At 42.1% G+C, this 105,658-nt stretch overlaps 6 protein-coding genes and 2 long non-coding RNA genes across 11 annotated transcripts; 4 read left to right on the forward strand and 4 right to left on the reverse strand.

Annotated features, from left to right (window-relative positions):
• Positions 1-14,716: 14,716 nt before the first annotated feature.
• On the forward strand, positions 14,717-60,474 carry LOC6593530. Of its 2 annotated transcripts, XM_026987884.1 has the most exons (16): positions 14,717-14,864; positions 14,937-15,106; positions 15,171-15,345; positions 15,405-15,606; positions 35,517-35,681; positions 45,277-45,358; positions 48,140-49,570; positions 49,633-49,835; positions 49,907-51,397; positions 51,462-56,783; positions 56,853-57,228; positions 57,286-57,411; positions 57,556-57,651; positions 58,062-59,449; positions 59,510-59,620; positions 59,686-60,474. In XM_026987884.1, exons 5-16 carry the CDS (start codon positions 35,567-35,569, stop codon positions 59,715-59,717), a joined length of 10,773 nt encoding a protein of 3,590 aa, XP_026843685.1. In that variant the 5' UTR covers positions 14,717-14,864; positions 14,937-15,106; positions 15,171-15,345; positions 15,405-15,606; positions 35,517-35,566; the 3' UTR covers positions 59,718-60,474. The 2 variants fall into 2 exon arrangements, with proteins under 2 accessions (XP_026843685.1, XP_026843686.1); XM_026987885.1 differs by lacking the exons at positions 14,717-14,864; positions 14,937-15,106; positions 15,171-15,345; positions 15,405-15,606 and adding an exon at positions 18,469-18,690.
• Positions 60,475-61,278: 804 nt separating this feature from the next.
• On the forward strand, positions 61,279-61,823 carry LOC113565563. Its single transcript, XR_003408675.1, has 4 exons — positions 61,279-61,304; positions 61,367-61,422; positions 61,481-61,619; positions 61,678-61,823. It is a non-coding gene; the product is annotated as an uncharacterized LOC113565563 (long non-coding RNA).
• An 874-nt stretch (positions 61,824-62,697) lies between these two features.
• LOC6604030 (sushi, von Willebrand factor type A, EGF and pentraxin domain-containing protein 1) lies at positions 62,698-66,621 on the forward strand. The gene is made up of 8 exons (XM_026987356.1): positions 62,698-62,790; positions 63,098-63,419; positions 63,489-63,864; positions 63,922-64,047; positions 64,185-64,280; positions 64,690-66,077; positions 66,138-66,248; positions 66,312-66,621. Exons 1-8 carry the CDS (start codon positions 62,698-62,700, stop codon positions 66,341-66,343), a joined length of 2,544 nt encoding a protein of 847 aa, XP_026843157.1. The 3' UTR covers positions 66,344-66,621.
• A 1,030-nt stretch (positions 66,622-67,651) lies between these two features.
• Positions 67,652-68,435, forward strand: LOC113565540. Of its 2 annotated transcripts, XR_003408658.1 has the most exons (4): positions 67,891-67,916; positions 67,979-68,034; positions 68,093-68,231; positions 68,290-68,435. It is a non-coding gene; the product is annotated as an uncharacterized LOC113565540 (long non-coding RNA). The 2 variants fall into 2 exon arrangements; XR_003408659.1 differs by lacking the exons at positions 67,891-67,916; positions 67,979-68,034 and adding an exon at positions 67,652-67,663.
• A 1,433-nt stretch (positions 68,436-69,868) lies between these two features.
• On the reverse strand, positions 69,869-73,401 carry LOC6593529 (titin). 2 transcript variants are annotated; one of them, XM_026987921.1, is made up of 3 exons: positions 73,283-73,401; positions 70,918-73,225; positions 69,869-70,849 (listed from the first exon to the last, which is right to left on the reverse strand). In XM_026987921.1, the coding sequence occupies exons 2-3, from the start codon at positions 73,214-73,216 to the stop codon at positions 69,987-69,989; spliced, it is 3,162 nt and encodes a 1,053-aa protein (XP_026843722.1). In that variant the 5' UTR covers positions 73,217-73,225; positions 73,283-73,401; the 3' UTR covers positions 69,869-69,986. The 2 variants fall into 2 exon arrangements, with proteins under 2 accessions (XP_026843722.1, XP_026843721.1); XM_026987920.1 differs by having other exon boundaries at positions 69,869-70,852; positions 73,283-73,400.
• A 431-nt stretch (positions 73,402-73,832) lies between these two features.
• Positions 73,833-74,431, reverse strand: LOC113565533. The gene is made up of 2 exons (XM_026987829.1): positions 74,312-74,431; positions 73,833-74,259 (listed from the first exon to the last, which is right to left on the reverse strand). Exon 2 carries the CDS (start codon positions 74,248-74,250, stop codon positions 73,924-73,926), a length of 327 nt encoding a protein of 108 aa, XP_026843630.1. The 5' UTR covers positions 74,251-74,259; positions 74,312-74,431; the 3' UTR covers positions 73,833-73,923.
• A 452-nt stretch (positions 74,432-74,883) lies between these two features.
• LOC113565421 (cartilage oligomeric matrix protein-like) lies at positions 74,884-77,255 on the reverse strand (the record flags this gene model as incomplete). The annotated part of the gene is made up of 4 exons (XM_026987357.1): positions 74,884-75,067; positions 75,159-75,292; positions 75,359-76,842; positions 76,902-77,255. Coding segments are annotated over 4 exons (2,043 nt in total), but the record flags the coding sequence as incomplete, so codon positions are not given.
• A 342-nt stretch (positions 77,256-77,597) lies between these two features.
• On the reverse strand, positions 77,598-103,372 carry LOC6593528. The gene is made up of 11 exons (XM_026987163.1): positions 103,347-103,372; positions 102,370-102,616; positions 93,794-93,992; positions 91,104-91,170; positions 90,721-91,036; positions 90,521-90,650; positions 90,323-90,460; positions 87,898-88,092; positions 87,710-87,827; positions 79,134-79,255; positions 77,598-78,095 (listed from the first exon to the last, which is right to left on the reverse strand). The coding sequence occupies exons 3-11, from the start codon at positions 93,876-93,878 to the stop codon at positions 78,031-78,033; spliced, it is 1,236 nt and encodes a 411-aa protein (XP_026842964.1). The 5' UTR covers positions 93,879-93,992; positions 102,370-102,616; positions 103,347-103,372; the 3' UTR covers positions 77,598-78,030.
• Between the last annotated feature and the right edge of the window lie 2,286 nt (positions 103,373-105,658).

Here is a 105,658-nt window from a genome sequence, read left to right on the forward strand (position 1 = left end):
TTAGGTTAAAGCGGTAGCCGGGAGGGGGGGGGATAAGAGCCTCCCGCCCCCAAGCTCACTTGGACCTATAAACAGGTCCGTTGTGTTGCCGCATGGGCATGTGCCCCTTCGCGTTGCCCGAACCGTGAGAGCATACTACTGCAGGTTAAGGGCAGTCCCATCCGGTGGCTTGGATGTATTTGGACAAGGTCCCTGGTTTGATTACGGATAGGTCCGAAATGTCCGTGAGGAAAGCGGCCCCGAGAATACGAAGACGACGATTTCCAAGGGCTGGGCAGTGGCAGAAGAAGTGGGGGACCGATTCCTCCTCCTCCTCGTCGCGACAACTCCTGCAGAAGTCGTTGTGAGGGATTGACAGTCTAGAGGCGTGAGTGCCGATCTGCCAGTGTCCCGTAATGGCTCTAGTAACTGCAGAGCACTGTGCTCTGCTGAGTTTATACAGCTCTGCTGAGCGCTTCTTCGATCGATATGGCCATATCAATCTTGAGACTTTACAGGAAACGGTTTGCTGCCATCTCCTATTGGCATTTTGCTCGAACAATTCGTGCGTTAGGAGCCTGCACGTAGCCAAAGGCATCGCTACTTGCTCCCTCTCCGATAGGAGAGGAATCGTAGTACCCTGCCTGGCTAGCTCGTCGGCGGCGTCATTCCCCTCGATGTCCCTGTGGCCGGGGACCCATATAAGGAAGAGATCTAACTGCTCTGCGATCTCGTGCAGAGACCTGCGGCAGTCATTTACAGTCGCTGAGTTCGACGATATTGAGCCTAGAGCTTTGATAGCTGCTTGGCTGTCCGAGAAGACGCACACTAAGTGCGTATCTAGGAGTAGTTTGGAGACGATCGAAATGGCCTCCTTGATGGCTTCAACCTCCGCTTGGAACACACTACAGTGATCCGGGAGCCTGAAGCAATGACTGATGTTCAGCTCGCTGCAGTAGACTCCGCCTCCCACGCGGCCGTCTAGCTTTGAGCCATCAGTGTAGAAGTGGACCGCATTTGCAGGCCCTGGTTCGCCCATCTCCCAGTCCTCCCTAGATGGGATTGATACCTGGAAGGGCGTCGAGAGGTGATCACTGGGGATACAGTAATCTGTCCTCTCTGGTAATTGCGGGAGTCTCATCAGGATTCCCGAGTGCCCAACCGCGGATGCTTTCCACAGTCTGGCTTCTCTCATTCGGAGGGCGGAAAGTGTTGCCACCTTCTTTCCCATGAGATCAACCGGGAGGAGGTCCAGCACAGTATCCAGGGCTTCCCCTGGAGTAGTGCGTAGCCCGCCGGTTATGCATAGCTCTGCCATGCGTTGAACTCTGCTGAGTTTATTGAGGCCTGTCCTTTTGTCCAAGGCTGGCCACCATACCACCACTCCATAGAGCATGATTGGTCGTATGATGGCGGTGTAGAGCCACCGAACTATATATGGGGTCATTCCCCATTTTAGTCCGATGGCTTTCCTGCAAGTATAGAGGGCCACTGTGGCCTTCTTTACTCTATCCTCTATGCTCAATTTCCAATCGAGCTTTCTATCGAGGATAAGGCCAAGATACTTGGCGTTGTTGCTGAAGACTAGCGTTTCCCCACATAGTCTTGGGGGAATCAGTGCCGGAACTTTGTACTTCCTAGTGAAAAGCACCAGTTCCGTTTTAGACGGGTTGACGCCTAACCCGCATTTTTCTGCCCATTTCGACATTTTCGTGAGAGTACTTGTCATGCACTCACACAACGTCTGCGGAAATTTTCCGGAGAATGCTATGGCAACGTCGTCCGCGTACGCCACCACGCGGCAGCCACCCCCCTCTATCTCCCGCAGCAGTGTGTTCACTGCCACGTTCCATAGGAGGGGCGAGAGGACTCCGCCCTGCGGTGTGCCTCTGCTGACAAATCTGGTACACGTTGACGTCCCCAGTGATGCCTCAACCGTCCTGCATTGTAGCATCTGATCGATCAAGCTCACCGTCCTGGAGTCAACGCCCAGATCCGTCAGTGCGCCCGTGATGGCGGTCGGAAGGATGTTGTTAAAGGCGCCTTCTATGTCGAGGAAGGCTAATAGGGTGTACTCCTTAAAATTAAGGGACGCTTCGATGATCGATGTGATCGAGTGTAGGGCCGTTTCGGTGGATCTTCCCTTCCGATAGGCATGCTGGGAGTCTGAGATCAGACTGGACGGAATGCACGCCGTTAGATGCAGCCCCAGGAGCCGCTCCATCGCCTTTAGAAGAAAAGACGATAGACTTATGGGTCTGAAATCTTGGGGCAGTGTGCGAGGGCTTGCCTGCCTTGGGTATGAATACGACTTTGGTCTGAAGCCAGGTGTCAGGAATGCACCCGTGGGAGAAGATTCCCTCGTAGATTATTTTGAGCCAGTTAATGGCTTTGTGTCCCGCGTGAATCAGTTGGGCAGGGAAAATGCCGTCTGGCCCCGCGGACTTGTAGGGTTTAAAACTTCTGATCGCCCAGGAAATGTTCTCCTGGCTTAGCAGTCTCAGGATGGCATTTGAGGCGACGGAAGGAGGCGCGAGGTAGTTGGGTCTGTTTTCATCGCAGCCAGGGAAGTGGGTATTTAGGAGAAGATTTAGCGACTCCTCGCTGGACGTAGTCCACGACTGGTCGGTGTTCTTCAAGTAGCCCAGGGTGGGTGTTGTCTTCGAGAGAACTCTGCGCAAGCGTGAGGCTTCTGAGTTACTCTCGATTTCGCTGCAGAACTTACGCCAGGAGGCGCGTTTGGCTTTTCTAAGTTCTTTGTTGTAGGTTGACAGACTGGCTTTGTACTCGGCCCAGTTTTGCTCAACGTTTTCAGCCTTAGCTTTATTGAAGAGTCTCCGGGAGGCTTTCCGGAGTTCACCCAGTTTCGGATTCCACCATTCAGGTTTCTTCCGGCCTCTGTTCTTGCCAGAGGGGCATGCTTTGTCGAGCGCCTTATTGCAGGCGTCGGTAAAGATCTTAAGAAGACGAGTCGTGGCCTCCGTGGAGAACTCCTCCTCAGATGGGGGCTCAGGGAGAACACGACAGAGGTAGTCAGAATACCGAGTCCAGTTTGTCCGCCTGATGTTCCGGAATCGGACTGGCTTCGGCACTGAGAAGGAGAAGACAGTTTCCACGTACCTGTGGTCCGAGAAGGAGTGCTCTTCCAGGACCCTCCAGGATACAATGTTACGCTGTATCTCATGAGAGGCAAGCGTGAGGTCCAGGACCTCCTTGCGGTTTTTAATGATAAAGGTGGGATCACTACCCCGGTTTAATAAGACCATCTGTGTGGTCAGTAAGTAACTGAAAAGGTACTCACCCCTTTCGTTTGTGTCAGTGCTTCCCCACTGACAGTGATGTGCATTGGCATCACACCCCACAATTAGGCCGATGTCCTTGGCCGAGCAGTCTGCGATTAGAGCCCGGAGAGGCGCGTGTGGAGGGGGGTCTGGTTGTTCATGCCCCATGTATGCGGAGCAGATCCTCAGTGAGCGCTCCTGGCCTTCGAGGCTCACTGCGGTGTGGTCTTCATTGCTGAAATTTGGGAGCAAAAATAAGTGCAACTCTCTTTTTGCAAGAATGCAGGTACGAGTTTTACCTGTGGTTTCAGCTACATATAGCTTGTAATCAGAAGTACTCAGACCGGAGACCCTGTTTCCGAGGATCCAGGTGGAGCAGTAGAGCAGCGCATGCTGCCTTACAATGGTGGAGGTTTATCTGCAGGAGCGTCAACGACATTCCTGAGGCTCGCCTCCACCATTGTTACTTCTGGATCGCTGTCAGGGGACTCCGGCTCCTCCCCGACAATGATATGGCTGAGACCTCTGGCTAGGTCGCTCTCGTCGAACGCGTAGTCGTCCAGGATGTCGTCCGACATCAAGGACGCCGCATCCGACGCCGGGTTATCTTCCTCGCACGAGGCCCCCTCTTTCGGGATCTCCGGCAGCTCCGGGTCTGGCTCGACCTCCGCTTGCCTGCCCTTGCGATCGGACTTGTACGTGGATATGGTGACCTTCTTATAGCCATAATCCACTACACCGTCCGACTTTGCGAGGAGATCTATTGATTCCTCATTTAGGACGAGGATAATCTGGCGCCTCTGCCCTTGGATATCCTCCACCTTTGCCACCTTCCAATCGGCTGTAGGAAGGTGGGGGTTGCAGACCTGCAGTATCCTGAGGATCTTCTCAGGCTCTGCAGGCTTAGCCGAGACCCACGCTCTGGCTCTCGGGCGACTAGGGACATCTTCCCACTTCACGGCCTCCAGTTTCGCCCCTGGGTAGACCTCTTTTAGGGCCGCCACCGCCTTCATGTAGAGGGCCGCAAACTCGGAGAAGGTGGAACTAAATTTATTCCTTGGGGGTTTTATATGCTTAGTATAGGTACGTTAACTACGCATCCTGTAAGGTATCGTTTGTAAAAATCTATAGATAAACTATTAAAGGGCAGCCTTTTGTCCATACCTTCAAATGCCACATTTTGGCTGTATAATTCTGCGAAATGTTGACTTTGGAAACTCGGGGAAGGTGGAACTAAATTTATTCCTTTGGGGGTTTTATATGCTTAGTATAGGTACGTTAACAACGCTTCTTTTAAGGTATCGCTTGTAAAAATCTATAGATAAACTATTAAACGGCAGCCTTTTGTCCATACCTTCAAATGCCACATTTTGGCGGTATAATTCTGCGAAATGTTGACTTTGGAAACTCGGAGAAGTTGGAACTAAATTTATTCCTTGGGGGTTTTATATGCTTAGTATAGGTACGTTAACTACGCTTCTTTTAAGGTATCGCTTGTAAAAATCTATAGATAAACTATTAAAGGGCAGCCTTTTGTCCATACCTTCAAATGCCACATTTTGGCTGTATAATTCTGCGAAATGTTGACTTTGGAAACTCGGAGATGTTGGAACTAAATTTATTCCTTGGGGGTTTTACATGCTTAGTATAGGTACGTTAACTACGCGTCTTTTAAGGTATCGCTTGTAAAAATCTATAGATAAACTATTAAAGGGCAGCCTTTTGTCCATACCTTCAAATGCCACATTTTGGCGGTATAATTCTGCGAAATGTTGACTTTGGAAACTCGGAGAAGGTGGAACTAAATTTATTCCTTGGGGGTTTTATATGCTTAGTATAGGTACGTTAACTACGCGTCTTTTAAGGTATCGTTTGTAAAAATCTATAGATAAACTATTAAAGGGCAGCCTTTTCTCCATACCTTCAAATGCCACATTTTGGCGGTATAATTCTGCGAAATGTTGACTTTGGAAACTCGGTGAAGTTGGAACTTAATTTATTCCTTGGGGGTTTGTATATGTTTAGTATAGGTTTATTAACTACGTGACTTTTAAGGTATCGTTTGTAAAAATCTATAGATAAACTATTAAAGGGCAGCTTTTTGTCCATACCTTCAAATGCCACATTTTGGCTGTATAATTCTGCGAAATGTTGACTTTGGAAACTCGGAGAAGTTAGAACTAAATTTATTCCTTGGGGATTTTACATGCCCAGTATAGGTACGTTAACTACGCGTCTTTTAAGGTATCGTTTGTAAAAATCTATAGATAAATTATTAAAGGGCAACTTTTTGTCCATACCTTCAAATGCCACATTTTGGCTGTATAATTCTGCGAAATGTTGACTTTGGAAACTCGGAGAAGGTGGAACTAAATTTATTCCTTGGGGGTTTTATATGCTTAGTATAGGTACGTTAACTACGCGTCTTTTAAGGTATCGTTTGTAAAAATCTATAGATAAACTATTAAAGGGCAGCCTTTTCTCCATACCTTCAAATGCCACATTTTGGCGGTATAATTCTGCGAAATGTTGACTTTGGAAACTCGGAGAAGGTGGAACTAAATTTATTCCTTGGGGGTTTTATATGCTTAGTATAGGTTTATTAACTACGTGACTTTTAAGGTATCGCTTGTAAAAATCTATAGATAAACTATAAAACGGCAGCCTTTTGTCCATACCTTCAAATGCCACATTTTGGCGGTATATTTCTGCGAAATGTTGACTTTGGGAACTCGGAGAAGTTGGAACTAAATTTATTCCTTGGGGGTTTTATATGCTTAGTATAGGTACGTTAACTACGCGTCTTTTAAGGTATCGTTTGTAAAAATCTATAGATAAACTATTAAAGGGCAGCTTTTTGTCCATACCTTCAAATGCCACATTTTGGCTGTATAATTCTGCGAAATGTTGACTTTGGAAACTCGGTGAAGTTGGAACTTAATTTATTCCTTGGGGGTTTGTATATGTTTAGTATAGGTTTATTAACTACGTGACTTTTAAGGTATCGTTTGTAAAAATCTATAGATAAACTATTAAACGGCAGCCTTTTGTCCATACCTTCAAATGCCACATTTTGGCGGTATATTTCTGCGAAATGTTGACTTTGAAAACTCGGAGAAGTTGGAACTAAATTTATTCCTTGGGGGTTTTATATGCTTAGTATAGGTACGTTAACTACGCGTCTTTTAAGGTATCGTTTGTAAAAATCTATAGATAAACTATTAAAGGGCAGCTTTTTGTCCATACCTTCAAATGCCACATTTTGGCTGTATAATTCTGCGAAATGTTGACTTTGGAAACTCGGTGAAGTTGGAACTTAATTTATTCCTTGGGGGTTTGTATATGTTTAGTATAGGTTTATTAACTACGTGACTTTTAAGTATCGTTTGTAAAAATCTATAGATAAACTATTAAACGGCAGCCTTTTGTCCATACCTTCAAATGCCACATTTTGGCGGTATAATTCTGCGAAATGTTGACTTTGGAAACTCGGAGAAGTTGGAACTAAATTTATTCCTTGGGGGTTTTACATGCCCAGTATAGGTACGTTAACTACGCGTCTTTTAAGGTATCGTTTGTAAAAATCTATAGATAAATTATTAAAGGGCAGCTTTTTGTCCATACCTTCAAATGCCACATTTTGGCTGTATAATTCTGCGAAATGTTGACTTTGGAAACTCGGAGAAGGTGGAACTAAATTTATTCCTTGGGGGTTTTATATGCTTAGTATAGGTACGTTAACTACGCGTCTTTTAAGGTATCGTTTGTAAAAATCTATAGATAAACTATTAAAGGGCAGCTTTTTGTCCATACCTTCAAATGCCACATTTTGGCTGTATAATTCTGCGAAATGTTGACTTTGGAAACTCGGTGAAGTTGGAACTTAATTTATTCCTTGGGGGTTTGTATATGTTTAGTATAGGTTTATTAACTACGTGACTTTTAAGGTATCGTTTGTAAAAATCTATAGATAAACTATTAAACGGCAGCCTTTTGTCCATACCTTCAAATGCCACATTTTGGCGGTATATTTCTGCGAAATGTTGACTTTGAAAACTCGGAGAAGTTGGAACTAAATTTATTCCTTGGGGGTTTTATATGCTTAGTATAGGTACGTTAACTACGCGTCTTTTAAGGTATCGTTTGTAAAAATCTATAGATAAACTATTAAAGGGCAGCTTTTTGTCCATACCTTCAAATGCCACATTTTGGCTGTATAATTCTGCGAAATGTTGACTTTGGAAACTCGGTGAAGTTGGAACTTAATTTATTCCTTGGGGGTTTGTATATGTTTAGTATAGGTTTATTAACTACGTGACTTTTAAGGTATCGTTTGTAAAAATCTATAGATAAACTATTAAACGGCAGCCTTTTGTCCATACCTTCAAATGCCACATTTTGGCGGTATAATTCTGCGAAATGTTGACTTTGGAAACTCGGAGAAGTTGGAACTAAATTTATTCCTTGGGGGTTTTACATGGCCAGTATAGGTACGTTAACTACGCGTCTTTTAAGGTATCGTTTGTAAAAATCTATAGATAAATTATTAAAGGGCAGCTTTTTGTCCATACCTTCAAATGCCACATTTTGGCTGTATAATTCTGCGAAATGTTGACTTTGGAAACTCGGAGAAGGTGGAACTAAATTTATTCCTTGGGGGTTTTATATGCTTAGTATAGGTACGTTAACTACGCGTCTTTTAAGGTATCGTTTGTAAAAATCTATAGATAAACTATTAAAGGGCAGCTTTTTGTCCATACCTTCAAATGCCACATTTTGGCTGTATAATTCTGCGAAATGTTGACTTTGGAAACTCGGTGAAGTTGGAACTTAATTTATTCCTTGGGGGTTTGTATATGTTTAGTATAGGTTTATTAACTACGTGACTTTTAAGGTATCGTTTGTAAAAATCTATAGATAAACTATTAAACGGCAGCCTTTTGTCCATACCTTCAAATGCCACATTTTGGCGGTATATTTCTGCGAAATGTTGACTTTGAAAACTCGGAGAAGTTGGAACTAAATTTATTCCTTGGGGGTTTTATATGCTTAGTATAGGTACGTTAACTACGCGTCTTTTAAGGTATCGTTTGTAAAAATCTATAGATAAACTATTAAAGGGCAGCTTTTTGTCCATACCTTCAAATGCCACATTTTGGCTGTATAATTCTGCGAAATGTTGACTTTGGAAACTCGGTGAAGTTGGAACTAAATTTATTCCTTGGGGGTTTTACATGCTTAGTATAGGTACGTTAACTACGCGTCTTTTAAGGTATCGCTTGTAAAAATCTATAGATAAACTATTAAAGGGCAGCCTTTTGTCCATACCTTCAAATGCCACATTTTGGCGGTATAATTCTGCGAAATGTTGACTTTGGAAACTCGGAGAAGGTGGAACTAAATTTATTCCTTGGGGGTTTTATATGCTTAGTATAGGTACGTTAACTACGCGTCTTTTAAGGTATCGTTTGTAAAAATCTATAGATAAACTATTAAAGGGCAGCCTTTTCTCCATACCTTCAAATGCCACATTTTGGCGGTATAATTCTGCGAAATGTTGACTTTGGAAACTCGGTGAAGTTGGAACTTAATTTATTCCTTGGGGGTTTGTATATGTTTAGTATAGGTTTATTAACTACGTGACTTTTAAGGTATCGTTTGTAAAAATCTATAGATAAACTATTAAAGGGCAGCTTTTTGTCCATACCTTCAAATGCCACATTTTGGCTGTATAATTCTGCGAAATGTTGACTTTGGAAACTCGGAGAAGTTAGAACTAAATTTATTCCTTGGGGATTTTACATGCCCAGTATAGGTACGTTAACTACGCGTCTTTTAAGGTATCGTTTGTAAAAATCTATAGATAAATTATTAAAGGGCAACTTTTTGTCCATACCTTCAAATGCCACATTTTGGCTGTATAATTCTGCGAAATGTTGACTTTGGAAACTCGGAGAAGGTGGAACTAAATTTATTCCTTGGGGGTTTTATATGCTTAGTATAGGTACGTTAACTACGCGTCTTTTAAGGTATCGTTTGTAAAAATCTATAGATAAACTATTAAAGGGCAGCCTTTTCTCCATACCTTCAAATGCCACATTTTGGCGGTATAATTCTGCGAAATGTTGACTTTGGAAACTCGGAGAAGGTGGAACTAAATTTATTCCTTGGGGGTTTTATATGCTTAGTATAGGTTTATTAACTACGTGACTTTTAAGGTATCGCTTGTAAAAATCTATAGATAAACTATAAAACGGCAGCCTTTTGTCCATACCTTCAAATGCCACATTTTGGCGGTATATTTCTGCGAAATGTTGACTTTGGAAACTCGGAGAAGTTGGAACTAAATTTATTCCTTGGGGGTTTTATATGCTTAGTATAGGTACGTTAACTACGCGTCTTTTAAGGTATCGTTTGTAAAAATCTATAGATAAACTATTAAAGGGCAGCCTTTTCTCCATACCTTCAAATGCCACATTTTGGCGGTATAATTCTGCGAAATGTTGACTTTGGAAACTCGGTGAAGTTGGAACTTAATTTATTCCTTGGGGGTTTGTATATGTTTAGTATAGGTTTATTAACTACGTGACTTTTAAGGTATCGTTTGTAAAAATCTATAGATAAACTATTAAAGGGCAGCTTTTTGTCCATACCTTCAAATGCCACATTTTGGCTGTATAATTCTGCGAAATGTTGACTTTGGAAACTCGGAGAAGTTAGAACTAAATTTATTCCTTGGGGATTTTACATGCCCAGTATAGGTACGTTAACTACGCGTCTTTTAAGGTATCGCTTGTAAAAATCTATAGATAAACTATTAAAGGGCAGCCTTTTTCCATACCTTCAAATGCCACATTTTGGCGGTATAATTCTGCGAAATGTTGACTTTGGAAACTCGGAGAAGGTGGAACTAAATTTATTCTTTGGGGGTTTTATATGCTTAGTATAGGTACGTTAACTACGCGTCTTTTAAGGTATCGTTTGTAAAAATCTATAGATAAACTATTAAAGGGCAGCCTTTTCTCCATACCTTCAAATGCCACATTTTGGCGGTATAATTCTGCGAAATGTTGACTTTGGAAACTCGGTGAAGTTGGAACTTAATTTATTCCTTGGGGGTTTGTATATGTTTAGTATAGGTTTATTAACTACGTGACTTTTAAGGTATCGCTTGTAAAAATCTATAGATAAACTATAAAACGGCAGCCTTTTGTCCATACCTTCAAATGCCACATTTTGGCGGTATATTTCTGCGAAATGTTGACTTTGGAAACTCGGAGAAGGTGGAACTAAATTTATTCCTTGGGGGTTTTATATGCTTAGTATAGGTACGTTAACTACGCGTCTTTTAAGGTATCGTTTGTAAAAATCTATAGATAAACTATTAAAGGGCAGCCTTTTCTCCATACCTTCAAATGCCACATTTTGGCGGTATAATTCTGCGAAATGTTGACTTTGGAAACTCGGAGAAGGTGGAACTAAATTTATTCCTTGGGGGTTTTATATGCTTAGTATAGGTACGTTAACTACGCGTCTTTTAAGGTATCGTTTGTAAAAATCTATAGATAAACTATTAAAGGGCAGCCTTTTGTCCATACCTTCAAATGCCACATTTTGGCGGTATATTTCTGCGAAATGTTGACTTTGGAAACTCGGAGAAGTTGGAACTAAATTTATTTCTTGGGGGTTTTATATGCTTAGTATAGGTACGTTAACTACGCGTCCTTTAAGGTATCGTTTGTAAAAATCTATAGATAAACTATTAAACGGCAGCCTTTTGTCCATACCTTCAAATGCCACATTTTAGGCGGTATAATTCTGCGAAATTTTGACTATGAAAACTCGGAAAAATTCGAAATAAATGTATTCTTTAGGGGTTTGTATATGGGGTTTACGAAGGCCTATACTACGGCTTACACGAAAAACTGCGACGGTTTTTTTGTTGAACTTTTTCGCTTAAACCTTGTTTTAGTCAAAAAACATTAAAAGCAAGGACTAAAAACTATCCAATCTTGTAGAAAATTTATTCATCAATAGAATAAATCTATGTGCGCATGGCTGTGGGTTTCAGTAAGCCAGCATTATTCAACGGAATGTAAAATTTGAGCAATTTAACGACCATCCTCTCTTTGTTTTTTACCTATTTCGCTAAAACCTTTTTTTTTTGTCCTATAGTCCTATAGTAGCAAAATCCAATAAAAGCAAGTATTAAGAATGAGCCAGTCAAGTAGAAAATTGATTCATTAATCGGGTAAAATTGTGCGGGCAAGGTTGAGAGTTCTATTTAGCTAGTAATATTCGACGGAATAACAAAGACGAGGAATATTGATGGAACTTGGATAATTCTTCAGTATATTTACGGTATCTTTTGGTTGATTTTCAGGGGGTCAGTATATATACTGTATGGTTAGTGGTCAGACGGTATAAAACCGCGGTCACACTGATAATCATAAACAAAGCTGCGTTTGGCGCCATTTTACTTAAAACTGTGTGTTTCATAAATAAAAATACGGTTTTGACAAGTAAGTTGAGTGTTTATTTGTTAATAATACAAATGTTGACGCTATGGAATGAAATGAATGCAATTTGCATGTGTTTGTCTCTGCAAAACGAACAGCAACAGACGCCGAAGCTAATACACAGACAAGACACAGTTTACCGTACATATTTGTATATGTACAATTTTATGGACGGCAACTTATGTATTTAAATCGAAGAAAATATTAGCCTTCTGGCTGTAATATAGTACATAGTATTATGCACACTATTCGCAACTATATATGAATGCAGGATAACTATTTAATTTGTGTGTTTTTTCTGCAAAACGCCAAGTTCGTCAGCCATTACACAGACACAGTTTACCGTTGGAATGCATGCATGTACATATGTATTTATTGATTGGAAGCGCTGGAATGCTGCTCCTTCTTATTAATAACAATAATATGAATTCGACCAATCGTAATCATCTGTATTAATATTATGTATTTTTTCTGATATTATACTCACTAATTCGTACAAATTACCACTATTCCATGGACAAAAAAACAGGAAAGCCGCAAATTTTTCTCAGTTTATTGTTCGTATGTACATATGCGTATTTTGCACTGGAAGTACTTAATTCGCCAAAGGATGACCGCGTACAGAAGACTGGAAATGTTGGAAGCTACTGGAATCGAATCTGCACATTGCGGTGTTTCTAGGACGTTTCTTGGCGTGTACTGTGGTTTTGAGACTAATTTACGGACAAGCGATGTTCGGCGATAAAAAAAGGGAATCTTCCAGCCTACAAATGCAGTGGTATGTATAAAATGGCACATTTATTAGACAGTAGATAAATAGCTAAATATTAAGACGTTTTGAAGCGCGAAGGAGAACAATCATTCGTTCAAAGAAATAATTCAGATAAGGCTACCTGTCGAATCTGTTAATACCCTGGCTAATTGTTCTCTAATAGAAACGAGCTAAGGCATTATTAAAACCATTATACCCTCTGCAAGAGTGCAAAAATATATAAGCGTGTGTGCTTCAGTTTTGTAATGCGTGTCGGCCCCCAATCAATGCACAGCCCACATCCATAACGAAGCGGTCTCTCTGAAGAGATACGAATGCACAACAATCTACTCCTATGCATCCCCTGCTGCCACCCATTGGCGTTGGACCAAATCTGAAAATGAGCGAAACTCATCTACAATTCAAAGCACCCTTTCATGCTCTATATCGATTGGAAAATGAAATTAGTTCTCGGTCATAATTACAATGTATATATAACATATAAGAGTTTTATTCTAAACCAAATAAATCCAAAAGTATGCATTTTACAGTCGAGGAAGTGCCCAAAGAATTGGACTAAATATTAAACCAGAAAATGTAATGTTACGACTTTTTTAGAACTAATTGAATAGCATACTGCGCTAATTTGCTAAGAGCCAACGCCCGGTCTGGTCTGGTCTGCTCAGCCAGCGTCCTGTTTGGCCAGTTTCATGGATGTGGCACATTAGCATATATTCTTGTACGAACAGGATATGGGGCACTGAGGCTGAGGCGTAGGCCCTGCTCCAAATTCTCGTTGTTCAATCTGTGCCTCCGTCTCTGGTCCCTCTTCTAGTCATCCTCGTCCAGTAGATCGGGCATAAAGAGCTCACAGACCTCCAGATAATATGCCAACTTCTTGCCCGCATAAGTGCCCAGCAGTATTCCGGGTACGACGTTCACCAGTATAAGGACCAGGGACATTGGATCCTGTTCTGGCTTTGGCTTGAGTCCTCCGCATTTGTAGTAAGATTTCGATACGTCCTTGGGTCTACGTCTGAATGGCCTTTGAAACCTTTGCAGCAGCTGTAATATCTCAGTTTTCAGGAAATTCATCATTGAAAATTTCGAATTTTTCTATTACAAATTTCTGATGGAAATGTCGAAACTTTCACCAAACCAAAATGGATCGTAGCCTCTCAAGAACCACCACCTCATTGGGCATGCGTGGCGTGGTCGGTGTCGCTGCCGGTGGAATATTTGAGTGCGTGTGCCCTATATGGCACTTCCGTTCTGTTGGCCAACAACCAACAGCCACTGGATTTCGTCAACCTCTCGCCGTCTGATTGTCACAATTCTACAATTGGCTTACGTTTTCCTACTTCTGAGGGAAGTTGTGGTCGCTAATGTGGGTTCCAATTTGGCCTCAAGAAATGTCTTTCTCTGCTAGATGATTGTCAGAGCGTAAAAAGGATGGGTTCCTTCCCGATGGGGTTTGCTGAGTTTCCCCAGAGTTTGTAGTATTTTAAATGTAATTATTATAATTATTGGTGTACATTTTTTCTCACGATGTACTATTTCTAGCATTAGAGTCTTTCTGCTGAAGGTCTTTTTCTAAAAATCTTCAATTAAAATCCATAAATAATGTTTAAACAACATCTTCAATTATTTTCTTAGGCCCTTAATGCCGTGCCCTGACGGTGGCCATACCCAGAAGTCGGCAGGAGGTGCCGATGGATCTACTCAAGGCTTAGTCGTGGGCCACCTTTACTCCCGCACGCTGCCAATCTGTTCAATGGACGTGGTCATTGTGGACATATGTCGTCTTTGCATGAGCGTGCTCGACTCCGACATGGAATTCTTGGTAGAGGAGCAGTAGTTACCGTCTCGTTCTGGGTGCTATGGCGGAGTTTAGTCCACCGGAAATTCGCCCGGCGCCGTTAAAGCATTGGGCGTAGACACCGTCAGCCATTGGGATGTCGAACGTCGAGATGTTCATATATGTACTGAAACAGAGTCAGGTACTCAGCAATGTGCGGATGATCCTTGATGCAGCGTAAATGATGAGTAATAGTAAGTACATCAGAAGATCATCCCTCAATTCTCTTAATAGTCCATTAAAACTAACTAACAAAATAATAATTTCAAACTGAAGAACCTCTCCTACAACATAAAACATTTCTTTAAATCCTCTTTCAGGCACTCACCCATGACAAATGATGATGAGCATTTCTGGAAGTGAAAGCCTAACATCCCTAATGCAACAAGAGACTGATTGATGGAATCTTACGCCCTGTGGCCTTATAATTTCGAATGGCAAGATAAGGAAGGGATAACCAGCACATAACCCGTGAGGTCGTATAAAATCTGTTCTAATATTATACATGCACTTAATCATTGTCCTAAAACCTATTTTTATGCACTCAGCCGGCACAAATGATATAGAGCAATGGAAATGGAAACCTACATCAAAGGAAGTGGAACCATAACATCCCACATTCAACAAGAGATTGATTAATGGAATCTTGCGCCCAATGCCCTATAATTTCGAATGGCAGGAATAATGCGATACAAGAAACGGATAAGCAGCACACGAAGTATCTGTAAAAATCTCCTAATATTATACTCGTACTTAATCAGTGTTTTGAAACCTCTTTTAAGGCTTTCAGCCATCACAAATGATTAAACCTGAATCAAAGGAAATGAAACCGTAACACCTTACCTTCAACAAACGATTGATTGATAGAGGGAAATGATGAAATCTTACAACTTGGCACTATAATTTTGAATGGCTGGAATAATCCGGGATTATTCCCCGTAAAGGAGTATAAAAGATGTTCTGATAAAATACTCGCACCTAATAATCGCCTTTTTTAATAATAAACTTCCTTTTAGGTGTCTCCTTCACAAATGATGCGTAATGGAAACGGAAGTGAAACCGTAACACCGATTGATTGATGGAAGGAAATGATGAAATCTTACAACATTGGCCCTTTTATTTCCACTGGCGTCAGAGCACTCGATCTTCTGGAGGATAACGAAGGAATAACAAACGGCCTATAGAATTGGAAAGGAGTATAAAAGGTGCCCGATATGAGTGAGTGCAACATTCCTACTTTTATTACCCCTACTTTTATGGCTTGCTGCCGCAAAACCCTTTTAGCAGGGGTTCGTTGGCCAAGTCTTTCGTTTTCCCTCTGAGTAGTGGGAGTAGCAAACCCTTTTAACAAGTTCGTTGCTTAAGTCTTTCGCTTCTGGGCCCTAAGTAGATTCCGCTTCCGTTTGCCATTTCGCACATTTTGCACACTTTATGGCCGAACCGTTGTTTCTTCGATGTAGTAAATATTTGTAAGCAGCAACAGGCGGCAGCAGGAGGAGGGTAAAACCCTGCCTCAGAGGCACATGTGCCGTCGGTGCAATTAGCTGAAATTTCCAAAGAAAAAAGGACATCTAATCCCCGTTCAGCGTTTGAGCCCACGTTCAGACATACAGACATACGCTGTTGGGTTAGCATTTTTGCGGCGAATTCGCTGTTGTTGCCGGCATTTCCAGGCCGTGTTTTTAAGCCAACTGAAACGGCGACGATCGGTATGCCGGTTAGCCGCTATATTGCGAGAAATCGGAAGCTTTTTCAGTCTGCTTTCAACTGTGGCGCGTTGTGGACGACGTTGAGACGCTGCGGAACGGGCACAGAATATCGATTTAGACAAGTGTATGTATCGCTTCTGAGTGTGTGTATGGGTGTGACTGTATGTGTGTGCGTGAAAGCCGTTAAGAAGTCTGAGAAGGCCAAAAGAAAATCTGTAAAACGGTTGCAGGGGGAACGGGGAGAGCACTGTTTTATTTTCTTTTCTTGTCTTACATTTCTACCTATCGGCTGCTCTCTGCCTTCTCTACCTTCTTTCTCTGCTGCCTGCTGTGCCTCTTTTTCTGTCTTCTTGTTTCTTTTGCTGTCGTGTCTTGTGGTACGCGAGTATCTGTGTGGTCGCATCTGTGTGTGCGTGCGTGGTCTCTGAAACTTCAGGTGCAGGCGGTGGCCCGTCGTTGATTTTTCTTGAACAAGTTTCAGTCTGAGTCTGGCCTTCGTGTGGCATGGTACAGTAAACGGAATTTCTCCACGGATTTATAGATCTCTCACTCTGTCTCTTAAGAATCTCAGTGTTTGTGCATTTTGTGAATGTATTCACCCTCGAAACTGGATTTTATTCAATTGTTTTCTTGCCATTTCCTCGTGTGTGTGTGTGTGCGTGTGGGTTCGCAAAAAACACAAAAAAAATACAAGGATTTTTAATGGAAACGCGTGCTGGGATCGTGTGTGCTCTATGATCTTTAAATTGCAGTCGATGTACAAAAAACGAGGAATTTTTTAAACGAATTTAAATGGTTTTAGTGATTTATTGACGGATTAATGATGCTTGTTTTTAAGGACCAGCATTAAAAGTGAACCAAATTAAAGAAAATGAATGACAGATAAATCTACGCGGATTTTTAGGAATATTCAATTGATTTTAAATAAATTAAACGTAGATATTCATCGATTTTCAATGAAAAATTCAACTAATAAATGAAATAAAAGAAAATAGGGAGAATAGCTCAATCAGAAATGAACTGTTAAATGAATTTAATCATTTAAAAGATTATTATCCAATAAAATATAATAATCTTAAAGGATCACTGTTTGAACCTAATGAATGCCATGGAAGAAGAACCTATAAAAGATTCCAAAACTGCAATTAAATATATGAAAAATATCTCTATTAAATATCATTCCATTGAGGGCGACATATCTTATGGGAAGAAGATTTCCTAAAGAAGAACTTCATACAATTGTCTTGCAAAGAAATTATATTAATTTGTAGACCTTATATTTAGGAGAAATACAAGACCTATATATTCCATAGCTTGATCGGTTATATAAAGAAATATGTATAAACTAGGCCCTCTATTATATGAATAATTAATCCAATAAATGGCGCATTTTGCATAAGAAACCTCAGATGAGCACATAGGAAGACAATTTCCAAGTGGAACAAACCGTTGCGGCTACCGTGTGGTGTTTAGCCATCGCAAGTTAGTTGAACTTGTAGTAATTTTCCCTCTTCTGTTTTTGTTGCTCTCTCTCCATATGCTCTTGCTTCAGTGTACGATATTGTTGTGTGCTGTTGCTCGTTTTTTACCACTCCATTAACTTGTCTGTGCCTTTTGCACTTTATTTTTAACTGGCATTAGAATAGCAGCCAAGAAACAGACACAAACATAAAGAGAGACCCGTACTCTGGTGGTACTTCTTCTCATGCCAGCTGCGCATTTACGCTCCCATTAACCGGGGTAGAAATAACCGACATACGGTTGAACAAAAAACAACAAGAAGGCAACAATAAACGCCAGCGCAGACCAGCAAGTGTTTTGCGCAATGGCCAAAAGAAATGGAGTTCTGCCAGAAAAAAAAAACAGCCACAAAATAACCACAAAAGAGGTGCTCGAAAAAAATAAATTGCAGCTTTCGGTGATGGAAAAAAAGTGCAACCAATCGTTGCCTAAACTTAAACCCTATACTAAACCAAAGTTTGTGGCCTAAGTCATTTGTCTTGGAATTCCTTGAGCCGCCATTTCATTAGCATAAATATTCCCCTTTCGAAGATCTCCAAAGCCAAAAACTTAAATGTTCCCAACACATTTCGAAGACGTGCTTGGACTTCTCAAACAGAATTCTTTGGGTTTCTACTGCCATGGCATGCATAATTAAACAGAGACCCAACCCCATTAGAGAAACTATAGATAGATGGTCGAACCATAGCCGAAGAACCGATCATAAATTATAGTTACGTTTCTTTCTTTCTTCCTTTTATTTTTGGGAATCTTTTTTAATCAACTCTGAATATGTATCTCTCTTTAGTGCAACGTTGGCCTTGTCCATATATATATATAGTTTTTAAATAAACGGAAAAAATAAAAACCAAAAAAAGTTGCCATAAAAACAAAAATAACGCTAAAGAAACGACACCGCAGTTGTCGGTGGAATAACGAAAAAAAGGGAAAGAAACGTTGTTGCTTTTGTTGGAAGGCCCCAAGGATAACCAGCTGACATGCCACATAAATTGGATTATTAAAACACTCGCGAAACGATATATAACGATACCTACCTATACAGAGGGTATATCTACAGCTGCATCAACACGAGGTGAGTTGCATATTGAAATGGACACGGCGAATATGCCACAGAAAGAGTGGAGTGGAAAGAGCAAAAGAGCTGCCACGGAGAATGACTAATCAATGAAACTGCGGAACAAAAGGGGGAATAAAGGAGTGATAACTAGAGAAATATATACAGATGAAATTATAAGAAATATACATAGCCTTGCAGCGTCAGAAAATAATGTAAAATTGGTAGATTGAAACTAGGGAGAATATGTAATATTATTATAGGTATTTTTGGAAATTAAAATTGTAGATAATGTGGCGGAATATACTCTGAAAGAAATGTTCCCTTCCCTGCTCTTCGATCCATCAAATTTGTAGATTGAAAGCAGGAAGAATATCTAATATTATTAGAGGTATTTTTGGAAATTAAAATTGTAGATAATGGATTGGAATTTTCACTGAAAGAAGTGATCTCTTCCCTGCTCTCCGACCTATTAAATTGGTAGATCGAAACCAGGGAGAATATTTATTATTATAATTATTTTGCTGAATTAAAATTGTAAATAATGTGGCGAAATTTTCACTGAAAGTGATGTTTACTTTCCTGCTCTTCGACCCATCAAACTCATATTTATTTGCTCTTTGGCTGACATTATAATAACATCAATATCAATGTCAGTTTCCATTTTTCTAGTAGCTTATTAAAGAAAAAGAAATAGACCTCCTATGCGTGTGGCGTGTCGTGTCAGGCAATCATTAAATAATTACAACAAATCCGATTGGATCCATCATTTTCTAATCAACAACTTTTTCCAGAAACTTTCATTCCAGTTTCGTTGTTGTTGTTTGAATTTGTTTTTATTTTCTTTAAATTCTGAACTTCCGTCTCAGTGGAAGGGAAAGTGGTTTAAGAAGATTAAAGGGAATCCATCTATGGAAAATGACTAGGAATTTTGATATTGTGGAAGCTTATGGATACCCCTGCATGCCAGCCATCGATGACGATATCTATACGCTATCTGGCTGACATCATTATCCGCAATCACATCAATCAATAATCAGTAAATAATGAAATAAAGACTGAATATGATGCCACGCCCCAGTCATTGTGCAAATATGTAAAAAAAAAACAATGGCATGCTTTCGTTTTAGCCAACAATTTACAATTAAGAATGTTGTTTTAATTGTGCTTAAATAATTTATTGATTCAATTGATTGAGCAGACAATTGCCGGTTATGCTACGGGCCATATAAAGCCAGGCTCGATACCCGTTTGCTCTCCATAAAGTAGCACACCGAACAATTTCTTTTACTTTCTATTAAACAAAACAAACACACAAAAAAATACAACAACGAAAAATAAAAACCTAGAAAGACGACTGTGTCTGACGCGCCTTTGTTGTCGCATTCATTCAATAAAGGCCAAGTCAAGAGTGGGGGCCGCCCCTTGACGATCCCCCATAAAAAGCTGGGTCTGAGTCTCTCTCACACGAAAAGCGAGAGCTACCAAAACAGTTAACCTCAATTTCAAGACAAGACGCACTCTCCCGCATTCTCCCCGAGACAGAAACAGAAACAGACGGCCGTACCAATCCGTATAGAAGAAGTAGAAAGAAATTTCACTGAAACTTCAAGTGAAAAGCAGAACAAATGACGTGCCCAAGACAGACCAAAAATTCCACTCATCAAACAAAAAATTTTTACTTTCTGGTCTCTTTTTTTATATTTTTTGGCAAAGCTATTTGCCAAATACAAATAAACTCGTTTCTTTATGGAAATTTGTGCCATGATTAACGAAGAATTCATCTCGAAAGAGAGATGTGAGTTCTACTAAAATCATTTCCATACCAATTTTGAAACGAGTAAAACTTGTTTGAAGCGTGTGCTTTATGGTTCAGGATGGGTTATGGCTTAGTCATAATTTGTATATTGATGGTCGCTGGTGGCGGCAGCCAAACGGAAGTAGAGGGTCGTATGGTGGCAAAAGTTATTTTCTGCTCAAGTCTTTACATCAAGTTTGTTGTCGAAGTCTTTGGATTTGAATGGTTTTTGCAATTGCATTCAACACAGGAATGAGTCATGAGCTAGGAAATAGTTGGGTGATTGATTGGAAATGTTTATGGCTATTATTAGTGCTGTTTTTGTATAGGAATTTAACAGGGTATTGTAGGAGACTTGTAGAAATGGCTGTGGTTGTGGCAAAGTGATTCATAAGGGAGGATTCATATATTTCTCCACATTACTCTACCGTCTTTTATCCTCTTAAAAGATTAAATAGTTCCCACATTTGCTAGTAGTATTCCTTTTACAATTTCATCTTTTGTCTCTTCAAAAACTAAAAGAAATTTCTTTTACAATTGCTGAAAGTATTCGTCATCAAATGAGATGCTTTGTTCTCCAAAAGATTACACAAAATCCTACAAAAAGTAGAAAAGAGCCTACATTTATAGCTACTCTTCTCCTTCACAGAGTTTCGATGCCATTAGGGAACCCATTTGAATTCCAACTCGATTTCAATACGGAATTCCTAGTTTCGGGTTTCTGAAAAGTGCTGCTCTTAGATCATCTATAATCCACCATCTCCACCGTTTCACGGGAATCAAAGATTGGAACAGAAACGCCAGAAAGTCATTCTAGGAGTGACCTTTTTTTGTTGAAGGTGGATGGATAATTGGCAGCTGACGCCAAAGTGTCGCGGCAGGTAGAAAGAGCGACACAAACAAACCCTTAAGAGCCTCACAAAAGTATCTAGAATCAATTCACGAAAAATCACAGGTAAAAGACATCGCATCCGAGATGTTTTAATACCTGTACTGGAAAGTGCGAGAAGTCAGTGGGAAAGATCAGATACATTTTGGAGCCAGTTTTTAAAGGGCGGCGATGCTACCCTGAACACGATAAACAGGAATGACAAATCTCTGGCCACATATCCAATGTCAGTTGGCCATAAAACGTAAGAAAACTAATTTGAGGGCGTGTCAGAGATGATCGTAAGAGACATCCATCAAATGGTTGATGCCATTGGAATGTCCAAGGCTTGGGCTAAGATCTTTACTGACGAAAAGAAAGATTGTTCTTGTATACTTTCGTCTGTTGTTTATTCAATATAACATTTAATCGTACTGTTTAGCCGTCTGGCTAAGTGGAGGCCAAGTCTGGTTTAGCGGGTGGTTGAGGAAGCTGGTAGTTATGGTGGAGGATCCTTACACCAGACTACAGGAGAGGAGGCGCTCTCTGAGTACACATAACCTACGAAAACCACAGTGGCTCTCTGCTTGAAAGGGTACTTGCCACTTTCTAAGACCATTGGTATCGATGGTGGACACTTCCTATTGAGTTGTAGCTTCACCTCGGTGTCTTCCGTCTCCTCCTTCTCGCAATAGCTGGCCAAGCTCTGTAGATTCTCTAAGCACTGAGTGGTTGAACAGACATGATCTGCGACGACCAAGGACACCGATTCTGGTGGTATTTCGCTGAGTGTTGGCTTCTCCTTGGTCACCTTCATCTCGGGATCGCAATCTTTTGTCTCTTGATCGCACTTTTTTATTTCCGGATCGATCTTTATCTCCGAATTGCACTTCTCCTCATTGCGGTAGCTATTAATCACATCCTTATCCTGGCATTCCTGTAGATTGTCCGTCTTCTCGGTTCGAGTTTTGTGCTTGCAACTGGCCACCAGTTTGGCCGTGACTCTACCGTTGCTGCTCGCCAAGAACTGAGTGGTGTACAGCACATTGCCATTGGGGTCCAACACAGGCCGCTCGTAGAGGCATTCCCCTTCACGGACTATCGGCTGCGAAGATGTCCTTGTTCCACAGAATCGTATAGCCTTTACTCCAATCTGATTCGTTTCCAGGTTGTACTCATGCTCCAGGCGGTAGTGGTTAATCCCATGCTTTTTCAAGAGTTTCTTTCTCTTTATTTTCTTTTTCTCCACCACCTCCTCCACCTCCTTGTCCTTCTCAGGTCCATTCATACATAGTAGTTGATGTTTACTCATGTAAACAGTTTTTAAAAACCGACATGGCATTGTGTAAATGTTCAATTCTATTGTTTGCAAAGTATATTGTTTGAATATTAAAAGTATACTGGTACTAGTGTCAAGCATATGCCAAAGCCTGCTTGGTTTTTTCCCCAATCAATCCATCAATCAAAAAACTCTCACTGCAACGAAAGTGTCTTTGATTTTGATTTCAATCTGTTGTAAATTCTCAACTTCCGTCTCAGTGGCGCAGTGGCAGTGGCAGTGAAAGTGTTGACAATTTCCAAACTCATTCTAAAAGCGAATTAATGGTCATCTCTCCCTCTCTTTATGGGAAAAAAGCAGCCTAATCATGTTGAAAAGCAGTTGACAATTTCATAAGTTTTCCAAGGTGGGCGCTTTCACGGCGCCATCTGGCATCGTCCGTCCGTCGATTAGTTACAATTGCCACAAATTTTCTTTATTTTTTCTACAACTACTATATATCTATCTCTACTTTTCACCATCTCTGTGTGCGTTTTTCCGTTTTCTTCTTATAAATATAATTGTGAGAATTGTATGGAAAAGTGGAGCTAGCTCTCTGGCCAAAGAAAACAAAAAAAAAAATAAAAACATTTGACGCTGTCATTGTCGACGATTGTTGCAGCGAAAAAGAAAAATGATTAAGCTTTGTGTGAGTCGAGACGATACAAGGTAGTGTTGATATTTTATGTACTAGACTGGTGGAAGAGAAACCAAAACGGTATGAGCTGGTAGATGTAGTTTATAGGAAGGTAACGATTTATTTGGAGATTTTAGATGATTTTTTAGGATTTAATATTTATATTTAGAACAAGTTTTTCTAATAAGAAGATTCAGGCCAGTTTTAGAGCGAGTAGTGGAGGGAAAATCTCGTAACTGCTAAGCCACTCACTGTTTTCTGTGAGTTTTGGGTTTAATTCTATGTTGCAATTCTTCTAATTATTACTTTTAAAACCATTTAAGGACTAGACTTACAAAATTCTACTAAAAAATCTGTACGCTCCTGTTTTCCTAGTTCTTTCTTCAAACTTCTTCTCTTAACCTACAACTTTATCCACAAACTTTGGCATTTTCACATTTTCAGCTGGTTTTTCCGCGCACCCCCCTCCAGCATTCACTTTCAAGATTATCTTTGGTTTTTTTTTTTTGGTTTTCAAACAAATACTGGCTCAAAAAATATAATTCACATGACTGCTTCACACACGAATACGAACACAATGATCTCCCCCTAACTCTTGAGCAGACTGTCTGTCTGTCTGACTCTTGACTCTGTCTCTGTCTGTCTCTCTATCTCTGTGGTGTGCATATTTTTGTGTTAACCTGTTTTGGGTCTCCTCTTACTTGTTGCTTTTGCCTTTTTGGCTGCATTCTTGACGGCTGGCTTCACTTGTGGCTCTTCAGACACGCAGTCATCGTCTTCAATTTCAAAAGTCACTAACAAACACAAAAACCAACAAAAAAGAATACTGATACTCGTACTCTGTTGCTGCCTTGGTGGTGTGTCTGTGTGATATTGATACCCTCTGGGAGGAAGGCATTTTGGAGTAGGGTAGGAATATGTGTAAAGGGTTTTCTTTGGGTTTAAAAAAGGTGATTTGTGGTTAAAATTCATAATTAATGTTATTTCATTAGCTAATGTCTTGGGATTGAAGGTGGAGGTGGAACCCTTGTTAGGCTTGTAAAGAAGGTATGGAGAGAGATTCATTGGGTGATTTGGAAAGGTATTTTCTTCAAAGAAATACGTAACTATTTTTTTTTAAATCATAAAACCTTTCTTTGTTATGTTGACATAAAAATAGTTCCATTGATGTTTCTAAAAAATATTTTACGCTAAATAAATACAATTTTTTTAAGTAAATTCTTTCTATTGGCTAGACTTTTACGTAAAATTCATTGAAGAAACCAATAAAAAATAATAATAATAATTTGTTATTAATAAATATATTGAATGGAAAGGCGTTCATAGAGAGTTCTTTCCCAATCCAGAAAAAATAAACCAAAAGTGCATATAACAGCAAAGCCTTTGGTTTGACCAATCTTTCAGATTTTCTCTACTGCTTCTTGAGAGCATTTCCACTTCGTAGCTTTCTGATGATATAATTTCCCCACTGCTCATTGTTTTGAATGATGCCTTCAAATATTACGGGCGTGTCTTCAATTCCCTCAGTGTTGCAGCCGTCTTTTCTGTTTGACAAGAGCCGCTGACTTCATTTTGGACATCATCCACTAGCTGTGGATGTATCTGTCTGTGTGCGGTGTTGAGAGGTGCGGCCCGTTGCATATTTTAGCATTTCAGCGGCATCTACTCTTCTGCTTTGGCCGCAGCAAGTCATTTTTAATTCCAGTTACAAAATCTCCAACTTGAGACAAAAGAAAACACACACCACTTTTTCCAAAGTCTATTTGGGAATTAAATATTAATTGCAGTCGGTCGGCACCCACTGGGCGCTTTTGCTACTGCTTCTTTGCTTCTTTATTCGTTTTTCCAGCTCGTGAAAGTGTTTGGCCAGTAGAAATCACTTGACCATTTTGATGCCAAGCTTTCGACGGGTTTTGCTGTTCGAGTACATGAAAACAAATGAATGTTGTTCGATGTTAGCGGCTGCCGAGGCAGTGGCAAGTTACCCAAAAGAAACATAAATACTCGCACAAATATGAGTACATACTCGTGTAGTGAAAATGTTTTTGTTTGGCTATTGCTTGCTCGAGGAAAACAGTTTCCAGTGAATGAATTGCCTAAAAGGAAATTCAACAAATCGGCTTTTATGGCTTACACTTGGTGTATATGTTTTAGTGGGTTTTGTGACCATAAAATACGGGTGGGCAAGTATGTTTTTGGGATTGAAAAAAATGAATAAAAGTGCAACTTCAATTGGAAACTTTAATATTGAATCTAGGCCTTCGATAAAGGCATATACTTTTGATTTATTGCGATACAAATTTCACTTTATTCCACTACAATCTTGCCACAAAGTGGCACATCTTCCCGTGGGCTGACAACTTGTGATTTGACAAGGATTCCTTTCTAAATTTTAGTAATTCTCTTTGTTTAAACGCCTTGAATAGCTTCTATATTGTAGATCATTCTGTGCTACCCGTACGGGCTGACAAATTATCCAAAGATACCCCCATTCTACATGTATTTAATTAATAACCTATTGAAATGTTGCTTAAAGGCAGTATTTTCCCCCAGTGCTACCAACTTGACGGCTCTCTTGATAAAAATGCTGCCAATTTGTGTGACCAACAAAACTAAAGTGTTACCTTTACTTCAATCCAATGATATCCATTCCTAGGTCTCAACTAAGTGTTTCCATAACTCGTAAGTGCCTGCAAACCGCTTGGTAACCTTCATAGCTCATTAAACCCTTTTATTTTTCGTGCCCTATCGAACCCCCAATACCTTCTCAATAGCCCCAGCCGCAAAACTTTGCCCACAAACAATTCATGTAACCCAAATACCAAAAGCATTCACAAAAAAAAATAAATAAAAACTTACATGCCACAAGCCCGAAACTAGTTCAATGGGTCTCTCCGCGGAACGGACAGCTGCCCCAGCTGGTTTTCTCTCCACACTCCACAGTCCGCACTCTGCTCTCCAGTGCTGCCCGTGGCGGCTGCTGCAGCAGGCTACCTGACCATCGAAATTAAAGACAAAAATTTGCTGCTATAAACCCCAAAGATCAATAGCAACAGCCAAGGGGGGAAAGAAATCACGAAGCCCCCAAGAAAGAACATAAATTTACATAAAAATCTGGTTTTGGTCTCTCTGCCTCTCGCTACCCACTTCCCACTCCCCACGGGAGGGAGACCTCATAACGGAATGGAATCGAATCGATGGGATTATGGCGGAGAGGAGCGGTGTTCCAGCCGAATGAGTGAGAGTGAGTCTGATTGGAGAACAAAGAAAGCCGCCCCGTAAAAGGGTCTCTCTCAGTGGTGTTCTTATTCTTTGATTTGTGGGGTAAACCGATCTTCAGGGCACTGAAATATCCATTGAATTAATAAGTACATCAACAGATCATTAATCATAACTTTTGTTGTCGTTAAATTAGTACTTTGGTTCTATCTTTTGGTTAATTAAGTGAACTGTTTCTTAATAATCCATTTAAAGTTGAATAATATATCTTTGAGCCTATTTTTCAACGAACTTCAGAGTTGTTCTCTGATTTTGTTTCTTAAAGAACATAATTCTGTTCTTTGAGGACAACTTTTGGGCAATCTTAGATCATATCTCTTTACGAAATATTCCAATATTTAAACGAATATTTGAATAAATTTTTAAAATGATCTTCGTGGCTTCTATGGTAATACTATCAGTTTTAATAATTCATATTCTCATTCTTTGAATATTTCCTTAACCACACGTTTTGATCAAGTTTTTTTCAATCGATAGATACTTGGGAGTCTTGGGATACATTTTATGACTTTATTATAGATCTGTCTTTTTATGGAAGAATTTTGGTATGAGGTTTTTAATTAAATCTTTGATCAAATACTTTTATAATGTATTAATGGTTTTTATAGAATTTTAAAAGAATGTATTTTAAACAAACAATTCAAATTTTTTGAATTTCAAAATATTTTAATAATGATTATATTTCTATAATAATTTCTTGAGAAAAATTTTTTGGGATTTTTGATGAATAATTGAATAGAAAATGTTTTAATTATGTCCGTAACAGATTCTTTAATTATAATGATATTTTAAACCAACCTAAACTTAAATCTTTTGTAAAATATCAATTTCTTATTCTTGTTTCTCTCCATTTTTAAATAAATTCACTGATCATTTAGCATAATTCCAAGAGAAACTTCATCAAAAGTCAATCAACGATGATTCGATTGATCTAGACAAGAAAATGATTAAATTACCAATAGTTTCTCCTTGAGATTCAATTAAATTAAAAGCAAATCCCAGAGCTGTCTTTTATCTTGGGTAAAGTGGTTAATACTGTGGCGATCTGAATGTTAAGCTAAATGCTTCTTTAAGTGATCTTTCAACGATCCTTAAACCTCAATCAACCACAGACACAGAAATCGCACAGATCTCTTCACAGCATGAATTTCTCTTAACCATTTGATGATCCTCAATACTCGATCCTTAATGGATGTCCCAGTTTCTCTGGCAATAACAACTTCCTCTGCATTCTCCACTCTTCCTCTCTCCCGATTCGATCCACCAATCGACTGACACCAAAAAACTAACTCAATTTGTAAGAAATCCCATAAAAACCAATTGACCTTCAAGTCAAGAAAAACAACAACAGAAAAATCAAAGTAAAATAATATTTGGTCATTAGTTGGGCAGACACTAAACAAAAAAGTGGAAACGTGTTGGATTGCTGCTGCGGCTCTGTGTGTTGGTTGTGTGGCCAATATTGACAGAGAGGCAAAAAGAAAACACGCCAAAAGGAAAACACCAAAGGCTGGAGGGAAAAACAAGCACTGCAAATGCTCCCCAGACAAGTGCGCAAGTGAAAGTCTCTGCCTGGCCGGCCTGCCTGCCTGCCGTCTTGGGCTTTTGGTGGAAAACACTGCGGGATGGAATGAAAATGGAAAACTAAACGCAGTCCGTAAAAGGCAAGCCGGCAGCCAGCAGCCAGCAGCCAGCACCCAGCTGCATTTCCAATCACCAAAAACCAGCAGCAGAAGTCGAAGCAACAAAAAGTTCAACAGAAATTATATACCCCGTTTGACTTTTACCATTTTGTGCGGCCGGGTTAGTCATCTCTCTATAAGGTTTTGATTTTGATTTTGGTTTTGCTTTTCTTTGCTCTGCTGTGCTGTGCTGTGCTGCTTTGCTGCTGGCTAAATGTCGAAGGTGTCATCAATAACGGCGAGCTCTTTGGGATCCATAGAGGGGAAACCGGTTCAACACCGCCGAGACGACAGAGATCCACGTTCCGCTTTGCATACAGGAAAATATTTGAATTTTGATTGCAGTTTTTCAATTCCGATTGCGAAACTTTCAGCCTCCGATGCAAATGGAAAAGGTTTTTCTCGTTTTGCGGCTGCTGTGTTAGTTGCACAAGTCTTTTGTTCTGTTTGAAGGCTCTGATCATTATGCAGATGGTGCTGATGCCTCTGCTGCTGCTGATGATGATGATGATGAGTGGTTCGTTCTCTTGTCTGGCGGCTGTCAAGTTCGTTGCTCAAGTCTTTCATTTGTATTTCTGTTGGAGTGTAAAGTGTTGAATGTGCCACAAGTTGTTGGTTTGTGATTGAAAGATTTATTGGCATTAGAATGGGGATAATAAAATAAACTTGAGCCATAATTTAGCATGGGTTCTGGCCATTTAGGGGTACCTAAATGAAGGCATAATTAACCTTTAAATGTTAAGTGATCTTTTAATAGTAGAAGGTCTATTAGATTTATATTTGGGGTGTAAATTGGTTCAATCTGGAGTCGAATGATGATTGAATAGGTTTCAGATGTTGTAATGGACCTAATCCATCAATTTTCATATTATATATCAAGTTTAAGGTCCCTTAATGATGCCATTTGTATCAAACGATGATGGATATGAAAGAAATCCATTAGGAAGATGATTAAATGTGATTTAATCAATTGCTTAATCAATATCCATAGGCTATCATCTGTTTAGGAACCTTAGCCTTAGCATTCGTCATCTTTTGCAACCTTTAAAGTCTAAAAAGAGTTAAATGTTGATCAAAAACTGCTCTTTGGTTCCATTTTGGGAATGCATTTCCATGGATTTAGTATAGATAAAAAGTTTTAAAAACTAATTGGAGTCGAAAATTGATTAAATATTTGAGGAATATGATCTAAAATACTCTAGACAACTTAATCAATCAATTTCTATCGGTTAAAATAACTCAAGCACCTTTATGCGAAGCACCTAACACCCTAGACTATGTTACCCTATAATAAACACCTTGCTCAATCATTTTCCATGCATTTATCTCTAGCTTTAGATCCATAAGTGAAACCCTAATCAACGTTTAATCGGTGTCAGTCATGGGAATTACGAAAATCCACTGCGCCTTTCTGCCGTTGGCGACTTCCCATGCCGCCCATTTTCATGCAAATTAGTTTTGTGAATCTTTCGAAATGATTGTTTAACCATTCGATGGGTGTCTGCATAATCATGATGCATAATCAAAGCCGAATCAATGGCCAATAAACCGAAGCCACTAAATCAACACACACCCAGAGACGGTACGGGACGGGGACGGGGTTGGACCTTTCACTCTCGTCGATCGGTGGCTTACTTTTTATTTACATGCTAAATAGCTTTTAATTTTCCTTTTTTTTCCTCCTTCCATTTTTTATATTTATTTATTGGCCAACGCGCAAACATATTTGCATATTTGTGCGGTATGCAGTGTGCATCCATCGGCTGCAAGTTTTGCATTTCTCGGCTTTCAGGAGAGAATTCGAAAATGTTTTGTTGGCCAATTTGTCTATTTTTGAGTTGTAAGCCTCTTGGCTTAGTTCGTGCTGCTCGAATCGGTTCGTGCTGCTGTCGGCTGTCAGTCTGTCCAAATGCTCATTAGCCGTGATTATATAATGCCCTGTCAGCCGAATACTTATTCGCCAGGGTGTTGACTTCTAACTGTTTTTGGCTAAATTAATATTACTGCGCTGGCGGCTATCAATCAAGAAATTAGTCTCCTGAATGAATGAAAATTCTCAGATATTACCCGTTATTAGACAGTTAAAGCACTTGAAGGGGGGTTTTAATGAGAAAGGGAAGCGGTATTTATAAATTGGAGTACAATTTATAGTTTGGATATATGTGTCTACACTTAGTAGATAATAAGTCTTTCTTTCGGAATTAAAAAAATTTGTGTGAAAAAAGTGGTTACAAATAAATTATATATTTTATGTGGAGTGCTTTAATCAAACAATTTATTTTCTTCTATGAAACAAAATATTGTTTATTGAAAGTACTCATTTTGGTATAAATCTATTAATATTTGTATTAATAATAATTTTTTTAAAAGAAAAAAGTGGTCTTGAAGAAAAATTGTTTAGTTGAAATAAAATAATAAATAATAATTAACAAAAATATATAATAATAAATAAAATAATAATAATAAATTAAATACTAATAATTGTTATTGTTTTATTTATTATTATTATTTTTTTTTTTTTATTAATTTGTATTATTTGTTCTTTTATTAAATATTTATTTTAATACAAAGTTTTAAATATATATTTTTTTGATGGAAATCATTTTTTTGGATAATTTCTGCAAGAATTAAGTGCATTTTCTTAAGTTAAATAATTTGTGTGTGTTATTGTGATTTTGATGGTTGTTTAATGTTTTTTTGCAAGTAAATGTTTGTTTTTTAATTGTTATCAGTGAAAAAAATATTACTTATATATATTACAACATTTTACTCGTAGATACATACATCGTACATTTCTATAAATTACCGCCTCCCCCATTTAAAATCTCAAATTGTTGTGTTTTTCATTTAGTTCAAAAATCAATTTAAATTCATCATTACCAAAAAAATTTTAATGTGAATACAGATGCCATCTAACCTTCAATGAATTCACAAATTCACAGATTTCACAGTCACAGCTTATGGGCTAATGACAATGCTGTCTACGGGGCTGTGGATATGGGTATGGGCACGGGTATGGGTAGGTCATAGCCTCCACATCGCCCACATCCACGCCCCCCTTTTTCCGGTGTGCTGTGAGCGACGGCGGCGCTTCATTAAACAGCAAAGTAAATACGACATTTGCCTGCAAAATGTATATAACTTTTGGCGCCTTTCCGCCGACTACTGTCAAGATTTTAGACTTGACTTTAGGTTTGACTTGAGTTTATTTTAGTTTATCCGACTTTATACCAGACTTTGCTTTGCGTTTTGGCCAAACAATGCTTTGGCTAGTACACCCACACATGCCACACCAATATTTACGCGGTCGGGCAGGTAGATAAACAATACAAACACACACACACACAGGTAGGACAGGGGGAAAACAGTTAGGTATCGAACAAGTTTGTTGTTTGACAGCGGCTGTGGCGGCTGCTGCAAGTTGCTTTCTGGGCCAAACCGCATAGCCAGCTAATTGCACAGAAAATGCGGCTGGCTCAAAGCCTGCGGCTTGCAACTTGTGGCAGCAGCAGCTGCAACAAGAGTTTCAAACTTTAAACTGAGAAAATTCCACGCCAAAGAAAATAACAACATAGCAAACGCATTGCATAATTCAATGCCCTTTTTGCTTATATTAAGATTTTTTAATTACAAATATAAAATTGAACAACAAGAAGGGATAGTCGAAGACTAAGATGCTCTAACAGATAGAATTTTCGATGCTCCTAATATTATATTTAAGCAGTTGGAGGCGCGGTTTTTGTCGAGGCACACGAGGGAAAATTCAATAAAACTTGGATAAATTGTGTAAAATTTTATTATAATGCAATCTTTGAAAGCCTTGGAATATGAAAGCTATATGAAATACGCAACCATTTAAAAGAATACTCTTTTTAAAGATTTATTCCATAGACTCTTTATAGCAACATATTCGACTGGGACTCTCTGTTGAATGCCGATCAAAGCTGCCGCCTTTCCTGCCTTCCAAACTTCTCCTTCTAAACCTCGTACCCCCTTAAAGGGTATTCAAAAACTAGACAAGAGCTCTCTGGCATCGTCAGGCATCTCTCTATTTTTCTTAATTAGCGTTGAGTGGGGCTGGGCCTGGTGCTGGTGCTGCTGGTGCGTGCGTGCAGGCGCTGGCTGGGCTTACTTGCAAATTATTTTCACCCGTCTCTTTTTTTCCCTCAATAAAAAGCCGCCAAGACCAGATTCAGTCTCCGGGCCAAAGCCGCTTTTGAATGGCTTTTATTCATTTATTTTTATATACATATTGTATGTGTATGTTTTTTTTTCGGTCTTAAGCCTTTGGTGTTCGGTGTTCGCATGCAACAAAGTTATCTAATATTTCTTGAGAGTAGGTACGAGAGGTATCCCATTGCAAATGAAACAAGTGGCAGGCAGGGCGTTTGCCTTCGCGTTTGACTAAATTTTAAGCTGGGATTGAGATTTCTTTCAAACACAATTTGCGGAAGTTGGTAATGGACAGAGTTTTTGAAACTGGTCGGCGTCTGATTTGTTGTCTGTCCCTCTGTTGGGATTTCTTTGAAGGTTTTGCATTACAAATAAAGTGGAAAATAAAAATCTTATATGATGTCAGCTTTGGCTTTGGACCCGGGCATACAAAAGCAAATTTGTAAGAAAAGTAATAAAATTTAAATATGAAAAAAGTCCAATGGAAACGAGGAAAATATTCAAAATGTCTGATGTAAGCAAAATAATTTTATGTTTAAAAATGGAAAAACATTGGGACTTTCATTGATAATATTTCAATGCTTTTTGAACAGAGTTTTGCGTGGTAGTGAAACCATGCATGCACATATGTAACAGTCTGTTTTATATATAAATACATATATTATACATGAACATTCCTTTTGCACAACAACATAATCGGCCTCTTGAGTGCGGATCAGCTAGCTGCTGATCAGTCATTTCTCCAAAACTCACGCAGAATCCAAACGGACTCATGCTGATTCTGTAGGCCTCTTTCCACAAGCCACTTAATGCTGATCATGCATTTCCATAGACTCAGGCGGAGATTGCTAGCTCTAATACTAATCAAGTGGTACTCTCTTCAAAATGTGCATGGGAGAAATCTCGCTCTCCAATAAACATAAAAACAATTGTACCCTAGGATAAGATTCAAAACAATTTCAATAAACATTATCATTCAATAGGTTAAACGAAACGGACCTTGTCTTGCGGTCATTAAACTAAAACAAAGCACTGAAACCGTTTTAAATTTCTTAAATATCCAAAAAAAAAAAGGTGAATCTAACATTGGTGAAAAATATGCCTAAAAATAATTCAAAAAATTTTAAATTTAGAACGGCAAATAACCAAATCTCAATGAAGTTCTCTTGTATATTGAAATCTCCAGCCCAAAAGTGAACAAAACATTAATCATCAATCAATTGAACTTAGAATATTCCCAAAAAACTGCACAGAAAACAGCACAGAAATTTCTAAAAAAAAAAAACACAAACCCTTTCATTTAAAAAATGTTGGTTAAAAAAATGACTAATAAAAATAACTGATTAACTCTAACTCATTAAATCTCAAAAAATTTTTACTCATTCATGTCAAAAATCGCAACGCAATTTTGGTAATAGAAAGCCTATCAAAAAGTTTAATAAATCTCAAAAAATATAAATTGATTAATGTCAAAGTTTTAAGCCAAAATTAAGTTTGAAAGTTTCTCAACAATTTAGTAAATCCCACAAAAATTTTTATTAAAGGGTAGAAAACTTGACCTTATCTTTACCGTCTAAACCCCAAAAAATACTTGACTTCAAGTAGCCTCTACCCCAAAAAAACAAGTTAATTTAGCAAACAAATACAAAAAAATTCAAATGCACCAGTAACAGTGCATCTCGTGTTGGCCAGGCTATAATTACTTGACAATAACGGCAACCTTGCGCCTCGATCTCCGTTTACAAAACGGTAGAAGGTGCCAGGGGCAAGCCGCACGAACAGACCCCGCCCCAGACACAGACAGACTGTATTTAGTTTAGCTTTAGATATGAATGAAAAGTCCCACACAGTCACAGTGCCTGCAAACAAGTTCAGACGTATATACAAACGTAAAGACAGAGAAACGCAATCGTGAAATATGCATATATCGTAGAAGAAAACCTTAAACATTTCGACTCTTGACTTTTGTTGGTAACATACGAGTATTTTTGTGTGTCGAGTGTTAAAAATGTTAAACAAGTTCATGATGAAGTATTTTTCGGTTGAACATTCAAGCTGGCAATTGAATTAATTCATTATGAGTCATTATTGTTCAAAGAAATATTTATTAGGCGGTTTGTAAAGTGGAATAAATAAAACCTATAAATGAGGTAGAAAATTGAGGTAGAATAAATAATAAAAAATGAGTAAGAAAATTAATTCTATACAAAATTTAAACCTAAATATTTTTGAAAATTTTTTAGAATTCAAAGAAAAAAATATTAAATACATATAACAGATTTAAACCTCTGTGATAGGATCTCTTAAAATAGGACTAGATTGTTTTATTATTATTCTTAGAGCTACAATTCTAAGGAAAGATCTGTGGACAAAAGAAATATTAATCTCTTAGCCTGTTTACTGTACGTCTTAAGATCTGTTTTATTGTACCTCCATCGTTTAAGAGCTCTGTCTGGCTTAATACAAATACTTCTGTAACAATTTTCAGTATATTTCTGAATAAAATGAATCAGAATGAAGCAAACCAAAGTCTCAGCTAACAACTCGTATACCAACCGCACAAAAGCTCTCTGTATAAGCTATTCTCAGAAATTCCACTGTTCAAAGTTCTCCCCAATAACTGATTTTCTCTTGCCTGAAAGTCATCTCTCAGAAATTCCAAATTTTATATAGCAAATGCATTAAAGCGAACATTAGTTAAATTAATGGCTCACCTTCAACCGGAGAGCAAAGAGGCAAGGAGGGGACTGGGACGCCAAATATAGTATGCAAATTCTTTTGCCACACTGCGGTCTAAAACTTTCTAAAACCGCATTCAGCCGCAGAGAAACACGTGCTCCGAGCAGAGTCTGAGTCAGTGGGGGGGAATAAATTTGCTAATCATTTATTTTGTATCATAGTCCAAGAGCCTGTATGTGCGAGAGAGGTGTGAATGAGGCAACCAGTTTTGTATTTGGGCGAGGCCATAAACTAATTTCCACTCGATTATTGTATGTTCGATTTGAGAGCGTAGAGAATATTCGTAGACCAAAAAAAGGGGGAAAAATGTGAACCCTACTGACATTACTTTTCACTTTTTTTCATTGCAGATTGTTGACCAGACGACTTTGCGCTCAATTGGTCATTTAATCGGGCCAACATGAACCATTCGACGGCAGCCAATTCGCATTGGCTGGCCGCTTTGCTGTCGTCGTTGCTGCTGTGCCAATTGCTGCACACAATCACCGCCGACGAGGCGTTCTCCTGTCCAAATGGTAAGCAAACCTCCAGCCCGATCCCAAGCCCAAAAATTAAACTTGAATTCCGTACTGCATGGGGGATACACATTGGGAACACGTGTGCGTGGTTATATGCGGACGCAGGTGTGGCACAGAAACCAAGCCAAAATAAGAGCTTAGCGCATAAATCAAAAGCGCATATAATTATACGAGTGTACGAGTGTACCAAATGGCAAGTGGGTACCAATTGGTTTTGGGTGTTTCTGCGATTATAATTGGTTCTAGTGGATTATAGGGGTGTTAAGGTATTTTAAAAGAAATATGTAAGACGTAGACGAAAATGTTTTCGGTATATAAAATGGATTAAGAATCTGTTTTAGCCATAGTTTCCAGAATATAAGTATATAAATGAATATAAATATTCATTTATGAAAGGCTACTTATAGAAGGAGGTGGTTCCATGAAGTCTTTAATTTCTATAAGCTCCGAAAGGCCTCAGTTGCTAGAGCTGTATTACTTATAAATTTACTTAAAAAGAAAGGTATCTAAACGCTTAAAGACATGCATTTTGTAATGATTGCATCAAGCCGAAGCCTGTATCCCAAATCCATCCCATATACGAGGCATCTTTTAGTCGATATTCTCAGAGTATAATCCTATCGTTCTTACTGAAGCTGGAAATATTTACTGGCCTGCCAATTATGTCTTTAAGAATTCTCTGTCTTGGCGATTCTAAGAGTTTCTAACTATATAATTGATTGTCTTTGATCGGCGTTAAATGATTTCCGGTTGTTAAAGTGTCGGTAAAACAGACTCAAGACTCATAGACAAAAAAAAAAAAACACTTAAAAACATGCAACCGAATCTCGTTGTTTGACCCAAATTAAGAATCAAATTAATGAAAAGTCTTTCATCTTTGTGAACCATTTTTCATCCAATTAATGTGGATTTCATGCTGCTTAACAGGCGCTTAAATGAAAGATGATGACTGGGAGTTTTCTTTCACCGTTTGCTCTATAAATAAGACTATTTCCTGGATGATAAGCCAAGAAACAGACCATGAGATCAATCAAAATGGGATCATTAGGGAAATAGGAAAGCATTCCTATTGCCAAGCCAAGAATTTCGATTATCTATGCAGATATGAAAGACTTGCATCATTTATCAAGCTTTCAGCCTAAGTAAAATGCATATTTCATGTCCATATTCTCACTCCCTGTTCCGCCAGTCGTTAAGACTTGTGTCATAGACATGGCCATACATTTTTTGTGCTATAAAAATTCTTTAGCTAATTACAAAATCCACAAAAGCCAATAAGCAACCTGCTAAACGAGTTAACACACGACAAAAAAAGAGACACACAGCACTCGAAAAAGAGACGCAAACTGAAATGAAATACAATTCAGGGAAGGCTGAAGAAAAGTGTGCAGAAACTGGAGAATATGACGGAAGTTATGACAAAAGTTAATCAATCATCTCATAGAGGAGAGTAATATATATACAAGATATACAGGCCTTTCACTTGAGTTATTTTTTTGCCACCTACAACCAGATCTATATGGCTGGCGGAGAGCCAGAGAGCCGAGCCGGAGACCGATAACGGTTATTACATATGCCAAAACTTGTTTAAGCCTTCCTCCATTACCATTCTCCCGGCTGTCCCGCTCCATAGAATGCCATGCCATGACAGCATATAGAATACAATCTGGGTATGGGGGGTACTCCATAAAAAGAATTTCCAACTCCAGACTTGGGCTTTGGAAACGAGATTTCTTAACGGTTATTTTCGTTGCTGTATTTGTTGCGCTAACTGACTGACTGACTGAGCGACTGACTGACTGACTAACTGAATGACTGACGGGCTCCTGCCTACAGCTCTGGCAGTAGTAGCTCTACCTGTTGTGCCACTTGTGCCACTGGCTGGCGCGGATTCCATGCGTCCATCTCCTAACTAGCTGCAGCGTGTGTGCTGTGCTGATTAACACTTGTGCCTGCCTGGGCGCAGACACACACACACACACACACTCAGACCATGGCTGCCAAACAAGTTCGTTGCCTAAGTCTTTTATTTTGATACCCTAGAAGGGGGTTATGTGGGGATTTGTAGGTGTTTGGATTGTAGAAAAGGTGGGATTAAGTCTTGGATCAGCATACATATGCTATATAGCCATATCTGTGTGTTTTTTCCTTGGAAAAGTACTCTAATGGTTTTAAAAATAGTTGTTAAATAATATATAGTTTTTTAAAGTTGCTTTTTTAGATATTCAAGGTGTTATTATAGCACAGAGTCTTTTAGATGCTATTTCCTTCATCAAGATTCTGAACTTCTTAGAAACACACATTAGAAATTGTAGTTTTATATATTTTCATCGAAATCGGATTACAATATTATATATAAATACCATTTAAGAAGGGTATCTATACTTCGTTTACTTCAGTGCGCCTTCCTTTCGTTTATTTTTCCATAAAAAAATATGCTCTTTTTTTCTGTGCATTGCATTAAGGCTTTTTCCATATGCAGGTGTCTGTCGGTGTGTCGATGACTTGTTTTAGGTGCAGTCGTTCGCTTGGGTTCGGTTACACACACACACACACACACAGTCGGGCCTAAAAAATAGGCCAAACTATTGCCAGTTATTGCAGTTTTTCCCGCTTTTCCCGCTCCGTTTTCCCTCCTTTCGTGGCTATTGATGGTTGTTAATAAACCCAAAACCACGACACAGATATGGGCTAAAATTTGTAGATATCTTTTTTATTTTTTTTATTTTTTTTTTGTTTTTATGACTCAACTAATGGCTCAATGATGCTCAGCCATTAAATTAGCTGTCGGACGGAGATGTCAGAGATCTTAGAAGCAAGTATTTTTTGGTGTCAAACCAAATGACGATGAAGATGATGACGATATGGGGTTAAGCCAAGGCTAGATAGGGTTACAAGTTGTTTTAATTAAAGTGGAGTCGGAGGATGGGGATTTTTAACAGATTCTGTTGATGTTTTCGTTAAGAGAACTGTACAGAAGAATAAAGAATAAAATTGATTGTCTTTTTTTATGAAATGTTCCTTTACTCTACGAATAGTTTATTGATTAATTAGAATTAGAGGTTGGTCATAATATAAGTAATACATTTTTAATTAACATGGATTCCTGAATGGAACTTTGATGTATTCTGATGTACAAGTAATGTATGATAAATAGCCGGTTAATATAATGAGGACTAAAAAAAAAGATCTCTACAATATTCAAATAGCTTAAGACAGTGGTTTCAGTGTGGAATCCTGGAATACATGGACTATAGAGCGAAATCTGAAGAATTACATGGAGGATATTTTGTGAATTTTCCATATTCCTCAATCATCAGGTATATGAAGCCTCTAGTCAATTGAAAGCTTATACTTTTTCTTACATAAATGCAATTTTGGAGAACATGTTATGTAAATATAATAATTTTCATTAAGAACCACATTCTTCAAGACCGAAATAATCAATTTTCCTTGCGTGTCATGGAACATTTCCAAAATCTACAGCCACAACCCATACCCAAAGCTAGAACCCGAGTTACAGGGAAAAGGCAGACCAAAAGTCCGTCAAAAGTTGTACCGCCATTGGTGGCCACTTAAGAATCACGCGCCTGCGCCTGTGCCTGTGCCTAACTGTAAATGTCTCAAATTGATGAACCAAACGATGAACAAACAAACCCCGACATTGACAGACTGACAAACACAGAGAGCCGAGCGCCGAGCGCCGAGAACTGAGAAGTCGAGTAGAGAAGACCTAGAACAGCAACTTGCACATTTTTGGACACGCTTGAGTAAATGCCGTCTGTCGAAGAGGAGGCTACTGCTAATTAAATGAGCATCTCCCCGGGCTGTTCTCTTGGACAGTTCTTTGGCTGCCACTCAAGCAAACACTGCAAGAAAAGTTCAGGCATTAGATATAAAGATTAGATCAAACTTAATGGGTCGTCAAGCACCACACACACACATATCACACATGGAGTGGAGCAACTCAAGTGATTTATGGATCCACCACTTTATATTGTGTATTTTTGGTAGATATTATTTATGATATTTGAAGCCTTTAGTGAATCACAAAGCGTGAAATGCGCGTGTGTTTATAACGAATTAAACAAATTTTTCTACATTTTCCGGTGGACTCATGTGATGGTTGAGGGAAGTCAACACTTTTTCACTTAACTGATTTCTGTGGGAACTCGAAAAAAACCTAGACAAAAAAGAGCTGGATTTAGTTGCAGATTAAACTCCAATCAAAGGCTAATACAAGTATTAAACAAACAACCAGTAATTCCGAGAACCCCACAAGAACTTGCTGGTTTTTTCTTCAAGCTTTCTACGCACTCGCCGGAGATTGAGTTCTCCTCGAAGGTCTGTCTCGTCTTTCAGCTTCGTTTTTCGAAAAGATTTTATGCTCAAGATACGAGTAAAACATCGCTGGAAATGCACAGCGAATGGGGTTAATGAAATGAGCACAAAAGTAAAGAAGATTTATGGCAAACCGCAACCGAGTTTTCACTTTTGCTCTCTTCAAAAAGAACCAAGGGAAATAATAAAAGAAGTTTTTGAAACAGGGCCTGGGCAGGGAAGTGGGTACATTTTTTGAGGTTGAGCAAAGCAAAAGTATGAGATCAAGATAATTATGTGCCAAGAGTGTTACGAAATTGGGCTACAAAAATTGGGCTAGTGGCTTAACCACAATCTAATACGTGACTTGTTATCGTTGACGTTTCTGTGGGGACAGGGGAAACAGAGGGGAAGGTAACCGATTTAAGGAGGGAATAAATTTAAGGAAATATATCTTGATTTGTAGATAGATAACATTTATACTTTATTTTCATATAAAAGTTCTTCGAGGAGTGCTTTTAGTTGGGGGTTTCCCAATCCAAAATCCCCGTAAATATAATACCCATAATTTTTCAAGCATTTTCCCATTACAAAGTATATTCCCATGCCCCAAGAGACTCTCAAACAAGTACAGATTGTCGTTAAAACTAATAAACCAATTAAAAGTTCCCACATCTCAACTTGACATTTCAAAAATCTAGTTCAAGCCATTTGCTGGCACTCTTCACAGCCATTAACTTTGACAAAGTGTTAAAAATACACAGAAATACATATGTATATCCCATATGCAAAATAGGTATATATGTATCTTTTATGTAGCTAAAGACTGCCCTAATACATGGTTTTCTTTACGTAAGAAATTCTCACATTATTAATTAATTAATGTATTGTATGCACACACAAGATCTTTTCGTTTGTGAGTATGCTGCAATAGCCGTGAGTGCGCTTCGCCCTGCAAATTATATAGACAATGATCGGGCAGGCAAAAGCTCTGCAGATGCAGATGCAGATACAGAGATACGATACGGAGCAACACTTGGCCAAGTCACGCAGCAAAAGCATTTGCATAGGAGTCAAGAAAACAGAGAGCAAAAATAAAAAAAAATAAACTTCCTGGCAAGAATTTCAAAAATCTGGCACACAATTCAATAAAAGTCGAGGAACAAGACTCGCTGGAAGACAGAGAGAATAAAAAGTAAAGCTTAAGCTTAAGCCGGAGACCAGAGACCAGAAACCGGCTAACCTTGTCGGATTGTGACTGCACCCAAGTCGAAGAGCAAAAGAATTTCCAAAGACAATTGGCAGTTACGTGGCTTTAATTGCTGTCGCTCTCCCAGCGAATCGAATGCTCTGAGACAGGGGCTGAGGCTGAGGCTGAGTCTGAGGCGCTCTTTGACTGTCATGGTGACATGGCCATCGGTAGAAGGTGGTGTAGGAAAACGACGAAAAAAATACCGATGGAATAAATCACCAGCCATTAAAATCAATTACTTGAGACTTCTTCTAACCGAATGGCCATTCGGAGCAACTCCAATTTCAATTGTTGCATGTGTGTACGTTGGGTAACTCCAAGAATCTGTCTCTTTCCGTAGTATCCATCTCCCTGCTAAAGTGGAACATCTTACAGTTAACCGAGTCTGTCACGGGGGCAGGCGGGGTGTGTATTTCGGGGCATTGAAGCATAAATTGTGCGGTAAATGTGCAAACAATAAATAAATTCGAACAAATTGTGTGGCAAATAGCGGTTCACTTAGCCACAGTCTATCAGTCTTTCAGTCTACCAGTCCAGCAGCGAGGTAAGCAAATAAGCCGCGAAAAGAACGTTAGCTAACTGTACCTGTAGATTGGGTGGGGTTTTATTTTTATTTTTGCTGGTCGGTGGGTTCTTCGTTCTATGAAATGGAATGGGGCTACATTTGACCACAAGACTGGCCATGGCTTGCCATGGATTCAAAGATGCAATTATAGATTGGGTTCCGGTCTAAGAATTGGGTTAAAAGAAAATAACAAGACTGGGCAAGACTCGAATGGGGCTATGTTTGAGAGGAAAAACCCCAGGGAAACTCAGAGAAAATATTACCAACTGCGTGATCGACGCTTTGGGCTGCCAAAAAGTTCTTTAATGTAAAAGAAAAAAACCTTTCAGAAAATCCTCTAAATCGTCTATGGATACCAATGTTTCTCCATTCATTTTGGTTCTATTCGAAACACTTATTTTTTATCTGATTTCTATTTATCTTTTTCGATTAAGAATAATTCGTATCAATTTAATATTTTTCTTAATTATTTAAAAATAGAAGAATTATTTAATAAAGAAAATGGGGAGTAAAAAGAGATTTAATGTGTAGGAAAATATTTTAATGGAATTATTTCATTTTTTTTTCACAAAAATGTTATAGTATTTTTTTGTATATATTTATACATTTTATATATACATATATTTATACATTTTATATAAAATGTTAAAAAACCCATCTTAAATGTAATTTTGATGGTTTTTGATGCACTTGATCTTATTACATACATTTTATGAGAGTCTTGTGACATTATTATATAACTCTTTAAAATTTTGATGCAGCAACAGAGCGAAAGGTTACAAAAGTTTGTGGTTCAAGTCGCTGTATTTGAGGGCTCAAAAGATAACCGCAGGTCGCCAAAAAGAGTTGAACGTTCAAGGAGAATGCAGCAGACAGTACAAGGTTTGACTTCAACCTCCTATGGGGAGAGTCTTATGACAAGCCTTGCCCCCCGCCCCCCACCTGTGACACTTTAATTGAATAGTAATCTTGAACTTTTCATCTCTAATTTCCCCCCCGACTGAATAATGAATGCAATTGGCTGTCTCCCAAAAGCCTTATCGGCAGGATGCAGTGTGTCATCTATGAGAAAAAACCCCGACCATAATTGCAGTTGTCTTTCAATCGAATTTGCGACTCAATTGGACACGGAAATCGTGAAAGTCCATGACCATGCAACACCCATACTTATCGGGTGGCTTTTATTTTATTTTGTGCTGTTGTTGTTTTTTTTGGAAAATCTGTAGCAACTGTACCGACCCACAGAGACAGCGCTTTGTGTGTCTCTGAATTTTAAATGTTTGCGCGTGCTTCGAAAAGAAAAATGGTTGAAATGCTTTTGCTTTTTGTTTCGGCTTCGGTTTGCTTCCAACACACACACACACCTACGGAAAGAGTGCAGCATGTGGCAGCAGCATATTTCAGTCGATTTGATTTTAAATGAAAGCTGTCAATCAAGCTGCCACGAGGCGCAAGGCGCAATGCGCAAGGCGGTGCTTTTTTTCGCCCGGCAACTTTCCCATTTTACCAGGAAAACTTTTAGCATGCGGCGGAAAATGAAAGCGTCACAGGCCCCAGACCCAAACACGGATCATCTCTAAAGACCAGTCGCAGTCGCAGTCACAGTCACAGTCACATTTCTTTCCATGCAATGTATCTATGTATCTGTAAGACAACGCAATTAGCTTAGATACTCTTGATATTCTTGTTCTTCAGAAAGTTTGTCAAGATGTTGGGCCATAAATTATGCAAAACAAGTTAAACTCCGTCGATTGGGGTCACACATCCCAGAGTCCGCTGTCGCCCGCCGGGGGGATATTTACAGCTTAAGACCATTCAAAAATTAATTTCCATGAAATTTCCATGTCGAGGGGTTTTTTGGTTGGGTATCTCTTTTATTTGTAAGCGGCTTTAAGCTTTAGAGCAACGCATTTACATATTAAGAAGCTGGTATTAAGATTTTTGTGGTGAGCAATCTTCAAAATGTTTAATTAAATTATGGGAAAAAGCGGAAGAAATTCAATGGATTAATACACTAAGACTCTTGTCTAGAGAGAACTGTATCTTAATTGTTTAGAGAATAATAATATTTAAAAGAAATGTTTAAAGAATTACAAAACGAGTTTTGTGGTGACCAATCTTTGAAAGGTGTAATTAAATTATGGGGAAAAGCGGAAGAAAGTCTTAAACCGTTCCAGAATAATAATATTTAAAAGACATTTTTACAAGAATTAAAAGAAAATTGAAATAAGATTTTTCTGAAGAGCAATTTCCGAAATGTTAAATTATATTATGACAAAAAGCGGAAGAAATTCAATGGATTTAATTGTAGGTCACTTATCTAGAGGAAATTGTCTCTTAAATGTTTATAGAAAATTAATCTTTAAAAGAAATGTTTCAAGAGTTACAACAAGATTTAAATAAGATTTTTCTGATAAGCAATCTTTTATATGTTGAATTAAATTATGAGAAAAAGCGGAAGAAATTCAAGGAATTCATTTAGTAAGATTCTTGCCTAGAGAAAACTGTGTATTAAATGTTTATTAAATAATAATATTTAAATTTAATATTTAAAGATTTCTATTATTCGAGCTTTAGCCGCAAAGATTTTGTTCGCAGTGATTGATCAAAGTATGCACGTTTTTCTTTGTAAAAGATTCAGTTTCGTCTAAACATTCCGCGAGTAAATTTTAGTTTTTCCTCACCAAAAAAAGTCTGTACATTTGTAAAAAGCTAATTCTTTTATACAGATTTACATCCCTCAATTTGTTGTCGCTGTCACTGTCCCTTAATTTGTATTAAGAATTATTGAAAATATGGCAAAAACAACATTCACCGGTACCGAGCTCATCAAGACTCTAAAGTCTGTAAACCAACCAATCAAGTTGAACGTATTGGTGCGGCTTTTAGTGAACAATCAGATCACCGAGCTCACTAAGCAGGAGCTACGTGATGCCCACAAAAATATAAAGAACGTCCTGGCAATGGCTGTGAAATGGGGATTTGTTAAAAAATGCAATGGCCATTATTTTGCTGCCACTCATTACAAAGACATCTCGACAGAACTGGACTGGGACTCTGATGAGTACTTCTCAGAGGCAGATTCTGTTTCAGCAGTGAGTGATTCGTCGTCGTCGGAGGAGGATGACGAGGATTAGTAATCAACGATCTTCAACGATCATCTGAGGGCTGAGGGACATTTCTGGCAGCATACAATTTTAAATATCAATGAATAAAAATGTATTAAAGTAATTTTGTACTCTCCTTTTCTTTGATTATAGCTCCTTAACCATTCCGATAGATTGCAGGGTAATTTTTAGGTCCAATATCTACTCAAATAATGTTAAAATATTTCCTATTTGTACAATCGTACTTTTTTTGACACTCCAAATATGCAAATTTAATTCAAATTTAAATCTAAACCATTTATGACCTTGTCTAATCTGATGTTATTTGTTGTTCTTTTATTTTTCCAGGCTGGGAACTGCGCGGTTTAAATTGTTATAAATATTTCAATATCAAACATTCGTGGGAGAAAAGCGCCGAACTGTGTCGAAGGTGAGTGGAATCATATAACCATAACTGCATATATATATATATGATAATATCTAGATCCCCTCTCTTTCACTCTGAGATGATGTAGTTTTTGGGAGTGAGACTTCTCTCTCCTGTCAACGATTGAGCGGAGAAGCTAATCAAGTTTTTTGCCAGCTTTACGCTTGAGCGAATGTGCTACCTGTTGTTCTTGATAGAGAGAGATGCAGGGAGCGGTATTGATGGATTGATGGACGGATGGATGGTTGGTTGGTTTGCTGCTAGAAAGATGTATATGTACTGATTCCATCGATTGCCGTTACAGCACCGCATTGCATTTCCGCTCGCCGACAGTTAACTGTCAATGCCAAAGTGGTCTCGAACCCCAAGCCAAAAACTGAATACTGAATACCGAAGAAAAGAAAACAAGTTGCCGGCTATGGACTTATGGCTATGGGTGGTACTGTCCATGTTTGAAATTACTTTTGCAGTCGCCGACTGGATGGGGCAGGGCAGGGCAGGGCCCGTATCAAGCCGAATCGATACTTGAATGATTCATACATAATTTCTTGTGGCTCCACCTTCTTCTTCTGTTCGAAGCGAAAAGAAAGTCGCGCTGAAACGCTTCCGGCAGAGTTATTCCCGAATCGACTTGTTTTTTTTTCTGGGTGTTAACCTGTGCCGATGACCCAAATATTTTGTATACCAATCACCTGATCAAAGCAGGAATATCTTGTGGAAAATTGAGAGTGTTTTGATAAGAGACAGACCCCCTCTTCTTCTTTGGGTCTCTCTGTTTTAATGAACGTGAGAATCACGAGCTTGTGAAGAGCCCCGCTGACCCATAGGGCATGTCAGGTGAAAGTTTCTTCTCGGTTTTGTGTATTTTTTCGGTTTGGGTTGAGCTGAAAATATTAATAATGTTATTGGCGGAATGATTAACTCATGAATGAACTGTACGCTGAATGTCAATGCCCTACGCAGCAATTTCTCTTTGCCATCGGCGGCGGCGTTAAATGCCACTTAAATATGCCCGGCACATGGTCAACTATCAACTACTGCTCCACGAAGACTACGGACTGCCTGTCGGCCTGCCTGCTCCTAATGTGCGTCCAAGTAATTTACATGCCATAGACCTCTCGCCTCGCCCCAGAGCCAGTCGCAGGCCCATTTGAATGCCTGTAACGTGGCTTTCGATGGGCAGAGGAGAGAAGTTCAACAAACGTTAGCTTCTGGCGGCGGCCACAATTGTTTCACTATTTTTCTTTGCCAAAAATAACGTTACACACATGCGTTGACAGGTGTCGTTGCCCGTCAGGGACAGACAGAGGCCCACAGAGACTCCACTCCATTCAACAGTGAAATATCTCTCGATTTTATTTGTTTCCCCTCTTTCTTTTTTCTTTTTTATTTATTTTTTTGTTGGTGAAATTTCTTTTTGGCGTGTGCAGCATGCGAAATGCGGTAGAATGAAGGAGAGCCTCCCTGACAAGGCGTTAACATTTCGAGTTAACGGAGTTGTTACCAAAAACAAAAATTAAAAAGAAAAAAACATGTTAACATTTTTGGCTGGCACAAAAGTAAAGCAAATGAAGCACCGTTTGGAAATACATATTTTGAGGGGTTTCATTTGCCCGATTTTCTGCTTCAGTGAAGTATATGATCAGTTTTCCGATCATTTTATTTGGCATTTGGATTTTTTTATACCAATACCGAAAGTACTCGTTCGAAAATGTGACTCAAAATTCGCCCACTAATAAAATTAATACCTCATATACTAAAAAAAATAAATAAAAATAAACATTTAAAAAAGGCTTAATAAAAAAAACCTGAGAAATGTTTAATAAACAAAATTTTAAATAATAATAGGTAACATTTAAAACAAAAATTAAAAGAAAGTTAAATTAAATTTTACATTTAAAATTTAACCTTTTAAAATTAAACAATTTGTACAATTTACATTTTAAAATTATACAATTTTTACATGCAAAATTAATAAATAATAAATTCATAAATTTGTATGTGCAAAATAAAAAAAAAAAGTTGTACATATACAATTTAAAAATATTTATTTCAAATTAAAAAATAAACATGAAATCAAAATCTAATAAATAACTTTAAATTTACAAATCAGTAAAAATAAATTGTGAAGTGAAATCTCTAACGTATTGAAGCATTGCATCACATAAACCCGCCCCAGACTTTTACATAAACCCAAAAAAAAAACGAAAAAAAAAGATATTTCTTTTTGGCGTTGCGTCTGTAGTTTTCACTCTTGTGTGGTGGCATGCTGCACACGTGGGGGGCAATTGTTGTCACAACAGGGGGCAAGGCGGACACTCACAAGGGAGTGTCTCTCGTATATAATTTTATACATATATTGCATGCATTTTTTGGCATATGCCACAGCTGCGAGAAATTGCCAAAGACAGCCAGGGCCCACGCGTCGTATGCGTAATGTGGCAATGCCTGCAAGGGAAAAACTTTTTTTTTTTTGTCTTTTCCCCCAACTGAAATTATGGCAGAACTCCAAATTATGTGGGAAACATGAGATTGGAAATCAAAATGAGCTTAGCTTAGCGATTGGAAATGAAAGTTTCTTCTGGTGCCACTGGATTCTCCACTAATCCCCGGGTTACTTAGTCGTGTAATTGAGGTAGAAACATAGGAAAAAATAGAAAGTAAAGCGCAGCTGCATAATAATGGAAATTGCATTAACAAAACGGAAGCAATCGTTGGCCAAGAGCTGCATAAGCAATTGTGTTAATCGTCTATATCCTCTCTTTTCTCTGTGTTCCATTGCAGATATGGCGCCGAGCTGGTGGCCATCGATAGCTATGCGGAGAACAACGATACCCTGTCCATTGCGCGGGCCAGTGATCCCAACCAAAGGGCCTCCGACAAGTACTGGCTGGGCCTGGCCTCCCTCGATGATTTGAGAACAAACACTCTGGAGTCTGCTTCCGGGGCCTTGATCTCCCAGTACTCGGGTTTCTGGTCGTTGCATCAGCCCAGTGCCGATTCCGGAGAGTGTGTGGCCGCTGGTTTTGCTGGCAAATCCCAGAGCTGGGATCTGGGCACCTGCGAGTCGCTGCTTCCCTTCATGTGCCGCTCGCCCGCGTGTCCCCAGGGAGCCCTGCATTGCGCGAACGGCAAGTGCGTCAATCAGGCCTTCAAGTGCGATGGCAGCGATGACTGTGGCGATGGTACGGATGAGCTGGATTGCCCAGCGCAATGCCACTTCCACATGCAGTCCGGTGGAGATGTGATCGAGACGCCCAACTATCCGCACAAATACGGAGCCCTGAGCAAGTGCAAGTGGACGCTGGAGGGACCGCTGGGCAGCAACATCATCCTGCAGTTCCAGGACTTCGAGACGGAGAAGACCTTCGACACCGTTCAGATCTTGGTGGGAGGACGCACCGAGGATAAGTCCGTGTCCCTGGCCACGCTCAGTGGCAAGCAGGATCTGACCACGCAGCCATTTGTGTCGGCCTCGAACTTCATGATTGTCAAATTCACCACCGATGGCAGTGTGGAGCGCAAGGGTTTCCGGGCCACCTGGAAAACGGAGGCCAAGAACTGTGGCGGCACGCTGAAGGCCACGCTCCAGCGACAGATCCTCACGAGCCCCAACTATCCGAAGCAATACCCTGGCGGTCTGGAGTGTCTGTATGTGATCAAGGCCCAGCCGGGACGCATCATCTCCATTGAAGTGGACGATCTGGATGTGGCCGAGGGGCGGGACTACCTATTGATACGCGATGGCGACACACCGATGAGCCGCACCATTGCCAAGCTGACGGGCAAGACAGTCCAAAACGAGCGCGTTATCATCTCCACGGGAAATGCTTTGTATCTGTATTTCAAGTCCAGTTTGGGAGAGGCAGGCAAGGGCTTCAGTCTGCGCTATATTCAGGGCTGCAAGGCCACCATCTCGGCAAGGAATGGAACTGTCACCTCGCCCGCCTTCGGCCTGGCCGACTACCCAAAGAATCAGGAGTGCTACTTCACCATCCGCAACAGTGCTCGTGCACCACTGTCCCTGAAGTTTGACAAGTTTACGGTCCACAAGAGCGACAATGTGCAGGTGTTTGATGGTTCCTCCACGTCTGGTCTGCGACTGCATTCGGGCAACGGCTTTACGGGCACAGCGGCTCCCAAACTGACCTTGACAGCGTCATCGGGGGAGATGCTCATCAAATTTACATCGGATGCATTGCACAATGCTGCGGGGTAAGCTCGTGAGCCTTTAACCAATCGAATCCTTCATTAATCTTTGCTCTTTCCTTTGCCAGATGGTCGGCTACATTCTCGGCAGATTGCCCTGAACTGCAGCCAGGCATTGGGGCCTTGGCCTCCAGTCGCGACACCGCTTTCGGTACGCTGGTCAGCTTTACATGTCCCATTGGACAGGAGTTTGCCACCGGCAAGACGCGTCTGGTCACGGAATGTTTGCGCGGTGGCAACTGGAGTGTCTCCTACATACCAAAGTGTCAGGGTGAGTCCACCAAAGAACCCCAGAAGATGGTTTAAACGGTGTACTAATGTATGTTTTATCCCTTCTTGCAGAGGTCTACTGCGGTCCTGTGCCACAAATCGATAATGGCTTCTCCATTGGCTCCTCGAATGTGACGTATCGTGGGATTGCCATGTACCAGTGTTATGCGGGCTTTGCCTTTGCCTCCAGCGCACCCATTGAGAAGATCTCCTGCCTGCCCGATGGCCGCTGGGAGCGCCAGCCCCATTGCATGGCCTCGCAGTGTGCTCCACTCACCGAAGTGGCTCATGCCAATGTCACGCTACTGAACGGAGGCGGACGCAGCTACGGCACCATTGTCCAATACGAATGCGAACCGGGCTACGAGAGGAATGGCCATCCAGTGCTTACGTGCATGTCGAATGGCACCTGGAGCGGGGATGTGCCTAAGTGCACGCGCAAGCGTTGCCACGAGTTCCCAGAGATCGAAAATGGCTTTGTGGTGGATGCGTCGCGTGCATATCTGTACGGAGACGAGGCCAGGGTGCAGTGCTACAAGGGATACAAGCTGATCGGCAGCAATATCATGCGCTGCAGCGAGGCCCAGCGTTTTGAGCAGCCCCCCACCTGTGAGGACATCAACGAGTGCAGCTCCTCGCAATGTGATCTGACCACCACCGAGTGCTTGAACACCAATGGCTCCTTCCATTGCCAGTGTCGCAGCGGATTCACAGCCACCACGGAGTGCCGTCCTGTGGCCGATTTGGGTCTGGGAAATGGCGGCATACCCGATGACAGCATAATGACTTCGATCAGCGAGCCAGGCTACAGCAAAACCCAATTGAGATTGAACACGATGGGCTGGTGCGGTGGCTCCTCGGAGCCCGGTGCCAACTGGATATTGATTGACCTCAAGGCACCCACCATTCTGCGGGGATTCCGCACCATGTCCGTGCAACGTCCCGATGGCAATGTGGCCTTCAGCTCTGCTGTGCGTCTGCAGTACACCAACGACCTGACGGATGTGTTCAAGGACTATGCCAATCCCGACGGCACAGCCGTGGAGTTCAGGATCCTAGAGCCCACCCTGTCCATACTGAATCTCCCGCTCCCGATCGAGGCGCGTTATATACGCTTCCGTATACAGGACTATGTGGGTGCGCCTTGTCTGCGCATGGAACTGATGGGCTGCACGCGCCTCGACTGCGTGGACATCAACGAGTGCAGCAAGAACAACGGCGGCTGCGACCAGAAGTGCATCAATTCGCCTGGAGGCTATGCCTGTGGCTGCAACACGGGCTACCAGCTGTACACCTCGAACGGCACGGCCGGCTACCACATTGAACGCTCGGAAACGGGCGAACGGGATGGCGATTCCTATCAAAGGAACAAGACTTGTGTGCCTCTGATGTGCCCCGACCTAGAGGCCCCGGAAAATGGCCAACTGCTGAGCGAACGGAACGAGTATCACTTTGGAGATGTGGTGCGTTTCCAGTGCCATTTCGGATACATCATGAGCGGCAGCTCGGCGGCCCTGTGCCTGTCCAGCGGTCAATGGAATGCCAGTGTGCCCGAGTGTAATTGTAAGTCCCCCGAAAACAGAAGGTATTTTGACTCTTATTAAACGAATTTCCCTTTTTTTTACAGATGCCAAATGCGTGTCCCTGCCCGATGATAAGCTGGAGGGTCTGACTGTGGCCCGTCCTGATCCCGAGTCTGTGCTGGTGCCCTTCCGCGATAACGTGACCATTACGTGTGGGTCGGCAGGACGTCAGTTGCGTGCCACCGCCTCCTCGGGCTTCAGGCAGTGCGTGTACGATCCTAAACCGGGTCTGCCCGACTACTGGCTGTCGGGCATGCAGCCCTCTTGCCCGCGCGTCGACTGCTATCCGCCCATGCCCACGCCCGGAGCGGAATACGGACAGTTTGTGGACACCCGTTTCCAGAGCAGCTTCTTCTTTGGCTGCCAGAACACCTTCAAGCTGGCCGGACAGACGGGCCGTCACGACAATGTCGTGCGCTGCGGTGCCGAGGGCATCTGGGACTTTGGCGATCTCCGGTGCGAGGGCCCCGTGTGCGAGGACCCAGGCAGACCGGCCGATGGTCGACAGATTGCACGCAGTTACGAGCAGTCCTCGGAGGTCTACTTTGGCTGCAATCGTCCTGGTTATATCCTGATTAACCCACGGCCCATCACGTGCATACGCGAGCCAGAGTGCAAGGTCATCAAACCTCTGGGATTGAGCTCTGGCAGGATACCCGATTCGGCCATCAATGCCACATCGGAGCGCCCGAACTACGAGGCCAAGAATATACGCCTGAACTCTGCCACCGGATGGTGCGGCAAGCAGGAGGCCTTCACGTACGTGAGCGTCGATCTGGGACAGATCTATCGCGTCAAGGCCATCCTAGTGAAGGGCGTGGTGACCAACGACATTGTGGGTCGCCCCACGGAGATCCGTTTCTTCTACAAGCAGTCGGAGAGCGAGAATTACGTGGTGTATTTCCCCAACTTTAACCTAACGATGCGCGACCCAGGAAACTACGGAGAACTGGCCATGATCACGCTGCCCAAGTACGTCCAGGCGCGCTTTGTGATCCTCGGAATCGTCAGCTACATGGACAACGCGTGCCTGAAGTTCGAGCTGATGGGCTGCGAGGAGCCAAAGAACGAGCCTTTGTTGGGCTACGACTATGGATACTCGCCCTGTGTGGACAATGAGCCACCGATCTTCCAGAACTGCCCCCAGCAGCCGATTGTGGTGCGTCGCGACGAGAACGGCGGTGTGCTGCCCGTGAACTTTACCGAGCCCACGGCCGTGGATAACTCCGGGTCGATAGCCAGGCTGGAGATCAAGCCGCAGAACTTCCGCTCGCCCAGCTACATCTTCAAGGATACGGTGGTCAAGTATGTGGCCTTTGATTACGATGGCAACGTGGCCATCTGTGAGATCAACATCACAGTCCCGGACGTGACTCCTCCATTGCTGCAGTGTCCCCAGAGCTATGTCATCGAGCTGGTGGACCGTCAGGATAGCTACAATGTGAACTTCAACGACACGCGCAAGCGGATCAAGGTGTCGGACGAAACAGGAGAGGTGCGTCTGCAGTTTACGCCCGAGCGGGCCGTGATCAAAATAGGAAACTTCGAGAACGTCACAGTGACGGCCACGGATAAGTTCAACAATCGTGCCAGCTGTCATTTCCAGGTCTCTGTGCAGGCCTCACCCTGTGTGGATTGGGAGCTGCAGCCGCCAGCCAACGGAGCCATCAATTGTTTGCCCGGAGACCGAGGACTCGAGTGCATAGCCACCTGCAAGCCTGGCTTCCGCTTCACAGACGGCGAGCCTTTGAAGACGTTCTCCTGTGAGACCTCACGCCTCTGGCGGCCCACTTCGGTGGTGCCCGATTGTGTCTCCGAGAACACCGAACAGGCTGCCTATCATGTGACGGCCACTATTACCTATCGCGCCAACGGTGCCGTGGCCCAGTCCTGTCTTGGACAGTACCAGGATGTGCTCTCGCAGCATTACACCGGACTGAATGCCCTGCTCTCGCAGCGCTGTTCGGCGGTGAATGTGAACATGAACGTGACGTTCATCAAGTCGGTGCCCATGCTGCTGGAGGAGAACGTGGTCAAGATGGACTTCATCCTATCCATCCTGCCAGCGGTGCGTCAGCCCCAGCTGTACGACCTGTGCGGATCCACCCTGAATCTGATCTTTGACCTGAGTGTGCCGTATGCCAGTGCCGTAATCGATTCCCTGCTGAACATCTCCAACATTGGCAATCAGTGTCCACCGCTGCGTGCCCTGAAGTCGCAGATTTCGCGAGGATTCAACTGCAATGTGGGGGAGGTCCTGAATATGGACACCAGCGATGTGCCACGCTGTCTGCACTGTCCGGCCGGCACCTATGTGTCCGAGGGTCAGAACAGCTGCACCTACTGCCCCCGAGGCTACTACCAGAATCGCGATCGCCAGGGCACGTGTCTGCGCTGTCCGGCCGGTACCTACACCAAGGAGGAGGGCTCCAAGTCCTTGAATGATTGCATACCCGTCTGTGGATATGGTACCTACTCGCCCACTGGCCTCGTGCCGTGTCTGGAGTGCCCGCGCAACTCTTTCACCGCCGAACCCCCAACGGGTGGCTTCAAGGATTGTCAGGCCTGTGCGGCACAGACCTTCACGTACCAGCCAGCCGCCTCGAACAAGGATATGTGCCGCGCCAAGTGTGCAGCCGGCACCTACTCCGCAACGGGTCTGGCGCCATGCTCGCCCTGTCCCCTGCATCACTACCAGAGCGCTGCCGGATCCCAGAGCTGCAACGAGTGTCCCAGTAACATGAGAACGGACGCCGCCGGCTCCAAGGGAAGGGAGCAGTGCAAGCCCGTGGTCTGTGGAGAGGGAGCCTGCCAGCACGGAGGATTGTGTGTGCCCATGGGCCACGACATCCAGTGCTTCTGCCCGGCTGGATTCTCGGGACGTCGCTGCGAACAGGACATTGACGAGTGCGCCTCGCAGCCCTGCTTCAATGGCGGCCAGTGCAAGGACCTGCCACAGGGATATCGCTGCGAGTGCCCCGCCGGATATTCGGGCATCAATTGCCAGGAGGAGGCCAGCGACTGCGGCAACGACACCTGCCCCGCCCGTGCCATGTGCAAGAACGAGCCCGGCTTCAAGAATGTGACCTGCCTGTGCCGCAGCGGCTACACGGGCGACCAGTGCGACGTCACCATCGATCCTTGTACGGCCAACGGCAATCCCTGTGGGAACGGAGCCAGCTGCCAGGCACTGCAGCAGGGACGCTACAAGTGCGAGTGTCTGCCGGGCTGGGAGGGACTCCACTGCGAGCAGAACATCAACGATTGTGCGGAGAATCCCTGCCTGCTGGGCGCCAACTGCACGGACCTGGTCAACGACTTCCAATGCGCCTGTCCGCCCGGCTTTACGGGCAAACGCTGCGAGCAGAAGATCGACCTGTGCCTGTCCGAACCCTGCAAACACGGCACCTGCGTGGACCGACTGTTCGATCACGAGTGCGTCTGCCATCCCGGCTGGACGGGTGCCGCCTGCGAGGTTAATATCGACGACTGCGAGAACCGACCCTGCGCCAACGACGGCATCTGTGTGGACCTCGTGGATGGCTACAGCTGCAACTGCGAGCCTGGATACACGGGCAAGAATTGCCAGCACACGATCGACGATTGCGCTTCGAATCCGTGCCAGCATGGAGCCACCTGTGTGGATCAGATCGATGGCTTTACGTGCAAGTGCCGTCCCGGCTACGTGGGTCTCAGCTGCGAGGCGGAGATCGATGAGTGCCTCAGCGATCCGTGCAATCCCGTGGGCACCGAACGCTGCCTGGATCTGGACAACAAGTACGAGTGCGTCTGCCGCGATGGCTTCAAGGGCATTCTCTGCGAGACGGATATCGATGACTGCGAGGCCCAGCCCTGCCTCAACAACGGCATCTGCCGCGATCGTGTCGGTGGCTTCGAGTGCGGCTGTGAGCCCGGATGGAGCGGCATGCGCTGCGAGCAGCAGGTCACGACCTGCAGCCTCCAGGCGCCATGCCAGAACGATGCGAGCTGCATTGACCTGTTCCAGGACTACTTCTGTGTGTGCCCCAGCGGCACCGATGGCAAGAACTGCGAGACGGCACCCGAACGCTGCATCGGCGATCCGTGCATGCACGGCGGCAAGTGCCAGGACTTTGGCTCCGGCCTGAACTGCAGCTGTCCGGCGGATTACTCCGGCATTGGCTGCCAGTACGAGTACGATGCCTGCGAGGAGCATGTCTGCCAGAACGGTGCCACCTGTGTGGACAATGGCGCTGGCTATAGCTGCCAGTGTCCCGCGGGCTTTACGGGCCGCAATTGCGAACAGGACATTGCCGACTGCAAGGACAACTCGTGTCCGCCTGGGGCTAGCTGTGTGGACCTCACCAACGGCTTCTACTGCCAGTGCCCCTTCAACATGACCGGCGATGATTGCCGCAAGGCCATCCAAGTGGACTACGATCTGTACTTCAGCGATCCCTCGAGGTCTACGGCCGCCCAGGTGGTGCCCTTCGCCACGGGCGGAGCCAACAGCTTGACGGTGGCCATGTGGGTGCAATTCGCCCAGAAGGACGACCCCGGCATCTTCTTTTCGCTGTACGGAGTGGAATCCGCACGCATGACGCAACACCGTCGCCTCCTGCTGCAGGCCCACTCCAGTGGCGTGCAGGTCTCGCTGTTTGAGGACCAATCCGATGCCTTCCTGAGCTTCGGCGAGTACACCTCCGTCAACGATGGACAGTGGCATCATGTGGCTGTCGTCTGGGACGGCGTCAGCGGGCAGCTGCAGCTCATCACCGAAGGATTGATTGCCAGCAAAATGGAGTACGGCGCTGGAGGAGCCCTCCCTGGGTATCTCTGGTCGGTTCTGGGTCGTCCACAGCCCTATGGCGGCGTCAGCCATGAGTTGGCCTACTCAGATGCCGGCTTCCAGGGCACCGTGACCAAGACCCAGGTGTGGGCCCGCGCCCTCGACATCACCTCAGAGATCCAGAAGCAAGTGCGCGACTGTCGCTCGGAACCAGTACTCTATCCCGGTCTTATTCTCAATTGGGCCGGCTATGAGGTCACCTCCGGGGGCGTGGAGCGGAATGTACCCTCGCTGTGCGGACAACGCAAGTGTCCTGTCGGCTATACCGGCGGCAATTGCCAGCAGCTGGTTGTGGACAAGGAGCCACCAGTCGTCGAGCACTGCCCTGGCGATCTGTGGGTCATAGCCAAGAACGGTTCGGCCGTCGTCACCTGGGATGAGCCACACTTCAGCGACAATATTGGCGTCACGAAGATCTACGAACGCAATGGACATCGCTCGGGCACGACCCTCCTCTGGGGCACCTACGATATCACCTACATTGCCTCCGATGCGGCTGGCAATACGGCTTCCTGCAGCTTTAAGGTTTCGCTGTTGAGTAAGTATCCACCACAAAATATCCTGCTTTTGAATATCATTTATTTAAATCTGAAATTGATTTGTTTAGCTGACTTCTGCCCTGCCTTGGCTGATCCCGTGGGTGGCTCGCAGGTCTGCAAGGACTGGGGCGCAGGCGGACAGTTCAAGGTGTGTGAGATTGCCTGCAATGCTGGTCTACGCTTCTCCGAACAAGTGCCCGAATTCTACACCTGCGGAGCCGAGGGCTTCTGGCGTCCCACGCGCGAACCCTCGATGCCTCTGGTCTATCCATCCTGCTCGCCCTCGAAGCCCGCGCAGCGTGTGTTCCGCATCAAGATGCTCTTCCCCTCGGATGTGCTGTGCAACAAGGCGGGACAGGCAGTGCTGCGGCAGAAGGTGACGAACTCTGTGAATGGATTGAACAGGGACTGGAACTTCTGCTCGTATGCCATCGAGGGAACGAGGTTTGTTTTTGCATGAAAGAAAGCTTTGATATCGAATTAATCTTTGTTTTTCGATAGAGAGTGCAAGGACATTCAGATCGATGTCAAGTGCGATCATTACAGAGGGGCGCAGAACAATCGCGTGCGTCGCCAGGCCAAGGACGGCGGTGTCTATGTGATGGAGGCGGAACTGCCGGTGGTCAAGTAAGTAGAGCCCCAAAAGAGAGACCCTCAGTGGTCCAGCATGTCGTGTTTTATATATATATTTTGTGTGTACTTCCTGTGTATATGTTATATGTTATATGTTTTATGTATTGTATTTGTTCGTTAACCCACAAAAACTTACAGCGATGAGGATGACGATCTGGCATTGACGGGTCGCCAGGGACGCCAACAAACTGGCGGTGATACATACACCCTGGAGATAGCCTTCCCGGCTGTAAAGTATGTCCATGTCCTTAGCATTCCATTCGTTTTGCGGTTCATGCACCCCGATATATCTGCCCAGCACCAATCCACCAAAAAAACCAAACCAATCGCCATGCAAAAACACTTTCTAATGCTTTTTCTAATACCATACTACATGTCTATGCGTGCTAACACCACTCGATGTGGGTTTCTCTTGGTTTATTTAAGGAATAGACGAAAAATATTACTTGCACAAAGATATTTCAATAGAAAACCATGGATATCTGAAGGTTTATCTATCTGTTGCTCAAATCAAGTAATATTTATCTCATAAACTTTAACTAGAGTCCGAGAAATCCACCATTAAGATTAATTGTATTAATATACAAATGAAAATCCCTTAAAAACCCACGTAGTAACTTGTAATTTTCCTGCTGCCTCTTTAGCGATCCTGTGGTCCATACATCGACGGGCGAACGCTCGAGTGTCAAGCAGCTGTTGGAGAAACTCATCCTCGAGGACGATCAGTTTGCCGTGCAGGAGATCCTGCCCAACACAGTGCCCGATCCGGCCTCCCTGGAGCTCGGCTCGGAGTATGCCTGTCCCGTGGGTCAGGTGGTGATGATACCCGACTGTGTGCCCTGTGCCATTGGCACCTACTACGACAGTGCCAACAAGACGTGTATTGCCTGTGCGCGCGGCACCTATCAGTCGGAGGCGGGCCAGCAGCAGTGCAGCAAGTGTCCGGTGATTGCAGGACGTCCTGGAGTCACGGCTGGACCTGGAGCCCGGTCGGCGGCCGACTGCAAGGAACGCTGTCCGGCTGGCAAGTATTTCGATGCGGAGACAGGTCTGTGCCGCTCATGCGGCCATGGATTCTATCAGTCGAACGAGGGAGCCTTTGGCTGCGATCTGTGCGGCCTGGGTCAGACCACCCGCTCCACGGAGGCGACCTCGCGCAAGGAGTGCCGCGACGAGTGCAGCTCTGGCCAGCAGCTCGGCGCCGATGGTCGCTGCGAGCCCTGCCCGCGCGGAACCTATCGCCTGCAGGGCGTACAGCCCTCGTGCGCCGCCTGTCCCCTGGGACGCACCACACCCAAGGTGGGTGCCAGTTCCGTGGAGGAGTGCACCCTGCCTGTTTGCTCGCCCGGAACCTATCTGAATGCCACCCTCAATATGTGCATTGAGTGCAGGAAGGGCTTCTATCAGTCCGAGTCGCAGCAGACCGCCTGCATCCAGTGCCCGCCCAATCACAGCACCAAGATCACCGGCGCCACCTCCAAGAGCGAATGCACCAATCCCTGCGAGCACATAGCCGAGGGCAAGCCCCACTGCGATGCGAATGCCTACTGCATCATGGTACCAGAGACCTCGGACTTCAAGTGCGAGTGCAAGCCGGGCTTCAATGGCACGGGCATGGCCTGCACGGATGTGTGCGACGGCTTCTGCGAGAACTCGGGCGCCTGTGTCAAGGACCTGAAGGGTACACCCTCTTGCCGTTGCGTCGGCTCCTTCACCGGACCCCATTGCGCCGAGCGTTCGGAGTTTGCGTACATCGCCGGCGGCATTGCCGGTGCGGTGATCTTCATTATCATCATTGTCCTGCTCATTTGGATGATATGCGTGCGCTCGACGAAGCGCCGTGATCCAAAGAAGATGCTAACACCCGCCATCGATCAAACGGGCTCCCAGGTGAACTTCTACTATGGCGCCCACACACCTTACGCGGAGTCCATAGCCCCCTCGCACCACAGCACCTATGCGCACTACTACGACGACGAGGAGGATGGCTGGGAGATGCCCAATTTCTACAACGAAACGTATATGAAGGATGGTATGCGATAGAATTGTTTTCCATCACAGTTTTCCTCGAACTAAAATTGATTTTGTGCAGGTCTGCATGGGGGCAAGATGAGCACATTGGCCAGGTCGAATGCCTCGCTTTATGGAACTAAAGAAGACTTATACGATCGACTGAAACGTCATGCCTACACGGGCAAGAAGGGTATGTACTTATTTTCTTATTTCTTACCTTTAAATATTCATTTTTGTTGTTGTTTTTTTTTGCAGAAAAGAGTGATAGTGATAGCGAAGTGCAGTAAACAATAAACAACGAAAGCATATGTAATTAAAAGCTGCTTTAATGTAAAATGTGGTCATAAAAAAATATAACAAAAAATACACACACACACACACAGACAGATCAAGGGAATGTTCCAACACTGCCCCCCAAAATACTCATTGGAGGGAGAGCCTTGCATTGAATCAACGTAATTGCTGTGAACAAAATCATCTATCGAATCCGAGTCCAAATGTCAGCCAATAACAGCAGCAATTACGTGGCTTAATGCCAGGCTTTAAGAGAGAGAGAGAGAGCTGCTCGAAACGAAGCGCAAAGAGAAATCTGAAATCTTAAATAAGTAAAACTCCAATATGTGCTCTTTAGGTATGCAAACTAAATGAAATTAAGTCGAACTTATATGCATAAATTAACATAATATAATAAAGAAATTATATTGTTTTAATCTTAAGTATTATTTACCTATACCACAACACAACTCGGATCGAAAATCATATTTGCTTGACAGACAAGCCACCAAATTGCAATACATACTTACTATATACTTATATGCTATACTATATACATTTAAATATAGATTTTTCCAACCAATATAGGATTGTGTGTCCAAAACTTGTTGAACAAATTCCGCGAGTGCTGTAAAAAGCAAATCAAATATAGTCGTTATTTTGTAATTTAATAAAAACAAAAATCAATTTAATTATTATGTATGTATGTATGACAATTAATTTTATGAAATTCTCTTGTATAAAATAAAAACAACAACAAATGAAACTATTTGAAGTCAGTGCTTTTATTTCGCACCAAAATTTCGGCAGTATAAGCCCTATGGATGCTATATCTCCCTAATTATATGATATAAATCGATCAGTAACACACAACTTTCTACCCGAATGCCTTGTTTTCTTTTTTTATTAAATATATGTATCCCAAAAAAAACAGAATCAAGCAACCCAAGCCCAACGAAACCCCAGTTGTCAAATTCGTGAACGTGTGAGAATACTGAAAAAGTATCAGTGTTATTCGGAGTGGCAACGAGTTCACAGCTCGGTAAAAAATAAATTCTAAAATTTTGTAGTTTTTTTTCGGCAATATTTTTTTGACTAGAGATTAAGAATAAAGTGATATTTTTTTAAAACTAATTTAAGCAAAAAGTGAAAAACACAATCAACAAACAAAAGACAGTGAAAAGAAAACAACAAAAATGCTCGGTTCGTAAGAAAGTTTTTAGTTCCGGTTCGAGTAATAAGTTCACTATATTTACCTATCTTCCTTAGAAGAATAAAACAACAATCAATCAACACCTCCTACTCACGTTCAGCATTAAACAATAATCAAAAAAAAACCGCGAAAAATGTTTGTTACGAAACTATTTATTAGTCCAGTTACGTGGGAATACTGAAAAAGTATCAGTGTTATTCGTGGGGCAGAGAATTCACAGCTCGGTAAAAAAAAAATTCTAAATTTTTTATTTTTTTTTCGGCAATATTTATTTGACTAGAGATTAAGAATAAAGTGCAATTTTTTTACAACTAATTTAAGCAAAAAGTGAAAAACACAATCAACAAACAAAAGACAGTGAAAAGAAAACAACAATTATGCTCGTTTCGTAAGAAAGTATTTAGATCCGGTTCGAGTAATAAGTTCACTATATCTACCTATCTTCCTTAGAAAAATAATAAATGCAACAATTAACAGCTCAACACCAATCAAATACCGCGAAAAATGTTTGTTTGTTACGAAACTATTTATAAGTCCAGTTAACAATATCTACCGATCCAACAGACTCTGGGGTCTCACTTTAGATGGCAGTAGGTTTTCCTCGGGGTCCAATGGATGCTGGATCATAGACGACTAATACAACAAATCAATCAACACCTCCCGTTCAGCATTAAACAATAATAAAAAAAAAACTGCGAAAAAGGTTTGTTTGGTACGAAACTATTTATTTGTCCTGTTAACAATATCTACCGATCCAACAGACACTATGGAGTTGTTCCCACAGCTGGCAGGAGGTCGTCCTTGGAGTCTAACGGATGTACAATAGGATACACGGTCAAACACGTGCGATAAAACACTACACTATATTTTGATACTAATAATTATATATTTTTATACCAAAAACAAATTGATTGTCAACTTATTTCATAGAGAATTGGGGGGGATTATAGATTTATAAATTATATGCCTGAAGGGCTATGATATTTCACTATTTTTTTGATTGATTCTGACGGAAAATCCAGTGCCCAGTGTCCAAATCCAAATCAAAAATCGGTGCTCTTGTCTCAAAAACTAAACCAAAAGTCCCACTTGTAAAGCTGATTTGCATGTACTTAATGCATATATACATACATATCTACATATGTACACACATATCTACATATGTACAGAGTGTTTACTAAACACAATTCCGACAATATTGAAAGTTTACGACGGACGAAGACTCGGGAACTTGAGAATTACAATTGGAATTTCATTTTGAATAAGAATTGCCAATCCAATGTCTTAAGCATTAGGAGAGAGCGTGGAAGAGGAGCAGAAAAGAATACCATTTCCAATTCTCCTCTCTCCCAGTTCCAGCTTCCATTTGCACGCGCTTACAATCAGCTCCGCGTTATTTACCCGGTTTCGGGTCGCGAAAAGCGGAAAAATTGTGTAAACAATTCAGAATATATTGTCACGTAATGAGTTTTAGTGTAGGGCGCTGAAAATATGAAAAATCCTGTCTTTAAAGTGTTAAATTTATGAAAATAAGCGTGCGTCGATTGAGAGCGTGAGAATGTAAACAATGGAATGGCAGAAAAATTGCATATCGCGATATATCGTAGCTAAATACTATGTGTAAGCATTATTATTTGATTCATTTATTAATTTTTCGTATGTAAATAAGCCCTGGGTCGCATGCGTGTCACAGGTGTCTTGCATTTTGTTTTCTTTCGGCCACGCGGTCTTTTTGTTTGTACATATGTATGTATGTGTGTGTGTGTGCGAAAAAAGCGTAAATGGCGCAGTCGCTGTCCCTAAAGGAGAGAGCGAAGAGGAAAGAGCGAGTTCTAAGCTTCCTGCGCAAAATTCGCTCTTGTACCAAGTTTCAAGTGGGGTGGGGCGTTCCAAATGTTTGTGAAAGTGTGTGATTCTCTCTCGTTAAGTGTGTGCCACGCACGTGAGCAGATTATGCAAATTATCCTCGAGCCTATACCAATATTCTAAATAACATTTTGATGACGGGATGCAACAAGAAAATGCCGGCATTGATTGTAAATATAAATAGGCTTGTTTTTTTTTATTTTATTTTTTGTTTTATCGCTTCTTGAGCGAGTCCTTTTTTTAGATTTAAGAAAGTTTTACTAGGCGTATTTCTTTAAATTTTTAAATTTTTAATTCACCTCCGGGGGCGTGGAGCGGAATGTACCCTCGCTGTGCGGACAACGCAAGTGTCCTGTGGGCTATACCGGCGGCAATTGCCAGCAGCTGGTTGTGGACAAGGAGCCACCAGTCGTCGAGCACTGCCCTGGCGATCTGTGGGTCATAGCCAAGAACGGTTCGGCCGTCGTCACCTGGGATGAGCCACACTTCAGCGACAATATTGGCGTCACGAAGATCTACGAACGCAATGGACATCGCTCGGGCACGACCCTCCTCTGGGGCACCTACGATATCACCTACATTGCCTCCGATGCGGCTGGCAATACGGCTTCCTGCAGCTTTAAGGTTTCGCTGTTGAGTAAGTATCCACCACAAAATATCCTGCTTTTGAATATCATTTATTTAAATCTGAAATTGATTTGTTTAGCTGACTTCTGCCCTGCCTTGGCTGATCCCGTGGGTGGCTCGCAGGTCTGCAAGGACTGGGGCGCAGGCGGACAGTTCAAGGTGTGTGAGATTGCCTGCAATGCTGGTCTACGCTTCTCCGAACAAGTGCCCGAATTCTACACCTGCGGAGCCGAGGGCTTCTGGCGTCCCACGCGCGAACCCTCGATGCCTCTGGTCTATCCATCCTGCTCGCCCTCGAAGCCCGCGCAGCGTGTGTTCCGCATCAAGATGCTCTTCCCCTCGGATGTGCTGTGCAACAAGGCGGGACAGGCAGTGCTGCGGCAGAAGGTGACGAACTCTGTGAATGGATTGAACAGGGACTGGAACTTCTGCTCGTATGCCATCGAGGGAACGAGGTTTGTTTTTGCATGAAAGAAAGCTTTGATATCGAATTAATCTTTGTTTTTCGATAGAGAGTGCAAGGACATTCAGATCGATGTCAAGTGCGATCATTACAGAGGGGCGCAGAACAATCGCGTGCGTCGCCAGGCCAAGGACGGCGGTGTCTATGTGATGGAGGCGGAACTGCCGGTGGTCAAGTAAGTAGAGCCCCAAAAGAGAGACCCTCAGTGGTCCAGCATGTCGTGTTTTATATATATATTTTGTGTGTACTTCCTGTGTATATGTTATATGTTTTATGTATTGTATTTGTTCGTTAACCCACAAAAACTTACAGCGATGAGGATGACGATCTGGCATTGACGGGTCGCCAGGGACGCCAACAAACTGGCGGTGATACATACACCCTGGAGATAGCCTTCCCGGCTGTAAAGTATGTCCATGTCCTTAGCATTCCATTCGTTTTGCGGTTCATGCACCCCGATATATCTGCCCAGCACCAATCCACCAAAAAAACCAAACCAATCGCCATGCAAAAACACTTTCTAATGCTTTTTCTAATACCATACTACATGTCTATGCGTGCTAACACCACTCGATGTGGGTTTCTCTTGGTTTATTTAAGGAATAGACGAAAAATATTACTTGCACAAAGATATTTCAATAGAAATCATGGATATCTGAAGGTTTATCTATCTGTTGCTCAAATCAAGTAATATTTATCTCATAAACTTTAACTAGAGTCCGAGAAATCCACCATTAAGATTAATTGTATTAATATACAAATGAAAATCCCTTAAAAACCCACGTAGTAACTTGTAATTTTCCTGCTGCCTCTTTAGCGATCCTGTGGTCCATACATCGACGGGCGAACGCTCGAGTGTCAAGCAGCTGTTGGAGAAACTCATCCTCGAGGACGATCAGTTTGCCGTGCAGGAGATCCTGCCCAACACAGTGCCCGATCCGGCCTCCCTGGAGCTCGGCTCGGAGTATGCCTGTCCCGTGGGTCAGGTGGTGATGATACCCGACTGTGTGCCCTGTGCCATTGGCACCTACTACGACAGTGCCAACAAGACGTGTATTGCCTGTGCGCGCGGCACCTATCAGTCGGAGGCGGGCCAGCAGCAGTGCAGCAAGTGTCCGGTGATTGCAGGACGTCCTGGAGTCACGGCTGGACCTGGAGCCCGGTCGGCGGCCGACTGCAAGGAACGCTGTCCGGCTGGCAAGTATTTCGATGCGGAGACAGGTCTGTGCCGCTCATGCGGCCATGGATTCTATCAGTCGAACGAGGGAGCCTTTGGCTGCGATCTGTGCGGCCTGGGTCAGACCACCCGCTCCACGGAGGCGACCTCGCGCAAGGAGTGCCGCGACGAGTGCAGCTCTGGCCAGCAGCTCGGCGCCGATGGTCGCTGCGAGCCCTGCCCGCGCGGAACCTATCGCCTGCAGGGCGTACAGCCCTCGTGCGCCGCCTGTCCCCTGGGACGCACCACACCCAAGGTGGGTGCCAGTTCCGTGGAGGAGTGCACCCTGCCTGTTTGCTCGCCCGGAACCTATCTGAATGCCACCCTCAATATGTGCATTGAGTGCAGGAAGGGCTTCTATCAGTCCGAGTCGCAGCAGACCGCCTGCATCCAGTGCCCGCCCAATCACAGCACCAAGATCACCGGCGCCACCTCCAAGAGCGAATGCACCAATCCCTGCGAGCACATAGCCGAGGGCAAGCCCCACTGCGATGCGAATGCCTACTGCATCATGGTACCAGAGACCTCGGACTTCAAGTGCGAGTGCAAGCCGGGCTTCAATGGCACGGGCATGGCCTGCACGGATGTGTGCGACGGCTTCTGCGAGAACTCGGGCGCCTGTGTCAAGGACCTGAAGGGTACACCCTCTTGCCGTTGCGTCGGCTCCTTCACCGGACCCCATTGCGCCGAGCGTTCGGAGTTTGCGTACATCGCCGGCGGCATTGCCGGTGCGGTGATCTTCATTATCATCATTGTCCTGCTCATTTGGATGATATGCGTGCGCTCGACGAAGCGCCGTGATCCAAAGAAGATGCTAACACCCGCCATCGATCAAACGGGCTCCCAGGTGAACTTCTACTATGGCGCCCACACACCTTACGCGGAGTCCATAGCCCCCTCGCACCACAGCACCTATGCGCACTACTACGACGACGAGGAGGATGGCTGGGAGATGCCCAATTTCTACAACGAAACGTATATGAAGGATGGTATGCGATAGAATTGTTTTCCATCACAGTTTTCCTCGAACTAAAATTGATTTTGTGCAGGTCTGCATGGGGGCAAGATGAGCACATTGGCCAGGTCGAATGCCTCGCTTTATGGAACTAAAGAAGACTTATACGATCGACTGAAACGTCATGCCTACACGGGCAAGAAGGGTATGTACTTATTTCCTTATTTCTTACCTTTAAATATTCATTTTTTTTTGTTTTTTTTTGCAGAAAAGAGTGATAGTGATAGCGAAGTTCAGTAAACAATAAACAACGAAAGCATATGTAATTAAAAGCTGCTTTAATGTAAAATGTGGTCATAAAAAAATATAACAAAAAATACACACACACACACACAGACAGATCAAGGGAATGTTCCAACACTGCCCCCCAAAATACTCATTGGAGGGAGAGCCTTGCATTGAATCAACGTAATTGCTGTGAACAAAATCATCTATCGAATCCGAGTCCAAATGTCAGCCAATAACAGCAGCAATTACGTGGCTTAATGCCAGGCTCGAAGAGAGAGAGAGCTGCTCGAAACGAAACGCAAAGAGAAATCTGAAATCTTAAATAAGTAAAACTCCAATATGTGCTCTTTAGGTATGCAAACTAAATGAAATTAAGTCGAACTTATTAACATAATATAATAAAGAAATTATATTGTTTTAATCTTAAGTATTATTTACCTATACCACAACACAACTCGGATCGAAAATCATCTTTGCTTGACAGACAAGCCACCAAATTGCAATACATACTTACTATATACTTATATGCTATACTATATACATTTAAATATAGATTTTTCCAACCAATATAGGATTGTGTGTCCAAAACTTGTTGAACAAATTCCGCGAGTGCTGTAAAAAGCAAATCAAATATAGTCGTTATTTTGTAATTTAATAAAAACAAAAATCAATTTAATTATTATGTATGTATGTATGACAATTAATTTTATGAAATTCTCTTGTATAAAATAAAAACAACAACAAATGAAACTATTTGAAGTCAGTGCTTTTATTTCGCACCAAAATTTCGGCAGTATAAGCCCTATGGATGCTATATCTCCCTAATTATATGATATAAATCGATCAGTAACACACAACTTTCTACCCGAATGCCTTGTTTTCTTTTTTTATTAAATATATGTATCCCAAAAAAAACAGAATCAAGCAACCCAAGCCCAACGAAACCCCAGTTGTCAAATTCGTGAACGTGTGAGAATACTGAAAAAGTATCAGTGTTATTCGGAGTGGCAACGAGTTCACAGCTCGGTAAAAAATAAATTCTAAAATTTTGTAGTTTTTTTTCGGCAATATTTTTTTGACTAGAGATTAAGAATAAAGTGATATTTTTTTAAAACTAATTTAAGCAAAAAGTGAAAAACACAATCAACAAACAAAAGACAGTGAAAAGAAAACAACAAAAATGCTCGGTTCGTAAGAAAGTTTTTAGTTCCGGTTCGAGTAATAAGTTCACTATATTTACCTATCTTCCTTAGAAGAATAAAACAACAATCAATCAACACCTCCTACTCACGTTCAGCATTAAACAATAATCAAAAAAAAACCGCGAAAAATGTTTGTTACGAAACTATTTATTAGTCCAGTTACGTGGGAATACTGAAAAAGTATCAGTGTTATTCGTGGGGCAGAGAATTCACAGCTCGGTAAAAAAAAAATTCTAAATTTTTTATTTTTTTTTCGGCAATATTTATTTGACTAGAGATTAAGAATAAAGTACAATTTTTTTACAACTAATTTAAGCAAAAAGTGAAAAACACAATCAACAAACAAAAGACAGTGAAAAGAAAACAACAATTATGCTCGTTTCGTAAGAAAGTATTTAGATCCGGTTCGAGTAATAAGTTCACTATATCTACCTATCTTCCTTAGAAAAATAATAAATGCAACAATTAACAGCTCAACACCAATCAAATACCGCGAAAAATGTTTGTTTGTTACGAAACTATTTATAAGTCCAGTTAACAATATCTACCGATCCAACAGACTCTGGGGTCTCACTTTAGATGGCAGTAGGTTTTCCTCGGGGTCCAATGGATGCTGGATCATAGACGACTAATACAACAAATCAATCAACACCTCCCGTTCAGCATTAAACAATAATCAAAAAAAAACTGCGAAAAAGGTTTGTTTGGTACGAAACTATTTATTTGTCCTGTTAACAATATCTACCGATCCAACAGACACTATGGAGTTGTTCCCACAGCTGGCAGGAGGTCGTCCTTGGAGTCTAACGGATGTACAATAGGATACACGGTCAAACACGTGCGATAAAACACTACACTATATTTTGATACTAATAATTATATATTTTTATACCAAAAACAAATTGATTGTCAACTTATTTCATAGAGAATTGGGGGGGATTATAGATTTATAAATTATATGCCTGAAGGGCTATGATATTTCACTATTTTTTTGATTGATTCTGACGGAAAATCCAGTGCCCAGTGTCCAAATCCAAATCAAAAATCGGTGCTCTTGTCTCAAAAACTAAACCAAAAGTCCCACTTGTAAAGCTGATTTGCATGTACTTAATGCATATATACATACATATCTACATATGTACACACATATCTACATATGTACAGAGTGTTTACTAAACACAATTCCGACAATATTGAAAGTTTACGACGGACGAAGACTCGGGAACTTGAGAATTACAATTGGAATTTCATTTTGAATAAGAATTGCCAATCCAATGTCTTAAGCATTAGGAGAGAGCGTGGAAGAGGAGCAGAAAAGAATACCATTTCCAATTCTCCTCTCTCCCAGTTCCAGCTTCCATTTGCACGCGCTTACAATCAGCTCCGCGTTATTTACCCGGTTTCGGGTCGCGAAAAGCGGAAAAATTGTGTAAACAATTCAGAATATATTGTCACGTAATGAGTTTTAGTGTAGGGCGCTGAAAATATGAAAAATCCTGTCTTTAAAGTGTTAAATTTATGAAAATAAGCGTGCGTCGATTGAGAGCGTGAGAATGTAAACAATGGAATGGCAGAAAAATTGCATATCGCGATATATCGTAGCTAAATACTATGTGTAAGCATTATTATTTGATTTATATATTTATATGTAAATAAGCTCTGGGTCGCATGCGTGTCATAGGTGTCTTGCATTTTGCTTTCTTTCGGCCACGCGGTCTTTTTGTTTGTACATATGTATGTATGTGTGTGTGTGCGAAAAAGCGTAAATGGCGCAGTCGCTGTCCCTAAAGGAGAGAGCGAGTTCTAAGCTTCCCGCGCAAAATTCGCTCTTGTACCAAGTTTCAAATGTTTGTGAAAGTGTGTGATTGTCTCTCGTTAAGTGTGTGCCACGAACGTGAGCAAATTATGCAAATTATCCTCGAGCCTATACCAATATTCTAAATAACATTTTGATGACGGGATGCAACAAGAAAATGCCGGCATTGATTGTAAATATAAATAGGCTTGTCTTTTTCTTTTATTTTTTGTTTTATCGCTTCTTGAGCGGTTTTACTTATCAGCAGTTTCTGACTTTTCGTCCTTTTTTTAGATTTAAGAAAGTTTTCTAAGCGTATTTCTTTGAATTTTTAACGCATACATATGCATTTCAGCACACGATAGCTTAAGCTATCGGAATCGTTTACTATCAGTGTTGATCAATACCTGATTATTTTGGCGCCATCTAGCGGAATACAAGGTCTCAATGCAACACTGCTATAGTTTGGCGCGATGATTTTAAATTACAAATTGATACTTGCAATGGGTTTTATTTGAATGAATATTTATTTTGAAATATAATTTAATTTAGCAACTCAACAACAATGCGTTGTGCGATTTTGTAACGCTTGATCTAGGAATATTGTATTTGCACTTTTTGGATTTTTGTCTTTTTTTCATTTTCAATTATTGTGCGCCTAAAACTTGCGGAAGTAGATCATCAACAAAAATGCCGTGCCGACCAGCGCAAGTGGTATACAGTCCATCGGAATCGTGTAAGCCCGCAGCTGATTCAGGAGCTGGCGAAAGCGATTCAACGTCTTGCTGAATAGCTGGTTCGTCTCCTCATCCCCGACATTTTCCACCTGTTCAGCCGGTGCTTCCTCTATCTCCAAGGCGCTGCGGTGGGTATTATCCTCCTGCTCAACCGGAACTACTTCGTCTGGGTTCACATCGCTGGGCATCAGATGGCGCAGTATACCGTGCGCCATATATCCTTCCAAAGCTCTAAGCCCAGCCATCCCCAACAAGGGGCTGTGGCTACGGCTCCCAGTTTCCATCTCGTGGAACGTAGTAGATAGTAGATCCTCATCCTTGTCTTGCTGTTCTTCCTGGATGTCTGGGATCTCTTTTTCTTGATGGATAGTGTTGGGTAGTGTCTCGTCGGGTTGCTCGTTTTGCAGCTTGATGATCTCTTCCACTAGCTTCTTGATTTGCTCGCCATTTTTCTCATCATCCAACGTCTGCATGAACTCTTCAAGCAGCCCTGTTCTAGACGTGGAAGTACTAGGTAGAATTTCGTCAATTTTCTTCTCTTGTAGCTCTGCCCGAGGAGATCCTTCCACTGCATTCGCATTGAACTGCAGTTGGTCGTGGTGCTGATTCTGTTCCAGCTCTTTGGTCCCTTCCACCAACGTCGCCTGGGAATCCTCAAGTGGCGCTTCATGCATCTCCTCTTCTGCTGTGGAAAGAACATTTGTAGGAATCACAGCAGACTGCCCCTCCTCCGCCAGAGGTTCCTGTTTGGCTTCCGCGGTCTCCGACGCGAGTGCAAGCTCTTCTGCTGTATTGGAAGGAGAAGATGGTATGGCTCATCAAACTGCTGGTGTTTCAGCTCATGTTGCTCACCTTCTGCTGCTACCTGCAACGTGACGGTTAGATCCTGCTCCTCTTGTGGCTCCTCTTGAATCTCCTCTATTGTTCCGGATATCGATGGCACCACCTCGACCGGTATATCTTCTGGCAGCTCCTGTGGCATTGTGTCCTCTACTGACTTGTCCTGCTCTTTTTGTGGTGCCTCTATAATATTTTCCACTGTATTGTAGGTAGGTAGGTATTGTAGAACCTCCTCATGTTGCTTCTGTTCCACTGACTGTACAGATACTGCTAGAGCCTGGCCATGTGGCTCTTCTAGCACATCGACTACTATCTCTTCCGGAAGCTCCTTTGTGTTTATATCTTCAATTGGCTCTTCGGTTGATTCCAGCTCCTGTGGCTCCTGTAGCTTCTCTTTGAGGGGCACCGACATCGAAGGTAGCACTTTGTCTTCTATATCTTCCAATGGCTTAGACGTGGTCTGTAGACCATCTGCATTTTGATGAGATTGTTGTTCCATGGTCTGTACTTTCATTGTCAACGTAAGAGGAGTAGAACGTAGGATTCTTTCGATTCTTTCAAAATTTTCTCTTAAAAATCGTTCATCGTCAGTTTCTGATACTGGATTCGTTTCAGTTTTAAGCTGGTCTTCCACTGCTTCAATGGCCAGTTCTTTGACTGGCTCTGCTATCTCTTCTTTCAGTTCTTCAACTGGCTGTTCGGTGGATTCAAGCTCCTGTGGTTCCTGTAGCTTCTCTTTGACTGGAATTGACATCGATGATGGCACTTTGTCCTCTTTATTGTCCACCAATGGCTTGGACGTGGGCTGCAGACCATCTTCATTTCGATCAGATTGCTGATCCGTGGTCTTTTCTTTCATTGTCTTCTTGGGAGAAGTAGGCGGACGTAGGACACTTGCGATTTTTTCAATATTCTCCCTCACATATCGTTGTTCTTCAGTTTCTGAGACTGGACTTGTTTCGGTTTTGAGCTCTTTCGGCTCCTGCTTTTCCGATGTTTCTTCGACTGGCACTGATATTGCTGGATGTACATCGACCGCTATCTTTTCTTCCAGTTCTTCAGCTGGCCCTTCGGTAGATTCTAGTTCCTGTGGCTCTTGTAGCTCCTCTATATTGCCTTCCAATGGCTTAGACGTGGTCTGTAGACCATCTTCATTTTGAGAAGATTGCTGTTTTGTGGTCTGTTCTTCCATTGTCTTCTTGGGAGAAGTAGGCGGACGTAGGACACTTGCGATTTTTTCAATATTCTCCCTCACATATCGTTGTTCTTCAGTTTCTGAGACTGGACTTGTTTCGGTTTTGAGCTCTTTCGGCTCCTGCTTTTCCGATGTTTCTTCGACTGCCACTGATATTGATGGATGCACATCGACTGCTATCTTTTCTTGCAGTTCTGCAACTGAGTTTTCGGTAGATTCTGGTTCCTGTAGCTCCTCTATATCTTCATTTTGATGAGATTCCTGTTTTGTGGTCTGTTCTTCCATTGTCTTCTTGGGAGACGTAGGAATTAAGATACTTGATATTTTTTCAAAATTCTCTCTCACATAGCGTTGATTCTCAGTTTCGGAGACTGGATTCGTATCGGCTTGGAGCTTTTTTGGTTTCTGCTCTTCCGATGATCCAATGGCCAGTTCTTGGAGCTGTCCGTACACTTTTACCTTCATAGCTGCCACCTGTTGATTGTGCGAGTTCTGGGGTTCCTCTTGGAGTTCTTTTAGATTTTCCTGAACCATTTGCCCAACGGGTGCCACGAGCAATTCTTTTAGCGGCGTCAATGACTCTGGCAGCAGTTGGTGCACCTTTTCTATTACAGCGGTCCCCACCTCCTTCTCGAGTTCCGTGAAAGACGACGCGGCATTATCACTGGTATTGATGGTGCTATCCCCATCACTGTCGAAGATGTTTAGATCCGCCTCCATCTCGGCCACAGCATTCTGGAGAGCTCTCAGGGACTCTTGCTCCGCTTGGCCGATCCCGGCCAGGCCACTCGACGAGCCAACCAACGAGGGCACACTGTCCTCCATTGAGTTGTCCATTCCAATGCCGGAATCGTCGGTTGGTGGGCCGGGACTGGGGGCAATGCTTTCCTTGCTACAGTTCCCGGCCGGAGCCTCCTTATTCAAGGATGGCTTCTTATACTGGCGTGGCTTCGAATAGCTAAAGCTATAGCTGGCTTTGGGCACAGGAATACGAGTGGACTTGCGTATAGATGATGAAGTACCCTTGCCCGCATCTTTAACGGCACCCAACGCTTTGGCAGCTACTTCCTCCTTGACCTCCACGGATGAAGTCGCGTTCACTGCGACATTAGCCATTGTCGTTAACTATTTTTGATTTAATTAATATTAAATATTCATTTTAGGTTTTTTTCACTGACTTACACGGAACGAGACTACTTTCTTATGGCCGCCTGGGGTCGATTGAAGGCAATGAATTTTACTAGCCCAAATAGATCGAATGGAAATATTTTTTACACCGCAGTTGCTCTGTGTTTTTTATGCTTATTTTGTTTTAGGAATTATTTTGTGTCGAAAATTTTCAGTACTGCTGTGTGGGCTTTGAATGTTAAATCCCACTGCCGACTGGGTTCAAACGATGTTAGTAAATGACAATTATTCTCATGGCCTACCCTGCCGAAAGAATACTTTGCAAAATTGCTTCATGGTTGGTTTTTTTTTATATAAATTTAATTTTTGTAGCCACTAGTTCAGTCACATATTATACAATTAGGGTGTTTTTAAGGTTTTTGCCTTTTCAGTGTTGCGAAACGTATATTCTATATTGCCTGGCCCTGCGTTCAATGCTGCAAAACGATAATGGAGTCAAATTTAATGAAATTTTTCTTTTTGGCTGACATTTGATCTATCTTTTATGAAAAAGTGTAAAAAAAATGCAATAAAATCGGTTTTTATTTATTAAACTCCGATTCCATTAGGTTTTACATAGATTTACGTAGTTTATTTTGTTAAAATTGATGGCGGAAGTCTGTAAATTCTGCAACTCAATTTTAAGCTTTAGATGATCAGCCAACCAACGAGAACACACTGTCATCAGCTGACTTATCCAAGCCAATGCCGGAATCATCGGCGAGTGGGCCGGGACTGAGGCCGATACTGTCCTTGCTAGCATCTCCTGCCGAGACCTCCTTCTTCAAGAGTGTCCTCTTATACTTGCGTGGCTTCACATAGCTGTAGCTATAGCTGGCTTTGGGCACAGGAATACGGCTGGCCTTGCGTACGGAAGCGGCGTTGGGCTTAGATATCACTGCATTCATGGTATTGGCGTCTACTTCCTCGTTGGCCTGCTCGGCTGGAGGAGTCGCTCTCAGTTTACTACTGATTATTCCCATCGTGGTTATCTATAAATTTGGATTTTAAGTTTTAGCACATTTGATTTTGGGACCTACTTACGCGAAACGACCGGACGGGTAAGAGAGTGTATTTTGCTGACCCAACTAAATCGAATTGAATTCTTTTTGACACCGTAGTTTCCCTGTGATTTTTCTCGTTTTTTTTTTGTTTTAGGAACTAATTTTTGTGAAAAATTACCCGAGCTGTTGTGTGGCTGAACCCTGAATGTTGTATGCCACTTCCGAGAAAAATTCTTGCCACTTCAAAGAATAATTCTCATGGCCTACTTGGCAGGAGAATATTTGCCAATTTGTTCAGGGCTGCAGTATAAAATCCGTTTTTTAAAATAAAATTTGATTTTATTACAAATTATTTAATTAATAGTTTTTATAGCCGTAGTATTTAAATATTTAACTTAATCTTAGCTTTTAATTCCTTTAAATTAAATTAAATTGTGGCTTTTTAATGTTTTGGCCATACTAGTATGCGCAACGCTATTTCCTTGTTTTCTGACACTGATTTTAGTGTTCTAAAATGATATGAGAGTCGTTAGATCTGTTTTCTGGAATTATTGTAAAAAATGCAGTACAAAAACGAGCATCTAGTTATTAACTTTCGACTCTGTCGAACACTCTTTTATTAAGCATAGATTGCATTAGGTTTTACATAGATTTTACGTAGTTAATTTGTAATTTGGTTAAAATTCATGGCAGATAAGCTTTGTTTATGGCTGGTGAAAGGCCCATTAGTTCTGCAACTCCACTTTCAGCTTCAGATGGTCGGACAGATCCTTGTAGATCAAAGGGTCAACGTGGTCTGTTGTTGATGGAAGGGAGAAACGAGAAACGAAACACAAATCAAAGTCAAATGATGCCATGACAGAACATTTTGAAGGCCTACTACTCACTGTTGCATTTGTACTTCAGATTCGACCATATAATCATCTCCTGGGAGAAACAGAACACGCCCAGACGTCCGCCCTTGAGCGTGGAATCGTAGACGTTGCCCGAGTCGATGACCAAACTCTGGCCCTCGTACATTCTGTGGGAAGAAAAGATGAATTAGCAATCGAAAGGCAATGCTGCAGGCCTGGAGGCAATCACTCACTGCAATCGTATCAGACCAATCGCTGGACGATGGACAAGGGACCAGCGATAGGAGGTCTTCTCCTTCCAGGCCACATTCCTGGGATCCTTCCACAGCAGACGCGCCTGCCCTGGAGTGTCACTGTCGCGCCACAAACTATTTCTCATCATGGAACCAGGGCCCGTGTGGCTATCAATGAGCTTGATCTGAATGCCCGGCTCCGCAGAAGCAATGAATGGCTTCGACTCCCAGTATGTCTGTGAGCCCTTCTTCCACTGGACCACATAGAACTTGTGATTGCTCTGGTAGCTGAAGATGAAGCCCGCATAGTCGTCGTCCGTGTCATCGTTCACATAGAAAGTGCCCTCAAAGTCGACGCCGCCGAAGGCATCGTCGCCCACGACAAGACCGGGATCAGAGTTGAGGGTCTGGACAATCTCTGTGCCATTGGCATGGACCACCCAATTGGGATCCAGCTGGGACTCGCCCTCGGGATCCAGGCGCACAGCACGTATGGATCGAAAGTCCGTGTGATGGATCATCGAATTGTTGGGACAATTGTCGATGATGTTTGGTATACCATCCACGTCCTCGTCCTCCTCGCAGATGTCGCCCTTGCCGTTCCGATTGAAGTCCAGCTGCTTGGGATTCTTGGCCAGGGGACAGTTGTCCCTGTAGTTGGGAATGCCGTCGCCATCGATGTCATCGTCGCAGGCATCGCCCTTGCCATCGCCATCCGTGTCCAGCTGGTCGGAGTTGCTCACCATCGGGCAGTTGTCCTCCGAGTCCTGGATGCCATCGTCGTCGCCATCGATGCCACTGTCGCAGGCATCGCCCACCAGATCCATGTCGCGATCCTCCTGCATGGGATTGGGTATAGTGGGGCAATTGTCGCAGACATCGCCCACCCCGTCGTTGTCCACATCCGACTGATTGGGATTCCGCAGCAGCGGACAGTTGTCCACCTCGTTCGGTATGGAATCGTTGTCTATGTCCTCGTCGCAGGCATTGCCCACACCATCCCCATCGGCGTCCAGTTGCCGGGGATTGAACTTGTGTCCACAATTGTCGCACACATCGCCCACCCCATCCCCGTCCGCGTCCAGCTGCTCGGTGTTGTAGGCCAGCGGACAATTGTCCTTGTTGTTCTGCACCTGATCCCCGTCGGCATCATCGTCGCAGCCGTCGCCATGGCCATCCAGATCGGCATCCTCCTGTCCGGAATTGGGCAGATCCGGGCAATTGTCGCGCTGGCAGTGGAGCTCGGGACAGGCCAGCGATTGGTCGGGCCAGCCATCCAGATCCCGATCCTGGCCACAGACCAGGCCATTGCCCGCCCAGCCAACGGTGCAGCGGCACTGATAGTGCACGCTGTCGGAGTACACGCAGACGGCGTTCCTGTCACAGATGCGTCCATCCGGACAGACAGACACCGAGGACCTGTCCAGACAGCTGTAGGTGCCATTGGTCACAAAACCATCATTGCATTGGCATCTGTACGAGCCCTGGAGAAGGAGGATAATGTGGATGACAAAATACTCCCAAAAACCTGTCCATCACTTACAATCTCATTGATGCAGGTGGCATGAAGCGGACAACTAAAGTAGCCCGACTGGCACTCGTCGGTGTCCAGGCAGGTCTGCTTCCTGTAGTCCACCGATAGATGGTCCGCGAAATAGCCATGAGCATGGATGCCATCAAAGCCGGACGGACAGGGCGCACACTTGAAGCCCGGATTGAGATTGGTGCAGACAGTCAGTTCATCGCAGGGCTGATAGATGGCACACTCGTCCACATCTCTGCAGCTGGTGCCGTTTATCTGGTGACCCTTCGGACAGGAGATGCATTGGAAGTAGGGCGGAAAGCCCAGACGCAGGCACTGGGCACCTGAGTCGATCAAGAGAGAGAGAGGGGGAGAGAAATGAGATGAGATGAGAGCTGAGATAGTTTAAAGATTGAAGATGTGATGGAAAGTATTTGTTATCTGGATGAAGAGTGAGTTTTAAACTAAGGTTAGGTCATCAGGAATCTATTAAAAAACACGATTTTTTCTTTGCCTTTGCCCATACATGTATGATAGTCCTCTAAAAATCGAACTCCATTTACACTTGCAACTCTCACTTACCCTCTGCGAAAAGTCCACATAGCATGACCAGAAAATGATAGTGTATAAACATGATGCGATTCATTGAGATGTGGGAATGTGGTGGAAGATGATGTTTCAAAGATACATATGTACATTATATAGCCAATGATTGAGTTTATTTATTAAATACCAAAACATTACAGCATACATTTTTTGTTTGTTCATTAGATTCTATTCGTATTTTATTACAGTAGTAGGGCGGGGCCGGTAGAAGGGGCTAAACAGATCTCGTTACACGTTTATAGACTCCACTTTCTGGGCATTCTATCAAGAGGGGTTGGATGGGGTGGAGGGGACAGGGAGCGTTACATGGTATATTTTTGCATCATTGTTTTTTTGTTTTTTTTTGTTTATTTTGAAGATTTAGGGGCTTGCTAATACTTGAAAATTCCTCCGTTTTGCCAATCAATAGAGCTTACAACTTATGACTATTTTATGGTAGGTAGTAATTCATTATGTGCACACTTTGTTCTGTTTTTGCTTGTAATCATATTTGTATGTATATCTCGTATATCTTAGTCGAAACGCTGCTCTCCCGCTCTGTGGATTAGTTCGTTATGACCGAGTATTTGCGGGCCGTGTACTGGCTCTGCCTCTGATAGTGAATGTTGCCTAATACAAATGAGAATTGTTTATTAGTTAATCGCATATGTAATAATATATTCCACCTACTGCCGAATGCCAAAAGAATGTACTTTGAACATTTACCGCCCAAAATCAATTAGCAAAGCAAAACCTGACATATAAGGCCCCCCCTCCCCCACAACATTCCAGCACGCCAATGACTCTCTGTCTCGGACTGAGCTCTAATTAGTTGCCTCGTTTCACACATTCGCGGGAAGCCAGAAATTACCCCTTCATACCATATAATTTGTCGAAGGTTTTCGTCTTTAATTCAATCAAAAGGGTTCAGAGCGAGTCCTCGGTCTCCTCGGACCCAGAGTTCGTTCAGGCGAAGTGGGGCTCTTAATAAATCAAATAGTCGTGTGAATTGAGTGCGCTACAGTCGGGTTCAAGGGGTATATCAACGGATGGGAAATTATGGACTGAAAGTTCAGCGAATTTGGGTTTAAAGGCGGATATTTTGAAACCCTTTAAGACTTAAATTTCTTTGGATTATTTAAGCAATTTATTGCGGAAAACTGGCAATGTATTTCATTTTAATTTTAAATATTTTTTAAATAGAAAATTCAAATGCATGGACTTTCTGTATTTTTAAATTTCTATGATCTAGCAACAAAAATAAAGTGTTAATTGTTAAAGTTGTTAATACAAAATATCCTAACCCCAATTTTCCCTAGTTGTTGCCTCTAATTCTGGCCAGAACAAACTCGATTGATTGATGCATTTTCACATTCAATTTCTTGAGTAACAAAAACTTCTAATCAAATTAGACCCGAGACTTTTTTAGTTCCCAGTTATACGATCCTATATCAACCCACACAAGAACACGATCCGGAATAGTGGCACGACAAACTCAAATTAGCCATAAAATCAACAAAATGTCCAAACAGTTCTAGCCACAAACAAAACTCCACTTGAGCACTGATCGGGCGGTGTGGTGGGGAGAGAAAAAACAGTAGAGAGGAAAAGAACCCATTTCCCTTTCCATTCGATTGGGTTGGGCTCGGGCTGGGTGCTGGGACTTACCTGAGGGGCATGGTGTGTCCAGGCAAGGATTACGTAGAGAACATGTGCGTCCATCACCTTCGTAGCCAACCGGACAGGAGTCACACTGGGCTCCGTTCACGGTATCGTGACACTGAACGCCTCTGCAAGAGAAAAGAAACAGAAACAGAAAAGAGACAGAGACAGAGATTCGGTTGGTTAATGGTGGATCGGGCAGAGGATGTGTTGTGTTGTGTTGTGTGTGGATGGGTACCCACATATTGTTTATTATTATTAATACTGACAGTCAGGAACAAACAGCAACAAAAGACTGTTAATGTTAATGGAGGGACATGGAAAGGTAAACACCATACAAAGGCAAATTTATTAATGATGTTTAGTGGAAACAGGGCTACACAAAAGGCCGTGCTTGACCAGCGGAGAGAAAGATCTGTGAAAAGAGAAAAGGTTACCCCTCCAGGTTACCAGAGAGGAACATTGATGGGACCGACAAAGCCCAGAGTTCGACAAGCGACAAGACATGTGCCAGGGGGTAAACGGTACCCTCTTCCTCTTACTCTCCTTCCCAGTTTGTTTTCGGAACCGTACAGGAAGAGCCGACGCCGGTTCAGGTTCCCCAAAAGAAAACAAATTACAATTACAAGAAAATCTTATTAAAACCCAGAGAAACACAAATAAATAAAGGAAAAAAAGGAGAGAGAGCAAGAGGCAAGAGACTTTGACTGTGTGTAGGTTGTGTAGGATGGGAGATATGATATGATATGATGGCCCATGGCAAAAAAGTAAATCCAGGCTCCATTGCATGTAAATTTCACCCAAAGACCGGGGCCTGGTGCCCCTTATTTATGCTCAAGAGTGTGGGATTGCTTATGGCTTTGCAAAATATTTACATATCATGACATGGTCATTAGTTCGCATCGGTCTCTGCGGTTCGTTTCGGTTCAGTTCTGTTGGGGGTTACAGTTACCCGTTGCATGCTATCCCCTGCCCATTGGGCAATGCTTCATCTGCATCCTCGTCTCCTCAGTTGAAACTTAATTTTCAGGCTTGTTTTGCCAGCACATAACTCACAGCAGTCCAATTTTCTAGGAAGATCACCCATCGGGCATCAGCCATCAGCAAGAACTACCGTGCCCAACTGACCCAGAAGCCATAGTTTCCCATATTTTACGACTAAGCACACAATGGCTTTTTTCGCTTGCCGGAAGTCTCCGTCAGACCTCTAGACGACCCTTGGACTTGGCCCCAGCTTCCCAGCTTGCCAATAGCCCGGGAGTAAATGGTAATCATGGAGGGAAGCTTGAGCCACTAAGGAGGGTATAGTCACAGTGTGAATACTCTTAAATAGAAAGTAGTTATTATTAAAAGCTTCCCAACATTATCTTTGACAAATAAATTCATTTGTAATTGCGGGAACCCATGAATGGCAAATAGAGACAAAAATTCTGCTTTTATACACACACAAACAAAGCATGGAGTGAGCGGGAGATGGAGAGAGCATGGAACGAGATGAGAGAGTACTAAGCTGCATACGCATTTACACCGCACCGCTCTCCTCTCTCCCCTCTTCATTCTTCCATTTCCAGCTTCCATTTGCACGCGTTTAGAGTACGCTCCGCGTTCTTTTGCCGGTTTCGGGTCGTGAAAAGCGGGAAAATTGTGAAAATCATGCGGAAAACATTGACGTGCAATATGTGTTGGTGCAGTGCAGTGAAAAATATCAATAACACTGACTTTGAAGTGTATAAATCTAAGAAAATGTGCGTGTGCGGGGGGAAGGAAAGAAATATGGCAGATCACTGCTAAAAATGTACATGAATATGTGAAAGTACAAAGGAATAATTTAATTGATTGATTAACTTTTGTTCTTGGCAAATAAGCCTGGTTGTTTTGCATTTTGTTTTTTTCGGTCGCGCGGTCTTTTTGTTTTGTGTGTGTGTGTGCATAAATGGAGAAGAGCAAGAGGGAAAGAGCGAGTGCTGCCGTCTTGACGCCGCTCTCGTTCCAAGTGTCACAATTAAAGGTGAGGCATTCTCTCTTGTTCTCTCTTGTACACACAAACATTTGCGAGGATCGTGGGAGTGTATTCTCTAACTCCTCACCTTATTTATATACACTCCAAATATGTGCTCTTATTGGAAGTACTCCTTTAAAATGCAATTCCAGTGTAAAAGGGATCGAAGAGAGGAATGTACATATGTAAATGCGAAATGTGAAAGTAATACCCCGTATGCCGAGTCCGTCGTTCGTCCGTCATAGCCTTGAAATTATCGCGCTCTCACCGGTCCGTCTTCGTCCGTCTTAATTGTTGCGCGGGAAGAATGAAGAGAGCCGAGCTCTCTCTCTTTAAAGAACTTTTGACGAAATGGTGAGTGCAATTTATATATTTTTGTATTTACCCAATCAAAGGATTTGTCCCACCCAAAGAAACTATCACTGTAGACGGACTATAATATTAATATTTAGGATAGCATCCCACTATAGATGGCGTTATCCTTGTGCTTTATCCATACGTACTCTACTCCTTTTCATTGAGAACTCAAGCATCAGCCACAACAACGAGACGTCGTTGCATATATTATTAATAATTCAAGGCACTGGGAAACCATCTAAATTCTTTAATTATTATTATTGCCCCCTAAACCAAGTCTTATATCCCATTACCTACTCCCCTTTCAGGCAGAGTATTAGAACAACATTTTCTTTCGTTGCCTCAACGAAAAACAAACCTGAGGTAGCAAAAAAAAAGAAGATTCAAATTTTGTTTTTTCTATTCTTTGGCGCTGTCAGTTGATGAGACTCATCAGCCCGCGGGCTCTGCTCTCGACTTTGGCATATCCCATGGCGGGCAACAACACACTTGTCGGGTGTACGGGGTGAGCGGGGTGCGCGGGGTGTGCGGGGTGTGTGCGTAGGCATTTTGGGGGTTCGGCTGTGGCTGCCACAACGGGGGACGACTCGACCAAAGGCCTACCTTGCCTCCAACCGGCAACGCGCAATTAGCAAAAAGTGTTAAGTACTTAAGTGGCAAGCGGTCTAAGTCAAGGCGCGCTGCTGTCCGTCCACTGCCATGGCCATATCCATGTTGGATATTGCGTAGGGGTTTTCGCTTTCTAGCTATGTACGTTCCCAGACGCCTCCTCCTGGCACTGGTACTGGCACTGGCACTGGCACTTTGCGCTTTTCTGCTTTGTTTCAGTTCATTCGACCATATTGTCTGGGTGTCTGTGTGGCTGTGGCTGCTGCGGCATCGTTTGAGTGCTGGGAAAATATCCAGTCGAGCGCAACGAGGAACGCATTAGCATTTCTGCCACTGACCCCGCCCAATGTCCAGCTATCCCCCATTCTATCCTATGGTTATCCCATAGTTAGCATGACGAACCCACTCGGAGTTTTGGAGCTGGAGCTGGAGCTGGAGCTGAAGCTGGACCTGGGCTCTGTCTTGACTGCCTGCTTCTTGGCCGTTCTTTTTATTAACCACGCATTCATAATTCATAATTCCAATTTGCTGGCTTGCCTCCTTGCGGCCCCTGGCCCCTGCTCTTCTTGTGGTTCCCTTTCGAGACCAGTTCAAACACCACCCAAAGGAGCCTTAGAAGGGAGCTCCACCAGCATGGAGCAGGGCCCGGACCTGAGTAATGTGTGAACATGGTTCTGAAGCATGCAAAGGCTTTTAGGCTGCCCGGGCTCTGGTCGAGCTACAGTCGGGGGATTACACTGGAAGGAATTAACATATGATAGACATTCAGGATTTGTCAGGGCTTTTGGCAGACAGCTAATCACAGATTTTAGCCACTCATTTCGCCACTAAGAGTCCTTCTTTAAGTTCTTTCAATGGTCTATCATCGATCGTAACCCTAACTCTACTTCGCTTCCTAGCTTCCATTAACCCTCCACCCAAATTGCTTCTAATGGTAGCGCGCATGCCATGCAAATGCCCCAGCACTTACTTCTAACAACAAAAGAGCCAAAGAAACACACTTGGCTGCCACCACTCGTACAATCTGGGGCTCCCTTTTGTCAGAGCAGGCAGGCATGCAGGCAGGGGGATCCGTCCATGTGCCACCATCCTCAATCTCCAAGCACTCCTCCGAAGCCTCCTCTCTCCTGTCATGTGGCGCACGCTTTAGACAAACTGCAGCTAACTGCCATAAAGCGGCGTTTATTTTGCCACAGGCCACTTATCTGTGAGGTTGCCTGACTCTGGCTCCGACTCCGACTACGCTACGACTTCAGCTGTGGCTTCGGATCTGCCTCCAATGGCTCGGGCCTGATCTCGACTTGGCCCGGGCCCGGGCTTGGGCCTGGGCTTGTTTTTGTTTTCATTGCTGCGGCTGCGCCTGCGCATGGCCAAGACAGCCGCAGAGACAACGGCAATGTGCCAAGATATGGAGTTTATGCCGTGCGAGAATTGAGGAAATTAGGAAGAATAAGGATAGCTTAAAGTCTACAAATAAATAAGGAACAAGGAAATTCCATTGAAAGGCTACACATAATTTAGGTTTTTATGATATGTGGAATATTTGAAATATTCGTAAATATCCAAATAATTCTAGAATTAATTATAAAAAGATTTTCTGAAAATGTAACGATAAAATAATTTACTGGAAAACCGTATTTAAAAAAAGGAAAAATAATATATAATATAATATATGTACACATATAATATAATATATATAATATTATACATAAAATATAATATATAAAAATATAAAGAAAAACCTTATAAAATGGGGCCTTATAGCCTTATCCAAACAGTTATTAATTTCCAACAATTACAATCAAAAATAATTACCACTAATGAGCTGTGTATTAAGCTGTGAAATATTTCAGCATTTAACACGGTTTGAAAATCAAAAGTTTGAAATTTTTTCACGATTTTATTTCATTTATTGCATGAAAAAACAACAAACTATAAAAAAAAAATTAAAAAGAAAATATATTTCTGGGAAGAAATATAAATACATATTTAACAGACCCAAGGGAACACCCTTAAAATCTTATAAATTCCCAACTATACGGAACTCCAATTAAATACAAAATTCAATGTATTTACACCCTGAATATCATGATATGCGCAACGTGTAAACGTGGCCCGAGCTGGATTCGCTGCCAGTCAACTATTAATTTGAATTCAAGCAGTCAAACGCTGCCACAGACACAGGCCCCAGAGAGTCAAGAGCCACAGCAACAACAAAAACAACAACAACAAAGCGAACCGAACCGAACCGAACCCACCAACAACGACGGCAACGACAACGACAACGACAACGACTTGGAATCAATGGATCCACTTTTTCCCCGATGCGTAGGCGAACTTGATTCCCACTGAGATATGCGTTCCACCGTTCCACCGAACTTTGATGTTTTTTTCGAAGCTGTGAACCAGCCTCTCCAGTTGCTTCCTCTCTTTCTGCCTTTTCCTGGTTCGAGCCATGGCCGTAAACGTTTTGTTTGGGCCAGAGAGAAAAACTTTAAGAGGGAGGGGAATATGCATAGATATTCGAGAGATTCTGTGGGAAAGTTGCCTACAATCAAATGGAATTCTGTCTCGAAAAGTGTTCAACATGCCCCGTACACATGTTGCAGCCTGCAATCGGTCTCCAAATCGGAATCTCTCTCGTATCTACTATCTCCCTAGATAGGTAATATAATCTCTCTGTGGGTCTTGATTGCACTGCTGATTATTTCATCATCTGCATAATTTTGTAAGCCACAGAAGTGGAAGTGTGTGCAGCGAAGACTGATTTTTTTGGGGCGGAGGCGCCTCTGCGGACTGTCATCGGCCTGGGGCCAAGTTATGATTGGGCTTTCAGGTGGTCAATCGTTGGAGCACCTGAGCAGCTCTCTCGGACTCTTGGAAATGGAAAGTGCTGGGAGAATATGCGAATGGAAGATGAGGGAAATGTGTGAAGAGATAAACGTATTTAAAAAAGAGGATCAGATAGAAGATCCCTAAATCTCTGCTTCCCAGTTCTTGGAATAAGTTCTGAGTACCATTTTCCAATCAATATAGAGCGCTTCTACACAAAGGAGAGGCCGTGTGGATATTTTATGTGACATGGGCTATGGTGACCCCTATAAAAAAAAGACAACAACATTGTAGATAACCTGCGCAACAAAAGGATCCACCAACCACAGGTGTGCATGTCATTAGCACAAGTTTTATGGTCTTTTAATAGAATCGATGGTCTCCAAAAGACCATTCCATAAAGAATAGACTCTAGAATCAAGGGAGGAAACAAACAAAGCGCTGACCATGTTCTTAGCCCAGGCCTGACGCCGCCGCATTTGATTCGGATGACATTTGGTGGGTTCTAAATTAAAATGATTGGAAGGGAATGGGGCTGCCACACGCATTGGGCCACATTTCATCGATAATGAAAGATGACAGTAACGAGAGTCGGCGGTGGCGACCGACGCATCGTGACAACATTTAAAACAATTTTATGCAAATTAAAATACGGTCAGCCCCGGGCCAGAGGCGCACCTTACCCAAACAAACCATCCGAACCGATCCCTAGACACCTACAACACTCGCTGGTTGGTTCTTTGGGCCCTGGCCAGGGTCTGTGGGGGCTCTTTTCAATAATTTACACAAATTTATGGTCGAATGCTTCCTATGCGCGTGGCCCAGGCGCTTACTTCTCGCATTTCCAAAGGGCCCCCGAGTCCGAGGGAAAAAATAACAGAAATCACTTTAAGTGTTTTGACACAATGAAGTCAGTCAGTCCTCAGTTTGGGTTGAGAGTTGGCTCTGGGTCTGCGGTTCTTGTGGCATAGCTGCGGGTTCTTTTAAACTAATTTATGCGGCTGTTTCAAGTGCCATTTGTGGTCCAGACCTCCTCACATCTGGGGTCGCAGGTCTGTGTATTGCAAAGGTTTTGTTGCATTTTGTTCGACAATAGTGTCTACCAAATATTCTTTGAGGTTCCATCACCGTTACATCGCATAGCTTGTTATAGTTTTGTTTAACATATTTATGGATATTGTACAGTGCCGGAATTTATGTTTTTATTAGGGTCCGACGCCAGGGCTGTGGGTCTTTTGCATAATTCGATGATTGAGATTGACACAAATTTGGCATTGGAACAGAGCCAGAACAATCTTTAACTAGTTTATGGATTTCCAACTGTGGGGACACTTCCGGTTGTTCAAAATGATAACTTAATATGGGGGCTGTGGGTGGCTTGATGTCTATCCTATGAGCAGTGAAAGGTTTTCCCTGTCTGGGCCCACAAATATTCCGGGACTTACTCCCATTTTTGTATCGCAAACATATCAAAGAGATCTTTTGCCAGATAGCAAATGTGCTTCATAAAGATCATTTGAATATAGTAGTCCCCGGCCCCGGGTTGATTGGACTAAACTGTCTCGAAGCGACAAGGGATTAGGAAGTCTTCTTCGCCTTCGGATTGACATATCTACGATCTACGGAGCTTATCAGATGGAAAAGGCGAGAGGAAACTGGTTTCGGAATCACTCAAATGACTCACACAACTTTTACACGCGGAGAAAAATGGCAAAGAAAAAAGAAAAACATCCACCTTTAAATTAAATGTTTGGGTTTTAAATCAAAAGAGAGGGAAATTGAACAGAATTCAGTTCGATTTAAAAATAAACGTATTTAAAAATCCCATATTTAATAAAATATATAACACTTTAAAAAAAATAGAATATTTAAATTTTGTACATTTAATTTAAATAAAAAATATATTTAATTTTTAAATATGAAATATATTTATTTTAAATATGAAATGTATTTCTTTTAAAAATTAAAATATATTTATTTTAAATACGAAATATATACTTAATTTGAATATGAAATATATTCAATTTGTATATGAAAATATGAAATATATTTAATTTTAATATGAAAATATTTATTTAAAATTTCGTAATATATTTTAGATATTAAAATATATAATTTTATTTAAAAATGTATTTATTTTAAGTATGAAATACATTTAAATCAAATACATATGTTCATATTATTGTTAAATTTTGCGTGAAAAGATTTTTAAGTCGCCCTATTTTCTCTGCGTGTAAGCACACTCCACTCCACTTACTTTCTGCTCTGCTCTGCTCTGTTCTGTTCAGTTCTGTGTAACCTGCTTATGGCATTTATTTATTCGTAGAATTCACCAAGTAAATAAACCTCTAAATGTGAATCCTCTCTCTCAATGGGCATCACTTGCTTATCAATCACACATATAGATATACGAGAATATGCCTGTAGATATGGATGAGGATGTGAATGGGGATGTAAATGTGGATGTGGAGGACTGAGGTGTTAGTCAAGGAGTTGTTTGAGCTTGTGGCCTGACTAGATCATCAAACCATAAACAACATCAAATTGCCATTAAGGCCAAATGCAAATAATTGCAGAGTCAGAGTCGAAGGAGGGAACCTTTTGGCCGGATCGGCGGAGCGGCGGCGCTTTTCAAGCCCTTGGAGCTCCCAGCATGACAAATACAATTAACGTGAATGCAATGGCCACGCCCTTGACGCCATTAAGAGCTCCACAAGCTGCGTTAATTTTGTTTGGCCGAGAGAGGGAGAGAGATAGGATGGAAAAGGACTGTGTAAAGACTTACGGATAGCATTGATAGTTGGCGCAGGAGACGCCCGGTTTGCAGATCTTGCCATCGCCAATCAAGCCGGCAGGACAACGGCCGCACCTTGGACCAGCGGCCGAATCCAGACAGTCGACACCTGAAAGAATTTACGTAGACAAATATTGAAGCTTTTAAGCTATCGAGCTATCGATAAATGCGCCACTTACCGCGATAACAAGGATTCGCCGTGCGACAAGTGGGCTCCAGTCGCAGCTGATTGTCCCCGGAGAGGGGATTCTTGCAGCCGGCACAGTTCTCCAAGAGCATACGCAGGTAGGCAATCTCCTGGCGCTGGTGGGCGACATCTTCACGGAGCAGCTTAACCAAAGCCAGTAAATCGCTCAGTGATCGTGCGAGGGCGTCTGGGTTGGAACAATGAGCAAAAAACAAAACAAAACAAAAAGCAGAGAGTTACAACAACAGTCGAGGGTAGAGTTCCGTTGCGTTGAGGCTTTAAATAAAGCAACAATAATTCATGAACACCCTCGGCACACACAGAGGGTCTCTGGGTTGCTCTGGGATCCATGTGTGTGGGAAGCGTTCAAGCGTCTGACAAGATTAAGGTCTAACCAATGCAAAAATCGCACTCATTTTAAACCATGCAACAACGCACACAACGTCGTGTGTACCGCATGTTGCATGTACAGGCTCTGCTCTCTCTCTCTCTGTCTCTCTCTCTGATTGCAACCTAATCCGCTTTGTCGCACTCCAATGCACTCCTTCGGCGCTTTGAACAGCGCTGCTAATGCGTTCAGAGGGGTTTTAGTGCAGCTTAATGCAATGGGACAACAAAAGCCAAGCATCCCGATTCCTTTTACAACCGAGATGATGAGTCAGGACCCTGATTGATTGAGTCACTGATGGCACTATACAATGGTAACACACATACTCGTTTATATATGTAGTATATGGCTGATTTGTTAATATGTATTGTGGCATTAATTAAACTGCGAATTAAAGCCGATTAATACCGATTTCATGACCTCACTGCAGAGATGAGACATCATAAGAGGATCACATCGTGAATCCGTAATACGCAGAGATTCAGAGATCTTAGAGGTAAGTAATATAGTATTTAAGCCACGTTTTAATAGATTTAAGGCTTTTATAGTACATATGTGACTGCCAGAGATCAGGCTAGCCCACTCGCTAATTGAATTACCAATATGCAAAGTATTTCTATGATTAATGCTTGCAATCCGCTTATCTGCCATTACCAATTTGCCTAAGCCTGTCTATGATCTTTATTAGGGCCCAAAAGCTATACCTGGCTAAAGCCTTACAAATCTGGCCAGCAATTAATTATAACACTTGCAGACAGCTATCTATAGACCCTAGTGGTACCCACATCGAGACATTTCACTGTCTTTGCCAATAAGTCGCCGCTAAGTGCTCCAGAGAGAGAGAGAGAGCGAGGGAGAGAGGGAGAGTGGGGCGCCCACGTAGATACGACGGCTAATGAACGCCAAGATATGACAAAGCCCATGCATATAAGTTGTGCACTCGTTGGGGACCAGCATAATTATTATTTATCTGGCTCAGTGCAGTGCAGTGCAGAACAACACCAAATTGGTAGCTGGCTCCGATCTGTACCCACGATCTGTGCCCCTCTCTCCCTCTCCCTATCTATCCGTTGACATGGGTACGCTACGGGGCGGCATATAAATCGCAAAGCCAGAAAACGTAATGAATGAATTACGTGGCTGTGCCGCCGACGACGACGACGACAGACGAGAGATAGAAGCGAAGGTTGCCAAATGTAACCAAAACGAGATCGAGAGACTTGGAGACCCCAGAGATCTGTGACTTGGAACGGATGCGTTTGGGCGTTAAGGCGGCGGCGGCGTTTTCAATGTTGACAAAACTCACTCCGGCAGGCCGTGAGGCAGGCAGGCAGGCAGCCACTGAGGCAGGAGGCAGGCCACGAGGCAGGCAGGCAACCGACAAAGTCAGACATTTGTGCAGGCCAGATGTGCAGAGACGACGATGTTGGACTAGTTTAGTTGTTGCCATGTGTCTTACATGATGTTGTACAGCCTAAGAGGTAGATATACGAGGGATATATTGATTCTACTTATGTTTCTGCCTTTAGATTAAACGTGCATTAGGGGTAGCTGTCCTGATTGAAGGGCTTTCTGTTACGACTAAGTCCTGTAATCAATACAATCCTGTGGTGTACATTATAGATCTTACCTTACCTTCTTAAATTCTCAATACCGGCCTGGGCGGGGTTTTTCAAGGTCTCGGGCACATGCCATGGACATTTCAAGCCCCCACTCAAACCAAAACCAAACGATCCCTCAAATCAGTTCCCCAACCTACACTCTCTGTGGTTCGGTACCGATGGCTCTGCCACATTTTCTTAATTGAATTATGTTCCACAAGTGACATAAACGCCAACGGACGCCCAGAGACAAGCACCAAACAATTTCATCAACGCGGCATCTAAGCCACAGCCAAAGACTTTTGGGAGAGTTGTCAGAGATCAGGGCACGCCTCTGGGTCTGGGCCAAGAGTCGTTGACTGCTTTAGGACTACCGGCTGTCAGCTGACAAAAACTGTGTGTGGAAACCGATGGGTGGTGCAGCCTACCTTCACAATCGCCATGCAGAATGGGTATATCGCCGCGCTCAACGTCTGTGGGCACCTCCTGGTGTCGATGATCTGTGACTCCTTCCCGGGAGATGGTTGGCTCGTACCAGCCGCGTACATCGCGCTTCTTGTTCTTCTCTGGAATGGATTGGTGGGTTGCACTGACTGGCAGCAGACTGTTCTCTCAGATGTACTTACCACGCTCCGTGATCTTGTTCCGCAGCATGCGCCGATTGCCGCGACGATGCAGACCCTTCTGGCAGTTGGCCCGCTGCAGGGAGTGCTCCATGTCCGCATCAAAGTGCAGGGGATACTTTCGCTCACGGAACTGTCAATGAAAGATGCACAGTGCTATTGCTAACCCATTCGAACAGTAGAAGGATCCTCTCTCCACTCACCAGCTTGATCACTGGATCGTCCATTTGTGTGTAGAGTTTGGCCAGATTCATGTCGATGTCATGATGCGTGCTCGCCTTGCAGTCCACATAGAGGGTGATGCGATTCTTCGAGAACTGCAGGGCCAGCGAGCGAATGGTGCTCGTCTCATTGATGTTGGGTATCTCAAAGTTGCGCGACTCGGTGGCTCCATTCGCACTGATGTCCAGGGTGACCCTCTGCTGTTTGCGGTCCAAGAAGAAGGACATCTTGTGCTTCAGCATGGGGAAATCGATCATGAAGAGGGCTTCTATCGAAATGTGCAGCTTCCGACGTGGTCTAAAAGGGGCAAGGGTCAACACATTGTAGACTCTAAAGTGTATTTGATCCTTAATGGAGGGTTTACCTTATGTGTCTGGTGGATATGACAACATCGCCTTTTCGTATGAACTGCTCGAGTTCGGCGGAGGCAACTGTGGGTAAGAATTAGGGGATATATTGTTATAGTAAAAGCGGTTACGAGGGATATGGAATATGAAAGGGGCTAAGTGAGTTCTGATTAGTTTAAACAGATCCTTGGGCAATATCTTTGTTTGCTTTATTTTTTTTTTGTCTTCTATCCTAGTGCTACAAGTTTAAATTATATTTAGGCACTTCTATTAAATTAATTGTTATTATAATTTACTAATTTAAATATGTTATTTTTTAATCTTTTTTAAATTGATTTCATTTTAAAATTTAAAATTTATAATCAAAAATACAATCGTAATTATAATAAAAAAAAAAAAAAAATAAATAAAAGAAATATATATATTTTATTACAAATTTGAATGTGAATATTTTGCTTTTATTTTTATTTTATTTATTTATTTTTTAATATTTTTATTTTTTATTTTTATTTTATTTATTTATTTTTTAATATTTTTATTTTTTATTTATTTATTTATTTAAGAATGCGGAAATTTGTATGTATTTGTATTTGTTCATTTATTTTGTATTTCCTTTTTTATCATTTATTTGTATTTATACATATATATTAATCTTCTAGAAATGTATTTTGTTGTTATCATATACATATTTGTATTCATATATATTAATCTTCTGGAAAAAATCAAAGAATTCGGAACTAAGACACTTTAGGTAGGCCTGAAAACATTCCTTCAAGTGTCATCCCGAGTAATCCCTCACACCGTATCGCACTTCCTTTTATCAGAAAACTGTTTGGAACAACTTCCGTTCCGCCAGCAGATAATCAAATAGATCGATTACCAAATAAACAGCTAAATAAATACCAGAAACTCGACCAAATAACATCGGGTAGGGTCATGTTTGTAAATCTTCATCGAGGGAGTAAACCAAAACACTGTGCCACTTGCTCTATTTATCCACCAAACATTGGCAATCGCGTTTTTGCGCCTGCCACAAGATTACGACACTTGGAACATGGAACATGGAACTGTTTATTTTGGTCACCCCGAGAGAGATCGCTGCGGTTGTTGCTGTCTCTAATCCAGCGGCATGTTAACCCAAATAAATACGAAAGACATACTCGTTGTCGGGGGTCTGCGGCCTGGGGTCCGGTCCGTATTTGCACAATCCGCATTTCGAGTACGAGTACGAGTCCGCGGACTGTCAGGCAAAAGAATCTATCAAGAGACGTCTCTATATAGAATTTCACGCATTTGCTGGGTTATTTGTCCAACTTTTGACAGGCTCATGATGCCGGGTGGGTGACCTTCACGACATGGACATACATTGGCCAACTGCATGCTGGGGCTCACAGCGAATGAGTCTCTCTCTCTGTCTCTGGTCGTGCTCGTGATCGGGCACCGCCAACGCCATCTACGGGCTTCAGGGAGGTCACCAGCTCAACAACCAATGAACCTATCTGACAGTTGACGACGTTTTCATTGGGATTTAAGCTGCAGCTCGAGCCCGAGATTTACATAAATCGCCAAGTTGGATACGATACCAGCACCAGTACCAGTATGGATGGTGTTTCAGTCGTTCACGGCAAATATTGACACTGGGGCCAAAGCCAGAGCCAAAGCCAGAGCCAGAGCCAGAGCCAGAGCCAGGGCGATCATTCGCATGTTTGTGACCATAAAAGAAACGGTAAAAATATGTACATGCATACACTGGCGGGAATGTCTTTCAATAAATGTTATGGGATCATTATTCAGAGGATTTGTTGTACTGCAGAATAAATGCACGATTATCATACTGGGTTTGATTGAAGACAGAAAGAACTTAAAATTTTTTTTTTACATTTTAGACAAAATTGCATTAATGCACTTATTTTAATTTGATTAGAATTTAACATATTTTTATCTTTAATATTAATTTTTTTTTAATGTAATTTCTTTCTTTTTAATATATTTTTTTGTAATAAATATATATACATTTTTTTAAGTATTATTCTTTTTTTAAATAATCTTTCTTTTTTTAATATATTTTTTAAATGATTATATTTTATTATTATTTTTTAAGTGTTTAAGTGTTTTGTCCTTATTTTTAAATAGTTTTTTAATTTGTTTATTATTGTATTTCTTTATCTTATTATTGTATTTGGTTTTTTTAAAATTAATTTATGTATTAATATTATCATTAATTTGTGCTAAAAACTTAAAAATTCTTTGACATATTTAAAAACTTATTTTTTACATTTATTTATTTTATTTGGTTTATTTAGGTTTTTTATTTTTTTAAAATTGAATTATTAATTTTCATTAATTATGTATATAATATATTAAAAATGCTTTGATATTATTATAAAATTTCATATAAATTTGCGCTCCTAATTTGTTCCATAACGGATCCTCTGTATCTGCATCTGTATCTGTACTTTATCTGTATCGTTTCTAACCAGATCTGAATCTGCAACTATGTATCTAAAGAGGAACCAGTGGGGGTTCTCTATAAATTGCACTTTCTATGTCATAGAACGGCTGAAAACTTGTTTCAACCCAACAACACTATTTGCAAAGGTGTACCTGGACTTTTTGGAAACAATTTCTTTCAGTGCATTCGCACAATGGTATTTGGGTGAGGAAAAAGAGTTGAGTGGAAAGCATGGGGATAGTCTCTGGCACTTACCTGGATCCAGTGAGAGTGATGCAACCTCCACGAATGTCAGCGCCAAGGCGGTCAGCCCGATTAGCAGCACGCGCGTCCAATTCATCGTCACAATCTGGGCAGGTCTGTGGGCTGGGATGGTCCGATATATATATCTGTACGTGTGGCACTGGATGGGATGCGGCCGTGGCTCTTCTCTCCACAAAAGTCTGTCCGTCCGCTGTAATATAAATAAAAGCATGAAATGAAATGAAATAAAACGGGGGGAAAAACGAGCAGAAATTCAGAGATCAGTCGGTCGGTCGGTGGTTGTTTATTTTCGTTTTAAAAATAAAATTCCCCGATAAAATGCATCGCGAGGCGGCGGCGGCAACCGGCGGCCGGGCAGACATCATATAAAATCGCATAAAATAATAAATAAAATTCAAATTAAAAATGTAATAACAAGAAAAGAATTAAACGACCAAAACCAACAGAAATGCTCGGGCAGCATATTTGAAATATTTCATCGGGCACACCTTCCCCCCCCCCACTTTGCCGGAAGTACTTGGTCGGGTATCACCTAGATGACTATATATATCTCCCTCCCCCCCACATATCTTTCATCTCGTTTGGCCATCTGTGGGCGTCATCCGTAATAAAGCATTTCGTGGGCAAAAGTTGTATATTTCTTTCTGTAATCCCCATGTGCCTGGATTCTTTCTTTGAGCTGCCCGAGATTTATGTTGGATTTTTGCAATCATTCTTTCGTCTCTTGTGCGCCTGGTTTTTTACCTAAATAAATGTTTGTTTAATTCTCTAAGTCTATTCTGTGTGTTTTCAGGTGTTTCCTCCAAGCGGAAGTTCGCTGGAAAGGTCGCTGGAAGCTCTAAACAAAAGAAATATTTCTGTTTTTCTTAAATGTAATTCCTGGAAGTGTAATTCGAGAGTGGGGTCCCATATTTTGATTTTATTTATGAATGGTGCTCAGTTCTCTCAAGCGAAAGAAATTAATGTCTTGCCTTGGGAAGGGTCAAAGTTTTTCCCTTAAACTACTCCAGTTTTATTTCAAAATTAAGTTGAATTTTAGAAGTTTTTCCAGCTCTAAATTAAGCAATTAAAGATCGGGTTTCCTATCTGTTGCTCAAACAGATGCCGCCTGCCATTTTCCAGTTTGGTAATCGCCTAATGAATGGCAGAATAATTTACTTCAGCCCCGTTGAAAGATACATATACTATTCGAATAGCTAAAATATCTTGGCTATGATTAGATTATCTTTAAGCACAAACAAGTTTTGCCCACAAACATAATTTTTACAACTGTTTAGCCTTCTTCTGTTTTCCCTGGGGAAAACCCCATCAATCCGTGTGTAATGGTACTTCCTCAACGGCTTCTGTCAATTGACGACCATATTCTATCGCTCACATAAATCTTGAGCGATCAAAGAGGAACTGTAGTTCCACAGTTTTCCGCTTTTCAGTGTTCATAAATTCAGTGTAATACACAAATTTAACGATCTATGAAATAAAATAAAATTTAGTACGATTGCTTGGGGGAACAAGTGCATAACGAGCGGGGAAATCGTAAAATGTATTGGAAAATCCCACAAAAAAAAGATACCCGGTTGCAATTAGGCCCACAAAAACGTCAAGAAGTGAGATACAAATCCCAGATCTCATCTTCAAGAAGTTACACAATTTTCATGCTTAAATAAACACAAGAAATGTGGCCAAGATTTGGTTTGCTTCAGGCCTGCGGCTCAAAGGTGTCCCAGGAATGTAGTAACGGTCGTCACAGAAGAGTCCACAGAGTCACAGAAAGCCAAAAGCGAATGTCGTTATGGCCATACAAGACGACAAACCCAACGACAACTTCTCAGATACTGGTCCAAAAAATTGTTGACTGACAGTTATGGATTTATAGTGGCAGCTGGCAGTCCCCTCTTGGCTGCAGCCGCTGGCTGGCTGGCTCTCGTTCTCTTGGCTACAATGTCACTGAGTCACAAGTCGGGCGGGCAGTAGGATCTACTCCGTTTATGGGTGTAATCGCAATTACCAGAGATCAAACAGCACCACAATAACCACAAGTTCTTCCTCCTTGAGGCAGTAAAAGTAGGCAGACAGTGGCCAGGAGAGCAGAGTGTTTGCGGGTGTATTTTAAGGATTTTATGTGCCATATGACGGAAGGATTACGATAGGCGGATAGTATTAGTATAATTATCCATAAATTGGAAGAGTTATAGCTACTCCTGAATGTCTACAACTTCTTAGATACCTTAAACCTCTCCCAGATTTTCTATAATCTTTTAAGGGATCAATTCAATCGTTTCAATTATTCTTCCACTTGAAAACAAAATCTATATGTGCTTGATTAATCAGGAAGACAGCACGGCTCTTCTTCCCTTGAAATATCGTCTCAACAGATGACAAACTGAAGCGTAAGTAATCCCATCTTCTTCCGACCATTAACCATAAGTTCTTGGAGGCTTAAGTCGTTCGATACTGTGAAAGGTTACCCAGAACTTAACCCCCAAGGCAGGGGCTCGGATCTGTGCCAAGATCTGTTCAGTGAAACGTTTATTAATAGCCAGTTAAGTTGTCCAACCGCTGGCTACCGCGAACCACACCAACCAGAACATTTCCCACCAAATGTCAACCGAATAATCCGCCCCCAACACACACCATAAAATAGAAAAAAACCAGAAGTGGAGAGACACCTTCAGAGAACGGAGAACCGAAACACATAATCCTCAGGCCTGAAATTTATTAAATACTTTTTAATGCCATTGGTTTTGGAATAGATCATGCATATATCAGGCACACAGAGACAGATATGTATTGTGTATCTCTGTCCAGCGCCCACGCCTTCAACAACATAAGACCCCTCGCGCCATGGAGACGCCGAACCAAATCCACAACCACAACCACAACCACATGATGATGACTGCCGCTGCGACGATGCCACATCAAGTTAATAAAGCGGACAAATCAAAAACAAAGTCCGTCTTTACGAGCATACACTCGTACTCGTATTGTGGAGAGGAGTACACCCTCCGTACAATGATTGACATTTAATTAAGCAAAAGGCAAATGCACACGGAAGCCGCAAAGCCAACAACTGACGACCGAAAACCGCATCGATGGCCAGGCCAGAGCGGCAGGCGGAGGAGATGGGATCTTCACCCACTAGTCACCCAGTCCGACCCGGCCGGGACCCCTGATCTGATCCGACAGAGCCGATTGAACGAGTTTAGCGTCATCACCCGACGACGACGAGTGACTGAAGCCAGTGACAAAAGGCGTTTCTGGTCTATCATCAAAGGAAATTTGATGCTTATCGGAAAAGTCATTTTCATCAGATCGAATGGGTAGCCGTAGTCGTAGTCGTAGCCCCTGCCTGGGGGAAGGCAGCAGTCGGAGAACCTTCACGAGTTTTCTGTGTTCTGGGTAGCGAGGGTTGGTCGAGGTTTATGCAAATATCGCAGTTAAGGGGAAGCGAACTTTCGTATTTGTCATATTTTATTTTGATTAATTTTTAGCACTACAATGAAAAATCTGTTTTCAATGCTCTAAACACTCAAGGGAATATAATAGAATAGAATATAGAATTATAGAATACCTTTAAGTATACATAATATTTAGCATTTTTTAATTAAATAGAATCTTAAAAAAATAAAAATTAAAAAAAAAAAAAAAATTATCAGACAAAAAATATATAATAAATAACAAAATTATAAAATAAATATAAAAATAAGAATACAAAATTAATACAAAAAATAGATGTCTAAAATATAGATTAATTAATTAATTTTTAAAAAAGAGCCCAATTAAGTGAATTATTACAAAAATTAAATATTATTTATAACCGCAGTTAGTTTTTATATATTTTTAATTTTTTTCCTATTAATTTTCTGAAATTTTTTAGATATTTGTTTATATATATATTTATGTATTAAATTATTGGGTAAAACGATGATATAAAAGCCAAATGCCATACGAGTCTCTTACTAATGTACTAATATGTATATTCATCTTGAAATTATATTAGATCAGAGTGAGAAAACACTTCGCCTTCAGAGATCCTAAGTAGTAAAAACTTCTCTATATTCACCCATAACTTAAGAAAATAGTATTTCCCGAGTAATTAATTATCTAATAGCATTGATAAACATGTTTTTCGTTAGTTAAAGTTTTTGCTACACTTCATGAATCCACCCCCATGATATCTTGAAACTTAGGTAATCCACAAATAAAATATACATAAATTATACATCATTCAAACACCCTACCGTAATGCACAGTGATCCCTTCTCATGACTCATTGATGGACTGTCGTGACGGCCCTCGTGTGGCATTAGAAATTCAAATATTTTGACTCTTTTTGCTGGTCGCAAGCAGCATGCAGCCTCAGCGGCGGCCACGTCCCCCCAGGGCGTTTAAAAACAGCGCGGAAAATATAACGAAAAGAGGCAAAAAATGCTGGGCTGAGCTACTGCGCATGCGCGACTGCCGCTGTTGCTGTTGCTGCCACAGCTGCCGGCGACGCTGACGCTGCGCTGCGCTTCAGTCGCGTGTGGGCAGGACAAGTTTCGCCGCAGCCGCAGCTTTGGCCGTTGGTGCCGCAGGCGTCGTGTCACTGAAATCAAATCAGCCGCGCTTAAATGCTCAGCCGAAAACTTCAGTTCGAGCCAGAGATGAAGTCGCGGTGAGGGGCTGGGTACTGCCGCTGCTGCCGCTGGCAAACCTGCTGTCAGATGCTGGTTTGACATGGAAAAAATCTATGACGGCGCCTACGCATCCCCGGCATCAAGAAAGAGATACAGATACAGACAGGGAGAGCCTCAGCCGCAGCCGCAGCCTCAGCGAGAGAGCGTAAGCCACTTAGGGAAATTCTTCAGCGGATTTTCATTTGCAGCAAAACTTTCTTTAGCTTTTGTCTACATTTTTCCAGGCACTTCATAATTGGAGACCAACAAAAAAAAAAAACGATCTGCAGCCTGAACTGAATTGATTTTGTGCCGCCTGATAAATTGGTTTCATCATCATAATGGGACTTTGTATAACTTCCGGCGCGAGTCGAGTGTGCGCACGAGGGTCTGGGGAGTGCGTGAAAGTGACAAGATTAAGACAAGACCAAGACCCACGGGACCCATCGATTCAAAGTCGAGTTCAATGGCGACACTCGAACGGCACTTGACGGTCCTCTATTTCCATTGATTTCTGTATTTGTATCGATTTAAACTGAGTTTCGTTTCGGTTTTGGGTTCGGTTTTTTCTACATTTATTTTCCCACCCAAAAATGCAGTAGTTGACAGCTTGAAATGTTGGCCATTCAGGTGCCGGAGTCCTATTTCATAATATTGAAAGGTCTGTCAATTAAATGCTGGCGGGTGATGGAGATTTCTGGTATGGTAATTGCCACCTGCCACAAGAGTTGCTCAATCGAAGGAAAACCAAGCGTAAAGTGTTGGGTATAATTATTTATAGAGGGATTTAATTTACAAAAAAAATAGAAACAAAGAATATGAAAAGTCATAGAGATACATTCCAGCCTATGCTAATACGAAATGATAGATTTAGACAAAAAAGACCTTCTTTAAATACGTATTAACTGTAGCCGGCAGCTATAATCTGTCCCAAAACATATTATATTGCCATAAAACAAGCATCTGCCACATGCCGCATGCCTGTACATATATGGCGGCCATATAATTATGCGATATCGTCTCAGGTGTTTGCCGGACCACACCTCTCGACATTTGCATATCTGTGCAGAATATCAAATTATAGCCAAACCAAACAGCCAGCCAGCCAGAGATCTTCCCCGCTCCACACGGATCCCAATCAACAGGTTATAAATGATATATTTTATGCCTGGCCAAGGCGTATAAATTTTCGCTAATTTTCTGTGTGTGTGTTGGGCAGTTGGCTGTCAAAACTCTTTAGAATATGTTTAATCCATCATTAGGCCAAAAGTCGAAATCCCATTAACTTATGCTGATGAACCATTAAAGCGATCTTTTCATTTGAATCACATTTGACGCCGCGTCCAAATATTGTAACAATAAAAAGACAAAGACAAGACTGATCTGTTTATTGTGACTAAGCCCGGGGTTTATTTGAATTGCAAATTTTTCGATTTATAAAATTTGTTTAGCCCTGTGTCGGAAATTGGTTGTTCGAATGACTTTCCACTGGACGATGGACGATGCGCTAATTTGCTGCTGCAACAATTTTCCACTTGATTTGCATTTGTTAACGAACCCATAACTCGGCTGCCCCGCTGCCAAACGGAAATACCAATGCCAACAATAGCAACAATATTATTTATGTTTTAATAATCAACTGAGACACTCTATATATGGTCAGCACAACGATCAAAAGAGAGAGAGAGATCTTGAGTCACTTGAATGGGCTTTAGAGGAATGGATTAAATGGCAGGCGAATAAATAGGTCTTTGACATTTATTTATAGAGTTTTTTAGACGTAGATGAATGATTAACCTAGCTCAGGGAATGCCCTTTGATCTTTGATGATGTGGAATAATTATAAGAGCTCCATCATAACTCATGTAATCAGTTAGTTGAATAATATATAACAAATAAAAGTAAATATTTGATATCTTCTTCCTTTGTGAGACCCAAAATTTAGGTCTTATATTTAATTTTGAAAGCAGTTGAGTAACTCTTTCTATTCCAAGTTCAAATTAAATTACGATGCTCGTACCTTCTTGAAGATCCCCCTCAGGTCACGACGCCACTGCCGCTGCCTATCGTAATATATTCAAATAATAAAAATAAATATAACCGCAAGTCTCCGCCAGCTAGACATCTCTTGGAGAGGCAGTTATAAATTGTTATGGAGATCTTTTGGATGTGGGCGTCTTTTAATTGAATCGCTTTGGAATAGAGCAGCAGAAGCAGGCCACTTGATGGGGGAAATCAAATGAAATATATTGCCACAGAATGTATTTAAACCAAATCAAACCCAATACGTATCTGTGGCATTGTCCCCGACCGACTGAATTTGGTCAACAGCAAAGCAGTAAACAAATTGTGGCTGCTGTCTGTATTCCCCCCAAAAACCATGGCTCTATATGGTCGGATAATTATAGTTCTCAAAGAGACATCAGCCTCCGAATGGGATCTCTAAAATATGTGTGGAAAGTCCAGTAATTAATAAATTATGACTGGACTCTGTGGTATTTAGGGGCGCCAATGCAGATAAGACCCAGAGATCTACCAATAGATTAATGTGTCGGCCACAGGCCTCCGCTCCGCTGCTCTGTGGCTTTTTTTCGTATTGGGTGTGGCTAATTAATATGTATCGGATAGTATTTGAATTACAACAACAATTAGCATGATTTATCATCAGATATGAAATGGCGGTGAAAACTATTCATAATTTGGCCCAATCAATAAGGCAGCGATTATCAATGCCATAAAGACAGATGAAAGAGAGTCTTGGACATTGGATAATAAACGGGGTAACAGATGATAGAGAGGATTCATTGTAAGTATTGAATGATATTTTAGCTGTTTGGACTTTTGAGAACCTATCGGGAGACGGCGCCTAGGTCGTTAAATCTCTGATTTCCTCCTATATACCAGTTATTAATTTTAATGATGTAAATACTTGTTTATAACTTATTTTGTGCTACTATGTAAATGTTAGAACAACTTCTGCGCTTTAGCCAAGGCATACACTCAGAGAAAAAAAGCACTGGGATATGAATATTATTCTCTAAGATATTTATTTTATTTTATTTCTGCACCGAGAGTGGAAATTGCAAAAAAAAAATATTATAGCACTCATATTTTACGTAAATATGAAAATCTATGATTTAAATATATTTCATATATAAAATAAATACATTTTAATATTTAAAAATATTTCGCATATTTAAATGAAATAGTTTCATATTAAAATTTAATTTATTTCATATTAGAATGAAATAATTTAATGTTTTGATTAAATATATATCATATTAAAAATAAATTTAATTCATTTTTAAATGAAATAAATATTTTAGTTAAATGAAATAGTTTCTTATTTAAATTGAATATATTTCATATTCAAATTAAATAGTTTAATGTTTTATTAAATATATATTTAAAAAAAACAAATATTGAAATTAAAAACATTTATGTTATTTTAAAGTTTTTTATGCTTAGTTTAAATATGGTCCGTACTAAAAATTCTTTTTAATGCATTATTTTATAATTATAGTGCATTTTTATTTAATTTCCTTAATTTGTTTATTTAAAAGCCGAATATTTATTCCCTAGATTTACACTGGTTTCCTTTCGTATAGTTTAAAGCGCTGAATCTTTCGAGGTGACCTCAAATATCTGCTCCCAATACCAATATTCCCCAATATTCTTTGCACTTCTTTTCTCAGCGTTTTTATCCCGTACCCCACAAGCACATCTGCCACAAGCAGTATGCCATGCAACAATTAAATCGGAACGTACTTCCTCCCACTTTGTAAGCAGGCACTTATCCCACTTTCCCAGGGGAGTAGGCCAACCGACCTACTATTTATAGCACACTCTTGAGCGCCTTGCGGGCCGAGAGCTCAGAGATCTCTGCGAGATCTGGGCAACCTTCACACTCACCTTTCAGTCAAGGACGTTGCACGCCAACGCCGTGGTGGGCCGCCGATCTCCGTTCGAGAAGTGAGACAGACAGCAGCTCCTTGTGCCGTTTAGCCACTTGCGGCTGTCAGCTCGTTGTTCAGAATGGAAACGGAATGGACTTGAGTTTGAGTTATTTTTACGATTATTTCCACACTTTTCCGAACACACACTTGTATTTTATTTTGTATTATTTTTTTTTCCTTTTCGAAGATCAAACAAATTCACACTATAAGAATCGGATAAGGAAACGGATGCATTAGATAAATTAAACCCTTTTCAAAATATCCGAATGCGACACACATAAATCCGTTCCGAACGAAAAGAAGGAGATGGAGATGGAGTTGGGTCCCTGGATGGGGAAGGGGAATGGGTATGGAGGTACAAAAAGGCAGGCCAGACGACACACGCGAAGATCTTTGGGAGCTGATTTTATTAGAACGAAAATCAACACGCAACGCGCAGCGACGCGATCGGTGGCTATTGGAGAAGACGATCCTCCAGTGACGGCAACTGCTCCACAACTGACTTGATGTGTGGGACTGGTGCCTGGCTCTCTCTGGTTCTGGCTCCGGCTCTGGCTGTGGTGTTCGTGCTAATAAAAATTAAAACACTTTTATGCTATTAACAACAAGAAGGCAGAAGCATCGCGGACGCGGATACGGACACGGTCATGGGGGGGGACACGGGACACGGGACACGAGACACCTTGACAGCGGAATGGAAATGGAAAACGAACGATGCTGAGGATGCTTCTGGGCTCTGGCTCTGGGTGGTATTGGGGAACTGTCAAAAACTTTGTCAGCGACAATTTAACAAGAGCTCCCCCAACTCCAATGATTTGAGAAACACACACTTAAAAGCCGTCATAGATCACGGGCCAAAATAGCGGGCATTTTCTCGATTAGCGATTACGATGCCGATGCCGATGCCGATCCCGATGCTTTTCGTTTCTTCACCTGCTGATCGTTTCGATCCGTACCCGTACCGTCTTGTTCAACGTGCAAACGCGCACTGGAAACTCTGAAGGGAACGGAACACCGCAGTCGCAGTCGCCGCAGAGGCAGTGCCACTGGCAGAGTGGCAGCGGCACAAACAACTTGTTGTTGCCCGGTTTCCCATTGGCGTGTTGCCTGATTGCAGTTTGTTTTGTTCTCAGCTGTTGAGATGCCGTTGACTTGTTGCTGCTTTTGTGTGGCTCTTTCTTGGTGTTGCTTTTGTTGCTTTTGTTGCTTTTGTCGCTGCTCTTGGCTTATGCTTTTGCTGTTTTCTGGGAGAAACGCTCTCAGCAGCGCAGCGGCGAACAGGCAGCATTTTGTCTTCGTTTGTGTTTCTTTTGACGCGTGAGTAAGCGGAGACGCCCACGTGCGAAATTTGCGTAAGAGCTTGCCAGGGTTGCCAGCTTGTTTGTGGTGTGTGATTTGCTGGGGGGGTTTTCCTGGTAATAATTGGGAAAGTGGAAAGTTGGGAAGTAGTACAGGTTCTTTTACGACGATTTTTCATAGATTTTTAAACACTTTTGAGGCAGAAAGCCTGGAAGTTTTTTAAAAGGGTATGCAGAGTTGCCAAATCATTTATCTGTAAGACTTGGTATAATTTGAGAAAATAAATCACTGAAAATGTCTTTTGGGTGTAAGATGCAAGAGGAAAGATATGGTAGCCTGAAAGTTTTTTAAAGGGGCATACAGAGTTGCCAAACTATTATTCTGTAAGACTAGGATTTTTTTTTGTACAATTTGAAAAAGTTAATCATTGGAAATGTTTTTTTGGTGGAGAATGTAAAGGGAAATATGAAAGGAGGTCGAATTCTTCTAATTTTGAAGATATTCTCACAATAAAACCTCTTAACTATTAGCAACATTTCTCATAGAGATTTCTCTAGTAGATTGGGATGATATTTTATACTAATATCTGATTGTGGACTTGTAAAAGTTGTAGGGACATTGCTGAAATACCTTTTGTTGTATCACAAGTTTTTTTTGCAGAGGTTTCTTGAACAGATATTCGTCATAAGTATTTTTGCAGTGACTAAGCCAAGGCGCCCACATGCAATATTTGATTGAAAGGTAAACACTTGACTAATCTTTTTGCAATAAGCTTTAAGGGCTTGTATGCTTGTATGGGAAATATATTTCTGATAAATGAATAATATAGTTAAACGATCGTTAAGATCTTTCTATAGAGATTAAACGATTATATTAACGAATAGAACAACTAAGAAGTTTTTTAAATACTATTCAATTATTTTTGGAAAATAAAATAGGAGCCTATTATAATTTGTTAGGGGTAAAATATAATCGATTTAAGTTCTTAACTTTCGAGGATATTCTCACAATAAAAACCGCCTACAACTTAACAACATTTCTTCCCCTTAATCCCCTGGACTTTACACGTTACTCCTGCTACTCCTTCAACTTTTTCCCCCGGCTAATTTGGCCAACTTTCAAGTCAAGATCCCACACTCCCACTCCCACGCATTGACCAGCTGTGGGATATACGAGCAGCTCTCCAGAGCCGATGGGTGGGAGGCACGGAGTAACCCAATTAACCAGCAGAAACATAAAATGACAATATCCCCAACCTCCTACCCTACCCATCCTTCCAGCACACTCGATCAACGATTTTAGTGTTAGAAAGTGGCTCACTTTCGATACACTGCACAACAAAGTCACGTTCCACGTTCCAACTCCACTTCCCCGAAAGCGAAACGCCTGGCCAAAAGGGAGAAGAGAGAGAGAGGGAGAGAGAGGAAGAGGAATGCATGTAATCGAATCTTGAAGACCGAAAAATAAACATGTTAATAATACAATTTTATGATTAATACGAACTGAACTGTAACCAGAGAGGGGGTAAAAGGGAAGAGGAGAGGGAGTGGGGACTGGGGACTGGGGAGAGAGGTAGCAAGAGTTCAACATACAAGACTCTGTTGTTGTTGTTTTTGTTGTTTGTTTCGTGTTGGAGCGCCGCGTCGTGGAAAAAAGTGCGTGGGTTGTCGTCGTACCGTCGTACCCACCGAATGATGAGGATGACGATGATGATGATGCTGGGAACTCTGAAAAACATGCAGCAGCCGACCAACCACAACCACATGTGGCAGGGCGGGAGGGGGGTAGAGATCTTGGGATGAGGCTTGGAGCTTATTTATAAATCACGCACATAATGAAATTTCAGCAAGTGGTCGCCGCTGCAGCGGCGGCTGTCCGAAATGCAGCGAAAAAATATTCAGCGTTGATGTGGGATACGATCTCTGGGTGTGCCGGCATGATATATG

The sequence above is a fragment of the Drosophila persimilis genome, unplaced genomic scaffold (genome assembly GCF_003286085.1).
Source record: "Drosophila persimilis strain 14011-0111.01,24,50 unplaced genomic scaffold, DperRS2 tig00000124-arrow-pilon, whole genome shotgun sequence".
NCBI classification, from domain to species: domain Eukaryota; kingdom Metazoa; phylum Arthropoda; class Insecta; order Diptera; family Drosophilidae; genus Drosophila; species Drosophila persimilis.

Coding starts and splice junctions, on each gene's coding strand:
- LOC6593530 (XM_026987884.1), top strand. CDS start 35,567: ATGAACCATTCGACGGCAGCCAATTCGCATTGGCTGGCCGCTTTGCTG. Junction 49,836..49,906: donor CTACATACCAAAGTGTCAGG/GTGAGTCCACCA, acceptor CCCTTCTTGCAG/AGGTCTACTGCGGTCCTGTG. Junction 57,652..58,061: donor ATAGCCTTCCCGGCTGTAAA/GTATGTCCATGT, acceptor CTGCCTCTTTAG/CGATCCTGTGGTCCATACAT.
- LOC6604030 (XM_026987356.1), top strand. CDS start 62,698: ATGGCGCAGTCGCTGTCCCTAAAGGAGAGAGCGAAGAGGAAAGAGCGA. Junction 63,420..63,488: donor CTTTAAGGTTTCGCTGTTGA/GTAAGTATCCAC, acceptor TGATTTGTTTAG/CTGACTTCTGCCCTGCCTTG. Junction 64,281..64,689: donor ATAGCCTTCCCGGCTGTAAA/GTATGTCCATGT, acceptor CTGCCTCTTTAG/CGATCCTGTGGTCCATACAT.
- LOC6593529 (XM_026987920.1), bottom strand. CDS start 73,216: ATGGCTAATGTCGCAGTGAACGCGACTTCATCCGTGGAGGTCAAGGAG. Junction 70,853..70,917: donor GTTGCAGGTAGCAGCAGAAG/GTGAGCAACATG, acceptor CTTCCAATACAG/CAGAAGAGCTTGCACTCGCG.
- LOC113565533 (XM_026987829.1), bottom strand. CDS start 74,250: ATGGGAATAATCAGTAGTAAACTGAGAGCGACTCCTCCAGCCGAGCAG.
- LOC6593528 (XM_026987163.1), bottom strand. CDS start 93,878: ATGAATTGGACGCGCGTGCTGCTAATCGGGCTGACCGCCTTGGCGCTG. Junction 90,651..90,720: donor ACGATCCAGTGATCAAGCTG/GTGAGTGGAGAG, acceptor TTTCATTGACAG/TTCCGTGAGCGAAAGTATCC. Junction 78,096..79,133: donor GGACACACCATGCCCCTCAG/GTAAGTCCCAGC, acceptor CATTTGTATTAG/GCAACATTCACTATCAGAGG.